The sequence below is a fragment of the Paroedura picta genome, chromosome 3, assembly GCF_049243985.1.
Source record: "Paroedura picta isolate Pp20150507F chromosome 3, Ppicta_v3.0, whole genome shotgun sequence".
Taxonomy (NCBI): Eukaryota; Metazoa; Chordata; class Lepidosauria; order Squamata; family Gekkonidae; genus Paroedura; species Paroedura picta.
Window position 1 is genome coordinate 70,172,278 of NC_135371.1, and position 144,179 is coordinate 70,316,456.

Genomic DNA, 144,179 nt, shown 5'->3' on the forward strand with positions numbered 1-144,179 from the left:
TAGCCTGCTTTGCTTGGGACAAGTCCGTACTCTGTCTCATGCTTTCCCAGCCAAAACCCTTTCATTTTGTCCCTTCCACACTCCTTTACCAGTACAGTAACTCTTGTACTGTTTATATCATCAACTGTACCTTTAATTTCTCCTTTTCATTACCTTTATTTACCAGACTCCATGGTTGCCTTGCTCCTCTTTCAATCCAAACTTTCCTAGCCTATTCTATGCCACTATTAACCACCTCTGCCAAAATGTTGAATTTCAGTAGATGTGAAAAAGAAAGGTCCCAAAAGCCAATCTAAATTCTTCTGGGTCCTCCTGAATTTTGGAAGATGCCTCCTCATTCCCTGAATATCAGCAGAAGTAAGGGGCACCTCAACATAACCAATCTGGTTATTTCCTTGCGGAACCTGGCGGAGAGGGAACTCGGCAGCCACGTTTAATTTCGGGGCAGAAGCCTCCACATCAATAGATGGCTGTCCCAAGGCTGCCTGCATTGTTCCATCTCCCCAATATTCAGTTTGATCATAAAGATCCCTAAACTCTGCCAGCCCAATGATGTGTGCAGAGGAAGAGTTACTTCTCCCTGTAGGCTCCAGAGCGGTGAGAAAACCAGGATCAACTTCCCCTTCCTGGATCCTCTTCCTCATGCACAGGACCATCGGGACTAGGGGGTTGACAGGGAGGGGGAGGAGAACAAATGAGCGGATCCCATGTTTTATTATTCTGCTTGGAGGGAGCAGAGGGTTTGACTATTTTGTTTCTTACTGCCATACAAGGGATGGCCATTTTACATTTTCCACTCTGCATTATTTCACTCCACAGCAGAACACAAGGGATTCCCTCCCCTGCCTCCAGTGACCCTCCTCCTTCAAACAAATAAACATACAAAAGATAACAAACATACAAAAGATAACAAGAGCCCAAAGGGGGGCACTTATAATTATTTTTCAAAGCATATTCTGGCCACAGTTTCTTGGATCCATCTCCTTTAAATTTATTATCCCATGTTTCACACACCTGTCCCAATGGACAATCCTTAGGAATTCTTATCTGACTGTTCGCAGAAAGACCGGGACTCTTGCGCAGTCTGACTGCCAGCAGACGGGGCGTCCCCCACAGAAAACCTATTATTAGACGTCTTACTCCCCATTGTACAATGTTTCCTTCCAGAGCCTGTCTGAGTCTTTCGGGACCACAGTCCCACGTCTGGCAGCCTAATGCTTCTTACTTGCCAGTCAGACGCCCGTTAAAAATCACACCCAAATATATTATTGGAGCAGTGTTCTTATTTAACCAATCTACTCACCAAGAAATCCTTGCCTGTTGCTGCTGGGTTCTTGACTCACTGGCTGCGAAGCAATGGAACTCATCCAGGGCTAGTCAAAAGAAGACCAGGGCGCCTCCCCGAAATTGAGATCAAGAAGTTCTTCAGCCAGAGAGTCAAAATGATCCAAAAGCGGATCCCACTTGTGACACCAAATTGTTATGGATCATACTGTGTAAAATTTACAAGACCACAACAAAGACAGCTAAGCAACAAGAGGATTTATTTAGGATACATGTTTGCAAGCATGGAGAGAAAGCTAATAGGTGCATTCTCTGAAGTCTGGATCAGTGCAGTTCATTTTTAAGACCTTGATACGTCATCATGAGGTATCCTGACGCTCACTCCCTCACTGTCCCTTTGACCAATCAGGTCGACGACGAAGGGCATAAAATCTGACCTATCACGGATGGCTATATATCTTATTACAATTTTCTCGCTCTTTGTTTCAAAGAATACATTCCTTTATATGGAGGGATGCTACATTCAGGAGCTATCTGCTTTTGACAAACTCAAGGTTACTTTGAGAGACAAAGAAATAACTATATACATAGTGCCACAATGAACTCAAGATACATTCTGCCTGACTTAAAAATAAACCATAGACAGACTGTGTCGAAAGTGTGTTCCACAAATCTGTATTTGTGTTCTCAATTGTGTTCCACAAATCTATATAATCTATATCAATTCCCCCCTTTTATTTTTTTTAACTCTTCTTTGTGGAACACATTAACATTTTTTTCTTCTATCATGGTTTCTCCTTCAGTAGCATCTGTGTTAGAGAGAGTGGTTTGTATTCTTACAGGACTAATATTTTGGCCTCTGTTTGGAGATTATTCTACACACACCACCACCACACACATTATTTGCAGCAAGCAAATAATTTAAAGCCAAGCGATTTTGATAAATTGCTCTGTTAAACTTAATTTGCTTTTATGTTATTAGGTTTAAAACCTTTGCAGTTTAAGTGGCCCATTAATTGTTTTGTCTTTATTAGACTTTGGATTACTCTTTTTAGGCCTTTAAATTCAATATTCATAGAATCATAGAATCATAGAGTTGGAAGGGGTCATACAGGCCATCTAGTCCAACCCCCTGCTCAACGCAGGATCAGCCCTAAGCATCCTAAAGCATCCAAGAAAATGTGTATCCAACCTTTGCTTGAAGACTGCCAGTGAGGGGGAGTTCACCACCTCCTTAGGCAGCCTATTCCACTGCTGAACTACTCTGACTGTGAACTTTCCCCCCCCCCGATATCTAGCCTATATCGTTGTACTTGTAGTTTAAACCAATTACTACATGTCCTCTCCTCTGCAGCCAACAGAAACAGCATCCTGCCCCCCTCCAAGTGACAACCTTTCAAATACTTAAAGAGGGCTATCATGTCACCTCTCAACCTCCTTTTCTCCAGGCTGAACATTCCCAAGTCCCTCAACCTATCTTCATAGGGCTTGGCCCCTTGGCCCCAGATCATCTGTCCCACCAGAGAGGTGTATCCCAAGAAAGTACAAAATAATTTTTTTATATACATATCTCTCTGTATGTTTTACCCAACACACTTTAGACACAGTCTGTCTATGGTTTATTTTTAGGTCAGGCAGAATGTATCTGCCATATATTTATCATTGTCTATGTATGTCAATTCCCATGTTAATTCTTTACATATTCATCCACCTCCATTCAAGTTAGAAGCAGGGGCATCCAGGTAATTATAGTTCTGTTAATCAGTGTTCCCCATTGATGAGTTTTGCATATCTCAAGCCAATACCTTTTGGGGTTTGATGTCTAGGTTGTAACAGAAAATCTGGAAATTTCCCTGGAATCTAGAATATAGTGTTCTATTATTCACTAAAGGGGGAGGTACACTGATAGTGTTATATACAAAAGGATCTGGTTGATTCGCTTGTAATCTTATGGAAAATAGTATCAGATATCCCAAAAAGTACCACCCAGCATAAAACAAATTTCTAATTAATTTGTTTGCTTTCATTGTGTATGTTCCTGTAAAAATAAAATCTTACCTTCCACTTCTGGTGAAGATTAGTGTTTAAATAAAGAAAAACAACCCTTCCCCAATAAGCGTAAATAGCTGGGTCTCTCTTGTAGTCTTTCTAGATTTTCCCAAAATAGAAAGAACAGAAAGTACGCTCCTAAATCAATTATAGCACATAAAGAAATGATAAACAATTTTCAAAAAGCTCCATTGGGACCATTGACTTGCATTGGAAATCCTTCCCCCGCCTTTCCCAGGGGCTGGGGGGAGGGGGTGTACGTTGCACCCCTGAAACTTTTTGGGGAGCTCAGGGAGGGTCTTCCTTGAGTCCCCTGAATGTTTCAAGAAGATTGGACCAAGGGGAGCGCCCAAGCGGAAAGCCCCCACCAAGAAAACGGTCCGCTTCCTGCTCACCCCCCTGGGTGAGCCAGTGCCATCCGACACCGCCTCTGACAGCTGGGCGGAGGAGGAGGTTGCCTCAGGTGAGCTGTCGGGAAACGAGGACAACCTGCTGTGAAGAGGCCCCACCAGCAGGTCCCGGACAGGGGCAAAGTCTGGTGAGTGCTCCCCCCTTAGTCTTCCTCCCAATGACTCTGATCATGCCAAAAATGGGGAAGAAGGTGGGGGTCCAGAGTATCGTGGATTCGGGGTGCATAAAGACTTTGATTAATCCCCCATTGGCAAAAATGTTGAGGGTGGTAACCGCCGCGCACATGGAAACAGCTGCAAAGTTTCTTAGGGTTCGCCAATTTTTACCGTTCGTTCATCCCCAACTTTGCCAAGGTGGCCTTTCCGCTAACTGACTTGCTGAGAACCGAAGGGGGGGGGGAAATGGCGGCCAAACCCAGCACTCCGCTGGCGTGGACTGCCCAGTGCCAGGGCCATGCAGACCCCCAAAGGCCCTTCACGGCGCAAGTAGATTCCTCGGATGATGCCATGGGGGCAGTGATTCTCCAGCAGGGACGAGGGGGAAAGTTGCACCCTCTTGCGTACATCTCTAATGTTTTCTGGGCCTGAAAAGAATTGGGCGATTTGGGGGGGGAAGCGACAGCAGTGAAGCTTGCATTAACAACCTGTTGGCACTGGCTAGAAGGGGCAGCTTACCCATTCATCGTTTGGATGAAGCACAAAAACCTGCCAGCCCTGAAACAGCCCCGGTCACTGTCCACCAAGCAGATGCGCTGGGCGGAGTTTTTCTCTCGCTTCAACTTCACCCTGAAGCATCTGCCTGGTAAAATAAATTTTTTGGACGATGCGCTTTCGCGCCTCCCCCAGTATGACTGTAAACGGGATCAATTGGTCGACACGGTATTTACCCCCTCCCAACTGGGTCTGACTGTGATGACATGTAGCAAGACGAAGGGGGGAGGACCCTTTCCTGGGGGCTGGGTTCAGAAGGATGTGTGGCTGGACTCTGAATTTGCCAGCCTCCGCCCATCTCTTCTCGAGACAGAGGCTTTGTTTTTTAAGGAGGATCAGCTGTTTGTCCCTTTGGCAGCGCGGAAAGACGTTTTGAAGCTGTGCCACAATTCTAAGCCTGCGGGGCACTTTGGCTTTGTGAAAACTCTGCACCTGGTGCGCAGGCACTAGTGGTGGCCCACCTTGAGGAAGGATATGGCTCTTTATGTTCAAGGGTGCCCCGTGTGCCTTTCTGTCTTTTCTCTTCCTCCCCTCCCTTGGGAACTGTCAAGTTTTGAGCGGGAGAATTGTATTGATAAGCAGAAGCAAATCTGTACCCTAGTCAGATTTGACTTCCCAGTCCTAGAGCGTGTAGTACTTTTCAATAAAGCTTTCTTTAATTAAGAAGCCTGTTGTGAGTTCTCTTCACGTTTGACATTAAGTCAAATCTCACAACCCCTTTCGCCTGCCAACATGCAGGACGAAGGCAATATCTATACCGAACAGGGAGAGGGCCTGGATTGGGACCTCTCTTAGAGCGACGGGGCCGGTGTGGGTCCGTACAGCTCGGGCATGATCAGAGCCTTAGGAGAGGCAACTCCAGGTCATGCAGAGTTCCTGGAAAGGCACATCACCGAACGCAGGCGTCTGTCGAAGTACGACCACCTGACGGGGGATTAGCAGTGGCCGGATCAACTGGGGATGCCTAGCTACGGGATGGAGCCCGCCGGGGAGGTGCGCGACTTGCAGCACAAACTGGACAAGGTGACCAATTGGCTGCAGGATATCTCGGGCCGGTTGGATCCGGAAGAGCACCGCGAAGCGCGGCGCCTGCTGCACGAGCTGCACGGAGACTCTCGCGAATCCAGTGGTCGGAGGCTGGGGGATCTTCCCACCCTGCGGGAATGCAAGGAGGTGGTGATGCAGGCGGCCGCCGAGGCCGAAGCCGCCGCCTTGGCCGAGGCGAGGGCGGCAGCGCAGCAGCAGGAGGAAGAAGAAGCCGGCCTCGGTGGAGCCGGGGCTGGTGGTGGCGCAGGAGCCGCCGAAGGTGCCGGGGCGGCGGACGGAGCGGAGGCTGACGTGGACGGAGCGGATGCGGCGGCGGCGGCGCGAGCAGCGGCGGCGGCGCGAGCAGCGGCGGCGGCGTGAGCAGCGGCGGCGGCGCGAGCAGCGGCGGCGGCGCGAGCGGCGGCGGCGGCGCGAGCAGCGGCAGGAGCAGGTCGAGGTTTGGGCCGTGGATCGAGAGTCCCGATGGATTGGGGACCGGGACGACTGCCTCCCCATCTCCGGGGAGTGGAAATGCGGAGTACCTACAAGTTTAAAGCTAAATTCTCGGGGGATCCATCAACCTTCCCTTCGTTCCTGTTGCATCTCCAAGCCTACATGATGGACATGGGATTCACCTTCAACGATGATGCCGAGCGCATTCGTTTTGTGGGGGAATGCCTGGAAGGGAAGGCAGCGAAATGGTTCATGGACCTCTATCGTTACAACCCGAGAGCCGTCTGTAATTACAATCACTTTCTGAGAACCATGCGCCAGATGTACGTGGAACCGTTCGAGAAGGAGACGGCGGAGAAGAAACTCAAATCCCTGAAGCAAGGGAAAATGACAGCGGCCGAGTATGCCAGAGAATTCAAGGAGCTGTCCTCAGCTGTGCCGGGTTGGACTGAGCCCCAGAGAGTGCACACGTTCGTGGGGGGACTCTCTAGGGACTTGTCCAGCAAGTGCCTCCTCCTAGAGGACCCACTCACGGTGGCAGGATGGGTCCAGTTGGCAGGAGAGATGGAGAGCCGCCTGGAAAGGGCGGCCGAATATCAAGGAGTTGCCGGCAAGGCGGGGGCGAAGACTTCTACCCCCAAGAAAGTCAAGCCAAAGGCGAAACTGGAACCGAGCGAGCGCACCCGGCGCATGGAGAAGGGATTGTGCTTGGGTTGCGGTCAGGCTGGCCACTTCCTTGCACAATGCCCAACCAAGACGTCGCCCAGCGCCAAGTCGACGGGAGGAACCCCAGCCAAAGCGTCCACTACTAAGAAAACGGCCCCGAAGAAAAGTGCCAAGTCTCTGCTGGCTCCAGCTGGGGCCGCGACTGTGGTGGAGGAATCAGAGGAGAGCAGCGGCCAGGACGAAGAAGTTCAATCGGAGGAGCAGTCGGGAAACGAAGACGGTCTGCTCTAAAGGCGCCCCGCCAGCAGGCCTCCGGCAGGGGCAAACGCGTGGTGAGTGACTCCCCCCCTGATTCTTTTGCCCGCAACCCTCACAGAGCCCAAGTCTGGATGAAAAGTGGGGGTTCGTTGCATTGTGGACTCAGGGTGTACCCAAACCCTAGTAAGCCCAGCGCTAGCCGAGACTTTGGGGGTGGGAAAGGTGCCTTTGGGGGAGCCCCTACCCATTACGCAATTGGATGGGAAATGTGCTCCAGGGGGGGAGGCTACGGTGAAAACACTCCCGATGGACTTGGACGTTGAGAAACATTGGGAGCAGATTCAACCCCTAGTAGCGCCCCACTCCGCTTTCCCATGCGTTCTAGGTTTGGATTGGTTGAGGGAGCATGACCCCACGGTGAAGTGGAAGAAGGGAACGGTGAAGTTTTCCTCGCCCAGTTGCAAGCGGCATGTGCGGCCCCAACTCGCTCAAAACGGCAGGGTCGTGGCCGCAGTAGGGACCGCCGGGGGGGCGGCCATCCCTCGGGAGTATCGAGACTTTGCAGATGTGTTCGCAGAGGCTGAATGCGACCAACTTCCCCCCCACCGTAAAACAGACTGTGCCATCGAGCTAAAGAAAGGGGAGCCCCTTCCCAAAGCCAAAATTTATTCTAGGAGCCCGAGAGAAATGAAAGAACTAAGGGATTTTTTGGACATAAACTTAGCCCGGGGATTTATCAGACCCGCGACTTCGCCCTTGGCGGCCCCAGTCCTTTTTGTGAAAAAAGACGGGTCCTTGCGCCTCTGCACGGACTACAGAGGGCTGAACGCCATTTCCACCTGTAATGCCTACCCGCTGCCTTTGATTAAGGACTTGCTGGGACATTTGGGGAGGGCTCGAATTTTTACCAAACTGGACTTGAGAGAAGCCTATTACCGGGTCCGAATAAAGAAGGGGCATGAGTATTTGACTGCTTTTAACACCCCCTTGGGCCAATTTGAGTACACCATCATGCCGTTCGGCCTCGCCGGCACTCCGGGCGTGTTCATGAACATGATAAATGAAATTATGCATGATTTGTTGTATCAGGGGGTGTTGGTGTACATTGATGATATTTTACTGTATTCTGAAGTTGTGGGCAAGCACGCCAAATTAGTCCACGAAGTGCTCCGCCGACTGCGGAAGCACCATTTGTTTGCTAAACTTTCAAAGTGTGAATTCCACCGGGATGCGGTGGAATTTCTGGGCTTCCGGGTTTCTCAAGCGGGGATCGAAATGGACCCGGGCAAGGTGCGGGACTTGCTGGCATGGGAGCCACCCCGAACGCGAAGGCAACTCCAAAGTTTCTTAGGATTTGCAAACTTTTACAGAACATTTATCCCTAGTTTTGCCAAGGTGGCATTGCCTCACACTGACTTGTTAAAAACAAAGGAAGGGGGGAAAACGGCAAGTCGACCAGGCGCCCCACTCCAGTGGACCCCGCGGTGTCAGGAAGCTTTTGAGAATTTGAAGCTCCTGTTTACATCTGAACCCGTGTTGGCCCATGCTGACCCAGCTAAGCAATTCACCGTGCAGGTAGATTCCTCGGATGTGGCAATGGGGGCCGTGATCCTACAAGAGGGGGAGGATGGGAAGCTACACCCATTAGCTTATTTGTCTAAGAAGTTTTCCGGAGCAGAACGCAACTGGGCGATTTGGGAAAAAGAGGCAGCTGCAGTAAAGTTGGCCCTAGCCACTTGGAGACATTGGTTGGAAGGGTCCGCCGTCCCATTTGTAGTTTGGACCGACCATAAAAACCTCCAAGCACTCAAGCAGCCCCGCTCACTCTCTGCCAAGCAAATGTGGTGGGCGGAGTTTTTCTCTCGGTTCAACTTTACTCTTAAGCATCTGCCAGGCAAAATGAACTTTTTGGCGGACGCTCTATCCCGCTTGCCCCAGTACAACAGTAAGCGCGACCCATTGGTGGACACTGTTTTCACTCCCGCCCAACTGGGGATGGCCGCAGTGATGCGCAGTCAAACAAAGAAGGGAAACCCAATTCCCGGTGGGTGGGTTCAGAAGGAGGTGTTACAGGACTCTGAGTTTGCTTCCCTCCGCCCCGACCTAACCGATAAGGGGGGCCTGTTCTTTAAAGGGGAGCGTCTCTACGTCCCAGCGGCAGCACGCGGGGACGTCTTGAAACTTTGCCATGATGCAAAAACCGCAGGGCATTTTGGTTTCGTGAAAACTCTGCACCTGGTCAGGAGACATTATTGGTGGCCAACATTGCGGAGCGATGTGGAGAAGTACGTGCAGGGCTGCCCCACCTGTCTGGTTTCCAAACCCTCTGGAGGGAAGAGACGAGGGTTGCTGCAGCCCCTGCCCACCCCCGCCCGCCCTTGGTCCGATGTCACCATGGATTTTATCACGGACTTGCCTCCTAGCCAGGGCAAGTCGGTGGTCTGGGTGGTGGTAGATGCATTTTCCAAGCAAGCCCATTTTATTCCTTGCGCTGGCTTGCCCTCAGCGGCCAAACTGGCCTCCATGTTCGTGACCCACATAATCCGCCTACATGGGATCCCGAGGCGGCTGCTCATGGATCGGGGCCCCCAGTTCGTTGCCAAGTTCTGGCGGGAGCTCCTGAAGTTGCTGGGGGTGGAACAAGCCTTGACATCAGGCTACCACCCTGAATCCAACGGCCAGACGGAAAGGGTGAACCAAATTCTGGAACAGTACCTGCGCTGTTTTATTAACCACCAACAAAACGATTGGGTTGCTCTCTTGCCTCTTGCTGAGTTTGCCTACAACAATGGGGTACATGCCTCCACTGGAGTGTCACCTTTTAAAGTGGTGTACGGGACAGACTTAGTGACTGCACCCACCTGGGACCTAAGTTCCACAGAAGCCCCTGAAGTCACCAAGTGGGCTGCAACTATTAGTGCTGGGTGGCCTGACATTGTCTCTAGCCTCGAGGAGGCAAAACAGGCTTATAAAACCCAGGCAGACAAAAAACGTGCACCAGCTCCCGCGTGGAAAGTGGGTGATCTCGTTTACCTGTCCACCAAGAATCTGCGCTGTCAGCAGAAGTCTAAGAAGTTGGGTCCTAAATACGTGGGACCTTTTCCAATTGTGAGACTGATCAATGCTGTTACTGTAGAGTTGTGTTTGCCTAAACTTACAGGAATGTACATCCGGTTTTTCATTCCAGCCTGCTGCGGCGAGCCCCTGCCCCTGATGTGTGGCACCCTCCGCTCTCAACACCAGTACCAGTCTACATTGATAAAGACACTCACTACGAAGTCAACCAAATTTTGGACTCTCGTGTGTACAAGGGTCGCCTCCAATATTTAGTGGATTGGAAGGATTTTCCTTCTGGAGAAAGGGAGTGGGTGGAGGCAGAAAATGTAAAGGCACCTCGCCTCCTCCGGGCTTTCCACCGCGCATTCCCTGATTGCCCTCATCCAGTGGATGCGGGCTAGGGTGGGGGAGGTCTATTTTAGTGCGGAGGGATGTCAGGATTGTAGAATCTCTGTCATAAATTAGCCTGAGTTCCTCCATGTCAGTTATATTGCTTGACGCCTGATTGCCCCAGGTCCTGTATTCTTGCTAACCATAAAAGTGAATAATTTGTTTTTGTAACCTTATCACATGTTGTGGCCTCTCGGCTGAGCCTGGGTTTGTTGTCACCTAGTCAAGGCCATGAGAATGTATTTCTGTTTTAATTACACATGTGTCTTTTCTCTTCCTCCCTCCCTTGGGAACTGTCAAGTTTTGAGCGGGAGAATTGTATTGATAAGCAGAAGCAAATCTGTACCCTAGTCAGATTTGACTTCCCAGTCCTAGAGCGTGTAGTACTTTTCAATAAAGCTTACTTTAATTAAGAAGCCTGTTGTGAGTTCTCTTCACGTTTGACACCGCCCAGTCATGGGAAAACTGTAATCTGGGTGGTGGTGGATGCTTTTTCCAAACAAGCCAACTTCATCCCGTGCACGGGATTGCCGCCTGCACCGAAGTTGGCTTCGTTATTCATTGAACACGTATATCACGTGCACGGGATCCCGGGGAGGGTTTTGATGGATCAGGGCCCCCAGTTCATTGCCAAGTTCTGGCGGGAGCTTTTGAGACTGCTGGGAGTGGAGCAGGCGCTCACGTCGGGCTATCACGAGGAGACTAATGGCCAGACCAAGCGAGTGAACCAAACCCTGGAGCAATACTTGTGCTGCTTCATTAACCATCAGCAAATGGACTGGGTCTCCCTCCTCCCCCTGGCTGAGTTTGCGTACAACAACAGAATCCACGCGTCCACTGGGGTGTCTCCGTTTAAAGTGGTCTATGGGGCCGACCTCACTGCAGTACCCACCTGGGAAATCTCTTCCCCTGACACCCCGGACATTCAAAAATGGGCGAGCGGGATCTCCAAGACCTGGCCAGACATTGTTAAGTGCGTACAAAGCTCAGGCAGACAGGAAAAGGGCAGTGGCCCCTACCTGGTCTGTAGGTGATCTGGCTTATCTATCTACTAAGAACCTGCAGTGTCAGCAGATGTCACGAAAACTTGGGCTGAAATTTGTGGGGCCTTTCCCTGTGAAAGGACTGATTAATGCGGTGACGGTTGAATTGTCCCTGCCCAAGACTTATAGACATGTGCATCCCGTTTTTCATTCCAGTTTGCTGAAACGTGCCCCGCCCCCAGACGACTGGCACCTGCCTACTGCTGCCCCGATTCCTGTCTATGTGGACAAAGACATGCACTATGAAGTTAACAAGATCCTGGACTCTCGCTGGCACAAGGGGAAGCTGCAGAATTTAGCGGATTGAAAAGAATTTCCCATGGGGGACAGGGAATGGATGGAGGTGGGTGATGTCTGGGCCCTAAAATTGTTGCAGGGTTTTGATCGGGAGTATCCCCACTGTCCTCGTCCCATAGATGGCGGGGGGGGGGGGTTTGAAGGGGAAAGGTGTTTTTGGACCGGAGGAATATCAGGATCAGCTTCTACTCTCTGCCATGTTCGATTTCATTGAACCTGAGAGAATCATAGAATCATAGAGTTGGAAGGGTCCATACAGGACATCTAGTCCAACCCACTGCTCAATGCAGGATCAGCCCTAAGCGTCCTAAAACATCCAAGAAAAGTGTGTATCCAGCCTTTGCTTGAAGACTGCCAGTGAGGGGAGCGGTAAAAAAGGCGAATGCCATTTTGGGCTGTATCAACGGGGGCATCACATCAAAATCACAAGATGTCATAGTCCCATTGTATACGGCACTGGTCAGACGACACCTGGAGTACTCTGTGCAGTTCTGGAGGCCTCACTTCAAGAAGGACATAGATAAAATTGAAAGGGTACAGAGGAGAGCGACAAAGATGATCTGAGGCCAAGGGACCAAGCCCTATGAAGATAGGTTGAGGGACTTGGGAATGTTCAGCCTGGAGAAAAGGATGTTGAGAGGGGACATGATAGCCCTCTTTAAGTATTTGAAAGGTTGTCACTTGGAGGAGGGCAGGATGCTGTTTCCATTGGCTGCAGAGGAAAGGACATGTAGTAATTGGTTTAAACTACAAGTACAACGATATAGGCTAGATATCAGGGGGAATCCTTGTAATAGATGTAATAGATGAGATTTAGTAAATTTATATTTTATCCAGTTGATATTCTAGACTTATTTAACAAACTGATTATAACTTGGAGTTAGAATCATAGAATCATAGAATCATAGAGTTGGAAGGGGCCATACAGGCCATCTAGTCCAACCCCCTGCTCAACGCAGGATTAGCCCTAAGCATCCTAAAGCATCCAAGAAAAGTGTGTATCCAACCTTTGCTTGAAGACTGCCAGTGAGGGGGAGCTCACCACCTCCTTAGGCAGCCTATTCCACTGCTGAACTACTCTGACTGTGAAAAACTTTTTCCTGATATCTAGCCTATATCGTTGTACTTGAAGTTTGGGCTTAATTAGGGAGATGGAACAGCTGGAGTCCACACAGACTTGCACCTCTATTTGGGTGCCAGCTTCCTCATTGATTAAAACTGCTGGGAGGAGGATGGGGGGAAGAATCCACCTGGGGGGCACCAGGGTTTGGATGGGTAGGGTCCACGGAGGGGCACCTTGCAGGGTAGTCCATTGTCATTTCTCAAGTCAGAGAAGCAAGGGGAGTCAGGGCACTCATCTTTCTGGGTGGTATCCTCCCCCCTGCCTGGGTGCCTGGGTGGAGGACCAGGGCAAACAAGCCCCGGCGATTCCCCCCGTTCAGCTGAGGGCGGTCGGAATCCCAGGGCCATTCCACGGTTGGCTTTCCTTTGGTCCCCGCAGTCACCGGGGTGCTCTTGGTTCCTAGTTGGCAGCTGGGGCAAACCACTGCAAAATGTCCCTTGCCGCTATACTCCAGGCACAGCCCCTGCTGACAGCATCGTTCCTTTTTGGGAGTGGACGTCCAAGGCACAGGCTTGCCGGGGGTGACCTGATGGGCAGGTTTGGCCACTTGGTAGCTGACGGCGGTTTTTGAAGTCCAGGAGCTCGATTTCCACCCTCCCAGCCATCTTGATCCAGGTCTGGTGTCAAGAGCAGATAAAACTCACAATCAGGCTTCTATAGAAAGAAAGCTTTAATTGGAAGTAGATTTGAACACTTTAACATCTGAAGTCAAGACTGTTTGATCTCGGGGATGCAAGCAGTTATCAATACAATTCTCCGAAACCCGTTCCCAAGGGGAGGGGGTCAGTCCTCACCCAGGTGCCATCCCAGGCTTCCTGCCAAGGTGCCAGAGTTATCATGGCCTTCGTCAGGCCGGTGCCCCAGGCTACAGATAAGATGTTTACAGAGACACTGGCAACAATGTATCACAGCACGGAGAACATGTAGTGTGAAAGCGGTGGGATCAAAATAGTGGGGGATCAAAGAGATACTACAGAGCCATAAGCATTCTGGTTACATGGGAAAGATAGCAAGAGCATAGCATACAAAGATGGAGGCTCAGACAACTGAGAGCACGTGGAGAGAGCTACTGGGGAGTGTTTCTGCTGACCAGGTGAAGCTATTGTGCTGACTGGGTGAGGTGATTGCTGGGTGATTGCTGGGAGGATTAAAAAGGGCTGCTCCTCGCCAGAGGTGCGAGCCTTTGGCGCGAGCTGAAGGGTGAGAGACAAAGGGCTCTTAGCCTGGGGTTCTTGGCTGAGTAATTAGAATCAGTAGATTATATTTCCCTAGTACTTGCACTGTCTAAACTTACAATGGACCTCCAGGACACTCATCCCATCATCTGCAGTTCGTGTGACATGATTGCCTTCCTCCCAGAAGACAAGATGGACTATTTCTGCCCCAAATGTAAGCTGGTAAGACTTTTGGAGGAAAGGATTAGGGGAATGGAAGACAGCATTATTACTCTGACCCAAAGTAAGAAAGGGGAGGAGTTCATAGACCACAGCCATGCAACTCGGAATAAAGGGGATACAACGAGTCCTAAAGAGGATAAGGAGATTGACCTCACTACGGAGCCTCTGCAGACAGCATATTGATGACAGCCCAGCCCAAAGCTCCGCACCAGCTGGGCCAGAAGGCACATAAAGATGTTTAAAAGTGTGGGGGAGAGAACTGTGCCCTGAGGGACCCCACAAGGGAGTCTGTAGGTGTGTGAGAACTCATCCCCCACCGCAACCCTTTGGGTCTGGTTATGGAGAAAGGAGTTTATCCAGAGAACAGCTGTGCCCCATATGCCCGTCCCAGCAAAGTGGTGGGCTAGCAGTTCATGGTCGACCACATCAAAGGTGGCCAACAGATCTAACAGAACCAACATGGCCAACCTGCCCCAATCCAGCTGGTGACAGAGGTCATCCAGCAGGGCAACAAGCACTGTCTCCACCCCATGGCCAGGACAGAAGCCAGATTGATATCGACTGAGAACCAAAGCTCCCCCCAAGAATGCTAGGAGCTGGTTGGCCCTTTCAACCACCTTACCCAGGGATGCCAAATGTGAAACCAGGTGATAGTTGGCAGGGTCCTGTGGGTCCAGTGATGGTTTCTTAAGGAGTGGTCGAACCACTGCCTCTTTCAGCCACTCAGGGAACTCCCCGGAACCCAGGGAGAGGTTGATAATATCCCTCCTATCCGCTGGCCACCCCCATTGAGGAGCCAAGACAGACAGGGATCAATGGGGCAGGTGGTCACCCTAACCAATCCTAGCAACTTGTCCACTTTGGGTAAAGAGAGCCATCTGAAGCCATCAAACGTCACCTCCAAAGGTGGCCAATAGGCCTCCAGTTCATTTACTGTATTAACCATGCCTGGAAGGTTGCAGCAGAGCAACAAAACTTTATCCACAAAATAGCATGCTAATGCCTCACAGCCAAGTTCCAATTGACTAGAATTTTGGTGCCCCCCTGCCCAATTGGGGAGGGGGTGGTATCCTGAACCAGGCCCGCGGGGTGTAGTGGTCTGACCATGGCACAGCCAAAACTGCATCCAGATCAACCTCTATCCCCACGCTAAAGATCAAGTGGAGTGTGTGGCTTGCATGATGGGAGGGCTAAGCAACAAACTGGATGACACCAAGTCCATGCCAAGTCCTGAAGATGGAGCGTCTGCATGTATGTTGAAGTCACCCAGGATCAAAAGCCTGGGATACTGCAACACCCAGGTAGCCACTCCCTCCAGCAGGCATGGTAGGACATCTGGCAGCACATTGGGCAGATGGTAAACCAGGCAGATGGCCACCTTCTTGACCGAGTCCCGAAGAATACCGATGCACTCCACCCCACGGATCTCTGGTGCCAGGAGAGCCCTGTAGGAGAAAGCATCCTGGAGCATGATTGACACCCCCCTCCCCTCTTATGGCTCTGAGATTGGTGTAGGACTGAGAAACCTGGTAAGGCTAGCTCTTTCAAGGCCACTGACTCTCCTTCCCTCACCCAGGTCAAGGTCAGCATTTGACTCTGCAAAGAAGTGCTGCAGAGTCGAGGCTTTGTTTTTAATCAACCTTGCATTGCACAGGACCAAGATCGGACCCTCCCTGTCCTCCACTCTGAATCCCAGAGCCAAGAGGCAACATGAGGAGGAAGGCTTCATTGGCCATCCAGAAGAACTGGTTGGCTACTGTGTAAGACAGAATGCTGAGCTAGATGGATTATTGGTCTGATCCAGCAGGGCTCTTCTAAGGTGCTAAAAGCATTTGGGCTGTCAACCATTCCCACTGTCTCCAGCTTTGAGACCTAAGGAAACTGTAAACAATAAAATTCTGTTCAGATCTTCCCACCATGTGTGTCTGTATTGTTTCTCCCCCCTCCCCCCCCCTGCACTGACGGCTCCCCACTTCAGGCACAAGTGATTCATTTTCCCACATCTATAATATTTTGTCCAAGATGCTGGACAAGCCCATAGAGGGTATGATTTACCACAATATATGTATATCTTCCTGGAATGAACTTTTGTTGTCTTCCAGTTTTCCTTGTGGCTGAGACAACTGGCCCTCCTCAAAGTTTCAATGAACTCTTTTCTTTAACATGGCCTGAAGTGAGTTCATGGGATGTCAACACTACTTAGACTGAGTCTGAGGAAGAGTGCTTGCACTCGAAAGCTCACACCTTGAATACATCTTTGTTGGTCTTACAGTTACCACTGGACTCTGATTTTGTTTTGCTGTGCTGCTTCAGACCAACACGGCTACCCACTTGAAACTACTTTTATTTGCATTTTGGTTGCTTGTAAGGCTTGGCAGATGTCTTTCAAAAGTTCAGCTCAGGCTTCCTAAGTAGTCTTTCCTTCAGTTCTTCTTCACTGATAAAGATTCTAACACAGTTTTGTCTAATCATCATGGCCTTTGCCTTCTTTGATTCTGTTACATACGAATAAATCTCCAGAAATAACAGTGCTCAAAAATGGTATTTCTTTTGGAATTAAAATAATTCTTGACTTACGTGGTGCTATTCTGCACATATTGGATAATGCATTTACAATGCACTTCAGAAGTAGATTTTTGTATTTCACACAGGAAAATCCAGCTTCAAAATGCATTGAAAGTGCATTTTTAAACTTATTATTATTATTGAAAATTATACACAACAAAAAAGACACAAAACCTATGAAACACTAGAATCATAGAATCATAGAGTTGGAAGGGGCCATACAGGCCATCTAGTCCAACCCCCTGCTCAACACAGGATCAGCCCTAAGCATCCTAAAGCATCCAAGAAAAGTGTGTATCCAACCTTTGCTTGAAGACTGCCAGTGAGGGGGAGCTCACCACCTCCTTAGGCAGCCTATTCCACTGCTGAACTACTCTGACTGTGCCAGGCTGAACATTCCTAAGTCCCTCAACCTATCTTCATAGGGCTTGATCCCTTGGCCCCAGATCATCGTCACTCTCCTCTGTACCCTTTCAATTTTATCCACGTCCTTCTTGAAGTGAGGCCTCCAGAACTGCACACAGTACTCCAGGTGTGGTCTGACCAGTGCCGTATACAATGGGACTATGACATCTTGTGATTTTGATGTAATGCCCCTGTTGATACAGCCCAAAATGGCATTCACACTGCCTGCTCATGTTTAGTTTACAATCCACAAGTACCCCAAGGTCTCGTTCACACACAGTGTTACCTAGAAGCGTATCCCCCATCCAGTAGGCATGCTTTTCATTTTTCTGACCCAGATGCAGAACTTTACACTTATCTTTATTCAATTGCATCTTGTTCTCATTTGCCCATTTTTCCATTGTGTTCAGATCTCGTTGAACTCTGTCTCTATCTTCTATTTGCCAGTCCTCCCAATTTGGTGTCATCTGGCAACTTGATGAGAAGTTCCTCCACCCCCTCATCTAGATCATTAATACCACCAACATCCCCACAATAACCTCCCCCAATAAGCAAAAACATACATTGACAAAAAACATTTAGAAAAGACCGCCAACCATCTACAAATCAGGTTCTTTAGTTTTCTAGTGCCACATGCACAAAAATTATTATTAGAAATCAAAATTTCACCATTACATCTTTCATTGGCCATTCATAATTATAATATATGTCCTTTAATAAAATAATATAATAATGAAATACATATATACTTATATTTAATCTTCACTTCAGAATACATTTACTCTCTTCTTTCTGATAAATACTCCATCCTATTCTTAACTAATTTATTCAGCATAGCAATACCAATAGTAATACCCCCATTTACCTTATTACTTTTAAGATAATTTACAAATGGCTCCCAATTTATTATAAAATTAACTAACTTTTGGTTTCTCATTAATATTGTTAACTTATCTAATTCTGCATACTCCTTAACCTTATCTAAACATTCATTTACACTTGGTATTTTTTTTAAATTTTCCAGTATTGATAATAAATTATTTGTGCTGCTGAGATCATGTAAAGTAGTAATATTCGCCTTCTTTTTGCTATTTCAGGATCCAAAATATTTACTAACTATAATTCTGATTTAAGTTTCAAGTCTAGCTTAGTTATTTTCTGAATATATTGATGAATCTGTACCCAGAATTTTTTTGCCTTTGAGCATGTCCACCAAAGGTGATAAAAAGTGCCATCAACCAAATTACATTTCCATCATTTTGTTAAGCCTTTTTTGTAGATTTTGAACAATATTACTGGAGTCAAATGACATCTATAAAGCATTTTGTAATAATTTTCCCTTATATTAGTTGGTAATGTAAACTTTATATCTCTTTTCCACATCCTCTCCCACTTCTGAAGATTAATAGTATGCCCTATATTTTCTGCCTAGTGAATCATTGATTCTTTTATCACTTCTTTCTCAGTGTCTTTTTTTAATAATATGTTGTATATCTTTGCAATTAATTTCTCTTGTTCATATATGCACAGATCAGGCTCATTTTTTGCATTTTCAAACTGAAAAATCTGTCTATCAATTTTAAAATTTTGATATAATTGTCTATATAGAAACCAATTGCAAGTTCCACTCACTACTGCTATATGTCTGTTTAAATTTTATTTGCTATTCAGAGTAATCTAACAGATCTTTATATTTTAGGTAGTCCTTTGAGTGCTATTTTCCCCTACCATATAATGCCTTATGTGGTGACACCCAATATGGGATTTTTGGCTACAACTGGTTCTTATATTTAGACCAAACTCTAAACAGTGCTCGCCTTATGCAGTGATTTTTTAAAATGTTTTGTGTATCCCTGCTTTCCCAAACCAAAGGTATGCATGCCAACCAAATTTTAAATCATGGCCTTCTAACTTCAAAATATAATTATTTCTTAATGTTAAACAGTCCTTGATCCAAACAAAACTTACAGAGTAATAATACAAAGCTAAATGTGGCAGATTCAGTTCCCCTCTTTCTTTACTGTCAAACAATTTTTGAACTTTCCTTCCCTGCCAAATAAAATTTGATAGATGTTATGCCAATCTCTAAATGGTTTCTCAGAGGTTATTATAGGGATTACCTGAAATAAAAATAACATCCTGGGTAAAATATTCATTTTGATAGCTACAATTCTACATAACAGCGACAGTGGTAAATTCCTCCATTTATCCAAATCTCATTTTCCTATAATTATTATCAAAAAATGTATTGTTATTACCAGAAATTACTACTCCTAAATACCTAATTTGCTTCTCTATTTTAAAACTTTTTACAACCTCTAAAGTCATTTGATCCTGCTTTTGCATATTAAGCACCAAAATTTTACATTTCTGATTATTTATTTTAAGCCCTGATACTAAGCTAAACTTCTGAAATAATGACAAAACATTTTGAGAAGATGATATTGGATTTCCTAATAACAAAACCATGTCATCTGCAAAAGCCCTAATTTTAAATTATTCTCCCTTAATTTTTATCCCCTTAACCACATTATCTTCCCTTATTTTATTAATTAATATTCCCAAAACCAAAATAAATACTAGTGGTGAAAGAGACATCCCTGACATGTACCTTTCTGTACATGACACATCTGTGAAAACTGTCCATTAAATTTAATATTTGTTACTTGTTCCAAGTATATCAATATTATACCTGTAAAAACTTTCTTTCCTAATCCCATTTTTTCTAAACATTTTTGCATGAACTTCCAGTTAACACTGTCAAATGCTTTTTCTATATCTAAGAAAATTAAGTCTGCTGGTTTGTCTACATATGAATTTAAGTATTCTATTACATTTATTAAAATTCTTATATTATCTTTGATTTGTCTTTTAGGAAGAAAACCTGATTAATAGATTCATAGAATCATAGAATCATAGAATTGGAAGGGGCCATACAGGCCATCTAGTCCAACACCCTGCTCAACGCAGGATCAGCCCAAAGCATCCTAAAGCATCCAAAAAAAGTGTTTATCCAACCTTTGCTTGAAGACTGCCAGTGAAGGGGAGCTCACCACCTCCTTAGGCAGCCTATTCCACTGCTGAACTACTCTGACTGTGAAAAATTTTCCCCTGATATCTAGCCTATATCATTGTACTTGTAGTTTAAACCCATTACTGCATGTCCTTTCCTCTGCAGCCAACGGGAACAGCATCCTGCCCTCCTCCAAATGACAACCTTTCAAATATTTAAAGAGGGCTATCATGTCCCCTCTCAGCCTCCTTTTCTCCAGGCTGAACATTCCCAAGTCCTCCCAATTTGGTGTCATCTGCAAACTTGATGAGTAGTCCCTCCACCCCCTCACCTAGAGCATTAATAAATATGATAAAAAGTACTGGGCCAAGCACCGAGCCCTGATGTACCTCGCTACTCACCTCCCTCCAGTCTGATGAAACACCATTGACAACAACTCTTTGGGTGCGGTTCTCTAACCAATTCCTATCCACCTAACTATCTGAAAATCCAGATTGCAGAATGGACTTCATCGGGCCTCTACCCAGGATGTCTAGGGGTTCCCGGTACTTGCTAGTAATTATGGATTATTCCACCCGATATCCTGAGGCCATTCCTATGTGAACCATGCAGAGTGAAGGGGTGGCCCATGCTTTAATGCGTTTCTTTGCTCAAGTAGGATTGTCCAGGGAAATTCTGACAGACCGTGGAACACCATTTACGTGAACGTGTATGAAGAAAGTCTGTCAGACTCTTGAGACTGCCCAGGTGTTTATGACCATATATCACCCCCAGACGGATGGCCTCACAGAGAGGATGAATCAAACCCTCAAGAACAAATTGCGAGCTCTAGCCTATGAAAAACCTAAAACATGGGACCTATATGTTGACCCCATCTTGTTTGCCTTGCAAGAAACAAGACAGGTTTCCACAGGGTATTCCCCTTTTGAGCTACTATATGGCCGGCAACCTAAAAGGACATTGGAATTAGTAGGGGAGAAGTGGGTGCAGGAGCCTCCTCAAGGCCGACTTTGGAAACCTATGTGCAGGAGTTGAAAGAACATCTAGACAGCGTGAGGGAGGAAGCCTGGAAGAACCTGATGACTGCTCAACAATACCAAGAAGTCTATTATGACTGACAAGCCCAAGCAAGATACTTCGAGGTAGTGGATTTGATACTGATGCCTCGTCGAGGGTTGGGAGCAACAGACGGTGATAAGTGGTGAGGAGCCTATAAGATATCTCAAGTAATGGGACCGGTAACCTATGAGATAACATCGACACTGAGGAGAGAAAAGCCCCGTAAGATGCATATAAACCATTTAAAGCCATGGCACACACGTGCTGGGGGTGAGTGTGCTTTAGAGGTAAATGTTGACGGACGGGATTCCTCCTTGGCAGGATGAAGGAGATCCACAAGAATTCACACCTATGGACCCCTCTTTGGCAGAGGCTCAGAAACAAGAGGTGTTGACAATAGTCCAGCAGTTTCCTCACCTTTTCTACAAGATTCCTGGGAAGACCCAACTATTGGAGCATGCCATCAAGACAGAACCTGGAGAAGTAGTCCGAGTGCCATGGAGGCCTATTCCATTCAAAAAGTGGCACCTGGTGCAGAAGGAGGTGGAGGAGATGTTATCGGGATTATAGAACCGTCTAACAGCGGATAGAGGAGTCCTATTGTAATGGTCCCAAAACCCAATGAGTCGATGCGGTTTTGCGTAGACTTCAGAGCTGTGAATCAAAAAGCAAAATTCAACGCCTACCCCATGCCCCGAGCGGAACACTTGGTAAGCCAGCTGGAAACCGCCCGAATTATATCCGTGCTGGACTTAACCAAGGGGTATTGGCAAGTGCCGCTAAGAGATGAAGATAGAGAAAAAACAGCTTTGGCCACTCCTCACGGGTTGTATCAATTTAAAGTAATGCCTTTCGGATTACACGGTGCTGCTGCGAAGTTTCAGAGATTGGTCGATCTAGCCTTGCAAGAGTGTGTGGAGTTCACCTTTGCTTACATTGATGATATAATCATCTTCAGTCTTAAGTTGGCAGCTCATGTAAACCATCTGAAGGCAGTGTTCCAGGCTTTAAGCAAGGCAGAGCTAGTGGTGAATCTGAAAAAAAGTAAATTAGGATTCAAGCAACTCAAATACTTGGTTTTATAGTAGGCAATGGGCAGGTAAAACCTCTTCCCGAAAAAGGTGCTAAGTTGGAAAAGTATGAGAGGCCGAAGACTAAACGACAGATGCGCCAGTTTTTAGGTTTTGTTGGATATTATCACCAATTTATACCGCATTTTTCCAGTAGAGCCGCTCCGTTGACTGATTCCCTGACCAAAACACAGCCTAATGGCATGAGCCAAAGGGCGAGAGACAAAGGGCTCTTGGCCTGTGGCTCTTAGCCAGGGGTTCTTGGCCGAGCAATTAGAATCAGTAGATTATATTTCCCTAGTACTTGCACTGCCTAGAAATTACAATGGACCTCCAGGACACTCATCCCATCAGCTGCAGTGAGTGTGACATGATTGCCTTCCTCCCAGAAGACAAGACGGACTACATCTGCCCCAAGTGTAAGCTGGTAAGTCTTTTGGAGGAAAGGATTAGGGGATTAGAAGACAGCATTATTACACTGACCCAAAGTAAGAAAGGGGAGGAGTTCATAGACCAGAGCCGTACAACTCGGAATAAAGAGGATACAACGAGTCCTAAAGAGGATAAGGAGATTGACCTCACTACGAAGCATCTGCAGACAGTTCGGAAAAAGACTCAACAGCATAGAGCGAGACAGTTCTCAGGGCCTTTGGAGCTCCAGAATAGATTTCAGGCCCTTGAAGAGGAGGTGCAAGGGTCAACGAGGGAAGAGGTCCCAAAACAAAGTCTAAGACAAAGGGAAGAGGCCACGGGGATAGAAGGAAATGGAGTTGAGAAGAAAAAAAAGGAGAGTACTGGTAATTGGAGACTCCCTGCTAAGAGGAATGGATCGGCATGTGGCTGGGCCGGACCCCCTAAACCGAGAGGTGTGTTGCTTGCCAGGGGCGAAAATTAAAGACGTTTCAGAATGACTGCCCAAACTCCTCAAATCTACGGATCACCACCAATTTGTGATGGTCCATGTGGGAACGAATGACATGTCCCTGAATACCATTGCTCCTATTAAAAAAGACTATCGAGACCTGGGGAGGAAGCTCAAGCAAATGGTGGCACAAGTGGTATTCTCTTCAATATTGCCTGTCAAGGGAAGAGGAATGCGTCGGGAGAGGAAGATAATGGAGGTGAATCAGTGGCTGCGTAGTTGCTGCCGGCAGGAGAGATTTGGTTTCTGGGACCATGGGATAGGCTTTCTTGAGGAAGGCCTACTAGCACCTGATGGACTGCACTTATCGAAGCTGGGGAAGAATGTGTTTGGCAGAAACCTGGGGAGATTCATCAGGAGAGCTTTAAACTGAAGCCACAAGTGGAAGGAGATGTTCAGTGCAGGGAGTGTAAGGAAGGAGACCGATCGGGGGCAGCCCAACCGGCAAGACAAGCTCATAGGGAACCAAAATTAAAAGGATTCAGATGTCTTTATACTAACGCCCGAAGCATGGGCAATAAAAAGGAAGAGCTGGAACTTCTCATGCTGATGGATAGTTATGATCTAGTAGGCATCACAGAAACTTGGTGGAATGATTCACATTACTGGAATGTAATGGTGGATGTATATGAACTGTTCAGAAAAAGCAGAATAGATCAAAGAGGTGGAGGAGTGGCACTGTATGTGAGGAAAGGGCTTACCTGTCAGGAAACTCTAGTGAAGGAGAGTATATCTACAGTGGAAAGCATCTGGGTGAAAATAAGCGAGGGGAAAACAAACAGTGTGGTGGTTGGTGTCTGCTACCGACCGCCTGACCAACGAGAGGATGTGGATGCTGCACTTCGTGAACAGCTTGAGAAAATATCCAAGCGGCAGGACCTTGTCATCATGGGTGACTTCAATTTCCCAGATGTGTGCTGGGAAACAAACTCTGCGAAGCGTCCTCAGTCATGCAAGTTTCTGACCTGCCTGGCTGACAATTTCATTTATCAAATGGTAGATGAACCCACAAGAGGTTCAGCCATACTGGACTTAATACTGACCAACAGGCAAGAGTTGGTGGATAAGGTGAAGGAGGTGGGGACCCTAGGGGGAAGTGACCATGTCCTCATAGAATTCCTTTTGAGATGGGGAGCCAAGGAAGCTTGTAGCCAGACGCGGATGTTGGATTTTTGTAGGGCAAACTTTAATAAACTCAGAGACATGATGAGTGTCACACCATGGACGAGAATGCTGGAAGGGAAAGGAGCATGTGAAGGGTGGACTCTAATGGAGGATGCAGAGAAAGCAGAAAGGCTCAGCGCCTATTTTACATCTGTTTTTTTCCCACAGGTCAAAGGGTTTAGGCACATCTAGAGATGGAAGTAGCCAAAGGATAGTGTCTGGGTGGCAGGTTAACATGGATAGAGAGGTTGTTTAGAGGCATTTAACTGCACTGGATGAGTTCAGATCCCCTGGGCTGGATGAAATGCACCAGAGAGTGCTCAAAGAACTTTCCGGAGAACTTGCACAGCCCTTGTCCATCATCTTTGGGACCTCTTTAAGGACTGGAGATATCCCGAAGGACTGGAAGAGAGCAAACATTATTCCGATCTTTAAAAAAGGGAGGAAGGATGACCCAGGAAATTACAGACCAGTGGAGAAGATAATGGAGCAGATATTAAAGGGAGTGATCTGCAAACATCTGGAGGACAATTTGGTGATCCAAGGAAGTCAGCATGGATTTGTCTCCAACAGGTCCTGCCAAACCAACCTGGTTTCCTTTTTTGACCAAGTAACAGGTTTGCTGGATCGGGGAAATTCGGTTGATGTCATTTACTTGGATTTTAGTAAAGCTTTTGACAAGGTTCCCCATGATGTTCTGATGGATAAGTTGAAAGACTGCAATCTGGATTTTCAGATAGTTAAGTGGATAGGGAATTGGTTAGAGAACCACACTCAAAGAGTTGTTGTCAATGGTGTTTCATCAGACTGGAGGGAGGTAAGTAGCGGGGTACATCAGGGCTCGGTGCTCGGCCCGGTACTTTTTAACATATTTATTAATGATCTAGATGAGGGGGTGGAGGGACTACTCATCAAGTTTGCAGATGACATCAAACTGGGAGGACTGTCAAATACTCCGGAAGATAGAGACAGAGTTCAACGAGATCTGAACACAATGGAAAAATGGGCAAATGAGAACAAGATGCAATTTAATAAAGATAAGTGTAAAGTCCTGCATCTGGGTCAGAAAAATGAAAAGCATGCCTACTGGATGGGGGATATGCTTCTAGGTAACACTGTGTGTGAACCTTGGGGTACTTGTGGATTGTAAACTAACCATGAGCAGGAAGTGTGATGCAGCGGTAAAAAAGGCAAATGCCATTTTGGGCTGTATCAACAGGGGCATCACATCAAAATCACAAGATGTCATAGTCCCATTGTATACGGCACTGGTCAGACCACACCTGGAGTACTGTGTGCAGTTCTGGAGGCCTCACTTAAAGAAGGATGTAGATAAAATTGAAAGGGTACAGAGGAGAGCGACAAAGATGATCTGGGGCCAAGGGACCAAGCCCTATGAAGATAGGTTGAGGGACTTGGGAATGTTCAGCCTGGAGAAAAGGAGGTTGAGAGGGGACATGATAGCCCTCTTTAAGTATTTGAAAGGTTGTCACTTGGAGGAGGGCAGGATGCTGTTTCTGTTGGCTGCAGAGGAGAGGACACGCAGTAATGGGTTTAAACTTCAAGTACAATGATATAGGCTAGATATCAGGAAAACATTTTTCACAATCAGAGTAGTTCAGCAGTAGGCTGCCTAAGGAGGTGGTGAACTCTTCCTCACTGGCAGTCTTCAAGCAAAGGTTGGATACTTAGGGCTGATCCTGCGTAGAGCAGGGGGTTGGACTAGATGGCCTGTATGGCCCCTTCCAACTCTATGATTCTATGAACAATCTTTTTAAATTGATGACTGCAGGCTTAAAGAGGGGTAGATCAATGCATCTCCATTGTAAACTCATGTTGCAGATGGTCATCTGGGAAAGGATAAAAAATCAGATTAAGTTTTGTCTTTGCTCAGGAAGTGCTTGAATACAAAAACAGCTTTGGGAGAGACAGAATCTCTTCAAGGTCACACCCACAATTAAGCGTCTGCTGGAGGGGAATTAGTCATTCTGAGTTTCTGTGATGGGAAAAGCTGCCAGGTTTAATATCTGGGTATTTGAACTGCTTTGTCCTAAGGTTGGCTCTAATGTGTCCTACAGGGATAAACTATTCATCTAGGAAAGTAGAAGGCATATTATTCAACCTGCTTTCATCAATGAATACCAACTAAACACCTCAAAACATTAACTGCTGAGACAGTGTTCTATGGCATGTTATGAGAAAATGGAAACTGTTATACAGTATGAAGAGGCCATGTGAAAGGTATCTGTAGTTTGATAAACTGAAAATATGAAGAGTAAGGAGGAAGCCCTGCAGGGATATTGTTCCTTAGAGTGTATCCATGCAATTTATTTCAGGGGAACTGACTTCTGTGGTCTGAAAAACAGTTGCAAATCCAGGAAAACTCCAGGCCCCACCTCCCTTAAGATAACCCTAGCATTCCCCCTCCTAAAGTGATACAGGTAGGGTTGCCAACTCTGGATTGGGTAATACCTGGAGATTTGGGTTTAAAGCCTGGGGAAGAGTTTGAGGATTGGTAAGACCTCAGTGAGCTTTAATGCTAGAGAGTCCACCCTCCACAGCAGCCATTTTCTCCAGAGGAACTGATCTCTGTAGTCTGAAGATGAACTGTAATTCCAGGGGAATCCAGGCCCTTTCCGGAGGTTGGGAACCCTGGTCTCAGGAGAAATAGACTTTGTTTTCCAAATGTTAAACCTCATACAAACCTGTTTTCTCTTGGTTGCACAGTCTCCCTATTGGTCTTGTTTACAAAGGGTGATCTTGTGCGGAGAGACTGGAGGAGATACACTTTCTTCAGAAAAGGGACTTAGATTGGGGGATGTTTTTGTCTCCTCCTATCCTTTTATTCTACCATTGTTAATTTTAATGTGAATCCCCATCCTGCTTATGGCATTTCTCTGTATTTGGAGACTAAATTGTTACCAGCTCAAATGGCAGTTTTGCTACATTGCCCATAACCTACCTCATTATGTGCAGTGCAGTGTCCAAATGTTCTTTGTGCCTGTGGCCAACGTCAGATGCTTTGTTTACAATGAGTAAGGTGATCCCACAGGCTGGGAAGGGATGCTTCACATACAGGGTCAGCATGTTACTTCAGCTTCTCAGGGTGAGAGTTCAGTTTTGTTCCCTCATTGCATCATTAGCAAATTGGTCTCATACCCCCTATGGGTGAGCTGATTGTATCTGACAGTTACTTGCAAAATAATGACGTGCAAGTTGATGTGGTACAGAGCCAGTCCATTATATCTATTAGCTTGCTTACAAAAGTCTGCAGGAGAAGTTCAACACTGTGGTCAAGGGGATTATAATCAAATGTGAAGTCAAATTGCATCCAGACAAAACAGGACTTTCCTCATGTGGATCATCACAGTGGTGAAATACATTCCCCTCTTCTTCAGCACCACTTGCATGGTAAATAGGCTTCATAGGTAGATCATTGTATTTCCTTTTTGGATACAGGGAAGGAGGATATCTGACGCACATAGTTGATTGGATTACATCTGTATACCTTTAGGCCTTAATCAATTTGCGTGTTAAGATTTTTGCAGTCAAATGCTGTTTTGAAAGCCCCTGTGAGTGTAAGGATTCCCCCCCCCCCTCTGCTGCATGGCATGGGAAGTGACCAATGTATTTCAATCATACATTTCAGATGTTTACCAGTAGACTCAGAACAAAGCAATATATAATGACCCCACTTGTTCCTACAAATTGGTCTAAGAAGAAAACACCTAAAATGCCTTTGGGGTTCTATTGTTTGTGCCAAATTAGGGAGGAACATGGCATCAGTGCAAATGTGGGGGGGGGTCTTGATTCCTTGAGTATAAATATATCCTGTTATTGGGAAGCATCGGAAAGTTGGACATCAAAAACATCAGAGCCAAATTCTACTACTACATCATGAAGACTGCAGCTATCCTGGCACTTCTTACTCTGGGACTGTGTTACTGCTTCCTTATTTCAGGTGTGTATCAATTCTACTGAAGGACCTCAAAGTGCACTGAGGCTGGCACACCCATCTAGCTTTAAAAGAAAGATAGATCTGATTCTGAAAATCTGAACGTTTGTAAAGATTCCACCAAAATGGCAAAACTGAAATGCTTAAGTTGGGTTTTAAATGTTTTGAAAGTTGGGTCCCTTTTCAATTATATAATGCACTATATAATTTCTTTACTGTTGATTATTTTATCTAAACTACTAGAAATTAAGCCCACTGTAGCTGAAATACAGCGGGCACTAGAGCATAGGGAAGAATAAGGGAGGAATGAAAGGTTGAAGAGGGAAGGAGGGATGGCAGTGAGAAAGGAGGGAAAGAAGTGGGTGAAGGGATGAGTAGGAGGAATAGAGGAAGGAAGGCAGGGAAGTGTGTTAGAGAGGAAGGGGGAAAGAGAGCAAGTGAGAGGGAAAGAGAGATAGGCAGGAAGTAGATGGAGAAGTAGAGGAAAGAAGGAATGAAGGAAGAAGGAAGGCAGGCAGGGAGGCAGGTGGACTTGGAGGGGAGTGGGGGGAAAGGAGGGCTTTTTTAAGGGTCTGTGGGGGGATTGGCGAGGGGGAGCGATTAGGGGGGTGATTGGGGGGAAGAGCGTGGTGTAGAGATGGGTGGGAGCGTGGTTGGGCAGTTGGAGGCACCTTTTGGGGGGAGTGGGTGGCGGCAGACTGCAATGTGTGGGTGGGTGGGCTGGGGGATCCGCGGGGGTGAGTGTCGGACAGGGCCCGCTCTTTTTGCATGCAGACCATGGGGACAAGATTAGAGACAGAAATACCAAAATAATACTTTGCCATTGGTTCCCAGTTTGTTTTTGAAAATTCATTGATCTTTGCTTAATGTGACTGCTAGGCTGGCACCTTACCACTCTGATAAAGTATCCTGTGTTCTAGTATCCTAGAGGAAGTTGCCACAGACTTTCCAATGCAAAAGCCCCTTATGCTGCTGGGGACTCCAGACTTTGTTTAATGGAGTGGTAGGATACAAAGCAGTAATCAGAACTGGTGATTCATGGTTAGAAGAAAATGCAGTCAACTGAGTAAAAAGGATATTGCTCTTTTTTATTAAAGCTCCTTTTTTCTGTCTTTTTTTGCAGGTGTTTGCTGTTTTCATGAGTCACAGGTAAGTTCATTTCTGTTAATTTATTTTGAAAATTGTTAGTCTGCCTTTCCAGGAACAAGGGAGAGAGAAAAGAAAGGAAGAAGAAGCAGACTTGGCTGTGACAGAACTGCTCTGTGACTAGCCCAAGGTGACTCAGCTCGCTGCATGTGGAAGGGTGGGGAATCCAACCTGGCTCTCCATTCTTAACCACTACACCAAGCAGAAATCTAAATTCCTATGGAAACATGAGTCACACATAAAGTATATGAATGTACAGCTCTGTCAGCTGCAGCACTGATTCAGCCTCCCCCCAATTTTTTTAAAACAGTCTTTTAATCTGTGACTTTACAACTTCTATTTTAAATTAATGCATTTATATGAACAGGAAAAATTCAGATTTTTAAAAAACCTGTGGAACTAGTGCCTCTTAATTATGTGCGGTCATCCTCCAGACTCCTTAGCCAGCTGCTCTGCTCTTCTTAATCTTCGTCTACTTTGCTGGAAGCTACATTTTGCAGCACTGCAGACAGCCTGGGCTCGGGAGGCAACGGGACCTGTGTCCATGGGCCGGCTGTGACAACAGGTCTGACGGAGCTCCATGGTCACAAGGAGCTGAAGCCCACCGCATGGAGGGGGGAGACGATGCCAGGTTCTGGGTGCTTATTTCAAGCCTCCTACTCACCCCTCCGCCTTTCCCCACTGCCAGAGGACCAACACAACCGGCAAGCCTCCTCAGTTGCTCACTTGCTCACCCAAGATGGGTCTGTCATTCTTGCGCTCTGCTGGGAGGCTCTACAGCAGCAAAATGGCTCCAGGGCTGCAGTAGAGCATGAGAAGGCAGCAAATGGCCAGCCCGTAGGCCACGTCCTTGTGGCTCACCATGGCCATAAGCTCCCCTCAGCACCGTGCAACCAAAGGTTTCCGCCGCGCGCCTCTGCTCTCAGCGCACAGACCCGGCAGCAGCGGAGGCCTGCGTTGCAACCCTGCCTCCTCGCAACGCCTCTCAGCTGCAGCCAGCACGCCAGGAAATGCTCTCACTAAAGGCATTTCCTCCCACCACCCAGCCAGCCTGCACCTTTTTAAAACAGGAGGAGAGCTGAAGGACGCACTCCTCTGTGGGGCATGGCGGCACCAGTGGGGAGTGGTTATTATTAAAGTTATTATTAAAGTTTAACATTATAAAATTAACAAAAATAATATAAAACTCATATCCTGGTGAAATAGCCACATGGCAGCTGCATTCTTTCAAAAAATCAGGACTTTTTAAAAATGCCGTGGGACAAATTGTTAATAATAGGGACTGCCTTGCCAAAAGCGGGACATCTGTTCACAGCTAAACATTACCTAATTAAATGGTCAGAGGCCCAGATACTGAGAACAAAGAATTCAAAACAGTCATTTCCCTGCACATCCTGAATCTGAGCCTCAAGTCAAATGATTCAGCAATAACATGAATGATCTATAGTACATCTGAACTGCCATTTTCATTTAGAAGAGTAAATCTCTTTATGCTGTCAAGATATAAGGGGAAAGATGTATCTTTACACTGAGAAAGTTTAGAGAATTACTGGGGTAATTCCTGGGCTGTGTGGCCATGGTCTGGTAGTTTTATTCTGACAATTTGCCAGTAACTTTGGCTGGCATCTTTAAAGGTAGGACATGGCAAGATGGGACTCTTTCTGTGCCAAAGTACACTTTAGCATGGAGAGATTTGCATCTTGCCATGCCTTAGCTCTGAAGATTCCAGCCACACTAACTGGCAAAATATCAGGGATTAAAACTACCAGACCACAGCCACACAACCCAGAAACAACCAGTTGACTCCGGCTGTGAAAGCTTTTGACAATTCATTTAGAGAATTACTTCATTCTTTTAAAATGGAAGTGGGCAATTCAAAGGAACTAGTAAATCATGGTAATAGCTTATAAAGTTATTATGCTATAGGAGCAGCTGATTCAGTACAAAAACAAACAGCTCTCTAATGGTAGAAGGAATTACAAACAGGGGAGGGATGTTGTGGGGGTCTGGATATGGTACCAGTGTGGACAGAGTCTTCAGAAATATGCCTCCTCCTGTCCACATACCAAGCAAAGGGACTTCAACTATGATCTTTACCAAAATTTCATATCAAACTAGGACTGGGAAAAATCACAATATAGCAGGGAAACACTCAGCAAGTGGATGATTAGAGGAGGACATTGTATAGATCATTCCAAAGAAACTTTGCTCTGTTTTGGATGCCATTTTGGAATGAAGTGTCTAAGTAGAAGAAATCTTAAAGGACTTTGGGTCTGATCCAGCAATCATTGTTTTGCAGTGTCTACAGGTCAGTTTGCTCTAAATAAAAATACAAGTTTTGATCTAATTTAAAATTTACAGAGCTATACTAAAAAAGCATTACCATTTTGTAGGCTGACTGCAGTTATTACAAGAGGTTTTCTGAGAGGGTCGATCCAACAAGATGCACCTTGGAGTATTTTCCAGTATGTGGTTCCAATGGCCAAACATATACCAACAAATGTCTCTTTTGCAATGCAGTCAGGTAAGTATCACTCTTTAATAACTAAAGCTGAGATAAATTGCCTTTTCTAAAAGGGATCCTGCTCCTAAGAGACTAAGGGTTCATTTTGTAAGCTGTGGACGATGCTTCCCACCATGCATGAAAGTAATGTACAAATTATGACAACACATTGAAAGAGAGTTAGCCTCTGAGCCGGCTGGTCTTTCTTCACATCCTTAAAGCCAGTGGGCAGTGTCAGTGCAGAGCAGGTCTTCAGGCAGAGATCTGACAACAGGGGGGATGTAGATTTTTCACTGCCAATTGGAGCTATTATTTTTGTTTTCTCATTCTCTTTGCAGGGCAAGTCAAGGGAAGATTCATTTTAAGCATTATGGAACTTGCTGAGTAGCTGCTGCCTATGAGATATGTAACACCTGCTTTTCACATTTTAGCCAGTCCTGAACCCTTGTAGTCAACTACACCACATATCGTCTTAAAAGTTCTACCAATCTACTGGGTTTAAATGAATATTTCTCAATGATGTATTTGCTTATGTTGAAAGGCATAATGCTTATGTTGAAAGGCTTATGTTGAAACACTCTTAAGTTAAGTCATGCATGAAAAGGGAAATGTTGGAACGACCTCTCCCTATCAGAACTGGCTGAAAATAATTCTGAGTTCTGACACTCAATAATGTTTTATATGAGGCTAGGTCTGAAGAGAATCCCCCAGTACAGCCATGTCAGTCACACATAGGCTAGACAAGGATGAGAAAGTAGAATCAGATCGTGCAAATACTTCCATCATGAGAAAGTTACTATGAGTGCCTGATGCTCATGGTTTACAGTTAGCTCCCCTTCCCCCTGTTGCCAATGTGGTTTAAGAAGGATTCTACTTTAATAAAGCTGAATTGTAATCATATTGGGATCAGTCTCTAAGTTATTCCTTTGAAAAGGGATTTCTGCATACTAACTCTCCTGACAGTTCATCATGGCTAAGCATGAGGATCTACACTGATATAAATTCTCCACCAGAAACTATGCCTCCAATAAACTGGTTTTGTGCACTGCTTTTAGTGCTGGTTTAGTATCAGAGAATCTTTAACCGCTCCCGTGGAGCGGATTAAATAAAGGAGTAAAGGCTAAAGGGGAGGAGATAGGGCGGGCTCTGTCTGGGATAAAAACTCGGGTTCAATCAGGAGCTGCGAAGCAGCTCCTGATTGGACCCTCCAAGTGTCACTCGAGGGCCAAAGCGCGGCTCCCCATTGGCTGGCTGCCCCAGCCTCACCTGGGCCAGCCGGGGAGTCGCTGCTCAGAGGAAGAAGCCATCCCCAGCAGTAAGTCCTCCAGCCGGCTTCCCCTGCCACTGGGCCGGCACTAGGCCGCAGAGCCCGCCGCCCCCATCTGGAGACTTCTGCCAGGCCCTGGGGCAGCCGAGCCTGCCCCTGGGCCCGGCAGAAGGCTGCAAAGTCCCCTTTCAGGCCACCTACCTTACTTTGTTCCTCCCTTCCTCCCAGCATTCCCTGTGTCCTTCCCTTCCTCCCAGCAATCCCTTTGTTTTTCCCTTTCTTCCTCCCTCTCTCCCATTTGCCTCTTTCTGCCTACCTGTTTCTCTCCCTCTTCTTCTGTCTCTATCTTCCTCCCTTTCTTTCTGTCTTTCTCTCTGTCTCTCTTTCTCCTTTTCCTTCTTCCTTCGCCCCATCCCTCCACCCACCCACCATGCTAGGGCCCACTGTATTTTGGCCACAGCTGGCTTAATATCTAGTACGATATAAAAATTATAACATATACAATACAGGATTAAATACAGTAAATACATGCAATACTGTAAATGAGATTTAAAAAAAATACTTGGAGGAATATTTACAGATTTGGCGGCCAAAATGGTTCTCAGTCCAAAGTAAGCTTTTTCCTTGGAAAAGTCAAATACCTTGAGAATAGTGAAAAAAGGTGAATGGGCTCTGGAACTGCATGGTAACCAATCACAAAATGGTAACTAATTATTAGTAAAATCCCAGTGTCTTGAGTGAACCAGCCCTATTTTGTTGCCATGCTACCAAGTACCTCCTTCCACAAATGAACAAAACTAGCCTGCCTGGTTATTATTGCACCCGGGGAAACAATGGGCACTAGGATGCATACCTGCACTGTGGCCTTTGCAGGGGCTAGCTACATGGTAAAACCTCCTGTCCACTTTGGACTTTTGATGCCCCAACTCCCAATCTTGAGGAACATTCCTGACCCAAGGGTTGCCAACCACCTGCGGCCTGGAAATCTCCTGGAATGGGAGGGGGAGAAAAAGTTTCAGGATGGGAGAGGTTGGCCCTGGGGGATTTCAGGCTCCTGGAGATGGAAGGACTACGTAGGAGGGGGGACTCTTTGGCAATGGCAATGAGCAAGTAAAAAAAGAGTTACACCATCCTCCTGCAACAGCTTCTTCTGCCTGTGCTTTAGCTTCATCTCCTTAAGCCAATGGCAATATGTGCAGCTTCATGTAGTGGTTAAGAGCAGCAGCTTCCAATGTGTGAACTGGATTTGATCCCCTGCTCCTCCATATGTTGGGTACCCTGGGGCTAGTCACAATCCTGTTAGAAACTGTCCCCACAGAGCTGTTTCTCTCAGAGCTTTCTCATCCTCACCTACCTCACAGGTTGTCTGTTGAGGGGAGAGGAAGGGAAGGCCACTATAAGTGACTCAGAGGCTCCTTTGGGCAGAGAAAAGCAGAGTAAAAACCACCTCTTCTACTGGGAATGTGCAACTGGGAAACAGTGTCTCCCCCCTACACATGTCCCCACGGTCTCATGGTGCTTCTGTGCCTCATCTTTCCTCATCTTTCATGCTATTCGTCCAAAATTTACTTTGTTGTGATGGTTTGGAAAGACTGCAGCAAGAGCAAGGTGGTATCCATATGGGAAGGGACAGTCTACATCTTCCCAGTCCCACTGACATCAGCATTATTATCCCTGCTGCAATTGCTTTTGATGGCTACCCCCCAAAGCATTCCTCCCTTTTCAGATTGCAAACTGCAAATCTGACTTACTCATGAGTAAACATTCCCAGAGAAGAGGCTTTTCCTGGCTGTCCCGGATCACAGAGGGGTGGGGGGGATTCTGGGCCTCCCACAGACCCCCTTCCAGATGATACACAGAGGCTGCATAACGAGGTGGCTTGTCCCCCTTCCTCCAAGTTGAAAGAGGCCAGGAGGCCAGGGTAACTTACTCCTCTTCTACCCAGTAAACCTCTGACACTGGCTGGACATTGGAGGTGGGGATCTGATTCCATATTTGCCTTTCCTGGCTGAGAGCTCCCTCCTGATGGGGCTAAACTATCCTGGCCATGACTTACTCATGAGTACATATTCCCAGGATAGAGGCTTTTCCTGGCAGTCTGCATGCAACTTGACCTGATTGGCCCTCATTGGCAAAGTGCTCATCATACCCCAAAGGGAGGGCAAGTTCAGCTTTATAATGTTTGGTGATATGACAGAGACCTGAGTCATGGAAGGTGAAACAATAACTCACAAAGAACTAGTCCCTGCTGGGTTTACCATCAATCATGGACAGCAGGTTGGGAGGGGTGGCAATTCCAATCCAGGAGGATTTCTCCTTCAGAGCACTCCCATGCTGTCAATCCCAGGAACTGAATGTGTTAGCCTAAGGTGGGGTACAACTGAGAGCATGGCCATCTGGGTGGTATGCCATGCCCCCTGCTGGAGTTGGAGGCAGCCTGGTCACTACAATTCCCAGTCTATTAATTCTGGGGGACTTTAATATCTATGCTTAGTTGCCATCCTCTGGAAATGGTCCAGATCTAGTGTTGCTATAGCGGACACTAGGGTTCTCACAATTTGTTACCAGACTACCCATCAGGCAGTTCACACCGTGGATCTCATTTTGCGCTGGGTGTGGAATTGATAGCAGCAAATGCTGTGCCATGGTCAGACCACTATGCCCTGAAGGCCTGGCTGCAATTCCCCCTCTCCCCTCAGTTGGAGGCCAAGCATATTTTAGGTCACCTACAGAGACTTATGGATCCAAACTGATTCCTGAATGCTCTGCAGGACCCAGTGCTTCCTGGCACTTCTCTAAATGGATTGGTCAGTGGCTGAAATGACCGAATGTGGGCTGCTATTGACAAGACTGCTCCCCAATGTCCTTTGTGCCCCCATCCCAAGTGAGCTCCCTGGTACACAGAGAAGTTTTGCAAGAAATGGGAACTGAGACTATTAGAGCAAGTCTGGAGGAAGACTCATGATGAAGCATCAAGAACATCTTATGGAATACTTATGAAAGCCCTTGAGATGGCAGTGAAATCAGTAAAATGCAACTTTTACTAAATTGCCATCGCATCCACAAATTCATGCTCAGCACAATTGTTTAGGATAGTCCAGTCACTCACTGCCTTGGAAGAAGGGCACCAAAAATAAGCAATTGGAAATCAGCTGTGTGTACATCTGCTCCTGAAGAAACCATCCTCGAGAACCCGCCAACTACCGACTAGTCTCTCATCTAGCACAGTGGTCTGCAACCTTCCGCTTGCCGTGGACCGCTGTGGAGTTGTGGGTGGAGAGGGCGGTCCGGGGGCCCGCGCACGCGCGGCAGCCCCAGCGCAAATGCGCATGCGTGGACTGCCGCGCATGCACGTTTGCGCCCGGCAGGGGCACAAACGCGTGTGCGCGGCAGTCCATGCATGCGCGTTTGCGCCGCCGCCATGCCGGCGGCCACGGTTTCCCCTCCTGGCCCCTCCGGGCTGCGAGCAAATCGGTACGCTTTAGCGGCCGATTAGCTTGTGGCTCGGCAAGCTTCTCTTCCCTCCCCTCCCGAAGTGAGAAGCTTGCCGGGCCGCGAGCTAATCGGCCGCTTTGGCGGCTGATTTGCTCGTGGCCTGGCGAGCTTCTCGCTTTGGGGGGGGAGGGAAGACGGAGCCGCGGCCCGGCCCGCGGGTTGGGGACCACTGATCTAGCATATCTGGGGAAAGTAGGAAAAAGGGTTGTCATGGATCAAATATCAGCATTCCTGGATGAAGCTTCATCCCATCCCAATCAGGGTTCCAGCCTGGCCATGGGGTGGACACAGTGCTGGTCACCCTGACGGATGACCTCCGCTGCAGCTGGACCATGGTGGGTCAGTGCTGCTTGTATTACTCAACCTCACATCAGTGTTTGATATAGTCAACAATAAACTCTTAGCTCACCACTGGAATGCTGGGATACGGGGGACAGCTCTACAATGGATAAACTCCTTACTCCAGGGTTACAGACAGAGGGTAGCAATTGAAGCAAGACAATCAAACTATTGCCAACTCATTTGGAGTTCGACAAGGAGCAGACCTTCTCTCCAATTTTATTCAATATATTTATGCATCCTCTTGCCCAGCTGGTGTGAAAGTTCAGGCTTAGATACTGTCAATGTGCAGGTGACACCTAGCTCTTCTTCCAGATGTCTGTTTGAAGCACAACCCTTCAAAGATGGAGGTCCTATGGTTGGGCAGGAAGCATAATTGCCTGACTTATATGGGATACAGTTATCAGGAGCTCACTCTGCCAGGAATTTGGGCATGATCATGGATGCCTCCCTCTCAATGGAGGAACAGATAATGGCTGGCATAGCATGGCTGGCGTTTTACCACCTGCACCAAGCCAAACTACTAGTGCCCTACTTGGCCCCGGAACACCTAGCCACAGTGATCCATGCGACGGTCACCTCTAGACTGGATTTCTGTAACTCTCTCTATGTGGGCCTACCCTTATCCCTGATTTGAAAACTGCAACTGGTCTGCAATGCAGCAGCCAACATTCTCACGCAAACACCATGGAGAGGCCAACTGAATTGATAACAACTACCAGGTCTGTAGTGAAATAATGGCTTCATATATTTTCCTGTTCTGTTAAAACTTTGGCTCAGACCTGTAAGTGTCTGAGTAGGCTGCAAAAAGATTTTTCTTTTCTATGCAAGGGTATGATACCCAGTTAGCTGACCAGATTAGAAGGGAGGGAAGGCGGGGCATGCCGGCACCTCCACGGTGGCAGCAGCAGCCCCCCTCCCTCAGACTGGGTGGCGGCGGTACCCCCTCCCTCCAACTGGGCGGTGGTGGTGGTGGGCAACAGCGGTCATGGGGAGAGAGCAAGAAGCATGGGAGCAAGGGGGGAGCTGAACCTGCCGGATACCCACCTGCCAGCTACCTAGAGCCTCAACTGGAGAGGAAGACGGGGATGCTCGTCTGGAGGGAAAGAAAGAGCTGGCTGGCTGGCTGGCTGGCTGGCTGGCTGGCTGGCTGGCTGGCTGGCTGGCTGGCTGGCTGGCTGGCTGGCTGGCTGGCTGGCTGGCTGGCTGGCTGGCGCTTCTCTCTCTCCCTCATAGAAGCATGGATATTCGACGCCTCTGGCCATACTCGTGGGCGCTTCTTTCGGCCTGAGGGAGGAGGCCTGGTCAACCTGGCAAGCTGGTTCTTCTGCCTGCATGCGAGGAGGATGTTAAGACTGGCTTGCCTTGAATTAAGCGCCATGCCCGCCAATCCAGAAGTGCAACCAGGAAGTCACCGAGGCAGCCGCCAGGAAGCCCCTGATCGCCCGCCCGCTTCTCACTGATAAGCCGCAGGGAGCCCACAATTGCCTCGGCATGCAGACCCCCGATGGTGCCACAGCGGGAAGCATGGGCTCAAGTACAACTACAAGTACAATGATATAGGCTAGATATCAGGGGAAAAAATTTCACCTTCAGAGTAGTTCAGCATTGGCATAGGCTGCCTAAGGAGGTGGTGAGCTCCCCCTCACTGGCAGTCTTCAAGCAAAGGTTGGATACACACTTTTCTTGGATGTTTTAGGATGCTTTGGGCTGATCCTGCATAGAGCTGGGGGTTGGACTAGATGGCCTGTGTGGCCCCTTCCAACTCTGTGATTCTATGATTCTAGGAGGCGGGGGGGGCAAGGAAAGGCTGCTAGCGGGAAAGAGTGTGGCGATGCACCTGCTGCATTGGACTCAGTACCTCAGGGGGACTTTTTAAAAAGGTTCCGGGACCTGGGACAAATTCTTTAACAGTGGGGCGGTCCCACCATATAAGGGACATCTGGGCACCTTACCTTATACCTGTGTCCTTGGAAGTCTAATGCCACCAGTGCTGACTGGGGCCAACCAGGCATTTCTCCATCTTGGCTATTAGCGCCCTTCCTGTCCTCTGATCACCTGGCCACTGTAATCCATGCAATGGTCACCTCCAGAATAGATTTCTGTAACTTGCTCTATATTGGCCCTACATAGGCAATGGGCTTGATCTGGAAATTGCAGCTGGTTCAATATGCAGCTGCCAGGATTCCTACAGATACATTATGGAGGGCCCATATCCAGCCTATGCTGAGGCAGCTGCACTGGTTGCCAGTTGCTGTCTGGATCAGGTTCAAGATTTTGGATTTGACCTTTAAGGTCATAAACAGTCTGGGCCCAGCCTGTCACCCTATGCCCCCTCATAGGACTCTTTGTTCTGCGAGCACTAATCTATTGGTCATTCATGGCCGCAGGGAAGCTTGCCTGGCCACAACCAGGGCCAGAGCCTTTTCAGTCCCGACCCCAACCTGGTGGAATGAGCTCCCAGAGGAGCTGTGGGCCCTGCAGGATCTTTCAGCATTCCGCAGGGCCTGCAAAATGCAGCTTTTCCGCCAGGTCTATGGTTGAGGCCGGGCAGCAAGGAAGATCTAGACCCTCCCTACATAAGTGGTGGTAGTGAGGTACATCTGCACCCTCGGTTGACCCTCTCCCTATTAGTGTGTGTTTTAGGGGATTGCTAGGTTAGGCTTGCATTTTCTGCTGCAGCATCTTTTCTGTTTTTTCTTTTGCAGGGTTTTATATTCTATTTAAGGGATTTTTAGTGCCTGTTTTAAGGGATTTATGGGGATTTTAGTCTAACATTGCAACCCACCTCAAGCCCTTGGGGAGAGGCAGGCAATAAATGTAAATATAATAATACAATCATAATAATAACTCTGATAAGGTAGCCAGTCGCAGATGTTTCCTGTTAAGCTGTCCTGATCAGGCCTCTTGCTAGATGAAGTCTGTATTTCATCTCCTGTCCTAGGGTTGGCTTTTTTTATGCCTTCTGCCCTGACATCAGTCATTCTATTGGTTTATTACTCAACTGGCAAATAAATCTGATTGGCTTTTATATCCAGGAATATAATGGAATGATTCTCATGACTGGAATGTAATGGTGGATGGATATGAACTGTTCAGAAACAACAGAATAGATCGAAGAGGTGGAGGAGTGGCACTGTATGTGAAGAAAGGGCTTACCTGTCAGGAAATTCTAGTGAAGGAGAGCATATCTACAGTGGAAAGCATCTGGGTGAAAATAAGCGAGGGGAAAACAAACAGTGTGGTGGTTGGTGTCTGCTACCGACCGCCTGACCAACGAGAGGATGTGGATGCTGCACTTTGTGAGCAGCTTGAGAAAATATCCAAACGGCAGGACCTTGTCATCATGGGTGACTTCAATTTCCCAGATGTGTGCTGGGAAACAAACTCTGCGAAGCGTCCTCAGTCATGCAAGTTTCTGACCTGCCTGGCTGACAATTTCATTTATCAAATGGTAGATGAACCCACAAGAGGTTCAGCCATACTGGACTTAATACTGACCAACAGGCAAGAGTTGGTGGATGAGGAAGGAGGTGGGGACCCTAGGGGGAAGTGACCATGTCCTCATAGAATTCCTTTTGAGATGGGGAGCCAAGGAAGCTTGTAGCCAGACGCGGATGTTGGATTTTCGTAGGGCAAACTTTAATAAACTCAGAGACATGATGAGTGTCATACCATGGACGAGAATGCTGGAAGGGAAGGGAGCATGTGAAGGGTGGGCGCTACTCAAACAAGAGCTATTGCATGCTCAATCAATGACTATTCCAGAAATACGAAAACACTGCAGGAGCTCTAAGAAGCCTATTTGGATGAACAGAGAACTTCAAGAGGAACTAAGAAAGAAAAGGAAAATGTTCAGGAAATGGAGGGAAGGACAGAGCTCTAAAGAAGAGTACCTACAGGTTACTAGGCACTGTAGATCAATCATTAGAAAGGCCAAAGCTGAGAGTGAGCTAAGATTGGCCAGGGAAGCCCACTGTAACAAGAAAAGATTTTTCAGTTACGTGAGGAGCAAACGTAAAGTAAAGGAGGCAATAGGCCTGCTGTTGGGTGCGGATGGACAAACTCTAACGAAAGATGCAGAGAAAGCAGAAAGGCTTAGTGCCTATTTTACATCTGTTTTTTCCCACAGGTCAAAGTGTTTAGGCACGTCTAGAGATGGCTGTAGCCAAAGGACAGTGTCTGGGTGGCAGGTTAACATGGATAGAGAGGTTGTCGAGAGGCATTTAGCTGCACTGGATGAGTTCAAATCCCCTGGTCCAGATGAAATGCACCCGAGAGTACTCAAAGAACTTTCCAGAGAACTCGCACAGCCCTTGTCCATCATCTTCGGAACCTCTTTAAGGACTGGAGATGTCCCGGAGGACTGGAAAAGAGCAAACGTTATTCCGATCTTCAAAAAAGGGAGGAAGGATGACCCAGGAAACTACAGACCAGTGAGTCTGACCTCTGTTGTGGGGAAGATAATGGAGCAGATATTAAAGGGAGCGATCTGCAAACATCTGGAGGACAATTTGGTGATCCAAGGAAGTCAGCCAGACCAACCTAGTTTCCTTTTTTGACCAAGTAACAGGTTTGCTGGATCGGGGAAATTTGGTTGATGTCATTTACTTGGATTTTAGTAAAGCTTTTGACAAGGTTCCCCATGATGTTCTGATGGATAAGTTGAAGGACTGCAATCTGGATTTTCAGATCGTTAGGTGGATAGGGAATTGGTTAGAGAACCGCACTCAAAGAGTTGTTGTCAATGGTGTTTCATCAGACTGGAGAGAGGTGAGTAGCGGGGTACCTCAGGGTTCGGTGCTCGGCCCGGTACTTTTTAACATATTTATTAATGATCTAGATGAGGGGGTGGAGGGACTACTCATCAAGTTTGCAGATGACACCAAATTGGGAGGACTGGCAAATACTCCGGAAGATAGAGACAGAGTTCAACGAGATCTGAACACAATGGAAAAATGGGCAAATGAGAACAAGATGCAATTCAATAAAGATAAGTGTAAAGTTCTGCATCTGGGTCAGAAAAATGAAAAGCATGCCTACTGGATGGGGGATACGCTTCTAGGTAACACTGTGTGTGAACGAGACCTTGGGGTACTTGTGGATTGTAAACTAAACATGAGCAGGCAGTGTGATGCAGCGGTAAAAAAGGCAAATGCCATTTTGGGCTGTATCAACAGAGGCATCACATCAAAATCACAAGATGTCATAGTTCCATTGTATACGGCACTGGTCAGACCACACCTGGAGTACTGTGTGCAGTTCTGGAGGCCTCACTTCAAGAAGGACATCGATAAAATTGAAAGGGTACAGAGGAGAGCAACGAAGATGATCTGGGGCCAAGGGACCAAGCCCTATGAAGATAGGTTGAGGGACTTGGGAATGTTCAGCCTGGAGAAAAGGAGGTTGAGAGGGGACATGATAGCCCTCTTTAAGTATTTGAAAGGTTGTCACTTGGAGGAGGGCAGGATGCTGTTTCTGCTGGCTGCAGAGGAAAGGACACGCAGTAATGGGTTTAAACTTCAAGTACAACGATATAGGCTAGATATCAGGAAAAAGTTTTTCACAGTCAGAGTAGTTCAGCAGTGGAATAGGCTGCCTAAGGAGGTGGTGAGCGCCCCCTCACTGGAAATCTTCAAGCAAAGGTTGGATACACACTTTTCTTGGATGCTTTAGGATGCTTAGGGTTAATCCTGCGTTGAGCAGGGGGTTGGACTAGATGGCCTGTATGGCCCCTTCCAACTCTATGATTCTATGATTCTATGATTCTATGATTCTATGATAATAAACCATGAAGAACCTTAAGTTGTTACATAATTTTGTCATATTTTTGTCTTATCCTACCTGTACCTGCAGCCTGCATATGGTTTGATCATTTTGTACTTATAGACTCTGGACTTTGAAACTCTGCTTTTGAACTTTACCATTCCTATTTCTTCAGTAAGTATAACATGTTAGAGATATTTCACAATGTCTTTATTTTTTCACTGCTAATATATCAATTATCATGTGTACCTTAATAAACTAAAACGTTTAAAATCTTTGTTTCTTGAACAAGCTAAGAGATAACCAGTGACTTTTCCTGTGTCACACTACTGTTCTGGTTGTAGCTTCTTGGTTCTGGGCAGAATCAAGATACCTGCTAAGTTCCTGATAGGCCACAAGATTGCCTCTGAGTCTTGAAATCTTAGAGAACCCCCAAAGAGCAATCCTACCTAGCAGTGAGTGTGGGTTATCCTGCTCCTTGGTTTTTGTAATCTTGTTTTTTGTTCCATCTCATGGATAGTTCCTCAGTTGGGGTCTGAGACCTTGGCCTCAGCTGAGCTGAGTGTGACCACAGGGCCCTTAGCCCCCTCCCCCCAGATATACCCATCAAGAACATCATGGGGCAACCTGCATTGACAGCCTGCAGGGTTACAGTTGACATGCTAATCATCTCAGTTCTCAGTTACTAATGTTTCTGCTATTGCTGTTATTATCAATTGATGTAGTTACAAACCTTCATTGTACCATTTTTTGACTTGCATGACTTTTATAACTTCATGTTCCATGTAAACTGCCCTGAGCCACAAGGGGGAGGCAGTATATAAATATAAGAAATAAATAACATTCAGCTGATACTGAGACTAAATAGAAGGCACCTTCTGCCATCTAGTGGACCTTGGTGAAGAGAAAACCCTGTTTGACAAATTGCATGAATTATTATTAGATGCCTCCTATGTTCAATAATAAGGTAAAGGTAAAGGTATCCCCTGTGCAAGCACCGAGTCATGTCTGACCCTTGGGGTGACGCCCTCCAGCGTTTTCATGGCAGACTCAATACGGGGTGGTTTGCCAGTGCCTTCCCCAATAATGTTCAATAATGAGTGAAAACTATTTTGCGTTTACTATTATATCGTCTGGCTGCACATCTGAATATCTTCATTTCAGAGAGTTGATCTATAGGTCAGGCTTGATACAGATTTCAGAGGACCCAAATTGTTTTCCAATCAACGCAAATGTTTGACCAAGAGTTCATAGGGAGATTATTGAGATTAAAAAGGTAAAGGTATCCCCTGTGCAAGCACTGGGTCATGTCTGACCCTTGGGGTGACGCCCTCCAGCATTTTCATGGCAGACTCAATACGGGGTGGTTTGCCAGTGCCTCCCCCAGTTATTACCGTTTACCCCCCAGCAAGCTGGGTACTCATTTTACCGACCTCGGAAGGATGAAAGGCTGAGTCAACCTTGAGCCAGCTGCTGGGATTGAACTCCCAGCCTCGTGGGCAGAGCTTCAGACTGTATGTCTGCTGCCTTAACACTCAGCGCTACAAGAGGCTCTGTTGTAATAATTAACCTTTGACAAAGTTCCACTTTGACAAAGTCTTTTTCCACAGAGCTGCAATACACAACATAGTGGAGCATAAGTTATTACATCATAATGCTGACAAAGGAATATTTGTTCATTTACCATATATTACTATTTTCAGTGGTACAGGAAGGGGGCAGACACTTCTCATGTAAACTTCTCATGGATAACTCCACCCCCCCCCCCGGACTTTCCTGAGGATCCCAGTAGTTCTTCTGTAATGCAGAAAACACTCCAACAATCTTTATAAAATTATTATTACAGAGAGTGCAAATGACAAAGAGAATGTCTCACCAGACTCAGACTGCCTAAGCCTGCAACCATTGGCACAGGCTCTTTCAACAGAAGCCATCTTGAGGTTCTTAGACCCTGGTGATTGCATCTCCTTTTCAGAAACATTGTGAGTAGGTTAGGAAGACTGCCCCACCCTTATAATATTGAGAATGGAAATTTATGGCAAGTGAACAATTTTTCCTGTCTCCAGTGCTAGGGTGGGGCAATCTGTTCCCATGAATTGTAGAAAGGCAGTGCATCCTTAGCATGGAACCATGAGTACAATTAAGTGAGGATTGCTGCCTGACAAATCTTAAATCCATTGGCTGCATCTACTGAACACAGTGGATTTGATAGCGTCAAGTAGATATGTGCACAGATTTTCATGTAGTTGCTCTACTGACCGCATCTACTGAAGGAACAGATCTCTTTGCCACCAAGATAGCTGGTACTTGGGCTATGATTCCTTCTGGAGGTTGACTATCTGTGGTCTGATATTTCAGTGCTAAACATCCCCTGAGCTAAAGCAGAAGACACTTTAGACTCTGAAGAATTTTCCTAGAGGTGAGATTTCTCCCTCTGTTTTTCTTGTATTTTCTTACTGAGCTACCTTAGGTTTCTGTTTTCTTCTTTCCTGAAAAACTCTGGCTGTCCCACCCCATCACAGCAAGAGTATTCTCAAACTCTTTTAGTTTCCAGAAGGCTGGTACACACTTTCCAGCACCCAAACCCCTTCTTTAGAAAATCCAGTATTCATCTGGAGCTTTTAACTCAGTGGTCCCCAACCTGTGGGCTGCGGCCCGGCGCCGGGCCGCAAAGGCCATGGCGCCGGGCCACTGCTCCCTCTCCCCGCCCCCCCCGCAGTAAAAAACTTCCCAGGCCGCAAGCTTGCGGCCCGGGAAGCTTCTTACTGCGGGAGGGCGGGGAGAGGGAATCAGGGCCGGGCCGCGCCCGCGTGGCCCACGGGTGCGGCCCGATGCGTGGGCGCGGCCCGATGCGTGGGCGCAGCCCGATGCGTGGGCGCGGCCCGATGCGTGGGCGCGGTCCCCGCACGGGCACGGTCCCCGCACGGGCGCGGTCCCCGTGGGCGCGGCCCGATGCCCTGCCGGTCCCCAGCCTAATAAAGGTTGGGGACCACTGTTTTAACTGACTCCTTAATGTCACACACAGGCAGTTTCTAACAACACCAGACCAGAAATCTCTGCACTCTTCAGAGCTATATTCCTGTTGTCACTGGGTAGGGACAGTTCGTCTCTCACTAGAAGATTCATCCCCTTTTCTGGCCTGAATAGGAGTCTATCCACTTGCCCTTGCCAACCTCCCCCACTACTCCACCTTTGTACCAGCCAAGGCTGAAGTCATGATCAGTACTCAAACATTTCTCAGCCAGGGCTGAAATCAGACTCAACTAAGTCAAGGCAAATATCTGACTGATTCTCTCCTTTCAAATCTTTTTCTGCCCAGCTGATGCTAACCAATCAGAGCTCTTGGAGCAGCCTGATACTCAAGGCTCTCTGTTTCTGGGGAAAATTAACCTTTCACACTCCTTTATCTGTTTACACAATACTTATAAGGTTCTTTAAAGTTAAGTTAGTCATGAGGGGGGTTGTTCTGTCTATGGATTGTTTCAGTCAATCAATCAAATACCTTTATTGGCATCATCATCATCATAATAAAACATTTATACAAAAGACAAGGTGGTTCAGATCCCAGGTCACTTGGAGAAAATCCCATGAAGGAATTTGAGGGTTATTTGAGCTGGTTCAATATGCAGCTGCCAGGGTTCCTACAGATACATTATGGAGGGCCCATATCCAGCCTATGCTGAGGCAGATGCACTAGTTGCCAGTTGCTGTCTGGATCAGGTTCAAGACATGGGCAGAGTCTGTCAGTATATTGGATTTTAGCGTACCGACCTTTAGTCACTGCCGTTGGTAGGAGGTTCAGCCTTGCTAGCATAAAAAATCACTTCAAGGAAGGCGATTTTAAAGATGTGAAGTACTCTGGAATCCTTCTTGCTGGGGGATAGATTTCGAAAAAGATGGGAGAGCATGTTCTACATGCTCCAGCAATAGCGTCCTGATATCCAGGATTTGTTGCCTGATAATATTGTAAGCTTGGTTCTCTTCAAGGTTTTCTAAAAGCTCAATAGACAGGCCTATAGACTTTAGTTTGTTGTTAATCTTCACAAACCAGGGTGATCAGACAGCATAAGGTAGACGAGACTCCCAGCTTGGGCTCTAAAGTTCAAGTGGAGCCAGTATTTAAAAATACGGAGCCAGGCTAGAGTGACCAGTTGGGTAACAAGTATATTGTGAGGGCAGAAATGCATTTGGGGAGGCCCAATAAACGGCGAAAGAAGGCAAATTGCAGCCTGTCGGGAGTTCTATGCCCCATACTGGTATGCTATAGAAGAGTTTTCAAATCAGCATGGTTTGAAAGATCTTAATAGCAGCAGAGAGGTTTTGACCTCCCTTAGTAAAATAGAATCTCGCTATTGCATTTGCCTTGAAATTTGTGCAGGATGATATTTGATTTCAATGTAGGGCCCATTTCAGAGAGTGGTGAAAATGAACTCCAAATTTTTAAAGTGGTGCACTTGCTCGATGGAATGTTCATTTATTTTCCACTTGGTGGGCTTCCTGGATTTGGAAAACACAAGTATTTTAGATTTGGTGAAGTTGATCCGGAGTTGATATTGATTGCAGTAGTTTGAGAAGACTTGGAGAAGGGTTTTTAGGCCAACCTTGGTACAAGAGAGGAGGACCGCGTCGTCAACATACAAGAGGAGGGGGATCGGAGAGCTTCCCAGCATTGGAGCGTGGCAACGGATTCCTGTGAAATTTTTGGCCAGGTCAGATACATATAGGTTGAATAGATGTGGAGCTAGAACACAGCCCTGTAACACCTTTATTGGCAGGTATTCTGTCAGAAAGTTTCCCATCCCAAGGATCGCGGATTCAGCAGCCAGTATTTGTGTGAAGGTTATGAATAAGATAAAAAAGCCTAGAGTCCATTCCCATATCAGATATTTTTTTCCATAATCGGGTTCAGGGGATGGAGTCAAAAGTGGCTTGCAGATTGAGAAAGGCGGTATAGAGCTTGCCCTGTTTGGCACGGGTATATTTTGCCGCTAGATGGTAGAGGGTCAGGGCATGATCGAGACTGGACTTTCCCATCATAAAGCCGATCTATTCTGGCCCCACCTTGGTAGCTGACCACTCCACAAATTTGGATCTAAGATGGCTGGCATAGATTTTTCCAGGGACAGAAAGGAGGCTGATAGGTCTGTAGTTGGCTGGGAGGTTTGGGTCACTTTTTTTGAAAATCGGAACAACTACCGCTTCTTTCTAGGAGGCAGGAATGGAACCGCTGGAATTTATTTTGGTAAAAAGAGAAGCAAAGAGAGGGGCCCAGTAGTTGGCAAATTTTTGAAAGATTTCTGGTGGAAGACCATCAGGGCCAGGCGCCTTGCCATGTCAGAGTTTGGAAATGAGTTATCTGATTTCATTTTCTTCGACATGGGTCCAATGGGGAGACCCGGATATTAACAATTCTTCATTCCCATCAGGTGGCAGGTTGAAGTCATAGAACACTTTGGAAAAATGATCAACCCAAGATTCCATATTAATGGTGGGGTTTGGAGCAGATTGGGTGCCACCGAGGCCCTGGCCCACGAATTGCCAGAACAGCCAATTGTCTCTAGATTCGAGAGCACATGTAAGGTTATCCCAGGCCTTGGATAGGGCTAGTTGTTTTTTGGAGTTAATCAGGCTGTAAAATTTCGTTCTGGTTTCGAAATATTCAGTGAACCATTCAGGTGTCTTTATACGTTTACTATAACGAAAAATTTCCTCAGCTTTTGTTTCTCAATCCTGCAATGATTATCAAACCAGCAGAATGTAGAGTCAGTGGGGTGTGGTTTATAGCAGGAAGACCTGTTCAGGCACAGTTCAGCTGATTGAGTAGCAAGGGTTGAATAGTTTAGAAGAGCGTCATTGATGGTATTGGCTGCTACCACGGACTGATGAAGCACAAGGGAGGCATCTTTATCAAGGAAGTCATGAGCTCGCTCCTCAGATTTGGCAGACCATCTGTAAGAGATAATCTGTTTGGCTGTAGCATGAGTAGACAGAGGTTCAGGGCAGTTTGGGCTTCTTAAGATTAAGGTTAGTGGGAGATGGTCGCTCTCCGTGCGTACGCCAACCTGAAAATTGATGATATTTCCATTCAGGGTTGAGGGGATGATAATATAATTGATGACACTTGCCCCACATCTTGACCTGAACGTGAACTCACCCAACATGTCTCCTATGCTATGTCAATTTTAAATATATATATTTGTAGGGAGGCAAAGACCAATCAAATGGTGTGCTGCTTTATTTAGCTCTTTGTCTTTGGAAGCTCAGGAGAAAGAGAGGGTATCTGAGCAGACTTTATCTGGGTTTAAACTAGGATTGTGCAAGGGAGTCCTGATTCGGACCGTTTCGGATCCAAATCTGGTCGATTCGGACCATTTCAGAGCCATCTGAATCGATTTGGAGCCAATGCAAGTCAATGGCACCATTGACTTGCATTGGCTCTGAACAGAGCAGGCCAGGAAGGGACTCTCTTATCCAGGTCTGGCATGCAGATGCCACCCTGCAGGCAGGGGATGATGGGAATAGATGGGAAATGCTTCGAGAGCAGTTGCCCCATTCCCATCACCTCCCTTGGGGGAAAAGGACACTGCATGCCAGAGCTGCAGGGGAAACCTGTGGCTGGCAGCCTAAGCAGTGCTTGGTGTCAGCGTCCAGGTGAGAACCGGAGAACAAAAGAGGTCCACTTAGAGCTCACCTGGGTACCCCCGGAGAGAAGAGGGGGGCCCTGCACTGGTCTGTGGGGGAATATCCCTGCACCACTAGGAACAATAGTGGTTCAGGGATGCCAGTCTCAAGGGTAGACCTGGAAATCGCCCCCCCTGAAGCTGAAAAACTTAACGGCGCCAACACACAAACCCCAGGAGAGCTTCAGAAAGCAAATGGAGGAGCTCAGAGGATTATCTGGGTGCTTCATCCAAGCTGTAGACTAATCACTGGCTCTCCCATCCAGCCTCCCCCCCCCCTAACAAATACAGAACAAGAGGAAGACTCGCATTTCACAACCCAAAGGTGTATCAAATCAGCTTCCAGTCACCTTTCTGTTCCTCCACTCAGGCCACCGCCTTCAACCACCACAAAGTCAACTGCTCTACTCAAGCCACATACTGAGAGAGTCCTGGCAGCAAAAAGACAAATCCCCCCCCCCCCCAAATCTCTACACAAGGCGCAGTGAAGACTGGTGGGGAATCAAACAACCTACCTGCCACAGGCCACTGCCTTCAACCACCACAACTTTACCTGCTCTACTCAGGCCACATCCAGAGAGAGCCCTGACAGAGCTGCTTTGGGAGAACAGCCCTGGCAGCAAAAAGACAAATCAGTGCGCACATGAAAACAAATTCCTCCTGGGCAACTTCTGAGAAATGATGAGTTGCTTCTTGGGTTTAAGATGAGCTCTAAGGCTCACTTGGGACTGGGAGAAGTTTTCAAAATGGGTGGCATGACTGAGGGACCCAGATTTGATCTCTGGCCCTCTAGTATTTGGTGTGTGAGAGTGCAGAATTTCTGTGTGGGGGGTAGGTGGGCAATTTTGATTGGGCAGGGCACTGCAAGCATTTTTCAACCCCACCACCCAGAACAGACTCAGAGGGGATACAGTCACAGCAATTCTGTGCTCACTTCAGTCCTCCTCCAGGAATAGTTCTGGGTGGGCAAGAGCTGGCAAGTTGACCTTGCGGAAGACCAATTGCTGGACTTTTGTGGGTGCCAGGGGGGAGCGATACTCACGGATGGTGCTGCTAGCATGAGAAAATGCCCACTTGCTCAGGACACTCATTACTGGGCATGAAAGGGAGACACAGGCCAGGCGGAAGAGGGCAGGCCAGACCGCCTCCATCCTGGCCCAGTATCTTAAGGGATAGGCATTCTCAGACTCCTGGGGCTCACCAAGGTAAGCCCTCACCATCCCAGACACACTGTCCTCTCTCAGGCACCCGCTTCCCTCAGGGGAAGGAGGGGGCTGGAGGAACCCCAGCAAGAAATTGCCCTATTCAGCCTTCTCGCTGGGGTGGCCCGCAGTGGCCGATGTAGCAGCAGAGGCTGGGGAGGGGAGGAGCAGCAGACATAATGTCTCCTTCCTCCCCTGCCTGGCCTGCCACCTCAGCCTCTTTGGACTTCCACCAGACAAGCCTCTGAATGAGCAACTCATGCCATTCAGGAAGGCTCCTCTCCCTCTCCGCTATGCTGCCCTTAACGCATGGATCACTCATGGCGGCGAGTCTGTATGTCACTGACTTGCAGTGGAGCTCAAAGCAGCTCTCAAGCCCTCTCAGCAGCCTCCAAGCATGCGCGCACACGGCTGGAACCATGTCTACACGTCCTCGAGCCAGGTCCAGGAAGGGGGCCATTACCGCACGGGACTTATGGACCATGGGCACGACCAGACCTAAACTCACCGTGTCAGATGAGAACATTTCTGTGATCGTCTTAAAGGGCCCAAGAACTTCCACGGTCTGAGAAATGATCTCCCACTCTCGGTGGGTGTGGCACTCTCCAGGCATAAACATCCTCGTCTCCTGGACAAGGACATCTAAGGCTCTCCTTTGCTCCACCAAGTGCTCAAGCATGGCATGGGTGGAGTTCCAGTGCGTACTTACGTATCTGATGAAGCAGTGCTGCAGCACGCCCATCAGGACCTGCTTTCTCTCCAGCCTCGAGACATCATATGAGCTGCAAGAGAAATGTGCCATGATCTTCTGGCACTTCTCGATAAGATGCCTGATGTCAATGGCTTCAGTGGATGAACTGGTTCCCTTGGAACCAATCCCAAGGGCATCCTTAACCATGAGGTGGAGAAGGTGGGCCACATAGGAGATATGCTTCAGGCCTATTTCCTTGACCGCCTTCGTCATGTTTAGGACACCATCTGTCACCAAGAAGCCCTTGGTGAGCCCTATCCCTCTACCTACCCTCACATCTACCATTCTACGAATGGTGCCCTCGATGTTGTCTGCCGTGTGCCGCACATCGAAGGGCTCGATGTGCAGCAAGGCATGGCGAAGGCCTGCTGAGTAGACCTCACCCTGCCTAACGGGCTTGACCCCACCCAGCACCTCCCAGACATCCCACCAATACACAGTCTGCGAGATGTATCCATCCTGCACATGACATGACGTCCATATGTCCGACATGAAGGTTGGAACAGCGTCTGCACATCCTCGAGCCGGATCCAGGAAGGGGGCCATTACCGCACGGGCCTTGTGGACCATGGGCACGGCCAGACCCAAACTCGCCATGTCAGATGAGAGCATCTCCGTGATAGTCTTGAAGGTGTCAGGATCAGCTCCTGCTCTCTGCCATGTTTAGTTTCAGTGAACCTAAGAGACTCCATATTGGTGTGCTTTGTCCTTGCTAACTTTCCCATGTAACCAAAATGCTTATGACTTGGTAGTATCCCTTTGATTCCCCCCTCCTTTGATCCCCTCGATTTCACACTGCATAGTCTCCCTGCTGTGATACATTGTTGCCCATGTTCCTGTAAACATCTTATCTGCTAGCCGGAGGCGGCGGCCTGACCAAGGCCGTGCTAACTCTGGCACCTTGGCAGGAAGCCTGGGATGGCACCTGGGTGAGAGAGTGACCCCTCCCCTTGGGAAGTCCCTCACCCATTTCCTCCAGGGCTCTCTGCAGCCCTGAGGTGATGCCTGGGGTCATGAAGGACGAGCCACTCATGTCCCCAAGGCTCACCCCGAGGGAGAGATCAGGCAACTCCTCCTGACACCCCCATGCCTCACTAGCAAAAGGAGCAACATGAGGGGCTGCCTGATCAGCAGGCCCCGCAGAAGTGCCAGCAAAGACCCCTGCCTGATGCACTTTAGAAGGGGGTGCCCCAGCAGCCGGCTCAATAAAGAGACCCTTTCGGACACTCTTTATTGCACCACTCCGGCCAGAGGTTAGAGTGGTGGAAGGTCGACCCAAGACAGGCCTCTTCTCAAGTGGGGGGAAGGATGCTTCCTTCCCCCTCTCACTCCCCTCCACCCCTATTGTTTTCTGTTGGGCCTTTTCTCCCAGGGCCCCTAGCCTGACCTTCCTTCTTGCTACTCATGTCTTTTGCCTTGGACAAACTGTGTCTAATCTAAGAGACAGGGAAATTTGAGGCCCTGCACGAACTGCCTTGACACCTGTTTCTAAGGAAACCTTGCTGGAAACTTATAAAACCTCCCCCCAGCTACCTGTTTGATTTTCTTAGATAAACCCTAAGCTGACCTGACTTCTATGGAGTTTTCCTATTCTCTCTTGGGTTTTTTTTTAATTTAAGGAACCTGACTGTGCTAAGCCAAGCTAATTTTAAATGCTGTAGGTTAACCTAACCTATAGCAGGGTAAATTAGAAAAAAAAAACAACCTTTTTACAAGTGTTTTAAGCTACCTGAGTGTTACTAGGTAGGAGGGAGGCTGGAGCAGATTTGTGTACCAAGCCCCCATCTGATCTCCTAAGAAGAACCCCTGAACCTGGTGGCCTCTAAATCAAGTCCTGTCTCTACCAGGAAAGATGGCCTTCAATGGACAGAAGGCACAGCCCCTGCTTTTTTCAAGTTTAAAACTATTAAGCTACTAGTATTAAGGCTAATAACCACTTCCCTGATATCTTAAAATGCAGTCCTGGCTACTTAGGAAAGAAACTATGTATTTTAAAAAATTATTAGCACTTAATGTTTCCTAAAACTATGTATCTTACTGCCTATTTAAAGGGTCAGTCCTAATTGGACACCCCAAGAAGAAACCCCAGAAACATTCTCTAGAAAACCAACTAGCTGCCACGTACCCAGGGCACTACCCCAAAGGTGGCACCTGGGCAAAACTAGCCCTGCAACGCCTTACCAACAAACGCAAACAACTAACCAACCAGTACCAAAAATCAACCTCCCCCCCCCAAAAAAAAAACAAACACTAGCAGTGTTACCTTAGAGGTAGCTCATAACGAAAGGATGCCTCACACCGAGACACTTTCATGCACAGAAGCCCATGGCTGGACTCTGAGCAGGTGGCAAACCAGCCTGGCAGAGACTGACTATGGAGTCAGTAGGGCCTCTCAGGAAGCCAGGCCAGGTATCCATCTTGTTTGGGCCTCACTACATTTCCTCCTTGCTCAACTGACTAAGCTAAATGTGCACATTATCGAAATCACCCCTTCCCAGATAAGCCACCAGATTGCCTTTAGGGAAGTCTGAACTAATCCAATCTTCTTCTGTCTTGGCCTCCTGTCACACCCTGGTACCAACGATCCTTATTGTTCTTCCCTACTCCCCATCCACCAAGCAATGGGAGCCATTATGCAAATCCCAGGTGAGAGCCTGATTGCATCTTCACCTGGAGTTTAGACAAAGACAAATGCTAATCCCATCAGCAAGGCTCATCAGGGGTATTGTTTTCACAGGCCCCTGACCATGAGTCACACTCCATATGTCCCCCTCTAGTGACCTCTCACTTCAAACCCACCTACCAGGTACCCAAAATATCAGCAACCAATCAATGGTGACTTACCTCATATCTCACCTCCCAGTGGGCTGACCTGTGGGTGGCCCAGGGTTTTCAAACCCTATATATGTCCCAACACGCAACCCCACTGTCTGCTGTACACACACCCAACGCATTGCTTTGAGTTTAGGTGCTGGCCATCTAAGTCTCCCTTCCTTGCTCGCCTGGAAACCATCTTGCAAGCCCAGTGCCCCTATGCTTCCTCCCACCAACAAAGCTGGCTCTTCAGGCCACTGGGAGAATCAGTACCGAGGCACTTTTTGGGTTCATCTTAAGGACCTGGGCTTTGACATGAGGCAGTTCGAAGGACTCCCTACATCAGCACTAGCTAAAACATACATGGAAGCAGTGAGTGACCAAATCCGCCATAAGCGAGCAGAACGCACTCCAGTCCCTATTGCTGCTGTTGTGGAAACTCTCAAGGGCACAGACCTACATGATGGCGTTCGCTAGGGATGCCCGAGGTCCACCCCTCTCCCACAGGGCATTATAGCTAAGCTTGTGCCTGATAACTGGGGGAGGCCAACAGTTAAGGCAGATGTTGGGACCTCCAGGGACAGTATTTCTGCCTGCCTTTCGATTGGCACTGGAGCAGCTATAAGTCACTTGCACCCTAATCTTACTAGATTTGGGGAACCTACCCTACATGCTAGGGCACTCAATGGCTTTGGAGGGGGATCCCAGAAAGCCCAGCTCTGGCAGAACATACCTATCACTATAGGACACCTTGTGACCACAATTGCAGCATACGCCAGCACAGATGAGCTTTCAGGCATCCTGGGCATACCCTTTTCTAAAGGATCACAGGCTTACATTAGACCTAGCTAATGGGTTTATTTGGAAAATTGAAGGAGGTCCTGAGCACATTAATGCCATTTACCATTTTGTTGCCAAAGGCTCCCGCACCCATAGTCTCTGTAAAATCAGATTCATGGAGTGAAGACTTCCCTGAAGTCTGGATTCAAGACAAAGCAGAATATGGCACTGTTAAAGGAGCCTGTGTTCTTATAGAAGGAAAAGATCCGCCCCCTCAAAAACAGTACAGATACCCAGCTAACGCAGAAATAGGAATTGGCAAAACAATAGAAGGACTTTTAAAATGGGATGTGATTACCCCTGTGCAGTCAATCTGCAATGCACCCTTATGGCCGGTCCTCAAAGCAGATGGCACTACTTGGAGAATGACTGTGGATTTCCGTGCCCTTAATGCAGTTACACCTCCAGTCGCTCCAGTGGTGGCCAAATATAATGAGATCCTGGCTGCCATTGCAGCAGGAGCTAAATTTTATAGTGTAATTGATTTTGCTAATGCCTTCCATTCTATCAAACTCCATGAATCCTGCTGGTATAAATTTGCTTTTAAATTCCGCGGCCAGCAATACGCTTTCAAACGGACACCCCAAGGTTTTCACTCAAGCCCAAGCATATGCCATGCCCATGTAGTCCAGATGTGGGAGAAGCTCCAGCCTGCCTCCCAACAACATGTGCTTTCGTATGTAGATGACGTGTTAATCCATGCAGAAACAGAAGAACAGACACGTGTCATCACTAGAGAAGTTTTAACAATAATTCAGGAAACTGGCTTTAAAGCTAACAGAGAAAAAGCACAGCTAGTCCAACCACAAGTTAAATATCTAGGCCTGTCATTAGGGATAGATGGCAGGGCTCCAGATGCACAGAGGGTAGAATATCAAAATTCCCTGCCCCCACTGATGTAGCCTCCCTTCGTGCTCTCCTGGGTCTGTTTAACTTCTCCCGAGATTTTATAGAGTCATTTGCGGACAAAGCACGTCCTCTCTATGCCCTGCTGAAAAAGAATGTTCCTTGGACATGGGGCCCTGCTCAGCCTTTGTGGACCTTAAGCAAAGTCTTGTGCAGGCTCCAGCCCTAACTCACCCCGATATGAAAAAGCCCTTTTATATCCAGCTTGCCACCTCAGACCTTAGTATCAGGGCCACTCTGACCCAGCAGCAGTCAGGTGCCCAGAGAGTCATTGCATATGCTTCTCGCTCTCTGTCTCAGGTAGAAATAAAATTCAGCCCCTGTGAGAAAATCTGTCTGGCTCTGATTTGGAGCCTGTCCCATTTGGGAATTCATAATTGGTGGGGCCAGAGTCATTGTTCAGACTTCACACACACCACTGAAATACATTCTCTCTGGTCACATTCAGAATGGACAGGTGTCTAACACTCGGATTGCACAGTGGACTTTGGCTCGAGTTAATAGGGGGGTAGATTTCAAAAAGGAACAGGCTGAACCTCCTCCTCCTTATGGACTCATTGTCACTGGCCAAGAACATGAATGTCCTCTGCCCCCAATTCGCCATTTTGAGTGGCCTGCAGAATGCAGAGTTTCCCTGACAGAGGCTCAGCTGCAAGGCTTTGCATGTTGGTTCTGTGATGAATCCTCCTTCCTTGTGTCTGGTTCACCCAAAATTGGCTATGCAGCCATCCGCCTGTCAGATTCACATGCTCTAGCAGGCGCCACACGCCCCCATTCAAGCCAAGCCGCTGAAATAGATGCCCTCCACGCGGTGTTGGAATTTGAGCACCTGGACTGTCCCCTTGCCATTTTTACGGATTCAGATTTTACTGCTAAGGCAGCAACTACTTGGCTGCCAGTTTGGATCAATAATGACTGGAAAACCTCTGATGGAAAACCAGTCTCCCATATGGACAAGTGGATCCCAGTAGCCAATTTGCTTCTAAAGAGAACTGCCCCTACTTGGGTGACCCATGTAAAAGGGCATCAAAAGTCCTCTTCTGAGCCTGCCATCTGGAATAACTGGGCAGATGACCTCGCTAAAGAGGCGGCTCTTCTAGATCCTGAAATTGACATGCTCTCAGGCTCACCCGTCTGTCCTGTGACAACAAGAGCACAAAAGTTAAAACTTTTCCCCTTGCTAGACTTGGCCCAACTTCAACAGAGTGACCCTGAAATTCAAGCTTTGGCTGAGGCAGGGAAGGACCACACTGGCAAGTTTAGGATAGAAAAAGAGCACGAAATTTTCTGGGCCATAGATTCTTCTGACATACCACACTGGATTGTCCCTGTTGAGGTTAGAGGGGACCTTATACAGTTGGCACATGAGCAAGGGCATAGGGGAAAAGACATCACCCTAGACAGAGTGAGAGACACTGGCTGGTGGCCAGGCATGAGACAGGATGTTGAACAGTGGGTTAATAATTGCCTAGCCTGCGCCATGGTCAACACGGACCACTCAGGTTCTAAAACCCCTCTGAAACATCAACGGATTGATGGACCATGGGTGCGCATTCAAATTGATTTTATTGGACCCCTGCCACCCACTGCTCGGGGGAACCATTTCTGTCTGATGGCCATTGAACCGTTTAGCAAATGGATTGAGGCTTTCCCAATACTGCAGCCACGACAGCGCGGCTTTTCTTTAATAACATCTGGAGCCGCTGGGGAGAAGTCACCCAAGAATTATGTGCTGGCCTGGGAATCAAGCAGCGTTTTCATATAGCACATCATCCACAGTCCTCTGGGGCTGTTGAACGTTCAAACCGCACTATAAAAGAGGCCCTTAGGAAGATGGTCAAGTCCTCTGGGAAGGATTGGGACCAGAAACTGCCTTTAATTCTCATGGCACTTCGGGGCACCAAGGCAGTTCATGGCTACACACCGCACTTTGTCATGACTGGAAGGAGGATGCTGCTCCCAGAAGCCTTCTGGCTAGACACCAGCATCCCCTCCAACTTAGAACCTGCTTTGATTAACAGTGAGTGGGTCCGGTCTCTCATTACTGAGGTTGCAAAAGTACACAAGCAAGTTGCCATTCACCTTGGGAATGCCCAGCTGTCAGTAGACAAAAAGCTAGGCTGGGTACGCAACCCTTGGATCTGGGATGAAGGTCAGCTAGTTATGTATTGAAAATTTTCAGCCTCTGAGCATGTGTTGACAGCTAAATGGCTCAGCCCTGTAAAAATCGGGCGAGTCAGCCCTACAGTGTATAAAGTAGAAATCCCTCACCGAAAGGGAAGCCTACATAAATTTTTCCATGCCTCTCAATTAAAGGAGTGGAAGGGCAGACCTCCTGGACTGCTACAGAGCCTGCCTCCAACCCAATAAACCCACCTCCTGCCCCAGCATCTGCTGTTGTAATTAGACAGGTCTCACTGCCTTCCACCACAAGCTTAGCAGATTCCATCAATTTGTCAGATACCTTCTTGAATCTCAATCTTTGCTGAAGTATAGTGCTCTCAGAAAACAGCTACTCTTTCTTATATATGTATATATATTAGGTGCCAATGACTTTTCTTTGCAGGTTTATCATGTTAACTGGAAGCATGAAAACCCTCACTCAGGTATAATGGCTTCTTCTCATATACATGATTCCCCTCTATCACTTGACCCCCCTTTTCCAACCTCTTGGAGTGGCTCCTGCTCCACAACAAACTATCATTATTCCCTATTGGGACTGCCAGATACCCCCTTCCCATAACATGCTCTGTCAAATGCTTCCTTTCCATGCTGACTCAGATATATATTATTTCTATAATTCTTCTGGCTGTGATGCTATTCAAACTGTCAAATGTGTGCACACGGATTCAGGGAATAGGATCACTTTCTGTTCCACCATGAACCACACCTTTCCAAATGCTCTCTCGGTTAGATGTCTAAAACTCTTATGGCAACCTGACCATATTCCTTATAACGATCTGTCATCTCTGGGGACCACAGCAAAATGCCAGGTGGCCTCCATCTCTGCAGCTGTATGGAATATTGGAGACCCACTTAAGATTGTTATACTATTAGGAACTTCTGTATCTGTGTGGGAACGGGATCTAACTACTGTTGCCTTGACTGATCCCTCCAGGACTCAAAGTAATTTCTCTACCATTTAATGGCAGCCTGTTGAATGGGCTCTGACAGGGAAAGACCTACTCCGTGTGGGTCCTCCTGACTGGGTAGTTCTGATGCCTCATGCTCCCTATTCTGTTGCATCTACCATCATCCCGTTTACATTCCTGGGTGTTCTTGTCATAAACGCCACCCATCAAGCTGGCAACTATACTCTTGATATTGGCTTCAGACATCTGACTACTCTTACCTTTGATCCTCTTATCTCGCACCCCAACGCCTTGTGCACTGCCACTTTTCCAGTAGTGGGTTCCCATGTTTTAAAAACAGATATGGAAGAAACTGTGATTCTCAACCTCCAGATTTCTCTGAAGGAAGTTCGGGTTGACTTGAGAGGTCTCAACATCTCTTTCATGCTGCCTGCTTATGCTCCATATCTTCTTCCTAATTACCAAGGCATCACTAGATGGCTTAATTTTTGGCAGACACAACAACATTACAGGGCTAAACGAGATTTGACAGATTGGGTTGCTCCTGTTGGTGCTGGAGTTTCTCTCCTTGATGCTGCCAACATTGAAATACTTGCTAATAAATTATCCTATACAACAAACCTTGTGTCTAAGTTGGGAGCCCCTGTACAATCCTCTCTGACCTCTGTCTCTGATGTCCAGCACTCCATCAGTTCGGTCATGCTCACTTGGGAGCAACTTATTGAGAAAGATTTTTCTATTTTTGTTAAGAATGTCCAGTCTTTACAGAAAAATATATCACTAGCATTAGCTTGTATTCAGGCTCATTCTATGAATTCAGCTCTAATTACAGATCTTATCTGGCATACGGCTGAAGGCCACATTCCAGTTGAAGTAAAACAATTCATGCAAGCCACTCTTAGTCCTAATGAAGCTGCCTTAGTGGCCTGGTGGAAGTTGATTGATGCTGACTTCCACCCACAGATTCTCAGGCTTTTTATTGCCACTGTTTCATCTCAGGATTCTTTTCGCATCTACCCTGTAGTTCCTCTTGGACTTCAGCTAAGTTCTGGAGAAGTACTTTATTCCCGAGATAGCAACCATTGGGCTCAGGCCACTCCCTCAGGGTGGCAAACAGTCAATCTTGCCAGCTGTCAGCGTCATGACTCTTTGGGATATGTATGTGATGGCTTAGCTCTTGAACCACACCACCCCTGCCTTGCCCCTCTAAAAGGCCGCCATGGTCAGTGTTCATATGATGTCACCCAAGAGAATTCCTCTTCAGTAGTCTATATTGGCCGCTCCTGTGTGTGTGTGCGAACGTGATGCAATTATGTTACTCTGAATTATGAATATATCCAACCCATGATTCCTATGGTTAATCATTGTTTTTGTAATCACAACCCTCCACGGATGTGATTTTCATTTTACTGTACCTCTCTGGACTCGGCAAAAACTCTCTACGCAGCCCTCTCTGTTTCAGTCTGTCTCTCCTGTCTTTTTGGGTCTTGGTCTGGAATTCATACATGACCTTCTCACGCACCCTGCTCTCCAAAATACTCTTGCAAAGATCAAGGCAGCAGGAGATGCTGCTGTGCTTACTGTAGCTCACAATGGAGCTGTCATCTCCAGCCTTTCCACCTCTATACAGGCCTCTGGAAGACACTCCTGGTGGGAATCCCTGTTTGGATGGTCTGAGCATGCCACCTCAGTATTCAGTATTCTGCTGCACCCTATAGTCATTATTGTAGCTTTCCAGGTCTTGCTTATCATTGCTCTTTTGATCCTGACAGCAGCAGGAAACAAAGAACCACCACCCAGGGCATTATCCCAAAGGTGGCAACTGGCCAAAAGAAAATAAAAACAATGAAATAACCCCACCCCAAAAAAACAGCAGCAAACACCCCAAAACAGAATAACAGAACAGTAACTTTTAAAAACAGTAACTTTTAAAAACAGTAACTTTTAAAAACAGTAACTTTTAAACAATAAACAGTAACTTTTAAAAAGTAACTTTTAAAACAACTACAACAAAACAGAACAACTACAACAAAATATTTCCCCAACCCCCCCAAACAAAGCCCCCGCCACCCACAGAACCTCTAAGGCACCCAAGTGTTTTTAAAAGAGGAAGGGCACAGTTAGAAGAGGCAGAAGAGGGGGGGGGGCAAAAAAGAGAAAAATAGAAAAGAGGACAGGAAAAAAACCCTAAATCAAACCCTTGATGTCTTCTCCAGCGATGATCCTCAGGCAGAAGTGCAGCAGGGCAGCAGGCAGGCAGGCAGCAAGGGTGGGAGGCAGGCAGCAGACCTGTGGGTCACTACAGCTCTCTACCACAGGAGCACCCAGCCTGAGCTCAGAAGCAGAAGGAGCTCCAGCAGGCAGAGACCCTGGCTTAAGTACCCTCATGGGCAGAGGCTACACAAAGCCAGGGATTTAAAAATAAAAAAGCTGCTGTGAGCGGCCAAATGCTGATTGGCCACTCCCCCCTCCTCCCAGCAGCCATTTTAGGTGCCAAAAAAAAAGAAACAAAAGAAACAAAGGCAGCCAGGACGCTGCAGCAGCCACAAGGCTGCAAACGGCTGGCTAATCAACCCCGAATTGAATCGATATGGCCATTTAAAAATGGCGGGCGGTCCGTTTTGGACCGTTTTAGGCTCGGAAATGCCCAAATTGGCCCCGATTTGGCCGATTCGGGCATTTCCGAGCTGAACCTGCACATGCCTAGTTTTAATCAATGAATTTACATAGGTCCATTTCGTTTGTGCCCAATATTGCATTGAAATCTCCATGATATGATACGATAACATTTATTGTGTTTAGCCAAAGGCCATTACAAAACATAATTAAAAACAATATGGTACAAATATGGATGAAACAATATTTCTCCAATATTGCGTACATAAAATTGTAGACAAGGGCTACTGAGTTACAATTTAAAAGAAACAGTGTATCAAGGTGGGGACACCTGTAAAACAGCTTTGGACCGGATCTTCCTGGTGGCCAGAGCGAAAAGTGCCACCCTATATGAAATAAAGGGGTCGACATCTGATAACAGATAGGCGAATTTATCAAAATCAGAAGTGGGGTGTGAGTTTGGTAGTAACTTGGCAAGGAATTTGCCCCTGGGTTCAGACTACAGGGGACAAGCCAAAACATAGTGGGGCAGGTCCTCTACAGATGAATTTCCACATATACACAGGCTGTGGGTATTTGGAGATATCGTCCAAAGAGCATGGCTGATGCCATCATTTCAAATTGCAAAGATATTAGGGCCATTCTAAGATTGCGTGTTGTTATGTTTACTAAATATGATGCTCTAGAGTGGTCTTTTTAAATTGTTTTATACCATGGGGCTGATTGTGATAGGAGACTTGAAGAGTGATCAATCAATGAATCAGCTTTGAGCACCCAATCACGTACATCAAAGATATTGGCTGATATATGCAGTAAGTCGTCTGGTATGGTATAACGTGAAAGAATGGAGCTAAAGAAGTCAGACCGAGTCCCGTCTTTGCTCAGTAAGAGCTTAAAACTTTGATGGCTTAAAGAATCTGATTTGATTGTTGTGTCTTTCTTCCAAGATTTCAGAATAGCTAAGTGGGCACGGGCTTTGAGTGAGGGGAAACCAAGCTCTGCCCTCATCAGGGCTGCAGGAGACCCTTTTGGAAGAACCAGGATACGTCTGAAAAAAAGTTCTGAATGGGCTCCAAGCTGTGGGTTATTTGTTCTTTCCAGCCCCCGATGTCGATGTCATATAGTAGGTGAGGAATGACCTTGGATGCAAAGAGCTTTAGAGCTGGGTCAACTAGAAACCCTCCCCTGATGTAGTAAAATCTCAGAATGGCTCCAATGATTTTTAGACCAGAGGCCTTTATAGTTGCAAGGTGGGCATTCCAGTTTAGGGTCTCACTGTAAGTTATTCCAAGATATTTAAATGTACTGCACTCCTCTATAGGAATATTGTGTATGCTCCAAAGAAATTTTTTTGGTCTTTTCCTAAAAACTATAACTTTTGTTTTTGCATAGTTGATGGAGAGGGACTCTTCCTTACAATAAGTATCCAAGTTGTTAAGTAGCTTTTTCAGACCAACTCTTGTAAGGGAAAGCAGGACCATGTCATCTGCATAAAGGAGAATAGAAACCTTTTGCAACAGAAGGGGGTACAAATTCTGGGCCCGATAGTCTTTGCACTATATCATTGATGTAAATATTGAAAAGCAGAGGGGCTAATACACATCCCTACTTTACCCCTTTCCTTACTGCAATTTCTTTATTTAGAGAGCCCCGGCCAGAGCAGTATTTTAAGTGAATAGGGGCTTTTCTGTGGCCTCCCTGTCAGGCAACTGTTTGGCAGAAGGGAAAAGTTCCCCCCCCCTCAAAAGGAATGCCCTCAGGCTCCCCTGCGTTGCTCTTGGAAAAGCCTCCTTCCCTCAGTCAGGGCCTGTCAAAGGCTCCTTCACAGCAGGCCTGAATGGGGGAGGGGGAGCACTCTGCAGCCTCCTGCCAGGTCTGTCAGGGTTCTGAGGCAATTTACAGTTGGACATGACACCTCTCCCTGCGGTGGTCAGGAGTAGACTGGCAGCCAGACTGGGCTAGGTGAATGGAATTTTGGTCTGTTCTGGTGAGGGGCCAATAGGAAGGCGCTTTGCGTGCCTCCCCATTGGCTGCTTGGACCTGGATGGACATTCGGAGGGCCCAATCAGGAGCCACTTTGCGGCTCCTGATTGGGCCCTCTGAGTTTTTATCCTGGACAGGGCCCGCCCTAACTCCTCCCCAGGTGGCCTTACCCTTTTATTTAATACCGCAGGAGCGGTTAAAGATAGTGCTAGCACAACAGGAGCATAAATATGTGAAGGAACCACCAGACTTGTCAAACTTAGTGCCATAAACATAAAGGTTAGATAAGGAGAGCAACTTCAATAGTTTTAGACCAGGCTTATTAATTATAGGGTCTTGTGAGACTCGTTCTAAAAGGCATGTGTGCTCCGCAGTTTGAGAGTTAGCATCTGCCCTAGAGTCACAATGACCAGGGCCAATTCTGGCATTAAAATCATGACACAGAATTATTTGAGCATTAGGAAACTGAGAAGTAAGGGTTTCCAGTGTGTGGGAAAGTTGGTCCCAAAGTCTCCCTTTATCCTGTGACAGTGAGAGTTTTGGAGGGACATATACATTGATGCACAGGAGGTTGCTGAAATGTGGTCCCTTAATCATTAGTGCTTGGATGTAATTTGGGCAGCTGCTTTTCAGGATCTGAACCTCTGCTATTAAGTCAACCGCTACAAGGACGGCCAGACCGCCACTGCCCCGGCCCTTACAGTGGACTTTGATTGCCGGTGTGGCAAACACTTGAAAACCCTGTAGAGATACAGAGATTGCATCTTGGACCCAGGTTTCCTGTAAAAAAAGAATATCGTAACCACTTAAAATTTTTGAAAATTCAGGATCATAGAATTTGTTCTGCCATCCCCCCAAGTTCCAAGATAGTATCTTTAACAGTCAGTCCGAGTTTGAAATTTTATCTAATTCTCCCCTTGAATTTGAGAAGACACATCCATTTTTGGAGGGGAGTCCATGAGTAGAGGAGGACTGTTTCCATGAAGATGGGTTGTTTTTCACAGGTTCACACTCCATTGGCTGGAAATTTCATCTCTGGAGCTCTGTATCTTATCAGGGAGTAACTTGGGCAAAGGGAAAACAACTGGAGTGCTTGATGATGTGGATGTTTGGTTGCAGTTCGTTGGTTGGGATAGGTTTTCAACTGCTAACACTTTGTGAATTTTCAAAAGTTCCAACCTGAGACATTCTAGTCTGTTTGTGATGGCTAGACGTTCTGATGTTGGGAGGGTCAAAAAGGAGTTGATAAGCACTCTTCAAGAGAGTTTTCAAGGTGAAGATCTCCAGAACTTGATAGGAAGCCTGGTTGGCCAGGCCATCTAGAAGGGTCCTGTTGTAATGTGTTATTTGATGTTTCCTCAGGAAGCTTTTCTGCTGGTATAGTGGTTTTATGGTGAGGAGGATTTGAAAACAAAGCAGTTGTTACAGTATTAGTGAAGACTCGAATGGGGAAAACTCCTTTAGGACCCAGGATAGATTTCTGTCTTAGGAGTAGAGAAGGTATCTTTGGGCTATTGAAGGTGAGCATAATTCTCTGTGCCTGATTTGCATAATTAAGGAATTCCGTTGATATTAGGTCTATAGGAAAGTGCCTCTCTGTGATTAGGGTTCTCAGATGTTTGATAGCCATTTGCTTAGAATTCCAAGGGGGGATCCACCCCTTGTACCAGATAACCAGGCAAACCTAACATGGTTGCAAAATCAGGTGTTGGGGTTTTCTTTTATCTTCTGACTGCGTTGCGTAAGAATTCTCACAGGTCCTCATGGTTGAACCAGAAAGAGATTAAGGTGGCTGATGGAGAAGCCCATTAGAGGTTAATTTGGACTCCCTCAGGGTGACAAGCCTTGAAACTGTCTGGGTAAGTTTTTCGAGTAAATGGCCATTCCTTTTCAACGTGCAGAACATACTTTCCACTGTTCTTGCAGTCAGCTCCAGGAGTTCTCCTGCAAGGTTTTCTGTGCCTCCTTTACTGTCAGCTTCTAGGGGTGAATTGTTTGAATTTAGGTTTAGGTTTTCTTCAGTTTCTGCCAGAGGAGTAAAATGATTCTCGGTGGGGATACTAAATGTTGAGGCATTGCTGGTCACAAAGTAATCCCCTATTCTTGTCTGTTTCTGAGCTGGCAAGTTTAAATCCTCTTCACACCTGCGTTTTACTCCCATTCCCATATGATGAGTGGCAGCAGAGATACTCGACCAATTAGTTAAAGAAACATGTAAGCAGACAAGCAGAAAATTGCTCCAAGCTGAAAACAATTTTTTTGTAACTTTGTAGTTCTGTAAAACAGTGGTTAATGGGGAAAAAAGTTCTCCCCTTTTGTACTAGAGCTGCCTATTGGAGAGCTTGAAGTTAGGCTGCGATTTATGGCCCTCTGCCAAGGAGGCACTCCTTGATAAGAGCTGCTCTTCCGTGGTTGGTATAATTAACAAAATAAGATTGAGGAATGCTTTCAGTTCAGAGTAGCACAAGATAGCACACAGTCACTGACCTTCAGGAAACTTCAATTAGCCGAATAAAATATAACTTGCGGAGCAGGATAGCCGGTGTTTCTATCTGGACGCCATCTTGAAAGCCTAATCCCGAAATCTCCACCAATTATTGTGGGTGTTGTAGGAAATTTTTGTTCAAGAGTTGTTATATAGTTTGATAGGCGGGTCCAGTTGGGACAGCTCATCTGTGGGGGGCATGTAAACTTTTACCAAAATAATGGAAGCTTTCACTGTTCAAGGTAGGTGGCCTGAGCGAGAGGAGCACAGCTGCCCAAACTTATAGGAGACAGGCAAAGAGAGATTGAGATGAAGGTGCAGATACCCGTTTTGGGGTGACCTATTTTGTTTGACCAGTGAGCAGGAGAAGGGAAAGCCACACATCCAGGAAGAGAAATGTCCTCACACGTCCAAGTTTCTTGGAGCATAATCACCTCGAAGCTTGAAAGGATCTAAAATCAGGATCCGATATGTTTCGTTTCCAGACAGATATATTCCAGGACAGTAAGTTTAGGGACGGCTTGTTGAGAGGAGATTTTAGTCAATCTTGTTCCACTAATTGATCCAGGACTGAATGGTGGTCATGGAAAATGCTGCCATTCCTTGGAATGGTATTTGATTTAAGCTTATGACAGTAGGAAAGGTTTCCCAAAGAGTTTGATGATGCAGAGGATTGTAAGTTTGGAATGTCCTCATCCTCTTAGGTTATTTTGGAAGGTGACGTTGAGGACTGATGGTCAGAAATAATCCATGGTGAGTCCTTATACAGTATCCGTTTTGTATTCAGGTTGTTCCTGAGTTCGTTTAACAGCTTGTCTAGTTGTAGATAACTTTTAGTTTGAGTTGGACTTGGAGATGATGAGAAAGGGGGTGGGGTCTCCACAGTTGCCTCTGGGGTTTGTCGTCCTTTGGGTATCTGAGAATTCCTGAGAGGGACAGATTCTTGCGTTGTTGGTGTATTGTCTACTTTTGTCCCATCCCCTGTCTGGGGAGGCAATTTAGGAGCTGTAGATGATACCAAAGCAGAATCAATTCTGATAAGACAAGGGGTCAAGCTTTGGGCTTTGTTTTGGAGATCTGGAGGACTTAGCAGACTTTCTCCCAGTAAGGTCATCTCAGGCTCTTGATTGCTGCTTGGCATTTCTAGTAGCTGGGATAAGGAGCTGTCTCGAGGTTCCTTGTCAGCAGAAACTCGTGTTCTACTAAGGGGTCATGGAGTTTGACCTGTCTTTAGTGATGGGAGATTCTTTCTGTATGCCAGTGCATGCAAATTTGTGTCTGTAAAAGCTCGATGTGTATGGATGTTGAAAGATGCTAAGTAATGACTTTTGGCCCGGAGAATGTCTGGGATTTCTGGTTTATAGAAAGTGAGTAAAACCCTTATTTTCAGAGGATCTTTCCTTAAGTATTCGAGGCCCTTTAAGTCAATAGAGGTTCTATATCAGTGTTGACTGATCGCAGTGATTATCTGGGGTCTATTTTCCCATCTTCCTCTATTCCAGGGATAGTTGTCAATTTCCAGAACAATTTTATTCTTTTCGTATTTGTAGTTATAGTTCCTGAAAATGGTGTAATGAAGTTTTAGCTGATGTTGACAACCCCCCACGCACACCTGTGTCTTGTTTGAATTAGACTGGGGATCCATGCTTTGGATATGGTGGTCCATTTGGTTTAGTTGTGATAAAATCTCGTTGGATTGTGAAAATAAAATTTTGATTGTTTCTCCCATTATGATAGCCAAATTTGCTAATAAAGACCATTGTTCGACTTGTGAGTTGGCTTCTGTTGTTTGCTTTTTGCAATTCCCAGAATGACCATTTTTGGGGGGAGGGTCTGAGGGGGAGGCAGGGGGGACTGCGTTCTTGTGGCCATTGGGGTCCCCCAGATTGTTAGCAGAGAAATCCCACTCTGATTCATTTAAGCCCAATTGCCATCTGGGCGGATGTTGTGAGAGGGATGTTGCTTGTGGCGTTGAAAAAAATGGTCTCCTGAGGGAGCTGTTTTGTAAAGGCCTGCAAACTTACAGAAGCCTCTGGATCCTCTGAGAGGACCCTTGAGGAGGAGCTTGCTGGGTCAGACACTGGCTGGTCAGTCTCAAGTTCTAATGGACTCTAAGTCTGAGCTCTAGTTAGAATTAGAGCGGGGATTAAAATTCCGTTCTGTATTGGCTGGAATAGGAGCTCTTCAATGCGTGGGTGTTTGAAGGCTTTTTGGTTTAAGCCTGATTCTAAAGCCTCCCCTGAGCGTTGTTTCTTTTTCCCCATTTGTGTAAATAATACTCAATGAGAAGGAGGGTGTAAGCCCTCTGTTAATTTAGCGAGCACTGATGGTTTAACACTGGAAGAAAAATTTCTTTTCCTTTTCAAGGCTCTACAGCTGTGACCTATCAGTTGTATACCGGCTAACACCCACTTACTAGCTGTGAGCCTAGTAATTTGGGAAAGGAAAGCAGTCTTCAGGGAGGATGACTACAAAAATGATCCAATGGGAGAAGTGTAAAATTTATCAAGGTACAATCTTTTAAAATCTTTTAAAATAGTGTTCCTGAGAAAAAACTTGAATCAAGTACCCAGAGCATCTCAGTTGTTCTAGCTGCTTAAGGGGTGAGATTCGGAGGGGGAGGGTTCCTCAATTTACCAGCGTCTCTCAATGTTGTTTAAATAAATAATTCTAGCTCCCACTCTTTCCTGAATGTCAGTCTAATAGATAATACAGTCTGTGTGGCATGGAAAAGTCAGTATTGTTTCACGTATTGTTTAGACCAGTGGTTCCCAACCTACGGGCCACAGACCGGTGTCTGTCCATGGATAAATTGGTGATGGGCCGTGACCCCCTGGCAGCAGCCATTTTGTTTTTCCGTTGAGCCTGCTGCCCGAGCTTCTTCCTCCCACCCGTCGCCGTGGACTGCGAAACTCCAGTTCCACACCCTGGGGCCCAACTCCATCTAGACTGGGGTTTCTCCCCCCTCGCCTCCCCATCCCTCTATTTTCCCTCTCCATCTCATGCTATCCCCCCTCCACTTCATTCGCTGAGGTGCATGATCTCTTCCACTGGTGACAGCAGTGTCCCCTCCCTCCTCCACCTCACCCTCCCCTACACACCGCTGCGTGGGGCCGCCAATGCTCCTCACCCCCGCACACCCCCTCTTCCCCCGCTAGCAGCACCCTAAGCTCAGCCTGGAACATCCTGTCCCGTTGGATGCCTGCTGCCATGTCAGGCGGCGCACCTGGAGATGGATGGCACCCACCGGACCCGCCTGCAGACCTTGCAGCGCCTCTCCTGGTGCTACTGGTGGAAAGGTGAGGCAGGAAGGGAGGAGGCAGCTCCGGGTGGCAGGGGAGCTAGCACGCTGCGTCTGGGCGGAATGTGCCCTGGTTACCGGCTTCCGGACACCCAAAGGCTCACTAGTCGTCTGGAATGAATGCCCTGGAAGTAGGTTTCTGCTCACAAAGAGGATCCATTCCCTGTCCTTTAATTTTCTCACTGGAAGTGGTGGTCTCAGCTCTATGATTCGGGATCCAAAGTGCCTTCGGTACCTCAGCAAGCATCCCCTCCCTCCCCCTCTTGCCTCCCCACCACTGTAAGGCCCTCTCCATCTCGCACTATCCCCCTCCACTGCTTCATTCGCTGAGGTGCATGATCTCTTCTATCAGTGACAGCAGCATCCCGTCCTTCCTCCTCTTGCCTCCCCACCCGTGATGTCCCTCTAGGTCTTCTACTATCCCCCCCTCCGCTTCATTCACTGAGGTGCGCGAGCACTTCCACCGGTGTAAGCAGCATCCCCTCTTGCCTCCCCACCTCTGTAATGTCCCTCTCCATCTTGCACTATCGACCCCTCCACTTCGTTCACTGAGGTGCGCGATCTCTTCCACCGGTGACAGCAGCGTCCCCTCCCTCCCCTTCTTGCCTCCCCACCCCTGTAATGTCTCTCTCTGTCTCGCACTATCCCCCCCTCCGCTTCATTCGCTGAGGTGCGCGATCTCTTCCAGTGGTGACAGCAGCACCCCCTCCTTCCTCCTCTTGCCTCCCCGCCCCTGTAATGTCCCTCTACATCTTGCACTATCCCTCCACTCTGCTTCGTTCGCTGGGGTGTGCAATCTGTTCCACCGGTGACAGCAGCATCCCCTCTCTCCCCCTCTTGCCTCCCCACCCCTGTAATGTCCCTCCTCCATCTCACGCTTCCCCCCCCCCGAGCCCACCCACTTTCTTTGCTGAGGTGCGCGATCTCTTCCACTGGTGACAGCAGCGTCCTCTCCTTCTCGCCCTCCCCAGCACGCTGCTGGGGAGGTGAGGTAAAACAAGTCCAAGATTACTTTATGTAGCAAGTGCCAATAAAAACTGGATCATTCCAGATCTTTGTCAGATCCTTCTGAAATGCTTGAGGAACTTGGATTAGACACAGCTATGAATAAAGACAGTAATGAAACAGATGTCAACGCCTGTGCCTGCGCCTGCGCCTCCCTCCCCCCCTCCCCCCTGGCTGCACCGCCTCCCCGAGCTCAAGCTCTGCCCCATGATATGCTGCTTTCTTTCCCAAACTCTGCTTTCTTTCTTTGCTCGGCAGGACAGCAGCATGTGGAAAGGGAGGCAAGCAAGGCTGCAAGCGATGGGAAGCTCCAGAGGAGGCTCTGAGGGAGGCTAGAGGCTACGAGCCAGGCCAGTCAGCAACCCAGGCGGGGTTTGTTTCCACCAAGGACAACCAATGGCACAGATGTATTTCCTCTGCAGAGGAGCAAGGAGATCAGAAAGTTAATGCTCTTTGCAGGAAGTCTTATCTCTCTTGCTCTCCTTTCTAAATATTATCTCCTCCCATGAAACTGGCTTTTTATCCTTGGCTGGAGGCAGCTCCTGCTGCAGGGAATTCAGCAGGAGTCTGTATTTCTGCCACTATAAACTCCACTGCTTCCAGCAAGTAATCAAGACCAAGGGGGAAGGGGAGGAATGGGGGGCATACAGGATCCTGGCTTCATGGCAGAGAAAGGAGCTGCCCAGCTCCTTTCCCTGCTGCGAAGCCCTCTCTCCCCGCATCCTCCAGCCCCAGGATCCTGGCCCCTTTCCCCGCTCCGAAGCCTCACCTGTTCGGCCTGCTCACATTTTGATTGGGCCAAGGAACCAAACGGAAGCTGTGTGCTGCATGGCTCTCTATTGACCTTGGACTGACACTCGAAGGGGCCAATTGGGAGCCACTTTGTGCCCCTTTCTCCACCCACATAGCCCTTACGGCTTTATTTTTACTGCTCCCACGGAGCGGTTTACAGATGCCTGTCTTGGGTGACTTCAATGTCCATGCGAACACTCCGCCTTCAGGACTTGGCCTGGACCTGGTGTTAGCCACGGAGACATTAGGGATCTCGCAGTTTCTTGCCGGGCCCACTCACCAGGCCGGCCACACCCTCTTTGGCGCAGATGTAGCGATAGATCTGGTGGCGAGTAACATCGTTCCATTGTCAGACTACCATGCCCTGAAGGCTCGACTGAGGATACCACCCCCTCCCTGTTTGGGTGATGGATATATATTAGTCCGCCTGCAGAGACGTATGGATTCCCAGAGATTCCTGAATGCTCTGTGGGACCCAATGCCCTCCAGAGTCTTGTTAACGGCCTTGGTGGAGGACTGGCAGTCCCGCCTAACGGCCGCTATTGACAAGATTACTCCTAGGCACCCTCTACGCCTTTGCCTCAAACAGGCTCCGTAGTATACCCAGGAGCTTCAGGAGAGGAAGAGGGAAGTGAGACAGCTTGAGCGAGTGTGGAGAAAGACTTGCGACGAAGCCACAAGAACCTCTCATTGCACACTTATGAAGGTCTATGTGAATGTGGTGAAAGCGGCAAAACGAGACTTCTACGCCGTGGAAATCGCATCCACGAGCTCACGCCCAGCACAATTATTGAGAGTAATTCAGTCCCTTACAGCCCTTGAGGAAGGGCGCCAAATGGTAAGGAAATTGGATTTGAGCTGTGTGGCTTTATCGAGCTATTTCACGGACAAAGTTCTGTCGCTCCGCCACAATATACCTGCCACAGTTGATACATATTTATTAATGATCTAGATGAGGGGGTAGAGGGACTACTCATCAAGTTTGCAGATGACACCAAATTGGGAGGACTGGCAAATACTCCGGAAGATAGAGACAGAGTTCAATGAGATCTGAACACAATGGAAAAATGGGCAAATGAGAACAAGATGCAATTTAATAAAGATAAGTGTAAAGTTCTGCATCTGGGTCAGAAAAATGAAAAGCATGCCATAATGTATCTGCTTGCGGGTCTTGGAGTATTTGTATTTCTTGATCCACCACACTCAGCAGTGTCGCCTGATGGTTCCTGCATAGAGTATTTCTGGTTGCCTTTCTGTCAGGGCCAAAGAAGTCTCTTGCTTGATTCTTGCTTGCAGTCGCCTTTAAGTAGGCTCTGTATACTTTGTCAATCCGGATCTCTTCCTCTGGTCACACAGAGATATCTCCTGATAGCTTCCTGCGTGATGTCACCTTTGAATAGACTCTGTTTATTTTGTTGATCCAAATCACTTCCTGCTCTAAATAGACTTCCAGGTTTTCAGTGCTTTCCTTCCTTAAATCTGTTTTCCCAAGTTCTTCCAAAGTTCTTTTGATTTTTACGTCCCTAGCTCTCTCCCTCTCCTGTTGATTAACTTCCAGACATTAAATTCTCATTTGATGTATTGTTGGCTGAGTTGTGTTTTCATCAGCTGTTTTTTTCAAACCGTTGGTTCTGTCTAAGAGCTCTTTCTTAGTCTTTTGGATTTCCTTTTCCACCTTGTTGACTGCTTTCAGTATCTCTGAGTTCCCTTCGCATAACAAATGGAAAAGCTGTGCCTTAGTTAATTTTTCCATAGTTCTAGGCAGTCACAGATTATAAACAGAAAGTCTCCTGAGGTCTCGCGAGAGCTCGGGCGATCCAAAATTATCAGTTTGTCGATCTCTGTATCAAGTCAGCATCCCCCACTGAACTCTCTCCAACAAATCTTTAAAGTCTCTCTTTTCTTTAAGCTCTCTCTTTGTTTGATTAACAAGTGTATTTAGCTGGGTGCCTCCCGTTCAACGAAAGGATTTACTTGTAAATTGGTTGAGGAGGGGGAGGAGAGCTTGTGGGGGGAAAAAAGAAGAATCAGAAAACTCACAGTCTTTACTGTTGCAGACTCCGGCTCCTGTCAGTCTGATAAAAGATGATCTGGGAAGAATGCAGGGTCAGCTGGTCGTTTCAGGCTTAGAAAGTTATTTATGACAAGGGCGCCATCATGACCTTGAGCACATGCCGCGGTGATCCGGGGAACTCAGTCTCCACGGATCTGTAGGACCCTCAGGATGCCATTCCCGGTTCCTGGGGTGACCAGCGAGCAAGATTTGCGTATCTGCTCAGGTCTGCCAGGTGCATTTGCTCCTGACCCTCAGCATGGCTCAAGAGCCCGGCACAAACCAGGCTAGTACAGCGCTATCTTCAGTCGTCTTGGCCTGCCCTTGTCTTTGACCCGGAAGTTACAATTGGTACAGAATGCGGCTGCTAGGGTCCTCACTAGAACTCCTTGGAAGGTCCACATTCAGCTGGTACTTCAACATCTGCACTGGTTGCCAATTTGTTTCTGGATCAAGTTCAAGGTTTTGGTTCTAACCTTTAAGGCTACACATGGCCTGGGTCCTGCCTACCTATGGGACCGCTTGGTTGCTTATGCCCCTCGCAGGGCCCTTCACTCTGCAGGTGCAAACCTACTGGTGGTTCTGGGCCCTCGGGATGTTCACCTGGCCTTGACCCGGGAGAGGGGTTTTTCGGCCCTGGCCCCAACCTGGTGGAATGAGCTCCCGGAAGAGCTAAGGGCCCTGCTGGTGTTAACAGTTTTCCGCAGGGCCTGCAAGACGGAACTCTTCCACCAGGCATATGGTTGAGGCCAGGGCGGGCAGTCCTGACATTAGATTTCGACTCCCTGCGTTCATCTGAATGATCTGATTGCTGCACTCCCATATCACATATCACAGTACTAGCAACCTGATGTCCCTCGGCTAACGTGGGATGGTTTGGGGGGGGGGTTAGTGGGGTTAGTTAGTGCTTGCCTGTTGCCTAATGTTGATAACGTTGATATTGTGAATTGGTTTTAAGGGTTTTAACTATGGGTTTCATTGCAATCTTTTATCTTGTAAACCGCCATGAGCCTAAAGGAAATAAATAAATAAATAATTCTCTGCCTCCTTTAAAGAAGTCAGGCATTAAATGATGCCAGTTTTCAGGTGAGTTACATAAACATTTCAAAAACAACAGTAAGTATGTGTCATGACAAAGGTTCTTATTTAGGAATAATTACAGTCAGAGGTATCATCGATTGTGAGCCAGTTTCTGTCTTCTCTTTGTCATGCTAGCTACTAAGAAATGGAATCCTGGGTTAACCTACTAAAAAATATTTAGTTATGCAAACAGAACTATAATTTATCTTCTTTTTTTTTTGCATTTATATACCACCCTCCCTTGCAGCTCATAGCAGTTTACTGGGAACCTTAATGGATTTTCAGTTGTTTCTATTAAGCCTGTAATGAAAATATTAAAATTATGGGAAAGTGAAAAATATCTTCCCAAAAACAGGGATTAATGTTAAGTGGAACGTTAAGGGCACATTGATGGGGATATATTATTTCACTTTAATATGGAATGAAGAATTAAGGACTATCTTTCATTCCAATACTAATTAGTAAATTTAGTTGATTAAAATGCAAATTATCTCACATGTTTTCAATACAGGTACTTCTATTTCAGATTTGTTGATGATGTCATCCATTCAGTCGTGTCCAACCCTCGGCAATTTTATAGGAAAGTCTTCGCCATGCGATCCTGTCTCTGCTTCTTTAAGTTAGTTGATGGTCATCCCTGTATCAGCTTTGATTAGGCATGGGCGATTCGGATTTGGAAACTTCCGAATCGGCCGAATTGGGGCCAATTCGGACGTTTCCAAATTGAAAACAGTCTTAATCGGGCCTACCTGCAAGTAAAAATGGCCGAATCACCTTGATTTGGCAATTCGGCAGCCAAATTGATTCGGATCCGAATTCATTCAACTGAATGGGAGGCAGCCGTTGCCTGCCACAGCCTCTGTGCTTTCCCCCCGTTTTTCCCCGCTGAAAATGTCGGCGGGGGAGGGGGGTGAGTGACCAATCAGAATGCCTGTAGCTTTTCAGCTCAGGCATTCTGGCCACTCAAAGAAGCCCTATTATTTTTAAATCTCCCTGCTTTGTAGCCTGCCCAGGAGGCTACTTAAAGTGAGGGAGCTTGCTTGAGCTCACTATGCTCTAGCTGGCTGGCTGGCTGTGGTTGAGTCAGTGTTGCTGCCTGCCTCAAACACTGCCTGGCTGAGCCTGCTTGCCTGCTGCCTGCTTCCTGAGGAGAGGAAGGAGAGGATCATCACTGGAGAAGGCTTCTCATAGTTTGATTTAGGCTTTTTCTCCCCTTTTCTCCTATTCTATTTTTCTCTTTTTTGCCTCCCTCTCCTTTCCTCCTCTTTTCCAAAGTTTTCTTGTGTGCCTTTGTGTTTCTGTGGGTGGGGGCCGGGGGGGGGAATTATTGTTTGCTGTTCTAAATTTACTGTGTGTTTGTTTGCTGTTTAAAATGTACTGGTTGTGGTTTTAGAGTTTGTAGTTTTAAAGTTTTGTTAAAAAATATTGGGGGGGGCTAGGTAGAGTTTGGGGCTTTGTATTTTGAATTTGTATTGTGCTGGTTGTTTGGGGGGGGGGTTATTCGATTGTTTTGGTTTTTTCTCCCCAGGTTTTCTCAGTTGCCACCTTTGGGTTTCGTGCCCTGGGTGACTGCTGGGTGGTTGGTTGTTGTAGGTGTTTTTTTGGTGGGGGCTAGTTTGAGTTTGGGGGGGGGGAATAGTAGTTGTTCATAGTTTGGTTTTGCTATTAGGGCCTTGCAGGGCCAGATTTTCTTGGTTGCCACCTTTGGGGTAGTGCATTGGGTGGCTGGCAGCTGGTTGGTTTTTTTGAGATTGTTTCCTGGGGGGAATTGCTGCGTTCTTCTTGGGGTGCCCTTTAAATAGGCAGTAATATCCATAGTTTCAGGAAAAATTATAAAGTGCTACTAATTTTTTAGAATAGATAGTTTCTTTCCTAAGTAGCCAGATAGGATTGCATTTTTATAAGATAAAAGTGAAGTGGGATCTAGGCTAAAAAGTACTTTCTTAATAGTTTTAAAAACTTGAAACCAGCAGTGGCTGTGCTCTATTGACGTAATTTAGAGGCCACCAGGTTCAAGGGTTCTTCTTAGCAGATCAGGTGGGGGCTTAGCGCACAAATCTGCTGCAGCCTCCCTCCTAGCTAGTAACACTCAGGTAGCTTAAAACTCTTTAAATGTGTAAAAATGTTTTTTTCTTCTAATTTTCCCCTGCTGTAGGTTAGGTAGGGCCAGTTAGACTTAGCTAGGCTTAGCACAGACAGGTTCCTTAAGTAAAAAAAAAAGAGAGAGAACAGGAAAATTCCATAGAAGTCAGGTCAGCTTTGGGTCAATCTAAAAAACTAAACAGGTAGCTGTTGGGAGGTTTTATAAGTTTCCAGCAAGGTTTCCTTAGAAACAGATGTTAGGGCAGTTAGCGGCAGGGCCTCAAATTTCCCTGTCTCTTAGATTAGACACAGTTTGTCCAATTGAACACAGACATGAGTGACAAGAAGGCAGGTCAGGCTAGGGGCCCTGGGAGAAAAGGCCCAACAGAAAACTAGAGGGGTGGAGGGGAGTGAGAGGGGGAAGGAAGCGTCCTTCCCCCCACCTGAGAAGAGGCCTCTCTGGGGTCGACCTTCCACCACTCTGACCTCTGGCCGGAGTGGTGTAATAAAGAGTGTCTGAAAGGGTCTCTTTATTGAGGCAGCTGCCGGGGCACCTCCTTCTAAGGTGCGTTAGGCAGGGGTGATTGCTGGCACTTCTGCGGGGCCTGCTGATCAGACAGCCCCTTGTGTCGCTCCCTTTGCTAGTGAGCAATGGGGGCGTCAAGAGGAGTTGCCTGATCTTTCCCCCGGGGTGAGCCTTGGGGAGATGAGTGGCTTGACCTTCATCACCAGGGTGCAGAGAGCCCTGGAGGAGATAGGTGAGGGACTGGCCCACCAGTCTACTCCCCTTTCTCCTCCAGAATCCAGCAGGCTTGAGGTGTGGGGGGAACAGGAGCAGATGGAAGAGGTGGTGTAAGAAGGACAGATAGAGGTGGCACCCCCTGCCCCCCATCACGATCCCTTCCCCCTCCCTCACCTCCTTCTGTCCCTACCTCAGGACACATTGTGTCCAGCCCGAGCTCCTCACAGGAGGCAGCTCAGGGGCCTTCTCAGGGGCGGGTGGAGTTAGAAGGAGGCAAGTGACCATGGTGGAAATGCTTGCCCGGGCTGGCAGCGGCATGCCAAAAGGGAGGTTTGAGGCAGGGTGTAGGGCCTTGAACCATGACCTAGCTGCACTTATGGTCATGGGAGGGTACCCCTTTCATCTGGCCGATGACTTGGACTTCCACCAACTATGTCGTCGCATATCCACCAGGTACATGCCTCCTAGTCGTACCACGATTAGCAGGACAGTGTTGCCCTCTCTATAGGGCAACCAGGCGCCATGGGGAGGTAGAGATTTCCCAAGCTTCAGGGACCATACACTTCACGTCGGACATATGGATACGGAAATAGAATCATAGAATCATAGAGTTGGAAGGAGCCATACAGGCCATCTAGTCCAACCCCCTGCTAAATGCACGATCAGCCCAAAGCATCTTGCTGACTGCGCATTGATGGGATGTCGGGGAGGTGCTGGGTGAGATCAAGCCCGTTAGGCAGGGTGAAAGCTGCCCGGCAGGCTATCGCCATGCCTTGCTGCACATTGAGCCCTTCGATGTGTGGCACACGGCAGACAACTTTCAGAGCACCATCCATAGAATGGTAGATAGGTAGTTGGGTGTGCCTCACCAAGGGCTTCTTGGTGACAGATGGTGCCCTAAAAATGACCAAGGCAGTCAAGGAACTGGGCCTGAAGCATATCTCCTGAGCGGCCCACCTTCTCCATCTCGTAGTTAAGGATGCCCTTGGGATTGGCTCCAAGGGAACCGGTTCATCCGCCGAAGCCATTGCATGCAGGCATCTCATGGAGAAGTGCCGGAAGATCGTGGCGCATTTCTCTCACAGCTTGTATGACGTCTCGAGGCTGGAGAGAAAGAGGGTCCTGATGGGCATGCCTTATCACTGATTTATCAGAGACGTAAGCACGAGTTGGAACTCCACCCGTGCCATGCTTGAGTGCTTGGTGGAGCAAAGGAGAGCCTTAGACACCCTTGTCCAGGAGACGAGGATGCTTATGCCTGGGGAGTGGCTCACCCACCAAGAGTGGGAGATCATTTCTCAGACCATGGAAGTTCTTGGGCCCTTCAAGACTATCACGGAGATGCTCTTGTCTGACATGGCGAGTTTGGGTCTGCTTGTGCCCAGCAAAGAGGGTGGGAAAAAATAATTTCAGCAGGTTTATTGCCAATTTCCTGGTTCAATTCCTACTGAAATCATTATTTTCCCAACTTTAAAATCCATGGGAAATGATATCAGCCTCTTTGGGAGCCCCTAGGATGGGACCCCTTGGTCCAATCTTCTTGAAACTTGCAGGGGAGCTCAGGGAGGGTCTACCCTGAGTCCCCTGCATGTTTCAGGAAGACTGCACCAGTGGGTCCCTTCCTAGGGGCTCCCAAAGACCATTCCCCATAGAAGTCTATGGGAAACATGTTCAAACCAAGTAACCTGACACTATATTCTATCCAATGGAGTGGATAGGGGTACCATCTTTGCGAGCTCCTAGGATTGGACCCCGTGGTCCAATCTTCTGGAAACTTGCAGGGGATTCAGGGAAGACCCACCTGAGCTCCCCAAGTAGTTTCAAGGGTGCAACCTACACCCCCTCCCCCCAGCCCCCGAGAATGGCAGGGGAAGTATTTCCAATGCAAGTCAATGGCTCTATTGACTTGCATTGGCCCCGAATTGATAAGGACAGCTCCGAATCGCTTCAGAAGACTAAGAAATGTCCCGATTCGGATCCGAAATGGCCCGAATTGGGGGCCCCTTGCACAACCCTAGCTTTGATCGTGTAGAGCAAGGAGATCCGTTGGCGACCACGTTTCCTTTTTCCGCTGACCATGCCGAGCATTAATGATTTTTCTAGCAAATTTGATTGCATGATGAGTTTAAAGTGAATGAGCTTTAGCCATAATATCTTCCCCTCTAATGTCATAGTTGGTTTGCTCCTCTCTAAAACTATCTTGTTGGTAACTTTGGCTGTCCATGTTATTCACAGCATTCATCTCCAACACCATAATTCAAAAACATCTATTCTCCTCCTGTCTTCCTTCTTCAGGGTCCAGCTTTCACATTCATAGCTTGTTATAGGGAAGACAATGGCGCTGATTAGCCGAAACTTTGTATTAAGGCTCTAGTTCTGGTTCAGTCACACTCAGTGTAGCGTTCAGTATTGAGCACCCCAATTGATGAGGGATGTTGACAAACTGGAACGTGTCCAGAGGAGAGCAACAAAGATGGTGAGGGGTTGGAGTTGAATACATATGAAGAAAGGTTGGGGGAACTTGGTCTGTTTAGCTTAGAGAGGAGACGACTGAGAGTGGGTCTGATAAACATCTTCAAGTATTTAAAAGGGTGCCATATGAGGGATGGAGCAGAATTGTTCTCTCTTGTCCCAGAAGGACAGACCAGAACGAATGGGGTGAAATTAATTCAAAAGAAATTCCATCTAAACATCTAGAAGAAGTTTCTGACAGTTAGAGTGGTTTCTCAGTGGAACAGGCTTCCTCGGGAGGTGGTGGGTTCTCCATCTTTGGAAATTTTTAAACAGAGGCTAGATAGCCATCTGACCGAGAGGCTGATTCTGTGAAGGCAAAGGGGTGGCAGGTTACAATAGATGTGTGATAGGGATGTGAGTGTCCTGCATAGTGCAGGGGATTGGGCTAGATGACCCATGAGGCACCTTCCAACTCTATGATTCTAATCTCCATATTAGTATGCATATGACTGTGGAACTGAAAAACGTTCTCAGCATAATAAATCTTGGAGAAACAAGCCAAAACATTTGCAGATAACAAAACCGTGACAAAATGAATCAAGCAGAGTCATCTGAAGCTCAGCCCTGCAAAGCCGGAGGTCCTGTGGTTGGGTAGAAAGGGACCATGGGAGGAAGTGTGCCTGCCCACCCTGGTGTGCAGCTCGTAACGACTCACTCCACCAGGAACCTGCGTGTGATCCTGGAGGCTTCCCTTACAATGGAAGCCCAGGTCACAAAGGTAGCACGGCTGGCATTTTACCACCTCCGCCAAGCCAAACTACTAGCGCTCTACCTGGAACCGGAGCACTGAGGCACAGTGATCCATGCGATGGTCACCTCCAGACTGGACTTCTGTAACTCACTCTACCCAGGCCTACATTTATCCTTGATCCGGAAATTACAACTGGTGCAGAACGCCGCGGCCAGGATTCTCACGAAGACATCATGGAGATCTCAAATCCGGCCAGTACTCCAAGAACTCGGCTGGCTCCCAGTTCAATTCCAGATTAAGCTTAAGGTTTTGGTAATCACCGTTAAGAGCCTCTTGGGCCCAGAGTGGTAAGATAGCAGACATGCTTTCTTGCCTTGCCGAAAGCTTCATATCCCAGAAAGTAGAGAGGGGAACCAGGGGCTCTGCTATTTTAGACTTGATTCTCATCAATAGGGAAGAACTGGTAGATGAGGTGGAAGTAGTGGGGACACTTGGTAGCAGTGACCATGTGCTTTTGGAATTTTCAATCGTGGGAAAGAGGAAACCTTTACGTAGTTGTACGTATAGACTGGAAAGCTGATTTTCACAGACTTAAAGGTATGTTTCGTAGAGTCCAGTGGTCAGAAAGACTTAAAGAGATGGCCGTCCAAGAGGGATGGGAATTTCTTAAAAATTAAATACTGAAAGCTCAATCACAGACAATTCCCTTGAGAAGAAAAGATGGAAGGACCCTAAGGAAGCCAAGTTGGCTCCATAAGCAGTTGTCAAAAGATTTGGGGAATAAAAGAGTCACTTAGGAAATGGAAGGAAAGCATTATGACCAAGGATAAGTATAAACAAATAACCAATAATTGTAGGGGGAGTGTTAGAAAAGCTAAAGCTCAATATGAGGTTAGGCTAGCAAGAAATGCAAAACATAACAAAAAAGGCTTCTTTAGTTATATTTCAAGCAAGAAAATGAATAGGGACACCATAGGGCCACTGCGAGGACAAGAAAGTGAAATTATAACAGATGATGAAGAGAGGGCTGAACTGCTTAACTCCTATTTCTCCTCAGTCTTCTCTTGAGAGGGAAATAGTGATCAATGTGGCAAAAAAGTAGCACAACACGGGGGACGGGAATGGTGGCCTAGGATCACTGTTGGAACAGTCCACCAACACCTAGTTTCTTTAAATGAAACAAAGTTTTCTGAGCCTGATGAACCGCATCCAAGGGTACTAAAAGAACTTGCAGATGTCATCTCTGAACCTCTGTCCATTATTTTTGATACTTGGAGAATGGGTGAGGTGCCAGACGATGGGAGGCGGGCAAATGTTGTCCTCATCTTCAAGAAAGGGAAAAAAGAGGATCCAGGTAATTATCAACCCGTCAAGTTGACATCTATAGCTGGCAAAATTTTGGAACAAATAATCAAACACTCGGTCCTTGAGCCGCTGGAACAGAGAGCTGTGATTTCTAAGAGTCAGCACAGGTTTCGCAAGAACAAGTCATGTCAGACCAACTTTATCTCTTTTTTGACAGTGACTACTTGCTGTATCAGGGAAATGCTGTGGACATAGTTTATCTGGATTTCAATAAAACTTTTGATAAGGTTCCACATGATATTCTTGTTCACAAGTTGTTAAAAAACTATATGGATCCTAATTCTGTCAGGTGGATCAATAACTGGTTGACAAATTGTACCCACAGGGTACTTGTTAATGGTTCATCATCTTCTTGGAAAAGAGTGACAAGTGGAGTATCCCAAGGATCTGTCCTGGGGCCTGTGTTGCTCAACATATTTATAAAAGACTAGGAAAAAAGCCCATTTATAAAAATGGGCAAGGGAGAATTGTGGCGGGGAGGGCGCTCGGCGCTGCTAGGGAGGGATGGTGTGAGCGTGGTTGGGGGGAGAGGAACCATGCATGCTTGGGACTCGGCGCATGCGTGGTGTCTCATGGGGGGGCGGGGTGGGGGGAACGTGGGGGAAGGAAGCCACGCATGCGCAGAAATCCGCACATGCATGGTTTAGTTGGAGGCCGGCATGGGAGCCGCGCAGGTAGCGCAGCTTGTCTGCGGCATCGGTCAGGTGCGGTGCGGTGTGGGGGAGAAGAGGGCGATCGTGGAGAGGGTAAGTAGGGGCGCGGGGAAGGGTGGGTGGGTAGCGGGGCAAAGGATCATGTTGGGGGAGGTTGTAGGGGGGAAGCGCGTTGGATTTGTTGGGCCTTGGTGGGGGGGGTGTTGGGCCAGTCGGCAAGGGAGAAGGGTGCGATCGGCGGGATGGGGTGTAGGCCGTGGGGGGTGGCGGGTGCAGGGAAGGAGGGGCAGAGAGGGAGATGGTGGGAGGGGTTGGGTGGGTAGTATTAGTAGGCAGTCCTTCAATTTATCCATCAGAACATCATGGGGAACCTTATCAAAAGCTTTACTGAAAGAATCAAAGAATCATAGAGTTGGAAGGGGCCATACAGGCCATCTAGTCCAACCCCCTGCTCAACGCAGGATTAGCCCTAAGCATCCTAAAGCATCCAAGAAAAGTGTGTATCCAACCTTTGCTTGAAGACTGCCAGTGAGGGGGAGCTCACCACCTCCTTAGGCAGCCTATTCCACTGCTGAACTACTCTGACTGTGAAAATTTTTTTCCTGATATCTAGCCTATATCGTTGTACTTGAAGTTTAAACCCATTACTGCGTGTCCTCTCCTCTGCAGCCAACAGAAACAGCATCCTGCCCTCCTCCAAGTGACAACCTTTCAAATACTTAAAGAGGGCTATCATGTCCCCTCTCAACCTCCTTTTCTCCAGGCTGAACATTCCCAAGTCCCTCAACCTATCTTCATAGGGCTTGGTCCCTTGGCCCCAGATCATCCTCGTCGCTCTCCTCTGTACCCTTTCAATTTTATCTACGTCCTTCTTGAAGTGAGGCCTCCAGAACTGCTCACAGTACTCCAAGTGTGGTCTGACCAGTGCCGTATACAATGGGACTATGACATCTTGTGATTTTGATGTGATGCCTCTGTTGATACAGCCCAAAATGGCATTTGCCTTTTTAACCGCTGCATCACACTGCCTGCTCATGTTTAGTTTACAATCCACAAGTACCCCAAGGTCTCGTTCACACACAGTGTTACCTAGAAGCGTATCCCCCATCCAGTAGGCATGCTTTTCATTTTTCTGACCCAGATGCAGAACTTTACACATATCTTTATTCAATTGCATCTTGTTCTCATTTGCCCATTTTTCCATTGTGTTCAGATCTCGTTGAACTCTGTCTCTATCTTCTATTTGCCAGTCCTCCCAATTTGGTGTCATCTGGCAACTTGATGAGAAGTTCCTCCACCCCCTCATCTAGATCATTAATACCACCAACATCCCCACAATAACCTCCCCCAATAAGCAAAAACATACATTGACAAAAAACATTTAGAAAAGACCGCCAACCATCTACAAATCAGGTTCTTTAGTTTTCTAGTGCCACATGCACAAAAATTATTATTAGAAATCAAAATTTCACCATTACATCTTTCATTGGCCATTAATAATTATAATATATGTCCTTTAATAAAATAATATAATATAATAATGAAATACATATATACTTATATTTAATCTTCACTTCAGAATACATTTACTCTCTTCTTTCTGATAAATACTCCATCCTAAACTTGATGAGTAGTCCCTCCACCCCCTCATCTAGATCATTAATAAATATGTTAAAAAGTACCGGGCCAAACACCGAGCCCTGAGGTACCCCGCTACTCACCTCTCTCCAGTCTGATGAAACACCATTGACAACAACTCTTTGAGTGCGGTTCTCTAACCAATTCCCTATCCACCTGACTATCTGAAAATCCAGATTGCAGTCCTTCAATTTATCCATCAGAACATCATGGGGAACCTTGTCAAAAGCTTTACTAAAATCCAAGTAAATGACATCAACCGAATTTCCCCAATCCAGCAAACCTGTTACTTGGTCAAAAAAGGAAACCAGGTTGGTCTGGCAGGACCTGTTGGAGACAAATCTATGCTGACTTCCTTGGATCACCAAATTGTCCTCCAGATGTTTGCAGATCGCTCCCTTTAATATCTGCTCCATTATCTTCCCCACAACAGAGGTCAGACTCACTCCAGTCCTTAAAGAGGTTCCGAAGATGATGGACAAGGGCTGTGCAAGTTCTCTGGAAAGTTCTTTGAGTACTCTCGGGTGCATTTCATCTGGACCAGGGGATTTGAACTCATCCAGTGCAGCTAAATGCCTCTCGACAACCTCTCTATCCATGTTAACCTGCCACCCAGACACTGTCCTTTGGCTATGGCCATCTCTAGATGTGCCTAAACACTTTGACCTGTGGGAGAAAACAGATGTTAAATAGGCACTAAGCCTTTCTGCTTTCTCTGCATCTTCCGTTAGAGTTTGTCCATCCGCACCCAACAGTGGGCCTATTGCCTCCTTCACTTTACGTTTGCTCCTCACATAACTGAAAAATCTTTTCTTGTTACAATGGGCTTCCCTGGCCAATCTTAGCTCACTCTCAGCTTTGGCCTTTCTGATGATTGATCTACAGTGCCTAGTAACCTGTAGGTACTCTTCTTTAGAGCTCTGTCCTTCCCTCCATTTCCTGAACATTTCCCTTTTCTTTCTTAGTTCCTCTTGAAGTTCTCTGTTCATCCAAATAGGCTTCTTAGAGCTCCTGCAGTGTTTTCGTCTTTCTGGGATAGTCATTGATTGAGCATGCAATAGCTCCTGTTTGAGTAGCGCCCACCCTTCACATGCTCCCTTCCCTTCCAGAATTCTCGTCCATGGTATGACACTCATCATGTCTCTGAGTTTATTAAAGTTTGCCCTACGGAAATCCAACATCCGCGTCTGGCTACAAGCTTCCTTGGCTCCCCATCTCAAAAGGAATTCTGTGAGGACATGGTCACTTCCCCCTAGGGTCCCCACCTCCTTCACCTCATCCACCAACTCTTGCCTGTTGGTCAGTATTAAGTCCAGTCTGGCTGAACCTCTTGTGGGTTCATCTACCATTTGATAAATGAAATTGTCAGCCCGGCAGGTCAGAAACTTTACATATTCTTTACATATTCTTTTATCAATATGTTAAAGAATGCAGATTCCATGGATAGCAAAAGTTACTGGTAGGCAAATCATGAAACTCCAGCTCAGTTACTTTGGCCATATCATGCAATCCAACTCAATGGAGAGAGCAATTATGCTACGGCTGGTCAGTGGAAAAAGAAAACCAGACTGACAAAGAACGTGGTGTTTAGATACGATCAACCAGTTGGAGCATTATAAGTTGTTTAAGACTGAAAGATGTGGGACGGGATACGATCAGCAAGAGTCAGACATGACTGAATAACATCCTCATAAAAAATGACAACACTCGTTTTAAGAAAAGGCATTTATTATTAGCATACCTGCTATAGTTCCTTAAGAACAATATATGAAGACTTTATCTGAAAGAGGCAGTCTGCTTCCAAATACAAGAATGGCATGATGAGGGGCTGTCAAGTAATGTGAGACAATGGTCACATCAAACTTCCACAGTGCGGGCTGAAGCAGCACAAATTACCTATCATTTTAGAACAGCTGTGGCTGAATACTGCCATTCAAAGAGACTGTATCTTCACAAAATTAACAAGAACAGAACAACTAATGTTCATGCTTTAAGGAATTAGTACTCTGTTCTCATCACGTTTAAATCTTTCCTCTGACCCAGAAATATTTTTAAATGCTTTTTGACAAAGAATTGTTGTTTTCTTTAAAAATTCCTCCTATTCTCCAATCAGATGCAATCCAAGCTTTATCATCATGATACACACACAAAGGTGCTTTTGCCCCGTAGTGATGCTTTCTGCCATAAAACTGTCTTGCACAAAGGAACACTTGACATACTAATACATAATTAAACAGCTTATAGTTCATAGTCTTAAATATAACAGGGGAGGGAAGAGATTTCTATAACTGAACATGGCAGAAACTGGCTCCATAGTAAACTTTTGAGTTTGTATGTTTCAGAGGTTTTTTGGTCTGAACTTTTTCCACATTGCAGAATAGCATGGTTTTAAATCTTGGGGATACTATAGTAGCAGTACAAATGATATTATAAACACCAGAGGAAAAAAAAACACAAGTTCATTTGTTTTCTTTTCCATGGTTTGCTAACACCTTCAGACAGAGCAAACCAGTAAGACTATGTGTAAAGAGTCACTCTGGTGGTTAAGTCAGTGTCCAGCACTATTTATTCTAGGTTACACAGGAGGAAAGGGTCTCTACATTCTGCTTCACAAGTTAAAGCTATTGTCCTTGCTTCTTTGTGAGGTACCTGGAGAAAAAGACAAATAGAAGATGAGCACAGAAAATACATTCAAAACTATTTTTCAGCTTTGGGGTAGAAAAATATTGTTCTAGTACTGTTGAACATTCTCTAATGCAAATGCTTAATACAAAACAGTACATTATGACATGAGTTTTAAAGAAATGGTGTGACACAATAACCTGGCAGGACAAAAAGCATTTCAAATTAATCTTACATTTGTTGTCAAGCTCAGCATATTAAGCAACCTCTGTTAAAAGTTTCAGAAACCTTACCTTTGAGAAGTCAAAACAGCCACATTTCTCATTACAAATTTAAATGGGAGAGGGGGAAAATTTTTGGAACATATAGGAAAAATAATGTTATTTAACTGACATCCTTCCAATCAGCTTTCTAAAAGGGCATAAAGCCAGCACAGTTCTCATGGTCATAGAATCATAGAGTTGGAAGGGGCCATACAGGCCATCTAGTCCAACCTCCTGCTCAACTCAGGATCAGCCCTAAGCATCCTAAAGCACCACCATGTGGGGGTCATACCATTAGTAAACTTGCAAGAATATAGAGTTTCTTTTTGTTCCACCTGGTATTTTAAAATTTACCACTAGTGGAAAAAAAAAACCTTGGGGAAAAATACATAGCTGTTGTAAAAAGGTAAAGGTAAAGGTATCCCCTGTGCAAGCACCGAGTCATGTCTGACCCTTGGGGTGACGCCCTCTAGCGTTTTCATGGCAGACTCAATACGGGGTGGTTTGCCAGTGCCTTCCCCAGTCATTACCGTTTACCCCCCAGCAAGCTGGGTACTCATTTTACCGACCTCGGAGGGATGGAAGGCTGAGTCAACCTTGAGCTGGCTGCTGGGATTGAACTCCCAGCCTTATGGGCAAAGCTTTCAGACGGCTGCCTTACCACTCTGCGCCACAAGAGGCTCTACACATAGCTGTTGTACTGACCTCTAAATGCTAAGAAATAAGATTAATACAATTTCTTAATAATTACCTTTAGCCATATTGTGCTGGTGACAACAAAATGACTAGTCTACAAGAGACAGAAGTGCTTTGCGATACAATTGACTGAGCAATAAGGATTTAGCCAGTTCTATACAGCCAAGCTGAGCTATTAGATCCTAGGTCATCTGTCACATGAAGCCCCTTTGTCCATCTCTGACTGGTTTAATAGTCCTTCCTGGAAAAGTATGACCTGGACAAAGTTACCTATTCTACTACATCAGGCTTTCTCAAACAGGCTTTCATGAAACCCTGGGAGTTTGCAATGGCCCCAGAAGGGTTTCATCAATTGTGTGAGAATTAAATAATTTTTTTTTTAATTAAAAAAATTCATTGGGCGATATGAGTATATATGGTCATGTTGTCCCAACCCACCCTTCCCATATGGGTCAATGCTAGGCATGGAGGCATGGGGAGGGGCTCCGGCCATACAAATCCTTGCTGGCCGAGGTTTGTCTCATGTGGGAGTAACTGGAGTCCAGATAGGTAAGTATTTTTATTAACTGCAGGAATGGAGTGATGGAGGTGTATAGGCCTGCCCCAGTTCTGTTCCTGACCTAGTGGAGTAGGCCACTGGGCCATTTTTGGCATTTGGGGAGGGGGAGGAAGAGATTGGCATAGGCCTGCTCCAGCCCTGTTTCTGTCACTGGGATGGGCGTGGGGTGACTGAGTGGCATAGGTCTGCCCTGGGACTGTTCTAGCATGGCAGGGTGGTGACCGAGTGGCATAGGTCTGTCCGGGCCCTATTTTTGCAGGCTCCCACTGCAGGCTCTCTTGGTTGAAGAAGAGCAAACTGGTAACAAACTCAGAGTGCAGGTATGGTTCTGTTCAGTCATCTGAAAATATTTCTTTGTTGTCACTTCCTGTGCAGTGGGAGTGGCCTGGTGATGTCACATCCAGTGGGAGTGATGCCACTCTTGTGACATTTGACTTCCATGGGCACAGCAGGAAAAATGTGGTCTGCTGACATCACTTCCAGGATATCTTGACATCTGAAGAGTATTTGCAGTTGGTGGAGAATGGACCGGATGTGGGACCTCCACGGTGTTGCTGTGAGGATCCTGGCCGCTGCATTTTGGACCAGTTGTAGTTTCCAGGTCAAGGCTAAGGGCAGGCCTGCATAGAGCGAGTTACAGAAGTCCAGTCTAGAGGTGACCGTCGCATGGATCACTGTGGCTAGGTGTTTCAGAGCCAGGTAGGGCGCTAATAGCTTGGCTTGGCGGAGGTGGTAAAATGCCAGCTGCGCTACCTTTGTGACCTGGGCTTCCATTGTGAGGGAAGCGTCCAGAATCACACCCAGGTTCCTGGCGGAGCGAGCCGTAGTGAGCTCTATGCCATCCAGTGTGGGCAGGTGCTCTTCGTCACGTGGAATATATGAAGTGTATTCTGGAAAGGCAAGAGACTACTGCTATGTCTGCCTCTTGAAGTGGATCACTAAGACAACACTGTACTCAACTCATAGAGCATGGAAAGTGTCAGTTATTTCAATTGGAAAAACTAGAAAATGTTGGGGAGAGACTAAAGAATATATACTTGGAATTAGGGATGTATTAAAACAACAAACAGTGCAGAAGTTTATAGACCTCTTGCTTTAGTATAGCAATATTTGCTTGCAGAAAACTAAGATGTTTATACTTTGAAATCCCATAAATATGCTAATTAATACAATTTTATATGCTAACAAATTTATAAATGATGTTCTTTATGTTAAATCAGTAAAATGGTTTTGGTTTAAGAAAGTGTTGCATATTTTTTTAATTTCCCTCAAAGATAGGGGCAAATGGGTTATCAGGACTTCACAATTCTTGTACAGCAAGTTAATCTTTTTAAAAAGTTTACAATGTAAATCTAGATCACCACCCAATCATCTAGCATATTAGAAGGCTATAGGGACTGTAGAAAGTTTGCACCCAAATACTTCTTCTAACAAGAGAAAGTAGAGCAGCAACCTATAATGGTACAAAGATTTCATACTATCAGAAATAGAAATAGGCAGCGGCTCAAGTCTCAGGAAAAATGCTTTTAGTGATAGGTCCTTTCCTGTTAAGCTAAAGTGACAGTCTGCATTTTACCAAGTTGACTGCAGTTAAATATCAAGGAAGAAAAGGCCAAAGCTGAGAGTGAGCTAAGATTGGCCAGGGAAGACCATTGTAACAAGATTTTTTTGTGAGGACCAAACGTAAAGGAGGGTGCAGATGGACAAACTCTAACACAGGATTCAGAGAAAGCAGAAAGGCTCAGCACCTATTTTATATCTGTTTTTTCCCCACAGGTCAAAGGGTTTAGGCACATCAAGAGATGGCAATAGCCAAGGGATAGTGTCTGGGTGGCAGGTTGACATGGACAGAGAGGTTGTCAAGAGGCATTTAGCTGCATTGGATGAGTTCAAATCCCCTAGGCTGGATGAAATGCAACCAAGAGTGCTCAAAGAACTTTCCGGAGAACTTGCAGAACCCTTATCCATCATCTTCGGGACCTCTTTAAGGACTGGAGATGTCCTGGAGGACTGGAAGAGAGCAAACATTATTCCGATCTTCAAAAAAGGGAGGAAAGATGACCCGGGAAACTACAGACCAGTGAGTCTGACCTCTGTTGTGGGGAAGATAATGGAACATCTAAAGGACAATTTGGTGATCCAAGGAAGTCAGCATGAATTTGTCTCCAACAGGTCCTGTCAGGCCAACCTGGTTTCCTTTTTCGACCAAGTAACAGATTTGCTGGATCGTGGAAATTCGGTTGATGTCGTTTACTTGAATTTTAGTAAAGCTTTTGATAAGGTTCCCCATGATGTTCTGATGGATAAATTGAAGGAGTGCAATCTGGATTTTTAGATAGTTAGGTGGATAGGAAATTGGTTAGAGAACCGCATTCAAAGAGTTGTTGTCAATGGTGTTTCATTAGACTTGAGGGAGGTGAGTAGCAGGGTACCTCAGGGCTCGGTCCGGTATTTTTTAACATATTTATTAATGATCTAGATGAGGGGGTGGAGGGACTGCTCATCAAGTTTGCAGATGACACCAAATTGGGAGGACTGGCAAATACTCCAAAAGATAGAGACAGAGTTCAACGAGATCTGAACACAATGGAAAAATGGGCAAATGAGAACAAGATGCAATTGAATAAAGATAAGTGTAAAGTTCTGCATCTGGGTCAGAAAAATGAAAAGCATGCCTACTGGATGGGGGATACGCTTCTAGGTAACACTGTGTGTGAACAAGACCTTGGGGTACTTGTGGATTGTAAGCTAAACATGAGTAGGCAGAGTGATATAGCGGTAAAAAAGGCAAATACCATTTTGGGCTGTATCAACAGGGCATTACATCAAAATCACAAGATGTCATAGTCCCATTGTATACGACACTGGTCAAACCACACATGATAGCCCTCTTTAAGTATTTGAAAGGTTGTCACTTGGAGGAGGGCAGGATGCTGTTTCCGTTGGCTGCAGAGGAAAGGACGCGCAGTAATGGGTTTAAACTACAAGTAGAACAATATAGATTAGATATCAGGAAAAAAAATTTCACAGTCAGAGTAGTTCAGCAGTGGAATAAGCTGCCTAAGGAGGTGGTGAGCTCCCCCTCACTGGCAGTCTTCAAGCAAAGGTTGAATACATACTTTTCTTGGATGCTTTAGGATGCTTTGGGCTGATCCTGTGTTGAGCAGGAGGTTGGGCTAGATGGCCTGTATGGCCCCTTCCAACTCTATGATTCTGTGAAGAAGTTAAGACTGCCAAGTCATGCAACTAGCAGAACCTTTGAAGTACAGAGCATTAGAGCCTGAATCAGCAAAAATGCTAGTTATTAAAGTGAATCAACAGGTGTTCTTGAAGTCACTTTATTATATACCTAACTTGAGGAAAACCCTACTTAGTTAATGTTTTGACTGCTCCATACTGTGATCCTATTAAACATTACATGACTTATCCCATACACACACGCATACTCTTATGAATTTAAGACAATTTAAGAACATATTCAACTTCCCTCAAGGCCAAAGTTGTAGATGGAAAGGCAAACCATTCTATTCTGGCAACAGACATACATCTCATGAGCCCTGCTGGTGGGACCTGATGTTAATTTTGACAGAGCCAGAAGATAGGTCAGGCCGACATTGCCATAATACAAGAACAACAATTAATCCTTACCTTTCCCAGTGCTTGTGGTTCAGCTCTAAAAGGTCATCTAATTTTGCTATTTCCTTGAGGTACTGAGTAAGTTTTAGAAGCTCCTTATCTTTATCTCTGTTTAAATGTGCCTTCATGAAGGGCTTTATCTGTTAAGAAAGGACATTGTTGTGAATGACTTGCATTTTTATAACATGAGGACAAAACTGGACAGCACAGCATTGCAACTCTTGCAGGCTGAGCTTGGGACTAACACTGGCTACTGCTGCCACTAAAATGCAAGACCAGCACAGAATAGCTCTATCTTGCCAGGCAGCCCCCATCCTTCCTTTCCAGCAATAATAAGGTGCCCTGATTGTCTTACTTTTGGAGGGACATCTGGGGCTACCTGGCAAATTGTACTTATGTTTGAAATTAAAAATATACATATATTACAATACTATTTTTGCATTCTATGTTCTATGAAACTTTTTGCTCCATATAGACCAAATTTTTAATCAAGAACCCCCCCCCCCCCAGTCAATGGTGTCCCATTTTACCAATACTAAAATCTGGTCGCCTTAAGCAATAAACTACTATTTCTATGTCCACAAGGTAAGAGACTTGATCATTTCCAGCAACATTCATGGCAGTACAGCAATTCATGGCATTTCACAAGCCATAGGATTTTCAAAATCCATGTCTCCTTTGCTATAGGATTCACACTCCTATAGCTGAATTTGCAAATGTTCTGTTTGAACTGAATAGTTCTATTTATAGAGAAAGAAGAAACTTAATGTATATTTGTAGAACAAATTTTAAAATGTTCATTATTAATAATTGTTCAGTATTAATAATCATTATCAAATATTAATAATTTTATGAATTTAAGACAATTTAAGAACATATTCAGCTTCCCTCAAGGCCAAAGATGTAGATGGAAAGGCAAATCATTCTATTCTGGCAACAGACATACATCTCATGAGCCCTGCTGGTGGGACCGGATGTTAATTTTGACAGAGCCAGAAGACAGGTCAGGCCGACATTGCTATAATATAAGAATAACAATTACTATTTTTAAGGTGACCTTCACTGGCAGTCTTCAAGCAAAGGTTGGATACACACTTTTCTTGGATGCTTTAGGATGCTTAGGGCTGATCCTGCGTTGAACAGGGGGTTGGACTAGATGGCCTGTATGGCCCCTTCCAACCCTATGATTCTGTGATTCTATGTACAACATTTATACCCCCCTTTCATGTCAATCAGGACCACCAAGACCTCTAACAACTAAGAATAGTATACAAAAACCACAAAAATAGATTAAACACAAAACTAAAATACATACGCACACGTATGCATGTATGGATTTGTATCTATTTTTAAGGTGTCTATTTGTATCTCTCATCCTCACCTACATCACAGAGTGCCTGTTGTGGGGCAAGGAAGAGAATACTAGAACAGAACAAGAAACCTATCCTGAGGCAAACAATAAACCTTATGAAATCAAAAATGAGAGCAGTCTCTTCTTGAGCATTCTCTCATTTTTTATTTCATAAGGTTTATTGTTTGCCTCAGGATAGGTTTCTTGTTCTGTTCTAGTATTCTCTTCCTTGCCCCACAACAGCACTCTGATGTGAGGTTGAGAGAGCCCTGCTTGGCCAAAAAACAGTCCTGTTTTGCTCTTGTTATACCTTTGAAGTATAGAACCGTGGATTCCTCAATGTGGACTCAGAAGAAAAAAGGAAATCACGAGGCACAATGATGATAGCTTATCTTGGTTGACTCTTTATGTTTGATCATATGTTTGACCATTTAGACTTTATATTATAGCCTTTTCACTTATAAACATAGAGAAGACTACTACATCATTGTGCCTCATGATTTCCTTGTTATACCTTTGAGCAAGGAAGAGAAGGAAATTGTTAGCCGCTCTGAGACTTCTTCGGGTAGTGAAAAGCAGGATATTAAAACAAACCCCTCTTCTTCTTCTAAGTCCCTACAGGACTGCCACCAATACCATTATAGCAAAAGGATCTTTATTCTGCTGCTACCCCAACTCCAGGTTTCAAACAGAACCAACAAGTATGGAAGACAAGAGCTATAGCACAGTGCCTAATAAATCAATGTATAAACACAGTTCCTTAGTTTAAAACTGATGTCTGTGATGATCTCATTGAGTAGCTTTAGGGTTTGTGGATAAAAGAACAGTTTGCCTGATCTACAACACAGGGATAATATAATACTGAGATCACATATGTGAAGTGATTTGAACATTTATGTTTATATTAAATGGAGGACCTGTGGCTGGGCTGAAGAGGACAGGATCAGGAAGCACATCTCTCCTGCCTGGATGGGGTGCAATTGACATCTGCACCTCTGGTCAGGAATTTGGAGGTGATCTTTGATGCCATACTATCCATGGAAGCTCAAGTCAGGTAGGTACCCAAGACGGCGTTTTTCCATCTGTGCCAGGCAAGGCTTCTAGCACCCTTATCTGTCCTCAGAACACCTGGCCACCATGCAACAGTCCAGATTAGACTTCTGCAGATTGCTCTATGCGGGCCTACAATTATCATTGACCCGGAAGTTGCAAGTGGTACAGAATGTGGCTGCTCAGATCCTTACTAAATCATCTTGGAGGACTCATGCCCAGCTGCTGCTGAGGCAGCTTCACTGGTTGCCAGTTTGCTTCCAGATAAAGTACATGGTTTTGGTTTTGACCTTCAAAGCTATATGCTACAGGACCACTTACTTCCTTATGCCCCCCGAAGGGCACTCCGCTCTGCAGGTATGAATCTGCTGATGGTCCTGGGTACCCGGGAGATGCACCTGGTCTCAACCAAGGCTAGGGCCTTTTTGGTCCTGGCCCCTACCTGGGGGAATGAGCTCCTGGAAGAGCTGCGGCTCCTGATGGAGCTTTCTGAGTTCTGCAGGGCCTGCAAAATGGAACTCTTCCACTAGGCATTTGGTTGAAGTCAGGTTAAGGTCCCGGGGTTTTGAGAAAGGCCCCCCCCCCATTGGTTTCCAGGCCCCAGTATCAGACTGGGTCTGGATGTTGGTTATCTATTTCCATCGCCAATTTTGATTGGAACCCATAATGGAGATAAGGTTTTGAAGCGTTGGGGAATAGCTTGTATTTTATATTGTTACTTCCATGTAGACTGTTGTATTTGAGGAATTATTAGGAATTGTATTTTATGATGTTTTTATGTCTAGATATTGTGTTATTGGAAACCACCGTGAGTCAATACATGAGAGCCGTGGTATAAAAGTCAAATAAATAAATTAAATTTATAAATATGCACACAATGCATATTTTAGCGTCTCATCATTTTATTTATTCTCTTTGCATCCACAGAGCATCTTGAGTTTCTAAGTATCTCTACCCCTTGTATAGCATTCAAATCCCAAATTTCTGCAGGCTCGCCAAAAACAACTGCTGAAACATTTGGACTTTGTGCAAAGACCACCTCAATTCTTTATGAAGTTCTCAGAAGTCACGTTTTCATAGATGTGATGAATTGCAGTGGCTGAAGCACTGTGCCCAGATCTGATAAACTAGATTTGAACAACAGGTTACAAGATGTTCTTAAGCAATTCACTTTCTCAACCTAACCTACCTTAGATTTGTTATGAAGTAAAAATGCTTCCCTGTGGGAAGGGGCAGGAGACATGTGTTAGACAACAATTAATATTTCATGCTACCTGGGGTGTGGCTAAAGATGTTGTCCTGAGGGGATTGCAGTGCAATCACTGGAGCCTGACAGGGGCCAATTGTGGAAGAAATTGGCAGAAAAGAGGAGGGGTACGCAAACCCCACCTCACTTTTTCTACCCAGGTAGTCCTAGTGAACTTTTGGGGCCATCTCCAATCCTTTAGGGAGTTTATCTCCCCAGATTACAGGCTGTCAGCGTTTCAGGTCAAGAGGATGATCGCCATATTCTATCTTGGACTACTTTTCTTTCTTTCTCTCTCAAAAGAAACTGCTTTAACCCTCCTCTACGATTTATTTACTGCAAGTGAACGCTGCAAGTGACTGAGTGGAGGACAGCATCTGGCAGCCTCAACGAAAGCCATTAATCAGCGCTTCAATAAATTACAGCAAGTATTCTCTCTGTCCAAGGCTATTTTCGCCTGTCTCTTTCCCTCCCCCTCGTTCTGCCTGAGTAGCCACCTCGAAGGGGAAGGTCAACATGTGCAACAGAAAAGTTCCTTTGCTTTGAACACCTTAAGACTCCTACTGGCTGTACTTGGAGGGAGGAAGGATATACACGGATACTGGCCATGGTTGCACAGAACTGATTTGCTACACAACTAGCAATCACGCAAACTAGATCAAAGGTCTGCTCAGTTTCATTTTCTTCCTTCAGCTAATATTTTCCACATTTTCTTTACCTCAGAGGGCTAATACATAAAACAAAAAGTGCTTCTTTGTATGTACCGTATATACTCGAATATAAGCTACTTAATTTTACCACAAAATCTGGGCAAACTTATTGACTCGCAGGCTACTGGTAAATTTACAGGGTTTGTAAGTGCTTAATCCATGCTCAATCATCCCAGGCTTTCCCATCCAGCCTTCCCCCCAACAAATACTGAAAACTCAAAGAGGATGAATACCTGTTGGTTTTTGTATCCCACTTTTCACTAACCAAAGGAGTCTCAAAAGATTTGTTGTCAAAAGATTTGAGGAATAAAAAGAGTCATTTAGAAAATGAAAGGAAGGCCATATTACCAAGGATGAGTATAAACAAATAACCAATAATTGTAGGGGGAGTGTTAGAAAAGCTAAAGCTCAATATGAGCTTAGGCTAGCAAGAACTGCTAAACATAACAAAAAAGGCTTCTTTAGTTATATATCAAGCAAGAATAAGAATAGGGACATCAGAGGACCACTGCAAGGACAAGAAAGTGAAATTATAACAGATGATGAAGAGAGGACTGAACTTCTTGGAGAATGGGTGAGGTGCCAGACGATTGGAGGCAGGCAAATGTTGTCCCCATCTTCAAGAAAGGGAAAAAGGAGGATCCGGGTAATTATCGACCCATCAGCTTGACATCTATAGCTGGCAAAATTTTGGAACCAATAATCAAACACTCGGTCCTTGAGCAGCTGGAACTGAGAGCCGTGATTTCTAAGACTCAGCACAGGTTTCGCAAGAACAAGTCATGTCAGACCAACTTTATCTCTTTTTTTGACAAACCTGATCTCTTTTTTCGAGAAAGTGATTACCTGCTGGATCAGGGAAATGCCGTGGACATAGTTTATCTGGATTTCAATAAAGCTTTTGATAAGGTTCCACATGATATTCTTGTTCACAAGTTGTTAAAAAGCGATATGGATTCTAATTCTGTCAGGTAGATCAATAACTGGTTGACAAATTGTACCCACAGGGTACTTGTTAATGGTTCAGCATCTTCTTGGAAAAGAGTGACAAGTGGAGTATCCTAAGGATCTGTCCTTGGGCCTGTGTTGTTCAACATAAATGATTTGGATGAGGGATTAGAGGGGACACTTATTAAATTTGCAGATAATAATAAACTGGGAGGGGTAGCAGACACAACTGAAGACAGCAACAGAATACTGGATGATCTTGATAGGCTCGAGAAGTGGGCTAAACTGAATAAAATGAAGTTCAATAGGGACAAATGTAAAGTTCTGCATTTAGGTAGGAAAAACCAAATACACCAATCCTTCCTGTCCTGGGGGAGACTTGACTTGGCAGTAGCATGTGCGAAAAGGATCTAGGAGTCTTAGTAGACCAAATATTGAACATGAGTCAGCAGTGTGACTCAGTAGCTAAAAAGGCAAATGGGATTTGGGGCTGTATCAAACGGAGTATTGTGTCCAGATCAAGGGAGGTGATGGTACTGCTTTACTCTGCTCTGGTTCCGCCTCAATTGGAGTACTGTGTTCAGTTTTGGGCACCCCAATTGAAGAGGGATGTTGACAAACTGGAACGTGTCCAGAGGAGGGCAACAAAGATGGTGAGGTGTTTGGAGACCAAGATTGCCCCAGAGGGACAGACCAGAATGATTGGGATGAAATTAATTCAAAAGAAATTCCATATAAACATCCAGAAGAAGTTCCTGACAGAGTGTTTTCTCAGTGGAACAGGCTTCCTCGGGAGGTGGGGGGGGGGTCTCCATCTTTGGAAATTTTTAAACAGCGGCTAGATAGCCATCTGACAGAGAGGCTGATTCTGTGAAGGCAAAGAGGTGGCAGATTACAATAGATGAGCGATAGGGATGTGAGTGTCCTGCATAGAGGTCCCTTCCAATTCTATAATTCTATGATTCTATGGAAGTGGCTTACAATTGCATTCCCTTCCTCTCTTGATGCCAGACACCCTGAGAAAGCACTGACAGAATTGCTCTGTGAGAACAGCTCTGGCAGGAGAATCAAACAGTACCCCCGAGGCCAGCACACTAGAGCACAACAATAGTACCCAAAGTTGGCAACCTACTACAACAAGTACACAACAGCTACCAAACTGAGGGCTACAGTGTCCCCCAGAACAAAACACTGAAATAAAGAACTGTAAAACTGAAAACTGAAAGAAAGAAGTGTAAAAATAAACTTTTAAAAGAAACAGAGCCCCAAGAAGAAAATGCTGCCCCTCAGATAAAAGAACACTGAAAAAACAGTAAATCCCAAAGCACCCCCAAAACCTACCCCAACCTACCCACAGAAACCAAAAGAACAGTATGGAAGAAGTGATTAGGAAAAGAAGGGGGGGAATATCAGAATCAAACCATTGATGTCCTACAAGCTGCCAGAGTAAGCTTTCAAGATATTTGCAGAAGGCAATGGTTAGCTGGGAGCAATTAGCTGACTTGCAAAGAGCTTAGTTTTTAATATCTTTGCAGAAGGCAAAGGTTAACTGGAGGCAACTAGCTCACTTGCAAAGAGCTGAGGTTGCAAATGCAATGCTGCGATTGAGTGGCTGGGGGCAGGCTGTTAAATCAATTACCAACATATAAGTCGAGGTTTTTAAGTGCTAAAAACTGTGCTGGAAAACTCAGGTTATATGTGAGTATATACGGTACCTCTTACCACAGTTAAACTCACTTACCAGTTTACAATCTATTCAGGTTTACGTCCTTTACATCAGGGGTCCCCAACCCCCGGTCCGCGGCCCGGTACCGGGCCGCCAGCAGCCTATGACTATCTCCCCTTACCTCGGAGGCGGTCCCTGACCTGAGAAAGGTTGGGGACTGCTGCTTTACATGGTTTGTATTTCCCCAATAATGTTAAAATTACCTTAAGTCCATTTTGTGGATTCATCAGAAAATTTCGTCCAATGTCATCAAACATGATCGTATTTTTCTTATTGTAAAACTCTGAAAATTTGCCCCATATAACACCTAGAGGTTTCACCTGCAAAAAGAACATTGGAGAAATCCTTCAATAAAATTTCAGGTAGTCATTTCCATGGTGCATTCATTCTGCAAAGTTCTTTAATATCCCCCTAATTCAGATCCCTGAGCAGTCCATTTTACAAACAACTTTTCTTCTTCAGGATAATATACATGAATGGGGTAATTCCATTGTTTCCCCTTCAAAATCTCATGCAATAGCTCAGGCTGAGAGAAAAATTATAACTATCTGCCCAATTCAAAGCCATTCTTTAATCACTGGTTCCTAATTTGTCCAGAAGCCACCCCAATATTTATGCATGTATGCATTTTAAATTATGGCTTTCATTCATTTGTGCCAGTGGTGCCTCTATTCATATTTATTCTGTATAAAATCAAAGGCACCTACTCAATTCCTTTACTATGGAGAAGCATAAAATCAGCCATTAAAACAAGACTATTTCAGGGGGGAAACCGGCATACAGTTTAGACTGAAGAGCAATTATTTCAGAAGCTAGAGGAAGTATAGCTTCTAAGCTCTCCATATTAGTTATTTTGTATAAACTCATGTAAAGGAATTCTCTAACATCCCTCAACTACCTAATAAGCAATCTGAGCTGCTAAGAGATAGCTTTCCCTATATATAGATATTGAACTTATACAAGCCATAGCTGGTACTCCCACAAGAAGAAAAAGGTGCACCACAGTAAGGTGACAACACAGCAACTGCGTAGCATGCCCTAAGCCACAAGAGAAACACATGAACTCTACCTCTTTGAGTCATTTCTAAAGACAGATACCATATTGTGGCAAATGTAGCATACTAGGTTTGAACTGTATATACTGACATTTCCATCAAAATATTGGAGGTGGATATTCTAGACTTACAGGGCTTTTTGGACCTCTTCACTTCACTCTTCAAACATAAAGAATGGATTTTGCTGCTTCCAAACATAAGCAAAATAAAAAGCATATTCTTACATCAATTAATCCTCGCCTTGGAGTATGGACAGTTATCATGGCAGCACTATCCAACATGAAGGCTATCTTGTAGTTTGCATTGTTACTCACTCCCAGTTCCTGTATGGTAAAGACAACCAATATTTCACACAAGAATTATTTCCGGGGCTGTGATTTACAGATCTTTTACAATTCCCTGATCAAATAATGAGCAGAAAAGGATGACCCAAGCCAAGCTACAAATAGAGGCCGAATCCTCTCTCCAAGGAGAATTTTTATTATGGAATCAAATCCACATGCAAAAGCTGCTATGAGTCCCCACTGACCATGCACAGTGCCAAGAATAAAACTGTTCTAGAGAGAACACAGGTTCAGTCATACTGTACATCCGGCAAGAAGAGCAAAACAGCAGAGAAGACTCTGTCACTGTTACCCACACAGAACCAACTGGATGAGTTGCCTCTCCTAAGCCCAACAATGAAAACACAGTTAGTACAGTAGGGGTCCCCAATCCTTTTGAGTCTGCAGGCACCTTGTGAATTCTGGCAAGGGGCACAAACACAAACTGACTGCCACAAGAGGCAGAACCAACCACAAAATGTCAGGGGAGTAAAATTATACAAAACTCTAGTAGTGACTCCAACGTTTCAGGCAGAAGCTAGGTTTACAGGATGTCTTTTAAAATGAATGTATTGTCTAAAAATATATTCCTGCATATACACAGCCTATCTTCATTCATGTAGTGAAGATCCTTGTGCTGTTATGGCAGCTTCTACTGAAGCAACTTTTTGAAAAACTGCACAGCCATGGGCAACCGAAAGCCCTGCTGATCAAAAGCCACACCTGGCCTCACCCACTTTCAGAAAATACTTGTGGGCGCTAGGAAGGTCCCAAGACCCACAGGCACCACATTGGAGACACCTGCACTAGAGAATAGTCTGGATTTCATTATTTTCCATTTCATTATTATTGTCCATTTTGTTTGTGTTACATTCAAGGCACTGAAAGCATCCAAATTAGGCTAGAAAGCATATTCAAAGATCAAAACAAGTTGATGCTAACATTAACTTTGGGACAGTGCTGCTATTTCTGAAAAATGCCTCCTGAAGGAAAACAAGCTATTTCAAAGCAGAGGGGAGGGAGAAAACAACTCCATGGTTAAACAATCATGTATTTCTCTCTCTCAGGTTGTTTACATAAATTATTTCTAAAGAAGATAAAATGCCACACTAAGTTTTCCAGACAATCTATAATGTAGATCTTTTTTTATTGCTACACACTATTTTTATATTAGTATTAAGATTCAAAACTAGTACAAACAAATACAGCCAGGTATTATAAGCATCTGGAATCTGGAATGCACAGATCCTGACAGACGGCCTCTCATGTCAGATCAGACCAAAGTAGATAGATTCTCTATAATGTTTAGGGAGAAAGGTGAAAGAATCCTGATAGATTAATAAGCTTTGGGTACCCTGGATCCAACTGTCAGAGAAACTAGGGGACCAGAGCAGGCCATGATGACTATCTGCCACTTTATCCATGCTAGTTAGGTGGGCTGAGACACACTGAATTTCCGACATCTAGAACTTTTGGATGTGCAGAGGCCTTTGTAACAGGCCTTTCACATATGGACATGAGGCTGCCAATTACAGAGTCAGATCACTGGTCTATACAGGGTCAATACTGTCTACTCTGACTGGGAGCTCTTCAAAGCCTGAAGTCTTCCACATCATCTTCTACCAGATCTTTTCAAAGTGAGAGGCCAGGGATTGAACGCAAGAATTGCCGCGTGCCTAGCAGATGCTTTATAACTGAAACACGTCTGTTCCATCAAAAAAGGGTGAATTATTTCCAGTGAATTCAAGGGTTTACAAGCAGAAAATGCTCAGTCTGCATACCTGTATTTTAGCTTCCTGTTTCAATATCATGCTAAACAACAAACATATTTATATAATAGTAAATTAGAAATAGCACACAAAGTATTTTCTAGTACAGGGAGATAAGCACACTTATATCCCTGCCACCACTTGTGAAAATGATTCAGAAGACCAATCACTAACACACTGAAGGGATGGTGCCTATAGCTGATCTGCACAAGAGAATGGCAACTGCACTGTTTTTGCAGCTCCATACAGATGATCAAAGCAGAAATTTCTCGAGCCCTCAGTGGGTTGCTTACATTCATGCTACCATAAACTGGGCACGCTTACTGAACAGGAAACTGGTTCCAGCTCATGAAAATTATGCACAGGTTACTTGATAGCCAGTCCAGTTCATGAATTATATACAAGGGAAAACTAGTGAGCTCACACTGGATTATAGAGGTGAAGGTCCAGGAAAACCGAGGTTCATTAGATTAGGTAAGACAGGAAATACCTTGACTAATGGACTTGCTAATGAACTCTACATACAGGAAAAGTGTGTCCTAGTTTCAATCCATACACTCAGGCATATCAAGCACTAACTCAAGTATAGCCGTGTGCACTCACAGAGCTTACCTTCATTTTAGCTTCAATCCACTTCATATTAGTTGCAGCTGAAAGAAAAAGACTTTTTAAGTAAATGAAATGAACAAAGGCCAGTGTTGTTATCAAGATCATATCTAGGATACAAACTTGAGAGCCAGTGTGGTGTGGTGGTTAAAAGTGGCAGACTATTATTTAGGAAGGTAAAGGTAAAGGTATCCCCTGTGCAAGCACCGAGTCATGTCTGACCCTTGGGGTGACGCCCTCCAGCGTTTTCATGGCAGACTCAATATGGGGTGGTTTGCCAGTGCCTTCCCCAGTCATTACCGTTTACCCCCCAGCAAGCTGGGTACTCATTTTACTGACCTCGGAAGGATGGAAGGCTGAGTCAACCTTGAGCCGGCTGCTGGGATCGAACTCCCAACCTCATGGGCAGACAGCTTCAGACAGCATGTCGCTGCCTTACCACTCTGCGCCACAAGAGGCTCTTGTTATTTAGGAAACCACAGTTCAAATCCGTACTTGTACAATGGAAGATGGCTAGGTGACCTTGGGCCACTCACAAACTACCCTGCAGGGTTGTTGTAAGGAAACAATGGGGAGAGAACTTTTCTTTTTTTCAATCACAGTATTTATACCACTTTAAACTGTGGTTTATCAAGAGGGGAAAAGATCAGGGGGCGGAGACATGGCACTTGGATAGCTCGAATACTTCGAGCTCCTGTTCCACTGAGGGTCAATCGCTGCTGTGATTGACAGAATCGGGTTTTGGGTACGCAAACCCACCCACCATCTACTCAGGAATTCCTTGTGAATCTCTGGGGCCTCTCTGTTCCACAGGGAAATTAATATCCCATTGGAACGCAAAGCTCAGTGTGCACAGGGTCCAGTAAGTGCCATCCGCCATTTTAAAACTTTTTTCTTTTCTTTCAACTCTGCAATCTACAAAGCTCTTATCTTAATCTACAAAGCTAATTGGATACTTCCCTGCAAGACTTTCGACTCATCACAACTTCGGAGTGAAAACATCTGGTAGACATCAGAGCAAAAGGCTAATTGGACAGAACATAAGTCAATGGGAACAACAAGATGTAAGAAGCCTCGATACGAGACCCCCTTAAGAAGCTTGGGGAACGGAAATGAAACACAGTGGTTGAAATTCTTTTCCTCCTTCTGCTTTTTTCCGTAGCCATATAGGCAATATAACTAGTTAAGAAGTTAATCTGGGGTCTAAGATCTTCTAAGTAAGCTGAACTTCGTAGTGTCTACCAGCCCAAAATTAAAGCTTAATTAAAAGGAGACACTTAATGGAATGGGTTTATACTACCATGTAAGTGTGGGGTCTTAGATTTCCTATGTTAGCTGAACTTGAATTATTTAACATATCTCTGTAGTGACTCTCAGCTTAAACTTAAAGCATAACTAAAAGGAGGCACCTAACTGAGGAGGTGTAAATGTAACTAACAAAGACTTTATTTTACTAACTAATGAAGACTCTATTTTATTATTTTTTGTATTAATAATGTACACTTATATAACCTAACAACCTATATATATATTTTTTTCTTTTTCCGTACAAGTAAGCAGGCTTTTATTTTTTCCTTTTTTCTTTTCCCTAGTGGAAATGAGGATGGCTCTAAGACCACATTAAGTATAAATTGTTTATGATTGTTAAAATTGTTAAAAACTATGCAAACAAATGTTGAAACGATGGTAACAAAGTAGACTTCTCTTTTTAAATGTGGTGGAAACGTGAAAAAGTTTATAAGCTTTGGGTAAAAGTCCATAATATTGTAGCCATGTGGAGTCTTATAATCTTAAATGAAGAGAAGAGGCTTTTCAAGAACAATGGGGCCCTTATCTGATTTACCTAAGAAAATAAGTTAAAAGGGGATTGAAACGGGGTATTAAGTGTATAAAATGAAGAGCATAATCTTTTTCTTTCTGTATCAATAATGTAGATTACTTGCATTGCATTATCTTTAAATATTACAAAAGGGGATTGAAACGGGGAACTAAATGTATCAAATGAAGAGCATAACCTTTCTTTTTCTGTATCAACAATGTAGATTGCCTGTATTTCATTATCTTTTATCCTGGAAAATAAAAATAAAAATCTTATAAAAAAAAAAAAGAGGAGAAAAGATCGTGGTCATAGTGGACAGATCAACCCAGTGTGCTGTAACAGAGAAAAAGGCAAACTATGGTAGGAAAGGACTGAGAATAAAATAGCTAATATTATAATGTCCTTGCACAGATCTATGGTGCAGCCTCATCTTTACCCGGTCCTATTAAATAAAAGAGTAAGGTCACCTGGGGAGGAGTTAGGGCAGGCCCTGTCCAGGATAAAAACTCAGATTGGGCCCTCCGAGTGTCCATCCAGGGCCAAGCAGCCAATGGGGAGGCGCGCAAAGTGCCTTCCTATTGGCCCCTCACCAGGACAGACCAAAATTCCATTCACCCAGCCCAGTCTGGCTGCCAGTCTACTCCTGACCACCACAGGGAGAGGAGGTCAGAAGGGCTGCCAAGAGGGATGAGAACAGAGGCTTGGACAGGCTGCGCCAGCCCTTTTCGCCCCAAGGCTGTCCTAACTGTCATGTCCAACTGCAAATTGCCTCAGAACCTTGACAGAGCTGCAGGCTGCTCTCCCTCCCCCTCCCCCCTTCAGGCCTGCTGCGAAGGAACCTCTGACAGGCCCTGCCTTTCCAAGAGCAATGCAGGGGAGCCTTAGGGGGCCTTCCTTTTGAGTGGAGGGGAATTACCCCTTCTGCCAAACAGTTGCCTGACAGGGAGGCCACAGAAAAGCCCCTTCTCACTTAAAATACTGCTCTGGCTGGGGGTTAGACACAGCCAAGCCATGTGTCTTTCTTCTTTGCAACTCTCTGCAGATTTGAGGCCACTGCACAGCGTTATTCTGCAGAGGAAGCTGGCTCTTTTGTCTCCTGTTTCATCTGCACAATAACCCTGTGCAGTAGGCCTCAAGTCTTTAAATTCAAAAACAACCTGTGTGGGAAGCCTTAAATGTTTCTTCTCTACCACAACCCTGTCCAAAGTAGCCCTTTCTGCCTGGGGAGCTGATCTTTATACTCTGCAGGTGAGCTGTAATTCCAGGAGCTCTCCAGGCCCCACCAGTAGGTTGGCTACCCCTGGGTTGGAAATATTCCTGGAGGTTTGGAGGTGGGACTTCAAAATCGTACAATGCCTCAGAGTCCAGCCTTCAAAGGAGCCATTTTTGCCTGCAGTTGGTAGGGAGTGGTGCAGGAGTGTCCCTCCTGGCCTATGGGTTATGGCCAGCCCTTATCAGCAACTGTTTGTATTCCGGGGCTTAGACAGGCAGACCAGCATCAGTCTTGTGAGTCTGGAAAGTGCAGGAAGTTCTAAAATATTTACAGCCTGAAACTAAATAAGAGAACAAGAACAAGTAAATGTCTGGAGACACATAGTAACTGAAATAGTAACTGGCAAATAACCTTGGCCTGGCAAATAAAAAAACAGTATAAAAAACCTTACTAAGGTCAAGACTGCTGTGCACAGACAGTCTTCCTCTTAGGGTTGCCAGCTTCCCTGTGAGGCTCGCTACCCCACCTCCCTCATGGGGAGTCTGCTATGGGGAGAGAAGGGGAAGACGATTGGAAAATGCTTTGAGACACCTGAGGCCTGCAGGGTCACTGCGGCCCATTCCCAGTTCTCTCAGATCTCTCACAACCCTACATACCTCACAGGTTGACTATTGTGGAGAGAAAAGGTGTTTGTAAACCGCTTTGAGACTCCTTTGGGTAGTAAGCAATAGGGTACAAAAATCCGTTCTTCTAAGGAGCAACCATGAAAGATGCATGTGGGCACATAACATTTTACCAACAGTGAAAATATGGGAGACAGAAGGAACAGGGTGGACACCTGTGTACTGTGACTACCCCATGTGTATTAGGGCAGAGGGGCATTTCAGTGAATGTGGCCTAATTCACACAAGAAGGGAAATGACGCAGAACTGGGGGGAATTGGTTGCCATGTAAGCTTCCCCTAAAAAAAATCTCCAATCTGATTTTCCCTTCACATATCTGAGGACATGGCTCTGGAAAGCTCATCTGTAACCACTATGCCACAATTCCCAAAGGTCAGTCCTCTCCCACACTCAACGAACATTCCACACCACAGGTTCTTAACACCCATGGCCTCATTTGCCACCATGCCACCACAACCTCCCACACAACACACATGACAACCCCATGCCCTTACAGACTGGACAACTCCTCCCCTTCCTCTTCCCACTGCCAAGCTCTAGTGCCCTTTATATTCTTGGAGACAACGGGCTTTGCCCCTAGTTTGAAATATTGCCTGCAGTATCTCAAAAAGGACATTGCAGAATGAGAAAAGGTACTGATGATTAGGACGCCGGCACATCTTCCCTATGAGGAAAGGCTTTGCAGTTTAAAAAAGAGACTATTAAGGGGAGGGCATGATAGAGGTTTATAAAATTATTCATGGAGTGGAGAGAATTGACAAAGAGAAAATGTTCTCCCTCACCAAAAATACTAGAACTCAAGGGCATCCAATAAAACTGATAAGCAATAGCTTCAGGGTGGACAAAAGGAAATAATACTTTACACAGAGTGATTGAATTGTGGAATTCACTGCCAGAGAATGCAGTGATGGCCACAGGAACTTTGAAAGGGGATTAGATAGAGTTATGGAGCCTAGTCATGGTAACTGAAGAGAATCTTCACATTTGTTGTTGTTGTTGTTAGGTGCGAAGTCGTGTCCTACCCATCGCGACCCCATGGACAATGATCCTCCAGGCCTTCCTGTCCTCTACCATTCCCCGGAGTCCATTTAAGTTTGCACCTACTGCTTCGGTTACTCCATCCAGCCACCTCATTCTCTGTCGTCCCCTTCTTCTTTTGCCCTCCATCGCTCCCAGCATTAGGCTCTTCTCCAGAGAGTCTTTCCTTCTCATGAGGTGGCCAAAGTATTTGAGTTTCATCTTCAGGATCTGGCCTTCTAAGGAGCAGTCCGGGCGGATCCCCTCTAGAACTGACCGGTTTGTTCGCCTTGCAGTCCAAGGGACTCACAAGCATCTTCTCCAGCACCAGAGTTCAAAAGCCTCAATTCTTTGACGCTCAGCCTTCCTTATAATCCAACTTTCGCAGCCATACATTGCAACTGTTTGGCAGGAACCTGGGGAGATTCATCAGGAGAGCTTTAAACTAAAGCCACTAGGGGAAGGAGACGATCAACACAGGGAGTGTATGGAAGGAAAACGATCAGAGGCAGCCCAACTGGCAAGGCCAGCTCATAGGGAACCAAAAGTAAAAGGATTCAGATGTCTTTATACTAACGCCCGAAGCATGGGCAATAGAAAGGAAGAGCTGGAACTTCTAATGCTGATAGAAAGGTATGATCTCGTAGGCATCACAGAAACTTGGTGGAGTGATTCTCATGACTGGAATGTAATGGTGGATGGGTATGAACTGTTCAGAAAAAACAGAATAGATCAAAGAGGTGGAGGAGTGGAACTGTATGTGAAGAAAGGGCTTACCTGTCAGGAAACTCTAGTGAAGGAGAGCATATCTACAGTGGAAAGCATCTGGGTGAAAATAAGCGAGGGGAAAACAAACAGTGTGGTGGTTGGTGTCTGCTACCGACCGCCTGACCAACGAGAGGATGTGGATGCTGCACTTTGTGAGCAGCTTGAGAAAATATCCAAGCGGCAGGACCTTGTCATCATGGGTGACTTCAATATCCCAGATTTGTGCTGGGAAACAAACTCTGCGAAGCATCCTCAGTCATGCAACTTTCTGACCTGCCTGGCTGACAATTTCATTTATCAAATGGTAGATGAACCCACAAGAGGTTCAGCCATACTGGACTTAATACTGACCAACAGGCAAGAGTTGGTGGATGAGGTGAAGGAGGTGGGGACCCTAGGGGGAAGTGACCATGTCCTCATAGAATTCCTTTTGAGATGGGGAGCCAAGGAAGCTTGTAGCCAGACGCGGATATTGGATTTCCGTAGGGCAAACTTTAATAGACGCAGAGACAAGATGAGTGTCATACCATGGACGAGAATGCTGGAAGGGAAGGGAGCATGTGAAGGGTGGGCGCTACTCAAACAAGAGCTATTGCATAATCAATCAATGACTATCCCAGAAAGAAGAAAACACTGCAGGAGCTCTAAGAAGCCTATTTGGATGAACAGAGAACTTCAAGAGGAACTAAGAAAGAAAAGGGAAATGTTCAGGAAATGGAGGGAAGGACAGAGCTCTAAAGAAGAGTACCTACAGGTTACTAGGCACTGTAGATCAATCATCAGAAAGGCCAAAGCTGAGAGTGAGCTAAGATTGGCCAGGGAAGCCCATTGTAACAAGAAAAGATTTTTCAGTTATGTGAGGAGCAAACGTAAAGTGAAGGAGGCAATAGGCCCACTGTTGGGTGCGGATGGACAAACTCTAACGGAAGATGCAGAGAAAGCAGAAAGGCTTAGTGCCTATTTTACATCTGTTTTTTCCCACAGGTCAAAGTGTTTAGGCACATCTAGAGATGGTCATAGCCAAAGGACAGTGTCTGGGTGGCAGGTTAACATGGATAGAGAGGTTGTCGAGAGGCATTTAGCTGCCCTGGATGAGTTCAAATCCCCTGGTCCGGATGAAATGCACCCGAGAGTACTCAAAGAACTTTCCAGAGAACTTGCACAGCCCTTGTCCATCATCTTCGGAACCTCTTTAAGGACTGGAGATGTCCCGGAGGACTGGAAGAGAGCAAATGTTATTCCGATCTTCAAAAAAGGGAGGAAGGATGACCCGGGAAACTACAGACCAGTGAGTCTGACCTCTGTTGTGGGGAAGATAATGGAGCAGATATTAAAGGGAGCGATCTGCAAACATCTGGAGGACAATTTGGTGATCCAAGGAAGTCAGCATGGATTTGTCTCCAACAGGTCCTGCCAGACCAACCTGGTTTCCTTTTTTGACCAAGTAACAGGTTTGCTGGATCGGGGAAATTCGGTTGATGTCATTTACTTGGATTTTAGTAAAGCTTTTGACAAGGTTCTCCATGATGTTCTGATGGATAAATTGATGGACTGCAATCTGGATTTTCAGATAGTCAGGTCGATAGGGAATTGGTTAGAGAACCGCACTCAAAGAGTTGTTGTCAATGGTGTTTCATCAGACTGGAGAGAGGTGAGTAGCGGGGTACCTCAGGGCTCGGTGCTTGACCCGGTACTTTTTAACATATTTATTAATGATCTAGATGGGGGGTGGAGGGACTACTCATCACGTTTGCAGATGACACCAAATTGGGAGGACTGGCAAATACTCCGGAAGATAGAGACAGAGTTCAACGAGATCTGAACACAATGGAAAAATGGGCAAATGAGAACAAGATGAAATTTAATAAAGATAAGTGTAAAGTTCTGCATCTGGGTCAAAAAAATGAAAAGCATGCCTACTGGATGGGGGATACGCTTCTAGGGAACACTGTGTGTGAACGAGACCTTGGGGTACTTGTGGATTGTAAACTAAACATGAGCAGGCAGTGGGATGCAGCGGTAAAAAAGGCAAATGCCATTTTGGGCTGTATCAACAGAGGCATCACATCAAAATCACAAGATGTCATAGTCCCATTGTATACGGCACTGGTCAGACCACACTTGGAGTACTGTGTGCAGTTCTGGAGGCCTCACTTCAAGAAGGACGTAGATAAAATTGAAAGGGTACAGAGGAGAGCGACGGGGATGATCTGGGGCCAAGGGACCAAGCCCTATGAAGATAGGTTGAGGGACTTGGGAATGTTCAGCCTGGAGAAAAGGAGGTTGAGAGGGGACATGATAGCCCTCTTTAAGTATTTGAAAGGTTGTCACTTGGAGGAGGGCAGGATGCTGTTTCTGTTGGCTGCAGAGGAGAGGACACGCAGTAATGGGTTTAAACTTCAAGTACAACGATATAGGCTAGATATCAGGAAAAAAATTTTCACAGTCAGAGTAGTTCAGCAGTGGAATAGGCTGCCTAAGGAGGTGGTGAGCTCCCCCTCACTGGCAGTCTTCAAGCAAAGGTTGGATACACACTTTTCATGGATGCTTTAGGATCCTTAGGGCTAATCCTGCGTTGAGCAGGGGGTTGGACTAGATGGCCTGTATGGACCCTTCCAACTCTATGATTCTATGATTCTAAAAGGCAAGGCGACAGTATACAGCCTTGCCAAACTCCTTTCTCAATTTTGAACCAATCAGTGATTCCATGTTCAGTTCTCACTGTTGCTTCTTCACCTGCATATAAGTTTCTCAAGAGACAAATAAGGTGCTCTGGTAGTCCCATCTCTTTAAGAACTTGCCACAATTTGTTGTGTTCCACACAATCAAAGGCTTTAGCATAGTCAATGAAGCAGAAGTAGATGTTCTTCTGGAACTCCCTAGCTTTCTCCATGATCCAGCGTATGTTGGCAATTTGATATCTAGTTCCTCTGCCTCTTCGAAATCCTGCCTGTACTTCTGGAAGTTCTCGGTCCACATACTGCTGGAGCCTAGCTTGTAGGATTCACATTCACCTTCACATTAAGAGACACTAAACCTCCTGAATCACAGAGCCCAGAGGCAACACCAGGGGAAGGCCTTGGCCCTAATGTTGGCTGTCCAGAGGAACTGGTTGATCACTGTGCTGGACTACACAGACCATTGGTCTGATAAGCAGGGCTGTTCTTATGTATTTAATGTTCTTGTCATTTCCATTTGACTAAGGATTCTGTGCTGTGTCTAAAGAACCTAAATCTTCAATACAACACAACTGTATTGTTTAATATTGGAATATGTATATTTTAAATACATAGAGCCTCTTGTGGTGCAGAGTGGTAAGGCAGCAGACATGCAGTCTGAAAGCTCTGCCCATGAGGCTGGGAGTTCAACCCCAGCAGCCGGCTCAAGGTTGACTCAGCCTTTCATCCTTCCGAGGTCGGTAAATTGAGTACCCAGCTTGCTAGGGGTTAAAGGTAATGACTGGAGAAGGCACTGACAAACCACCCCGTATTGAGTCTGCCATGAAAACGCTAGAGGGCGTCACCCCAAGGGTCAGACACGACCCTGTGCTTATGTATATGTTAGGAACCTATGTTATAAACCGCCCAGAGCCATATGGGAGGGTGGTATAAAAATGCAATATATACATTTTTAAAAATACCTTCTCTTTTACAAATGATAAATAAACTGGTTTTTCACGTATTGTACAATACAACAGAGACGTAATGTAATTTGCAGCAGATTGCTGTACTACGAATGACAACCACAACTCAATAAAAACACTTTCAATCTGCAAAATAAACAACTTACACCAAATTACAATATCATAGTCTTCATACGCAGATGTCAGGAACTCATGTAAGTATGGCCTCATTAGTTCAACTCCAGTCTCTGCACATGACCTATGGTCTGAGAAGACAGTTTTCAGATTTACTTTGGTAGCCTAAAATCACCATATAACAGCAATATCATTCTTTTTCTTTTACTTGTGCCCTTGCACAGGTCCCTACTCAAAGCAGTCAAGAATCAACTCCCAAATTTACAGAATCTAGGGTTTTGCCAGGAGAAGGAGGGTTGCTTTTACATGATTTCAGTACTGATATCCCCTTAGTGGTATCCTGCAGATGAGACTGAGATCATTTTATTTCTTATATTTATATACCGTCCTCCCTTTCGGCTCAGGGCGGTTTACATAGAATGTGAAAAAACATCAGAACAAGTACAGTATACCTCAGTACTAACATCAAATAAAACAACAGTAATAACAGTGGTTACAATAGCATTTCAGTAACTGGTTGAACAATATTAACATGTTAACCAGAGTTGATCAGTTCAGGACTCAGGCCAGGAGCGGGGTACTGAGATTAGTTTTGGGGAAGCAGACTTTAAAAACCTATAGCTTGGCTTCATTTTTCTGAGGCAAAACCAAGATCAAGCACACATTTGTCACTGCATTGAAATAATTTCAAAGAGATTTACAAGGTTGGGAACACTGGGGAAGATAAACATGCTTTTTGAAAAAGACAACCACTCACCAAATAGGGTGTAGTCAACATCCAGAACCAATAGTTTCTTCCCTTCCCTTGGAGGATTTAATATTTCCACTTTGTACTCTTTAACTCTGCGAGAGATTTTTAGTAGATTCTCTTCCCTAAGCACAAACAATGTCAATAGTATGTGGGCATAAGCAGTTTTTTTTAATTTTTCTAACTAGATACTACTCACCTATTCTCCACTTCAACAACTTCTTCTTCAATATCAAAATCATTGACCACATCTTCATTGTCAGGTGGTGGCCCGAGGACATCTTCCTACAAGAAAGGTTTTAAAAAAAGGAGAGAATGAAAACAAACTTGCATTCTATTCAGGATGTTATACAGAAAAAATTATTTACAATGAATTACTCATTGCTTCCCACTCCCTGCCACACACACTATTTTTAATGAAGGCACTCTCTTCTTTAGGAGCAGTATTCATAAATAAACTGTAATACTGCATAAAGCTGTGCCTTAGTTTTTTTTTTAAAGAACAAATCAATATGTTGATCAGACATATAGGCGCAAAAATGGTAAACAGCAGTCATTTAAGCAGGGACACAAGTTAAAGCAAAGTGTGGAGAGAAGAGATATGAATAGATTGATCAGCTTGATGCAGTGGTTAAGAGTGGTGGCTTCTAATGTGGCAAGCTGGGTTTGATTCCCCGCTCTTCCACATGCAGCCAGCTGGGTGACCCTGGGCTAATCACAGCCCTGATAGTTCTGTTATCACAGAGCAGTCCCATCAGAGCTCTCCCAGCCCCAACTAACTCACTAGATGTTTGTTGTGGGGAGAGAAAAAAGGAAGGTGATTGTAAACTGCTTTGAGACTCCTTAGGGTAGTGATAAGCAGGGTATAAAGGCCAACTCTTCTTCTTTTGATTACTTGCGAAGACAGGCTGTCATTATTCCAAACAACAAGACAGGTTGTGTGGAATAATTTTCGAGCTACAAGATCATGTAATTAACAGGATGAATGAATGAAGTTTGGGACAAGGGAAGATCTAAATAATCATTATGTTAGGGAGACAAGAATCCCATAAAGAGAGAAAGCAATATAGGAAAGGCCAATTGTTTGGAATTTTGGATGTTTATGGTGCTTATAAATGTATCAGTACTGAAAAGAAATTAAATGTAAAGAGGCTTCATTGAGTTCAGAAAATGTGTAAGGAATACAGAGAGAGATTTCCAGAATACAGAAATTTGAAGTAGAAAAAATGTTCAAAGTCCACAAAATAAGATACTCCAACCCAAGTTTACTGATTTCAATAGAAGAAGAAGAAGAAGGGTTGGTTCTTATATGCCGCTTTTCCCTACCCGAAGGAGGCTCAAAGCGGCTTACAGTCGCCTTCCCATTCCTCTCCAATAGGCTTAGACTAATAAATTGTCCTGTAAATGGTATTATGAAATCCACTCTCTCTCAGCCCATCATCTACATTCCTTACAAGGCTGCTGTAAAGGCTTATCACGTTGATGTACGTGAAGTTTTCTGAATAAAGAAAGCACTACATTATAAAGGATGATTAATACTGTTACTAGGCTTTGGTCAGCCTATGGGATATGCCAGAGTATAAATGAAAATAATTACCTCTTGCTTTCTAAAGAGCACACTTCAACATACACCATGGGTTTGACCTGCTAGCTCTGCAACTGGTGAAAAAGGGATAGGGGTCCCCTCTGACCACCCAAAACAATGCTACGCTGGAGAAGCTGGGATCTGCATGGATAAAAGTGATGTGGATGGAGCCTGTGGTAAGCAGGGGAATTGGGCAGGATTAAGTGGAAAAGCTGGCTGGATCTAACTCTCCTCTCTCTATATATCCCCTGCATTCTGAACAAACTGCTCCTTTATATAAATTGAAATATATCCTAATTACATGGCAGGTTTTCTTTTATGAATATAAAAGCAGGCCCTTCAGTCACTAATGAGCAACTGTCTGTTAATTGCCCTGGTAATCACCAGAGATTCCCCATACCACTGGTTAGAACATAACCAAGATTGTTTTTATACATAAAGAAATATTTTACCAAGCTTTCCTCACGTGTCCCCATCATCATAATTTTAGTATTTGGTTTTAGTTTTAGTGTTCCAAGCTTAACGTCATTCTCAGCTGGCTTGCCTGTAAAATAAGCAGATCGCAATTTCCTCAGTGAAAGCAAGCAATTTCCTCTGCTGGCATTCTCATCTTCTTTAACTTTCAACATACATGCCTATCCTTATCCATTGTTCCTCCTCTTAATATTTGTGAAACAGCCTGGGGGGTGGAACAGTCCAGGGTGTCCGAGTTGGAATAGGGACAATCAGGATGCGGCCAGCAAAGCAAAGCTGGCCGCACCCTGATTGGCCCTGCACCTACAGCTCCCGCCCTCCCTCCCTGGATGCTAGCCACTTTGCTCTCAGACACTGCAGGAACCAGGGCCTGAGAGAGAGACACAGAGAGCCCTGCCAAACCACAAACCAACCCTGATTACCTGCTAGGGCTCCCGTTGCGAGGCAGAGAGAGAGACTCACACACACACAGAGCCACCCAAATGAGCCCTCATTCCCTGCTACAAACAGCCCTGATTACCTCCTATGGTGTCATGAACCCAGATTCATAACCCGTGTTTCACCTGTGTTTCCTGGGAGTCTCCCAGGCTGTGGCCATAAAGCAATAAAACCTCCGCTAGCCCTGGCCCAGATACCCAAGTGTCTGGTTGATAGAGTGTGTTATCTTTTCCTGTTCTCATCCAGCTCCTAATAACCCTGTAGGTGTCTGCAAAGTATCAACATTTGTAATTGTCTCACTTCAAAGTGGGAGCCAGAGGGCCCCGCTGAAAACCAACGGCCCTTCCCGCCTTTGTACCCTCCTGCCTTTGCACCTTCCCACCTAGGTACCCCTCATCCCCCCTCCCCTATTTGGTCCACTGTATAAATTTGGTCCACTGTATAAATTCCCTTTGGGGTTTATTGAGCTTTGTCTCTGCCAAGATGTTTGCTTCAATGAACTTCGCCTATAGTGCCTCTGTGTTAGACTCTTGAATACAGCTTCCTTTTGGATTTCACTAACTTGTGGTCTCGAGGGCTGGCTTGACAAGGTCACACTGGGGTGTCTTCTGCCTGGTTCCTGACATATGGTTCCTGCTGTGACGGAGAGGGAAAGAGAGAGACACAGAGAGAGATCTGCGCCTGCCGGTGTCCCCTGGGTCCTAGCGCCCATTGCAATGGGCTTCTTGCTAGTTAATATAATAACCTATTGATATGAACTAGTTTATTCAGTTACATTTACAACCCACCTCCTCAACCTTTCCTCCTCAAAGGCCAAATCCAATGCATATACAAATACATAAGCAAATAAAAAGCAACCATATCATTAATTAAAACAGAGCATCAGCTAACTAAAATCATTTTCAAAATTTACATTTAAACCAACAAAGAGCATCATGTTGAAACCAAACAAAGTAATCAGACCTGTAGAACAAAACTGCCCAAATGCAGCAGCCCAATTGAATACTTAAAGGTTCAGCAAAGGCTGGTAATTTCATCCAGGTCCCAATGAGTTGCTTAGGCTCATGCACGAGTTTTTAGTAACCCAAAAGAATTATCTCTGTTTGTTCTTTGAACAGCTGGCCCTGATGTCATATTGCACAATCTTTTAAAAGTATGCTCAGTAAAAGTAGTGAAAAAAATGTACACCTCAAGTTTCCTAGGCCTCACAGAACTAGTTTCAGAGTTTTCAAGATGCTTTTTCTGGTATACATTCCACATAGAATAAGGTTGATCAATGTAATTTGTAATGGGCCAGTTAGTGCCTGAATGGTGCTGAAATTCTGAAAAGAATGTTGGACTTAGTGAACTTTGATCTAACCAAGCAAGGCACAAGTTGTTAAGCATGATATCAGGATCACAACACATTTTAAACTATTTTTATTTTATTTTTAAATTCATATTATATTTATATACCGCCCTTCCTTTTGGCTTAAGGCAGTTCACATTAGGAATTTTCATCTTACAATGATCCTTGCTTTGTAACAGAAGTACTTCACAAAAGTTTGAGCTCATGCTTAAGAGATGGTCATATAATCTTTCACTGCAGAAGGCAACAACAAAAAAAGACAACTAGGATTCAAACAATGTAATCCTATGCAGGTTATTACAGTCAGCGCTCTTAGACTGGAATAGTTCTGCATTTGGTTACACTGTAACACCCATTAATATAACTAATCAATAAGTTAATTTCTTAATATTAAAGCTGTGAGCGACCATCCATATGTGCTAGTCAAGTCAGCAGCCAGATTGGCATTGCAAGTTTACAGAACAGCAGTAATTTTTTAAAAGTTACCTTTCACTTTTAGGCCAAGAAGTTTTTGGCGCTCTGGCAGCACTCCAGTAAGACCCTTCAGAGACTGCTTGAGATCTAACACTGTATCCTCTTCTGACAGGGTGGTTATCAAGAATTCTTGCCCACCCCATTTTATAATAAGAGAGACAGCCATCTTTGTAACATATGCTCAAAATAAACCTATGAAGAAACAGAAAGCATCATAAACATTTTAGAACTTTAACATTTCAGTTTGCTGGAAAAGCAAACTGGATACTATATAATTAAAGAACTCAATAGTCTGTGACAAACTACACACATTTGCAAAATGCTTAAGAGAAACCTTTAGAGAAAAGAGGGGGGAAATGGAATTCCCAGAAATTTCCCTTCCATGGTGTTTAGTAGAGTTACAATTGCCAACTGTCTCTGCTAATGCTTCCTCAGTTTAGTGTAGGCCTGTACCAGGACAGCTAAACTAACAGCATGATGAGATTATCACAGCAAGCCTCACAGCAGAAAGCTTATCACAACTTCCCCTTATATTCCAGAATGACATACAAAATCATGAACTCTATTAAAGAGACTGCAGAATAAGAAGACAAGCTTTTAACAACAAAAAATCATACAGTTCTCCTGTCAACACAAATAATATCAGAGGTAGTCAACCATTTACAATCTAGACACTGGAGCTCACAAATTTATTGGCAATTACCAACTCTTCAAGGGAAGTTTAATGAAGTCCTTCAGAGATCATTGGTCCCTGATCTCTTGACTAAAGGAGTTTGTTCAGGATTATTACATGCTGAGTTCAATTCAAGAGCATCCAGGAACGTTTTGCTTTCAGCTAGTCATGCACTTCCAGTTGGGTGCTGCAGTACAGTGGGCTTTCTTCTTGATACACAACTGCCACTTGAGTAATATGCTATAAGTACCATTCATTTCCAGGTGGGGTGCACTAAATTTCCAACCAAACATCACATCTTATGGGAGTGGAGTGTTTTGAAACAACCATCAGCAATACATTCTACAGGCATAGATTCAAATGAGTAGCCGTGTTGGTCTGAAGTAGCACAATAAAATCAGGGTTTAGTAGCACCTTTAAGACCAACAAAGATTTAATCAAGGCGCGAGCTTTCAAGTGCACTGATTTTATTATTCTACAGGCATGACAGTCATACAAGGGATACTGAAATTATACTGTTACGTCTTATTTCAGAAAAACCTTGCTTTCAAATTCAAGGCTCTGAACTTCAACAGTCCTGAGAAAGCACCTTTACCTTGAAGAATTACACAAGGAACAGACCTCTACCAGGTGCACTTTTCATAATATACAGCAGACGTGGAGACAACCACATCTACTAGGATTTTACTTTCTGTGCCACACATCTTGATGAACTCCATAATCTGACAGTTCTCTTTTTAATGCCTTCCTAGCGGATTGCCATATAAATATTTAAAACCCAATCCTATGAATCTTTACACCAAAGTAATCACAATTAATTCAAGAAAGCATCAACTCAGTCTGCATAGAAATGCAATTCCAAAGGTAACGCTCTATCCCTAAAAACTGTGCCAGCAGACTTATGAGTGGCAGGTTCATCAGGGCGCTCCTCACTTTAAGGCTCAGCCCTTCTTGCTCAGACCGACCTGCAGGGAACTGAGACGAGACGTACCCCCACTTTGCAAAGGTAACAGTACCAGCAGCTGCCACGGACAAGCCAGAAGGCAGCGCTCCGCCAAGCAACAGCTGAGCCAAAGAATGGAGAGCAATAACCCCCTCTCACCCTCAACAAGAGTCGCGGGAGCGAGCCGCACCGGAACCAGAATCCGACTGCTCAGGCTCTTCGCGAACCGGAAGCAATACGCTAAAGATCCCGGATGTAGCCACACCAGCCAACATGCGTAGCCCGAGGTCAGCGTAAACAAATGTAAACAAATGCGTACACACTCGTGTTCCCGGTGGCAAGTAAGAAGCGGGCGGTGACCTTTGGCCAGTTTTCCCGGTAACCCGGATGGTTCCACTGTTGTCTGGGTAACGGCGCAGAACATTAGAACTCTTAGGTGGAGGAGAGAGAGAGAGAGAGCACGAGTGAATGAGCCAGCGCGGCCGGCCGAGGAGGACTCTCCTGGAGCGCGGCGTCCCAGGCAGCACCAGGAGGAGGTTCTGAGGGCTTCCAGGAGAAAGGGCCCCTTCCCATGTTCCTAAGCGGAAGGCACTTTCGTTACAGAGGAAGGATGAGGGGGAAATTTCCTTTGCCTTTCCAACTGAAAGGCTCCTGTTCCTCCTCTCGCTGCGATGTACAATACAAAAGAGAGTTGGAGGGGGAAATGGATGAAGTCTCAATTACTGCTGTTATTTTTCGTTTCTTTCTCAGTCCTGAACAGCCAGCCTATTGAAAAGTGCTAAGGACTCAGACCCTTGAACACCGTGTTATGATAATCCCAATGCTGCTGTGTTTTGAAAATCACTATTGAGCTGTCTTACAGAGGAACACTGTTAAGAGGCTCTTGTGGCACAGAGTGGTAAGGCAGCAGACATGCAGTCTGAAGCTCTGCTCATGAGGCTGGGAGTTCAGTCCCAGCAGCCGGCTCAAGGTTGGCTCAGCCTTCCATCCTTCTGAGGTCGGTAAAATGAGTACCCAGCTTGCTGGGGGGTAAACGGTAATGACTGGGGGAGGCACTGGAAAACCACCCCATATTGAGTTTGCCATGAAAATGCTAGAGGGCGTCACCCCAAGGATCAGACATAACCCAGTGCCTGCACAGGGGATACCTTTACCTTTTTATTGAGCTGTGTGGCTGTACTCTTATGTGCAGGTAAAGAGGATGAATGGATTTTTGAATAAAAAATGTACTAAGATCAAGTTAAATAGGTCACTAGAGCAGCCGTTCTCAACTTCTTTTTGCTGTTGAGACACCCCTGAAACATTCAGGCTTTGAGAAACCCGAGAAGTGGTGCAATTGTGCAGAATATGACTGGGAAGCATAGTGCACCCAGGGATCCTCCCCACTCCCTTCAGGCTCAGCATTGGCCATGGGGCTGGGAGTGGTGTCTTCATCATACCAAATAAATGTTTAACAAATTAAAAAAAAAATGTCAAAAATTAATTAACACCCACCCATTCAGGAAACCCTTCCAGGGCTATCAAGAAACCCTATTGTTTCATAAAACCCTGGTTGAGAAAGTGTGCACTAGAGGAAAAAAAATCTGAATTGCAAATAATTTTGAAATTAAAAACCAGTAGATCTAGGCACAATTTGGCTTGCATACCTTTATGCAGAGCCTCTTGTGGCGCAGAGTGGTAAGGCAGCCGCCTGAAAGCTTTGCTCATGAGGTTGGGAGTTCAATCCCAGCAGCCGGCTCAAGGTTGACTCAGCCTTCCATCCTTCCGAGGTCGGTAAAATGAGTACCCAGCTTGCTGGGGGGTAAACGGTAATGACTGGGGAAGGCACTGGCAAACCACCCCGTATTGAGTCTGCCATGAAAACGCTAGAGGGCGTCACCCCAAGGGTCAGACATGACTCGGTGCTTGCACAGGGGATACCTTTACCTTTACCATTATGCAGGCCTGGATACAGCAGCTGAACAGATATGACAAGAGGGCACCATCTTATTTTCTTGTATGGTGTGTGATACTAACTTTTATGTCCTGTTCAGCATCATGATAACAATATATAGCTCTTCCATGATAACAAAGCACATTTCTGCCTCATATTTCACCACAGATAAGATCAGATTCCACGTTATGTACATGTACAACTGTTCAGGTTAAACTTGGGTGTTTGTCATGGCCTCTTGCTGTAGTTCATACATCTCACATTCACATTTAAAATGCTATTACATAATTGTAGGAACAGAAAACTATTCTAAGCCCAGAGAGAGAACATTTTAAACTACCTAATTTCTGTATTAGTTTAACACATTGGCTGGTCAGGTAAAACAAATGTATTCAAAATATAAAGGTGATTCCTCTTGTCCTTCCTTTTAACATCTGCTATTTTGTCTTATTTTTATTTATTTATTTATTTATTTATTTAGACTAGATTTAAAGCCCGTTGTGCTTGTAAATACAATGGGCGCTAGAAAGGGTTGATGGAACAGTGTTTTGTGTGTGGGCTTGTGTGAGGTACAGTGTAGGGGTTTTGGCAGAATGGGTGGGAGAGGGTCAGATAAGTATAGAGGAAGTAGAGGGGAATGTGGAGTAGTGGTTGGTGATGGAGGGAGGAAATAGTTTGTTGTGTAGAAAAGGTAGTGAATGGATGTATGGTCCAGAGGATGGGTGGGAGGGGGTAAAGTGTACGGAGTTAGGTGGGCTTATTTGAAGGAGGTATGATGATGTGGGTTTTTTTTGTATTGTTTTTCTTTGCAGTGGCATTGTCCAGTCATGCTGGAGGGAGTAGTTTGGGTGGGGGTCCTAGAAGAGCAGGGTTGGAGGGTGATACCAGCAAAGTTCTTTGGAGGGATGAGAGTGTAATAAGAAAAAAGAACGAAATAAAGAGAAATGGGTTGAAGTGTGGTTTTTAAGCCAAAGTTCTTTATCGAGACTCATAGGATGTGGGCTGTAGCTGCGGAGTGCCATGGAAGAGTGTCGTGTTAAAAATGGGTAGTGGGTGAGCTGCTTTTGTGGAATGAAGTTGTTGTGTGCAGAATGGTATGCTGTTGTTGTTGAGGATTGGGTGTTAGTGAGGGGAGGTGGGATGGCCAGGGGAGAGTTGAAGAGAGCTTAGAAGTGCATGTTGTTGATGTGCCTGGTGGTGTGCTGTTTGTGGTAGGAGTTCTTGGAAGACAATGTTTGTTGTAAAGATTTTTGCACTGAAGGTGGGATGTGGTGTGAAGCAGCTGGACAAAGTTAGATTCCAGGTGCACCTTTACCCCCCCCCCCCAGAAACCCGAAGGCATCTGTATTGTAAAAGGACACATAGGGAGACTTAGACTGGCAAGTGGGATTGATTGTCGTGAGGCTGTCATTGAGCTCCTCAGAAGTAGTATAAGGGAAGCATCCCAAGTCCTTGGAATTAGTTGGTGAGAGGTAGAAGGATGGAAATTAAAACGCGTAGGACTGATGAAAGAGGGAGTTTGCTGTAGAACTGAAGGTGGAATGTGGGATGGGGACATGATGGCAAAGTGGGGATTTTATCCGGAATATATGCAACCCATGCAGGTGTGATAGACCAGGACAAATTTGGAGTCCAGGGGCACTGTTAAGATCCCCGCACAAAGAATAATATTCTGAAAGGATACATAGGGATAGTTAGATGGGCAAGTGGGTCTGCAACCCATGTTGGTCTGAAGCAGCACAACAAATCTAGAGTCCAGTGGCACCTTAATGCCACCTTCCCCCCGCCGAACACAGAAGCATCTTTATTGTTGAAGGAAACATAGATATACTCACAGATCAAAGTGGATTTCATCCTGTCGAGGGTGTCATCGAGCCGGGCAGATGAAAAAGAAAGCAAGCAGATCCAGAAACCAAGCAGTTCCTGCATGTATGTGACTGAAGTTGGTCTGAAGTCCCGAAAGGCCTTCTCTGTCCCCTGGGAGAGGCCTGGTTGCAGCCAGGCCTCTCCCAGGGGAAAGAGAAGGCCGGCGCAGCCCCCCCCCCCCACCCTCTGCAAGTCCCGAAAGGCCTTCTCTCTCTCCCGGGAGAGGCCTGGCTGCATCCAGGTCTCTCCCGGGGGAAAGAGAAGGCCGGCGCGGCCCCCCACCCCCACCCTCCGCAAGTCCTGAAAGGCCTTCTCTTTCCCCCGGGAGAGGCCTGGCTGCATCCAGTCCTCTCCCGGGGGAAAGAGAAGGCCGGCGCCGCCCCCCCCACCCTCCTCAAGTCCCGAAAGGCCTTCTCTTTCCCCTGGGAGAGGCCTGGCTGCATCCAGGCCTCTCCCGGGGGAAAGAGAAGGCCGGCGCCGCCCCCCTCCCCACCCTCCTCAAGTCCCGAAAGGCCTTCTCTTTCCCCCGGGAGAGGCCTGGCTGCATCCAGGCCTCTCCTGGGGGAAAGAGAAGGCCGGCGCCGCCGCCCCCTTCTCAAGTCCCGAAAGGCCTTCTCTTTCCCTCGGGAGAGGCCTGGCTGCATCCAGGCCTCTCCCGGGGGAAAGAGAAGGCCGGCGCGGCCCCCCACCCCCACCCTCCGCAAGTCCTGAAAGGCCTTCTCTTTCCCCCGGGAGAGGCCTGGCTGCATCCAGTCCTCTCCCGGGGGAAAGAGAAGGCCGGCTCCGCCCCCCCCCCCACCCTCCTCAAGTCCCGAAAGGCCTTCTCTTTCCCCTGGGAGAGGCCTGGCTGCATCCAGGCCTCTCCTGGGGGAAAGAGAAGGCCGGCGCCGCCCCCCTCCCCACCCTCCTCAAGTCCCGAAAGGCCTTCTCTTTCCCCCGGGAGAGGCCTGGCTGCATCCAGTCCTCTCCCGGGGGAAAGAGAAGGCCGGCGCCGCCCCCCCCCCCACCCTCCTCAAGTCCCGAAAGGCCTTCTCTTTCCCTCAGGAGAGGCCTGGCTGCATCCAGGCCTCTCCCGGGGGAAAGAGAAGGCCGGCGCCGCCCCCCCCACCCTCCTCAAATCCTGAAAGGCCTTCTCTTTCCCCCGGGAGAGGCCTGGCTGCATCCAGGCCTCTCCTGAGGGAAAGAGAAGGCCTTTCGGGACTTGAGGAGGGTGGGGGGGGGCGGCGCCGGCCTTCTCTTTCCCCCGGGAGAGGACTGGATGCAGCCAGGCCTCTCCCGGGGGAAAGAGAAGGCCTTTCGGGACTTGAGGAGGGTGGGGAGGGGGGCGGCGCCGGCCTTCTCTTTCCCCCAGGAGAGGCCTGGATGCATCCAGTCCTCTCCCGGGGGAAAGAGAAGGCCGGCGCCGCCCCCCCCCACCCTCCTCAAGTCCCGAAAGGCCTTCTCTTTCCCTCAGGAGAGGCCTGGATGCAGCCAGGCCTCTCCCGGGGGAAAGAGAAGGCCTTTCAGGATTTGAGGAGGGTGGGGGGGGCGGCGCCGGCCTTCTCTTTCCCCCGGGAGAGGCCTGGATGCAGCCAGGCCTCTCCCGGGGGAAAGAGAAGGCCTTTCGGGACTTGAGGAGGGTGGGGAGGGGGGCGGCGCCGGCCTTCTCTTTCCCCCGGGAGAGGCCTGGATGCAGCCAGGCCTCTCCCAGGGGAAAGAGAAGGCCTTTCGGGACTTGAGGAGGGTGGGGGGGGCGGCGCCGGCCTTCTCTTTCCCCCGGGAGAGGACTGGATGCAGCCAGGCCTCTCCCGGGGGAAAGAGAAGGCCTTTCAGGACTTGCGGAGGGTGGGGGTGGGGGGCCGCGCCGGCCTTCTCTTTCCCCCGGGAGAGACCTGGATGCAGCCAGGCCTCTCCCGGGAGAGAGAGAAGGCCTTTCGGGACTTGCAGAGGGTGGGGGGGGGGGCTGCGCCGGCCTTCTCTTTCCCCTGGGAGAGGCCTGGCTGCAACCAGGCCTCTCCCAGGGGACAGAGAAGGCCTGCATCCAGGCCTCTCCTGGGGGAAAGAGAAGGCCGGCGCCGCCCCCCTCCCCACCCTCCTCAAGTCCCGAAAGGCCTTCTCTTTCCCCCGGGAGAGGCCTGGCTGCATCCAGTCCTCTCCCGGGGGAAAGAGAAGGCCGGCGCCGCCCCCCCCCACCCTCCTCAAGTCCCGAAAGGCCTTCTCTTTCCCTCAGGAGAGGCCTGGCTGCATCCAGGCCTCTCCCGGGGGAAAGAGAAGGCCGGCGCCGCCCCCCCCACCCTCCTCAAATCCTGAAAGGCCTTCTCTTTCCCCCGGGAGAGGCCTGGCTGCATCCAGGCCTCTCCTGGGGGAAAGAGAAGGCCGGCGCCGCCCCCCCCTCAAGTCCCGAAAGGCCTTCTCTTTCCCCCGGGAGAGGCCTGGCTGCATCCAGTCCTCTCCCGGGGGCGAGGGGAGCCCGGCGCCGCCGCCCCCCCACCTTCCCCAAGTGCCCAACGGGCTCAACTCGCCCCCGGGAGAGGCCTCGCAGCAGCGAGGCCTCTCCCGGGGGCGAGGGGAGGCCGGCGCCGCTGCCCCCCCACCCTCCCCAAGTGCCCAACGGGCTCAACTCGCCCCCGGGAGAGGCCTCGCAGCAGCGAGGCCTCTCCCGGGGGCGAGGGGAGCCCGGCGCTGCCGCCCCCCACCCTCCCCAAGTGCCGAATGGACCAGATCCCACCTTCAGGGCAGTAGCGCGGGCTCACGGCGGCTGGCAGAGGAGAAGGCGGAGTGGGCCCCAATTCACATGGCTGCGAGGAGGAGCAGTCCGGCTGGATGACTGTCGGTGCGGTCTGGCAGACTGCACTGAGTCCCGGCTGGCCGAAGCAGCCAATGGGGAGGCGCGCGAAGCGCGCCTCCCCATTGGCTCCTGGTCCTGGATGGACACTCAGAGGGGCCAATCATGAGCCGCTTCGCGGCTCCTGATTGGCCCCTCCGAGTTTTTATCCCGGACAGGGCCCGCCCTAACTCCTCCCCAACAGCCCTTACTCTTTTATGTAGTCCGTGGCGCCCGCGGCGCCACGGGCGGTTTTAAGATTAGATTAGATTAGATTAGATTAGATTAGAATTTTATACCGCCCTTCCCTACGGCTCTGGGCGGTTTACATAAAATATTCTGGAACATTTACATAGAACATGATCAAAATCAATATAACAGTAACAACAACACACCAACTGGAACAATTAGAACAGCACTTCAACAATAACTTTGACACTCCCTCAGCAGGTTCTATCTCTCAGTCTAGGGGGGAGGGAACTGTAGATGTTATGGATCAGTCGGCCCCACCAAATGCCTGGTGGAAGAGCTCCTTTTTGCAGGCCCTGCGGAATTGTAGAAGTTCCGGCAGGGTGCTGATCTCTTCGAGGAGTTCATTCCAGCAGGTGGGGGCCAGGACTGAAAAGGCCCTGGCCCTTGTTGAGGTCTGCCATGCCTCTTTAGGGCCAGGAATCTGTAGCCAGTTGGAGGTGGTGGAGCATAGAGCTCTTCTGGGGGTATAGGCAGGGAGGCGATTTCTCACATACACTGGGCCCAGACCGCGTATGGCCTTAAAGGTGATTACTAAAACCTTGAGCTTAATCTGGAATTGAAATTAATCCAGAATTGCCAACAGGCAAGAGTTGGTGGATGAGGTGAAGGAGGTGGGGACCCTAGGGGGAAGTGACCATGTCCTCATAGAATTCCTTTTGAGATGGGGAGGCAAGGAAGCTTGTAGCCAGACACGGATGTTGGATTTTCGTAGGGCAAACTTTAATAGACGCAGAGACATGATGAGTGTCATACCATGGACGAGAATGCTGGAAGGGAAGGGAGCATGTGAAGGGTGGGCGCTACTCAAACAAGAGCTATTGCATGCTCAATCAATGACTATCCCAGAAAGAAGAAAACACTGCAGGAGCTCTAAGAAACCTATTTGGATGAACAGAGATCAAAAGGAACTAAGAAAGAAAAGGGAGATGTTCAGGAAATGGAGGGAAGGACAGAGCTCTAAAGAAGAGTACCGACAGGTTACTAGGCACTGTAGATCAATCATCATAAAGGCCAAAACTGAGAGTGAGCTAAGATTTGCCAGGGAAGCCCATTGTAACAAGAAAAGATTTTTCAGTTATATGAGGAGCAAACGTAAAGTAAAGGAGGCAATAGGCCCACTGTTGGGTGCGGATGGACAAACTAATGGAGGATACAGAGAAAGCAGAAAGGCTCAGCGCCTATTTTTCATCTGTTATTTCCCACAGGTCAAAGGGTTTAGGCACATCTAGAGATAGCAGTAGACAAGAGATAGTGTCTGGGTGGCAGGTTGACATGGACAGAGAGGTTTTCGAGAGGCATTTAGCTGCACTGGATGAGTTCAAATCGCCTGGGCCAGATGAAATACACCTGAGAGTGCTCAAGGAACTTTCCGGAGAACTTGCAGAACCCTTGTCCATCATCTTCGGGACCTCTTTAAGGACTGGAGATGTCCTGGAGGACTGGAAGAGAGCAAATGTTGTTCCAATCTTCAAGAAAGGGAGGATGGATGACCCGGGAAACTATAGACCAGTGAGTCTGACCTCTGTTGTGGGGAAGATAATGGAGCAGATATTAAAGGGAGCGATCTGCAAACATCTGGAGGACAATTTGGTGATCCAAGGAAGTCAGCATGGATTTGTTTCCAACAGGTCCTGTCAGACCAACCTGGTTTCCTTTTTTGACCAAGTGACAGGTTTGCTGGATCATGGAAATTTGGTTGATGTCGTTTACTTGGATTTTAGTAAAGCTTTTGATCAGGTTCCCCATGATATTCTGATGGATAAATTGAAGAACTGCAATCTGGATTTTCAGATAGTTAGGTGGATAGGAAATTGCTTAGAGAACCGCACTAAAGGAGTTGTTGTCAATGTTGTTTCATCAGACTGGAGGGAGGTGAGTAGCGGGGTACCTCTGTGCTTGGTCCGGTACTTTTTAACATATTTATTAATGATCTAGGTGAGGGGGTGGAAGGACTACTCATCAAGTTTGCAGACGACACCAAATTGGGAGGACTGGCAAATACTTGGATGAGGGCAGGATGCTGCTTCCGTTGGCTGTAGAGGAAAGGACGCGCAGTAATGGGTTTAAACTACAAGTAGAACGATATAGGCTAGATATCAGGAAAAAAATTTTCACAGTCAGAGTAGTTCAGCAGTGGAATAGGCTGCCTAAGGAGGTGGTGAGCTCCCCCTCACGGTCAGTCTTCAAGCAAAGGTTGGATACACACTTTTCTTTCATGCTCACCTCTTGGGTGAGGATCATGCTTTGGGTGATCCTGCGTTGAGCAGGGGGTTGGACTAGATAGCCTGTATGGCCCCTTCCAACTGTGTGATTCTGTGATTTAAGGCCATCCACGGTCTAGGCCCCACATATCTGTGGGACCACCTATCTCCTTATGTCCCTCGCAGGTAGCTTCACTCTGCGGATGCTAATCCATTGAAGGTCCTTGGCCTGAGGGAGATTTACCTGTTCTCAGCTAGGGCCGGGGGCTTTTCAATCCTGGCCCCGACTTGGAATAAGCTCCCAGGAGGGCCCTGACAAAGCTTTCACAGTTCTCCAGGGCTTGTAAAATGGAGCTTTTCTGCCATGTCCTTGGTTGAAGCCAGGACAAGTGAATTCTGGGCCCTTCCATGAAGCCATGTCATCAAGCTTCCCATATGCCCTGAGGCACCAGTCTGTAGCCTGCGGTTGGGGGAGTGTTACTGTCGCAACCATGGGTGGGTTAATTGGTTTATCTTAAGGGATTTTATGGGGAGTTTTATGGGGAATTTGTGAGTTTTATCTGGTTTATTACCTGCCACAAGCCACTGTGGAAGTGGTGGAATGTAAATGTAATTAATAAATAAAAATTGCAATACTTAGGAAGCATAGGAGAACATTTTGTCCCCTGGCCATTCTATTGCTGATCTGAAATCCTTCAACAAAAGATTTGGAAAGGGAGTATGGCATGAAACTGTGCTGAATCTTTCCCAACCCACACAAAATTGACCCACGACATGGGATTTTATCTTAGAATCATAGAGTTGAAAGGTATCTCCAGGGTCACCTAGTCTAGCCCCCTGCAATATGCAGGAATGCACAACTAACTGCCTACCCACAGTGACCCCAATTTCATATCCAAGTAATCCCCACCACCACCACCAAAAATCTCCAGAATTCAGACTGGCCTGGAGGGAAGTCACCTATCACCCTCCAGTGGTGATCAGCAATTCCCTAGGTATGCAAGGGCAGGCCACAAGAGACAAACACTGGTACATCCCTTCCTGTTCACCCACTCACAATCTAAGTTCATAAAATCAGCATTTTTGTAAGATGACTATCTAGTCTCCTTAAGAACTTTCAAAGAACAAGAACCCACCACTACCCCCTGAGGAACCGCTATTAGTCAAGAGCTTCTTCCATTGGTTCTGGTCCAACCCTCTGGGGCAACTGAAAACAACTCTTCTCCATCTTTTATATCAGCGGTCTGCAACCTTTTAAGTGTTGTGGACCGCTGCTAAGGGGTGAGGGGAGAGGGTGAGCCGGGGCCCCACACATGAGTGGCAGCCCCGGCACATGCTTGGACCTTTCGCGCATGCGCATGTGCACCTGGTGGGGCCGCAAATGGTCACGTGTGGTAGTTTTGCACATGTATGCGCAGGCCTGCCGCACGTGTGCGTTTGTGCTCCCAACGGGGCTGCAAATGTGCATGCGTGGCAGTTCTGCACATGCGCATTTGTGCCGCCGGTGTGCCGCTGGCTGCACTTCCCTCTCTCCCCCCCTCCCTCAGGAAGAAGCTTGCCGGGCCGCAAGCTAATCGGCCGCTTCGGGTTATCATATCATCTCTTATTTGTTTTCTCTTCAGGCTAAATAGACCAAGCTTCCTCAACCTTTTCTCATATGACTTGGTCTCCAAACCCCTCATCATCTTCGTAGCCCTTCTCTAGACACACTCCAGTTTTTCTATGCCTTCCGCTGTGGTACGCAAAACTGAACACAGTACTCCACTGCGTTCTTACCAGAGCAGAGTAAAGTGGTAATATTACCTCACGTGATCTGGACACTATTGTTCTTTTAATACAGCCTAAAATTTAGCTAACATTTAAAATTAAGCTTTTTAGTTACCAAGTCACACTGCTGACTCATGTTCAGTGTCTGGTCTACTAAGACCCTTAGATCCTTTTCACATATACTACTTCACTTATACTACAGCTTTATAGCTGAAATGAAATTTGCACCTGGGCCGCTCCAGTATCTGAAGAAATGAGTTGTAGTCTATGAGAGTTTATGTTGAGGAAGGAAATGGTCTTTAAAGAGCCACAAGATTTATTTCTCCTAGGCTCTAGTGATTATGATGGTGTACTAGTTGAATGTGAGGTTAAAAGTTAGAAAAGGCTAAATAATCAGCATGGGGGTCATTTTGAGTATGTACACTGTATGAATGAGAGGAAAAATTCAGATCATGAAAATGGGAACACGGCAGAAATTTCATGGCTGCTTTAAAAAAAAACCTTTCTGCAAGGGAAGAACTCTCATTTGTCAAGAAATTAGCAATCAGGAGATATTTTTGGTCCAGAAAAATGTGAATATCAGCCACGAATTTATTAATATAACAGAGGAAGCTTTGGAAGTGGAAATTGAGTTTTTAGAGTGAACTCAAGATACTCTAAAATGAAAAATATTGAGATAGATATTTTGGTGTTCTTTCTTCGGAAGAAAATTAAAGAAGACATGCCAAAATTGCATTTTACAAAAAGGCTTGTTTATGAAGGAGAGGAAATACATATTATGAAAGTAATCCTTCTTAGTATTTTAAAAAGGAGAGAATATGGCTTCATAATAGAAGCTCTGAAAAACAATGGAATAACTTGCAAATGGGAAGAAATAGAAGGAGTGTTCTTCAAAACATCTGGAGGACAATTTGTGATCCAAGGAAGACAGCATGGATTTGTCTCCAACCAGTCCTGCCAGACCAACCTGATTTCCTTTTTTGACCAAGTAACAGGTTTGCTGGATCGTGGATATTCGGTTGATGTCATTTACTTGGATTTTATTAAAGCTTTTGACAAGGTTCCCCATGATGTTCTGATAGATAAGTTGAAGGACTGCAATCTGGATTTTCAGATAGTTAAGTGGATAGGGAATTGGTTAGAGAACCGCACTCAAAGAGTTGTTTTCAATGGTGTTTCATCAAACTGGAGAGAGGTGAGTAGCGGGGTACCTCAGGACTCGGTGCTTGGTCCGGTACTTTTTAACATATTTATTAATGATCTAGATTTGCAGATGATACCAAATTGGGAGGACTGGCAAATACTCCGGAAGAAGTATATATGTATTTCTTTATTATATTATTTTATTAAAGGACATATAATTATGAATGGCCAATGAAAGATGTAATTGTGAAATTTTGATTTCTAATAATAATTTTTGTGCATGTGGCACTAGAAAACTAAAGAACCTGATTTGTAGAAGGTTGGAGGTCTTTTCTAAATGTTTTTTGTCAATGTATGTTTTTGCTTATTGGGGGAGGTTATTGTGGGGATGTTGGTGGTATTAATGATCTAGATGAGGGGGTGGAGGAACTACTCATCAAGTTGCCAGATGACACCAAATTGGGAGGACTAGCAAATACTTCGGAAGATAGAGACAGAGTTCAACGAGATCTGAACACAATGGAAAAATGGGCAAATGAGAACAAGATGCAATTTAATAAAGATAAGTGTAAAGTTCTGCATCTGGGTCAGAAAAATGAAAAGCATGCCTACTGGATGGGGGATACGCTTCTAGGTTCACTGTGTGTGAACTAGACCTTGGGGTACTTGTGGATTGTAAACTAAACATGAGCAAGTAGTGTGATGCAGCGGTAAAAAAGGTGAATGCCATTTTGGGCTGTATCAACAGGGGCATCACATCAAAATCACAAGATGTCATAGTCTCATTGTATACGGCACTAGTTAGACCACACCTGGAGTACTGTGTGCAGTTCTGGAGGCCTCACTTCAAGAAGGACGTAGATAAAATTGAAAGGGTACAGAGGAGAGCGACGAAGATGATCTGGGGCCAAGGGACCAAGCCCTATGAAGATAGGTTGAGGGACTTGGGAATGTTCAGCCTGGAGAAAAGGAGGTTGAGAGGGGACATGATAGCCCTCTTTAAGTATTTGAAAGGTAGTCAATTGGAGGAGGGCAGGATGCTGTTTCTGTTGGCTGTAAAGGAGAGGACACACAGTAATGGGTTTAAACTTCAAGTACAACGATATAGGCTAGATATCAGGAAAAAAAATTCACAGTCAGAGTAGTTCAGCAGTGGAATAGGCTGGCTAAGGAGGTGGTGAGCTCCCCCTCACTGGCAGTCTTCAAGCAAAGGTTGGATGCACACTTTTCTTGGATGCTTTAGGATGCTTTGGGCTGATCCTGCGTAGAGCAGGGGGTTGGACTAGATGGCCTGTATGGCTTCTTCCAACTCTATGATTCTATGATTCTATGAAAATTATAAATGGTTACAACAAGCAAGAGAATTGTGGCAGAAATTTGAACGAGACTTTTCAAATGAAGGAGAGGAATAAAAGATAGAAGAGGAAAATCAACAACAACAAGCCTTTAATAGCATATAAAAGTACAATATATGGAGGGAAAGTGCAAAAGGATCCACTGCTAGAGAAAACAAAGGCAAAGATCACGCTTTAGAATAAGACATAATACATTCATGATTTCTCATGGCAAGATATAAAAACTTTGCAACTGGTTCAATTATATCAGGGTTTTGGGATGTCAAAAGAAACTGAATCTTACGTTCATCCAAATGCAGTTCTCTTTTACACAGCAGTGAGTTAAGAAATTTAGCTCGGATTGAGGAATAAAATGGACAATGGAAGAAAATGTGTGTAATTGATTCTATACAGCATTGTCCACAGGGGCACAACCTAGCTGAATGCGGAATCTGTTGAAATCTTCCATATAGTACAGCAGAGGATAGAGCATTTGTTCTAGCTAACATGAATGCTCTACTCTGTTGTGGGATGATTAGATGGTAGAAATACGCAGCTAGGGGCTGGGAGCTTGGTGTGATCCCCAAGCTCAATGGCGAGCAAATGTTTCTAGCTTTACTGCTAAGTTCCTGCAGTTCTATGTCTAACAGTCTGTGTTTAATTGAATCAAATACAGTCTTTTCAGATACCAGATACAAGGAGTCTAAAGAGATTCCTATAGATTTAATTTTTCCCTCAATGTGTCTTAACCAAGTAGATGGCTCATGTTCAGATAGCATAAGGGAAATTAGACTATTGGGGTAAGATCTAAAATGAATGCAAATCCAGAACTTGGTTGTTAATAACGATGCTCTGGTTTCCAATAGTCTTTGGCTGGTTTCTAGACATAGACTGTGTAAGAGACACAGTTTGAGGTCCCAAGGATTTTATGAAGGAAGACAGATTGGAGACTTTCGACTGCTTGGTTAAAAGCATTGATTTTATTTATTTATTTATTTAGATTTCTATACCACCCATTTCTTTGCAGCTCTGGGCGGTTTACACAGAACATTATAACTCACAATAGTAAATAAACCCACTGCAGGCTGAATGCAGCGGGCGCTAGCGGGGCGAGGGAATCTTGCAGGGTGTGGCGGGACAGGGGCAAGAGGCGAGGGTGGGCGAGGAGCCGGAAGCGATAGCGCGGCGGTGCGGCCTGTGCTCTCCCATGGCGTGGTGTGGGCTACCGTGACATTTGCAGAGGAGGCGATGGCTCAGGTGAGGGGCCCGTTGTTTGGCGTTGGGTGCAGGTGGCGAAGCTCCAAGGCGCCATGTTGTGGACGGTCGGAGGACGGCCGGGGCATGTTCGCGCAGTCGTGTGCAGCGGCGGCGCCGTGTGCAGCGACGGCAGGTGGCGGCGCGGGCCAGTCCTGGCCGTGTTGGCCGGGGCCAGGCATTGTAGAGGCTGGCAGGGCTGGAGGCGCGGCGAGGATGACTGCGGGCGGCCTTTCCTCGGCCATTGTCGATCAGGAGGAGGCGCGACTTGACGGGAGGAGGATGGCGGGCGGCCTTTCTGAATATGGAGGCAGCGGGAGTCGGCATGAGGACGACGGCAGGTGGGCTTTCATGGGCGGGCAGCACTGCAGCGACCGGCCGGCCAGAGAGCAAAGTAGGTAATGGCGGCGTGCGGGCGCATTCGGGCGAGGTGGAATGGGGGCGGATTGGGAGGCGCTGCGCACCTACTGATTAGTCAGTCCGTCAGCAAGGGACCAATTGCGAGGTGTGCTTTGGTCCCTTGCTGGCGAACTGACAATGGGAGGGCCCAATTGGCAGGCGCTTTGCGCCTGCTGATTGGGCCCTCCCATTGTCAGTCCGGGGGAAGGGGCCTATCGGCACCCTTCCTCATCACGGACAGGGCCTGCCCTTGGGGCCCTTACCAAATTATTTAATCCGCTCCGCTAGGAGCAGGTTAAAAATGAAACATTATGCAGACTATGACTTCAAAACAACTTTCAATATGGTCCCTTCCAACTCTATGATTCTATGATTCTATTTATTTTAAGCTTTGGTTTTAATGTGTTCTAATGATGTATTTATATGTCAGTTTCAATTACTCTTAAGGTGATATTTTAAACTGTATATTTTAATTGGTTTCTTAATTTGTTAGCTGCCTTAGTGGCCCAAGGGATTGGGATTGGACCTTAAGTAAACATCATCAGGACCTCCTCTCCTCCCGCCAGTAGTGGGAGGGGGGAGATTGAGTTGCCGATCTTGCCATGCTGGTACTGCTGGGAATGTTATTATTGTCTTTTAATGGGGTTTTAACGGGGATTTTAGGATGCTGTAACCCGCCACGAGCCACAAGGGAGTGGCGGGGAATAAATCTAATAATAATAATAATAATAATAATAATAATAATAATAATAATAATAATAATAATAATAATAATAATAATAATAATAATAATAAAGGGGGTAATGTGGGAGAAAGGCATACAAAAATCTCAATAAATATATTCATTTCAGCATCCACACAGAAATATGACAATACACCAAGGATTCCATTACCAGAATTACTTACTGTACTCCCTCACTGTAACATCCAGCTAGTCTGTGTTGGCTAGTAGGACTACCATTAGCTACCCTAATACAATTCCAAAAACATTCTTCAACGTTTTAAGATCAAACTTAAGGGAAGTTTGGGAAGCAGGCAGTTATCAATAAAATTATCCCGCCGAAGCCAGACCCGTTCCCAAGGGGAGGGGTGTCATCCTCCACCCAGGTGCCATCCCAGGCTTCCTGCTAAAGTGTCTCTGTTAGCACAGCCTTGGTCAGCCCGGCGCCTCAAACTGTAGATAAGATGTTTACAGGGACACTGGTAACAAAGTATCTCAGCAGGGGGAACATGCAGTGTGAAAGCGGAGGGGGGATCAAAGGAACACTACAAAGCCATGAGCATTCCGGTTACATGGGAAAGGCAGCAAAAGTACACACACACACAAAGACGGAATTCCTCAGGTTCAGTTGAATCAAACATGGCAGGGAGCAGGGGCCTGATCCTGACATTCCGCCGGTCCAAGATCCCCTTCCCCCCCTCACTCCCCATCCATGGGTTGTGCACAGTGGGGGTACTCCCGATGGAAATCCCGTAACAACTTTGGAGCCCGGACATCACATGCCTCCACCCACTCCCTGTCCCCCATGGGAAATTCCTTCCAGTCCACCAAGTACTGAAGTTTCCTTTTGTGCCAGCAAGAGTCCAAAATCTTGTTAACTTCGTAGTGTGTATCTTTGTCTACGTAGACAGGGATCGGGGCAGCAGTAGCTGGGTGTCAGTCTTCCAGGGCCAGGGCGCGCTTCAGCAAGCTGGAATGAAAAACGGGGTGCACATTTCTATAAGTCTTAACAGTCACAGCATTAATCAGTCTTTTCACGACGAAAGAACCCACAAACTTCAGCCCGTTTTCGCGAAGGCTGCTGACACTGTAGGTTCTTTGTAGACAGATAAGCCAGATCCCCAACCACCCAGCCCGGGGCTTCTGCCTGTTTTTTGTCTGCCTGAACCTTGTACACTTGCTTGGCTTCCTCTAGGCATTTTACAATGGCCGGCCAGGCCCTCGAAATCCCACTACCCTACTTCTGAACATCCGGGGCGTCTGGGGAGGAGATCTCCCAAGTAGGCACCCTTCCAACTCTATGATTCTATGATATGGGTGTCAAGAACCTGTGGTTTGGATTGTTCGTTGAGTGTGGGAGAGAACTGACCTTTGGGAATTGTGGCATAGTGGTTACGGATGAGCTTTCCAGAGCCATGTCTTTAGATATGTTAAGGGAAAATCAGACTGGAGACTCTTCTTAGCGGAAGATTAAAAGGCAACCAATTCCTCCCAATTCCCTTCTTGTGTAAATTAGGCCGCAGACACCGAAATGCCTCTCTGCCCTAATACATATGGGGTAGTCACAGTACACAGAATTTTCACTTTCCAACAGTACAGCTCCTATATGTAATCATCAGGACATGTTGTTGTTGTTAGTTGCGAAGTCATGTCCGACCGATCGCGATCCCATGGACAATGACACTTCAGGCCTTCCTGTCCTCTACCATTCCCCGGAGTCCATTTAAGTTCCCAACAGCTGCTTCAGTGACTCCATCCAGTCACCTCATTCTCTGTCATCCCCTTCTTCTTTTGCCCTCAATCTCTCCCAGCATTAGGCTCTTCTCCAGGGAGTCTTTCCTTTCCATGAGGTGGCCAAAGTATTTGAGTTTCATCTTCAGGATCTGGCCTTCTAAGGAGCAGTGAGGGCTGATCTCCTCTAGGACTGACCGGTTTGTTCAGCTTGCAGTTCAAGGGACTCGCAAGAGTCTTCTCCAGCACCAGAGTTCAAAAGCTTTGACGCTCGGCCTTCCTTATCGTCCAACTTTCACAACCATACATTGCAACTGGGAAGACCATAGCCTTGACTAGACGCACTTTCGTTGGCAGGGTGACGTCTCTGCTTTTTAGGATGCTGTCTAGATTTGCCATAGCTTTCCTCACCAGGAGCAAGCGTCTTTTAATTTCTTTCCTGCAGTCCCCATCTGCAGTGATCTTGGAGTACAAGAAAATAAAATCTGTCACTACCTCTATTTCTTCCCCATCTATTTGCCAGGAATTCAGAGGGCTAGATGCCATAATGTTAGTTTTCTTGATGTTGAGTTTCAAGCCAACTTTTGCACTCTCCTTCTTCACGCGCATCATGTGGCTCTTTAGTTCCTCTTCGTTTGCTGCCATTAGAGTGGTATCATCTGCATATCTGAGGTTGTTGATATTTTTCCTTGCAATCTTAATCCCAATTTGTGACTCATCTAATCCCGCCTTTCTTATGATTTGCTCCACATACAAGTTAAATAAGCAAGGCGACAGTATACATCAGGGGTAGTCAAATTCCAGCCCTCCAGATGTCCATCGATTACAATTCCCATGAGAATTCCCATGAGAATTGTAGTCCATAGACATCTGGAGGTCTGCAGTTTGACTACCCCTGGTATACAGTCTTGCCTAACTCCTTTGTCAATTTTGAACCAATCAGTGATTCCATGCCTGGTTCTCACTGTTGCTTCTTGACCTGCATATAGGTTTCTCAAGAGACAGATAAGATGCTCTGGTATTCCCATCTCTTTAAAAACTTGCCACAATTTGTTGTGCGATAGTCTGAACATCTTTGTCATTGCCCTTCTTTGGGATTGGAATGTAAACTGACTTTTTCCAATCTTGTGGCCACTAACGTTTTCTAAATTTGCTGGTATATTGAGTGTAGCATTTTTACTGCATCATCTTTTAAGATTTTGGATAGTTCACCTAGAATGCTGTCAGCACCACTAGCTTTATTGTTGCTCAGACTTCCTAAGGCCCATTTTACTTCACATTCCAAGATTTCTGACTCCAGGTCAGTGACTATCCCATCGTGGTTATCAGGGATGTTAAGCTCGGTCTTGTATAGTTCTTCTGTATAGTTTTGCCACCTTTTAAAAATCTCTTCTGCTTCTGTTAGGTCCCTAACATTTTGGTCCTTTATCATAACCATCTTTGCAAGAAACATTCTCTTCATATCTCCAATTTTCTTGAAGAGATCTCTGGTCTTCCCTATTCTATTATTTTCTTCTATTTGTTTGAACTGCTCATTTAAGAAGGCATTCTTATCTCTTCTAGGTATTCTCTGGAATTCTGCATTCAAGTGCGTGTATCTTTCTCTTTCTCCCTTGCCTTTCACTTCCCTTCTCTCCTCAGCTCTTTGTAAAGCTTCCTCAGACAGCCATTCTGCTTTCTTATATTTCTTTTTCTTTGGGATGGTTTTAGTTGCTGCCTCTTGCATAATGTTGCAAACCTCTGTCCATAGTTCTTCACGCACTCTGTCTATCAGATCTAATTTCTTAAATATTTATCACCTCAACTGTATATTTGTCAGGGATATGATTTAATTCATACCTAAGTGGCCTAGTGCTTTTCCCTACTTTCTTCAATTTAAGCTTAAATTTTGCAACAAGAAGCTGATGATCTGAATTACAATCAACTCCTGGTCTTGTTTTTACTGACTGTATAGAACGTCTCCATCTTTGGTTGCAGAGCACAGTCAATCTGATTTCTGTGTTGACTGTCTAGTGTTGTCCATGTGTAGAGTTCTCTCTTGGGTTGTTGGAAAAGAGTGTTTGCTATGACCATTATATTCTCTTGACAAAATTCTACCGGCTTGTGCCCTGCTTCATTTTGTACTCCAAGTCCAAACTTGCCTGTTATTCCTTCCAACTTTAGCATTCCAGTCCTCCATGATGATAAGCACATCATTTTTTGGCTTTGCTTTTAGAAGGTGTTGTAGGGCTTCATAGAACTGGTAAACTTAGAATCATAGAGTTGGAAGGGGCCATACAGGCCATCAACCCCCTGTTCAACGCAGGATCAGCCCAAAGCATCCTAAAGCATCCAAGAAAAGTGTGTTTCCAACCTTTGCTTGAAGACTGCCAGTGAGGGGGATCTCACCACCTCCGTAGGCAGCCTATTCCACTGCTGAACTACTGTGACTGTGAATTTTTTTTTCCTGATATCTAGTCTATATCGTTGTCCTTGAAGTTTAAACCCATTACTGCATGTCCTCTCCTCTGCAGCCAACGAAAAAAGCATCCTGCCCTCCTCCAAGTGACAACCTTTCAAATACTTAAAGAGGGCTATCATGTCCCCTCTCAGCCTCCTTTTCTCCAGGCTGAACATTCCCAAGTCCTTCAACCTATCTTCACAGGACTTGGTCCTTTGGCCCCAGATCATCTTCGTCGCTCTCCTCTGTACCATTTCAATTTTATCTACGTCCTTCTTGAAGTGAGGCCTGCAGAACTGCACACAGTACTCCAGGTAGGGTCTGACCAGTGCCGTATACAATGAGACTATGACATGTTGTGATTTTGATGTGATGCCCCTGTTGATACAGCCCAAAATAGCATTTGCCTTTTTTACCGCAGCATCACACTGCCTGCTCGTGTTTAGTTTACAATTGACAAGTACCCCAAGGTCTTGTTCACACATAGTATTACCTAGATGCTTATTCCCCCATCCAGTAGGCATGCTTTTTATTTTTCTGACCCAGATGCAGAACTTTACATTTATCTTTATTAAATTGCATCTTGTTCTCATTTGCCCATTTTTCCATTGTGTTCAGATCTCGTTGAACTCTGTCTCTATCTTCCGGAGTATTTGCCAGTCCTCCCAATTTGGTGTCATCTGCAAACTTGATGAGTAGTCCCTCCACCCCCTCATCTAGATCATTAATAAATATGTTAAAAAGTACTGGACTGAGCACCAAGCCCTGAGGTACCCTGCTACTCAACTTCCTCTACTCTAATGAAACACCATTGACAACAACTTTTTGAGTGCGGTTCTCTAAGCAATTCCCTATCCACCTAACTATCTGAAAATCCAGATTGCACTCCTTCAATTTATCCATCAGAACATCATGGGGAACCTTATCAAAAGCTTTACTAAAATCCATGTAAACAACATCAACCAAATTTCCATGATCCAGTTACTTGGTCAAAAAAGGAAACCAGGTTGGTCTGACAGGACCTGTTGGAGACTAATGTTTGCTCTCTTCCAGTCCTCCGGGACATCTTAAAGAGGTCCCAAAGAAGGGTTCTGCAAGTTCTCCGGAAAGTTCTTTGAGCACTCTCAGGTGCATTTCATCTGGCCCAGCTTCATCCACTTCAGGAGCAGTGGTTGGGGCATAGACCTGGATTACTGTGATATTGAATGGTTTGTCTTGGATTCGAACTGAGATTATTCTGTCATTTCGGGAATTGTATCTCTGTACTGCTTTTCCTGCTCTTTTATTGATTATGAAGGCTACTGCATTTCTTCTGAGAGATTCTTGCCCACAGTAGTATACCTGAAGGTCATGTGAATTAAATTCACCCATTCCTGTTCATTTTAATTCACTGATTCCTAAAATGTCGGTGTCCAATCTTCTTGTTTGACCACGTCCAGCTTGCCTTAATTCATGGATCTCACGTTCCAGGTTCCTATGGAATAAGTCTTTAAAGCATCGAACTGTGTTTTCACCTTCAGTTCCACCCACAACTGAGCGTCCTTTTGGCTTTGGCCCAATCGCTTCATTCATTCTGGTGCTACTTGTACTAGCTGTCTGCTCATCCCCAGTAGCATATTGGACACCTTCCAACCTTAGGGGCTCATCTTCCTGCATCATATCGTTTTGCATTTTGGTACTGTCCATAGATACTGTCCATAGTCAAGGCTATGGTATTCCCAATTGCAATGTATGTATGCAAAAGTTGGACCATAAGGAAGTCTGAGCATCAAAGAATTGAGGCTTTTGAACTCTGATGCTGGAGAAGACTCTTGAGAGTCCCTTGGACTGCAAGGCGAACAAACCGGTCAGTCCTAGAGGAGATCAGCCCTGACTGCTCCTTAGAAGGCCAGATCCTGAAGATGAAACTCAAATACTTTGGCCACCTCATGAGAAGGAAGGACTCCCTGGAGAAGAGCCTAATGCTGGGAGCGATCGAGGGCAAAAGAAGAAGGGGACAACAGAGAATGAGGTTGCTGGATGGAGTAACTGAAGCAGTAGGTGCAAACTTAAATGGACTCTGGGGAATGGTCCATGGGGTCACGATGGGTCGGACACAATTTCGCACCTAACAACAACAACTGTCCATAGAGTTTTCATGGCAAAGATACTGGAGTGGTTTTCCATTTCCTTCTCCAGGGGATCACCTTTTGTCAGAGCCCTCTGCTGTGATCTGTTCGTCTTGGGTGGCCCTGCACGGCATAGCTCATAGCTTCATTTAGCTACACTAGCCCCTTCTCCACGACAAGGCAGTGGTCGTTGAAGGGGCATCAGGACATACATACATATAGCAAAGGTATCTTGCTGGGTTAACAAATCGATGCCCTGTCATCAGGACACACAGGGCATCAATTTGTTAACCCAGTAACAGATAACTTTGGTGTTTCCTATGGTTACCACAAGTCTAGAGGGAAAAAAGTCCTGTCTCTTTAACAGTGGTGTAATAGTATGTTATTTATCTCCATGCTGTGCAGAGCTTCAGCTGTTCATTTCAACACATTAAACCTCTGTTAAGCAGACAGAGTATTTTTCTCTCTCTCTAGGTAGTTTGCAGTCTTGATTGGCCACTGGATGATAATCAACTTGTTATGGAGCGATAACGAGATTAGTTTGTGTGGCAAAAAATTAGGGCTGTCACAATTAAAGAAGATGCATTCAACTACTCACAAAAATGGTAATAACATGTGCATATATTTGCATATGAATACTTAAGGAAAAAATATGATACATGTACCTGCTGCAGTAAAAATAAAGGTACCTTAAAATCGAACAAGATTTTATTCTAATACTAGTGGCAAAGCCCGTTCGTAAGAACGGGGTTTGAAAGGGTCACAGCCGGGGCAGCAGCGAGGCCTTTGCAGGCCTTTGGGAAGCACTCCCCCCCCCCCATTCGGCTGGATGGCTTCCCAAAGACCTTGCAAGCACACCTGGTCCCACTGCGAGGCTGTTGCAGGCTTTCTGGAAGCACTCCCTGTTCCACCCCCCTTCTCCCCCCACCCCCCCTCTGCCGGATGGCTTTCCAAAGGCCTTGCAAGCACACCTGGTTGTCAGACGCACAGGAAACTCACAACAAAACTTATTCAAAAGAAAAGAGTTTTATTGATTAGCACTATACGCATTGGACTGAAAGTCAAATCTGACCCGAGGCCAGATTTGCCCCAGCTTATCAATACATTTCTCCCGCCCAAAACTTGACAGTTCCCAAGGAGGGGGGTAGGAGAGAAAAGACATGTGTGTTACAAAAACAGGATTCCATTCTCCCAGCCTTGGGAGAGGTGACAACAACCCTGTGAGCCCACAACAAGATAAAGGTTAACATAACATCACTATTCTATTTTATAGCTTACAAACTACAAGGCCAGGGCAAGCAGGCGCCAGGCCCAATCAAGCAATATAACTGACATGGAGGAACTCAGGCTAATTTATGACAGAGATTCTACAATCCTGACATCCCTCCGCATTAAAACTAACTCACTCCCCCACCTAGCTGGCATCTACCGGGCGAGGACAATCAGGGAATGCTCGATGGAAAGCCCGGAGAAGGCGGGGTGCCTTCACATTCCCAGCCTCAACCCACTCTTTGTCCCCAGAGGGAAAATCTTTCCAATCGACCAAATACTGGAGGCGACCCTTATGCATACGAGAGTCTAAAATTTGGTTGACTTCATAGTGGGTGTCTTTGTCGATGTATATCGGCACAGGCGTAGCTGGAGGAGGGTGCCATTCATCCGGGACGGGAGCTCTCCGCAGCAGGCTGGAATGAAAAACCGGATGCACATTCCTATAAGTCTTTGGTAAAGCTAGCTCCACAGTTACAGCATTTATGAGTTTCACCACTTTAAATGGGCCCACATATTTTGGGCCAAGCTTCTTGGATTTTTGTTGACACCGCAAATTCTTTGTGGACAAATAGGCCAGATCTCCCACTTTCCATGCGGGTGCAGGTACCCGTTTTTTATCTGCCTGGGCTTTATAGGCTTGCTTTGCTCCTTGGAGGCTGGCAACTATTTCTGGCCACCCTGCACTGATGGCTGCTGCCCATTTATTAATGTCAGGGGCTTCGGTGGAGCTAAGTTCCCAGGTGGGTGCTGCCACTAAATCAGTCCCATACACCACCTTGAAGGGGGATACCCCCGTTGAGGCGTGGGCCCCATTGTTATAGGCAAATTCAGCGAGTGGCAATAAGGAGACCCAGTCATCTTGCTGATGGTTGATAAAACAGCGTAAATATTGCTCCAAGATCTGGTTTACTCTTTCGGTCTGGCCATTTGACTCAGGATGATAGCCCGAAGTGAGGGCTTGCTCTACGCCTAACAACCTCAGGAGCTCCCGCCAGAACTTGGCAACGAACTGGGGGCCCCGATCCGTCAGAACACGTGTCGGGATTCCGTGCAGACGTACCACGTGGTTTATAAACATTGAAGCCAATTTGGCTGCAGTAGGCAAGGCCGTGCACGGGATAAAATGAGCCTGCTTTGAAAAAGCGTCCGCTACTACCCAAATGACGGTTTTCCCTTGACTGGGAGGTAAGTCTGTAATAAAATCCATAGTGACATCTGTCCAAGGCCGAGAGGGGGTGGGCTGGGGCTGCAACAGCCCTTTCTTCTTTCCCCCAGCAGGTTTTGAGGCGACACAAATGGGGCACCCCTGCACATATTTCTCCACATCCTTGCGCAGAGATGGCCACCAATACTGTCTCCTGACCAGGTGCAGAGTTTTAACAAACCCAAAATGCCCAGCTGTTTTCGCATCGTGGCAAAGTTTCAAAACATCGCCCCTGGCCGCCGCCGGGACAAAAAGCCTCTCGCCTTTGAAAAAGAGCCCCCCCTTCTCAGTCAGATCGGGGCGGAGGGAGTAAAATTCCGAGTCCTGTGACAACTCCTTCTGGACCCAGCCCCCTGGAATGGGCGTTTCAGCCTTCGCGTGGCTGCGCGTCACCGCGGCCATCCCCAGTTGGGCGGGGGTAAAAACTGTATCCACCAATGGGTCTCGTTTGCTGTTGTACTGGGGCAGGCGCGACAAGGCGTCTGCCAGAAAGTTCATTTTGCCAGGTAGATGTTTAAGGGAGAAGTTGAAACGAGCGAAAAACTCCGCCCATCTCATCTGCTTCGCCGAAAGCGAGCGGGGCTGCTTGAGCGCCTGGAGGTTTTTATGATCCGTCCAGACCACAAATGGAACTGCGGACCCCTCTAACCAATGCCTCCAGGTGGAAAGGGCCAATTTTACTGCAGCCGCCTCTTTTTCCCAAATTGCCCAGTTACGTTCAGCCCCAGAAAATTTCTTTGAAAGATAGGCTAGCGGGTGCAATTTCCCATCCTCCCCCTCTTGGAGGATTACGGCCCCCATTGCCACGTCCGAGGAATCTACTTGCACAGTGAATTGCCTAGTTGGGTCAGCATGGGCCAGCACCGGTTCGGACGTAAACAACAATTTTAATCTGTCAAACGCATCCTGGCATGGGGGAGTCCAATGGAGGGGCGCCCCCGGATGGTTCGCTGTCTTTCCCCCTTCTTTGGTTTTCAACAAATCAGTGAGAGGCAACGCCACTTTGGCAAAATTGGGGATAAAGGTTCTATAAAAATTTGCGAACCCCAAAAAACTTTGTAATTGCCTCCTAGTGCGGGGGGGTTCCCAAGCCAATAGGTCCCGCACTTTGCCCGGGTCCATCTCAATCCCAG

The 144,179-nt window shown here is 46.2% G+C and overlaps 2 protein-coding genes and 1 pseudogene across 5 annotated transcripts; 2 read left to right on the top strand and 1 right to left on the bottom strand.

Annotated features, from left to right (window-relative positions):
* Positions 1-28,259: 28,259 nt before the first annotated feature.
* LOC143831168 (ovomucoid-like) lies at positions 28,260-32,695 on the top strand. The gene is made up of 4 exons (XM_077324245.1): positions 28,260-28,323; positions 29,441-29,466; positions 31,857-31,987; positions 32,305-32,695. Exons 1-4 carry the CDS (start codon positions 28,260-28,262, stop codon positions 32,348-32,350), a joined length of 267 nt encoding a protein of 88 aa, XP_077180360.1. The 3' UTR covers positions 32,351-32,695.
* Positions 32,696-57,859: 25,164 nt separating this feature from the next.
* Positions 57,860-70,834, top strand: LOC143831170 (uncharacterized; annotated as a pseudogene).
* Positions 70,835-85,828: 14,994 nt separating this feature from the next.
* On the bottom strand, positions 85,829-118,949 carry UBLCP1 (ubiquitin like domain containing CTD phosphatase 1). 4 transcript variants are annotated; one of them, XM_077326380.1, is made up of 11 exons: positions 118,778-118,949; positions 117,015-117,194; positions 114,721-114,812; positions 112,883-112,968; positions 112,693-112,808; positions 111,968-112,066; positions 102,685-102,722; positions 100,205-100,303; positions 99,129-99,245; positions 91,907-92,034; positions 85,829-86,767 (listed from the first exon to the last, which is right to left on the bottom strand). In XM_077326380.1, the coding sequence occupies exons 2-11, from the start codon at positions 117,166-117,168 to the stop codon at positions 86,740-86,742; spliced, it is 957 nt and encodes a 318-aa protein (XP_077182495.1). In that variant the 5' UTR covers positions 117,169-117,194; positions 118,778-118,949; the 3' UTR covers positions 85,829-86,739. The 4 variants fall into 4 exon arrangements, with proteins under 4 accessions (XP_077182495.1, XP_077182496.1, XP_077182497.1 ...); XM_077326381.1 differs by having other exon boundaries at positions 118,667-118,825; XM_077326382.1 differs by having other exon boundaries at positions 118,641-118,805.
* Positions 118,950-144,179: the final 25,230 nt, after the last annotated feature.

Bases quoted from the DNA above. Each gene is read 5' to 3' on its own strand.
- LOC143831168 (XM_077324245.1), top strand. From the start codon at position 28,260: ATGAAGACTGCAGCTATCCTGGCACTTCTTACTCTGGGACTGTGTTAC. The intron at 28,324-29,440 runs GTGTGTATCAAT...CTTTTTTTGCAG, and splicing joins TTACTGCTTCCTTATTTCAG to GTGTTTGCTGTTTTCATGAG. The intron at 29,467-31,856 runs GTAAGTTCATTT...ACCATTTTGTAG, and splicing joins GCTGTTTTCATGAGTCACAG to GCTGACTGCAGTTATTACAA.
- UBLCP1 (XM_077326380.1), bottom strand. From the start codon at position 117,168: ATGGCTGTCTCTCTTATTATAAAATGGGGTGGGCAAGAATTCTTGATA. The intron at 112,067-112,692 runs GTGAGTGGTTGT...CTGTCTTCTCAG, and splicing joins TGTTGACTACACCCTATTTG to ACCATAGGTCATGTGCAGAG. The intron at 99,246-100,204 runs GTAAGAATATGC...TTCTTTTTGCAG, and splicing joins CAAGGCGAGGATTAATTGAT to GTGAAACCTCTAGGTGTTAT.